This window comes from Lonchura striata, chromosome 5 (genome assembly GCF_050655825.1).
Source record: "Lonchura striata isolate lonStrDom1 chromosome 5, ASM5065582v1, whole genome shotgun sequence".
Lineage (NCBI taxonomy): Eukaryota > Metazoa > Chordata > Aves > Passeriformes > Estrildidae > Lonchura > Lonchura striata.
In genome coordinates, this window is record NC_140707.1 from 50,627,049 (window position 1) to 50,767,570 (window position 140,522).

The window sequence follows — 140,522 nt, forward strand, 5'->3', positions numbered from 1 at the left end:
GAAGCCAAGAGCAACACGGGGTATGGGCTGGAATCTCTCCAGCTCCTAGCAGTTTCTCTGATCTAAAAACCACACTGCAGCAAGCCTGCCTCCAAAACAGCTGCAAAGAAACTTTTGCTCTTTCTTAGGTCCTGCATGGAGCAAATCCAACCTCACCCCAGAATGCCTGTGATGTCCAGTGTAGTGAGTCCCGAGGAGAAAGGGGTCCACCTAGTGCAGTCAGAGCAGTACTGCCAGAACGGTGGGCAGAGCACATCACACACATGAGCTCCACAGCAACGCTGCAAGTGACACTGGTGGGCACCAAAACCTTATCCTCTGCATAGTCCCTTGGAGAGAGGGCCGGGCCCTCTGCAAGGACACACTTGCTCCATCTGCTGCATCAGTACGGAGCAAGCGTAGGCAAGTGGAACCTGGCTGGGTTGAACAGACATGGCACATTTACATTTAGCAAGAACAGCAATCCAAGATGAAGTTTGCATGTTTACAGGGGCTGAAGGCTGGCTTTAGTCCAGGGAAGAAAAGCCTTGGTAGCTGCTGGCTTGCTACCTCTCCAGCACTACTGCTGCACTTTGGTTTCCCATAAAAGATCTCAAAAGAGGCTTGACCTAGGTCAGTCTGTGTGTAATGGATCAAGAATGGATCTTCCTGGTTCAGAAAGCAACTCCTCTGACCTACTTATAGCTATCCCAGCTGAAAGAAATTGATTTTATCTAATGTATTCTACCTACACAAGCTTTAAGGTTTTACACTTTTCAAAGGCAGTTCTGGCTGACACCACCTTCAAGATCTGGGATAATAAAGGTAGGGTTAAAACACCCTGAAGGGCTTTAGAAAAATCTTTTAACCACATTCTTTTAGTCCCTTTTACAAAATGTGACAGCTCTTTCTGATGCCAACATAACTACGCAGAGGTTGTTTGCTACAGGAAAAGGAAAAGGCTAAACTGAAAGAGCCACAGCTCCACATCCTATCCATGTGCATCCCCATGTGACAAAGTCAGAGCAGATGATATGCGAGCTCCTGTTACATCTGCTGCTGCAACCAAAACTAGCTGGCTATCAGCTTTGAGCACCAGAAATAAATAGGCAAAACACTGCTGAACATAGGCATTACTAAATAGTTTAAAAAGGCTTTTAGGAAGCTTAACAAAAAATGCCTGTGGCATGGCCTTGAAAAGCTCATAGTTTGCCATAGGTGGTTCCCTTGAGACTAAAGTCATGCATTGTTCCCACACTCACATGAAAGATTCAAGTCTTAAAAAATTTGGTTATGATCAGATAAAACACAAAAGAGGGAACAAAAATAGCTTCCCCATCCTCCTTTCATCCAGAAGCAGGTGAATCACTGACTTAAAAGACATCTAGTGGCAGAGAAAAAAACTTTAAAAAATGACTAATTAAAATGATGTTATTCTGGAAACTTCTAGACTTTCCATACCATGGGGGTCTTAGAAAGGAGGGGAGCTATTCTAGTCTTTCATCAAACCATGCATGTTAGACAGAGATGAAATCATAAACGAAGTTATGGAAAAGCCTCCCAGACAACTGTAAGTCAAAAGGACTTGTGAACTCTTAGGCAGTATTCCTTAACCTCCCTTCCTGCTGGCAAGAGCAGGCAGAAACCACACTACAATACCTGAGAATTCATATGACCTAAAATTCCAAGTCAGGCTTAAATAGCACTGGAGCATAGAGAACTGTGTATTTTATTTATATATATATACACAAGGTTTTATATATATATATACACACACAAGGTGTGTTTCTTCTTTTTATATATAAAAGACACAAGCTATTGATTCTTCCTACCTCATTTTTTTTTTTGTTTGTTTCACTTACTCTGACAAGTAAAAACCATCATCCCAGGAACCTACAGCAATGCCACCATAGGTTCCTGGGACCAAGAGAATCCTGTTTGGCAAGAAAAAAGAAAAGTATCTGGAAAAGCCCACTGTATGCTGGGCAGTGGACTGTCAGCAGTACATGTGAGAAAGACTTCCAAGTCCCATTTGCTTGGAAGATAAAGAATAAGCAACACTAGCCTGAAAGAACTCAGATTCTACCCACATGTAAATGCACAAGCAGTACCAATCAATCTCATAGACTTTTTTTAGTAAGACCTTTCAATAAACAAACACATATATACAGCCTTCTCTTGCAGAGACAGTTAAGTAGTTCCACCATCAGGACAGGGCAGGCCAGTCAGCACCACCTGGCCAGTGGTTCACAAGATGCTGAAGATGCTCCTGTGTGCATGCTCATGGTTACTTCATTGTTTCTGAAGAGAAGGCCAATACATCTTGGAGACAGGCTCAGTGCAAACACACACACAGCTGCAGTATTGTGTAACAGCTGTGTCACAGGTTAAGGGAGATGAGAGGGAGCAGCAGGGAAAAGAACAAACATAAACTCTCTGGAAACTGCCAAAAGTGTCTGCAAACAGTGTCCATCCATGGTAAGTCCAGTCAGAATTTGACAGAGAAGGAAGTCCCACATGAGCAACCCTTCTCTGCCTGGGGGTTGCTCACCACCTGGAAGGAGCTTCGTATCAGCTCTTGGCTGAAATCCACCATGGATCCTTTCACAAAGGCTAGGCTGTCCACATCCACAACCACACGGGCACCACCTTGTTCAAACACCCTGCAAAACAAAGCAGCATATTAAACCATTACCTGTGCTAAAGACCTTACAGAGAAGCAGAACCTCAGCATATTCCTTATCTTACAGACTTCTTCCCTTCCATGTAAGATACTATCATGTTACGCGTACCCCTCCTGCCATTTTTGCCAAGAATAGTAACACCTGACCACCAAAACGTCCCTGTGTCCTTGCCTGTCATCAGGATTGATAACTGTGTCCAAGGAAAACTTGTACTGGAAGCCAGAGCAGCCACCTCCTTCAACTTGCAACCTGAGAAACTCTGATCCTTCTGCAATGTCCAGCAGCCTCTGCAAAGAAATAAAAGGAAAAGGATTAAAAGGCCTGCTGAACAGACTAGCGAACACTCAAACGTCTCCTCTGCGTGACGGCAGGGCAGGCAGTGTGGAAACCCTCCCAGAGCCCCCACCTTCACGCAGCTCTCGCTGAGGAAGATCTGTCCTTCGCTGGGGCCGCTCTCCGTCGGGCCCGGCTCGGAGAAGGACGACGCCCAGCGCAGCAGGGAGCCAGCTGGGCGGACCGGAGGTCTCGGCAGCGCTGGGCCGGGGCACGGTGAGGCGGAGCACCGGCTGCCTCGGGAAGAAGGGAGAGGGGCGCCTCAGAGGGGCCCGTGTCGCCGGAGCGGGCGGCGGGCCCAGCCCCGGCAGCCACCAACCCCACCCGCGCAGCGGGGACGTTCCGTACCCCTGAGGGAGGGTCCAAGGGGCCGAGTGCCCAAGCGAACCGTACCTCGTCCGGCCGCCCTGCGCCAGCCTCCAGGACCACCGCAGCGCCGCCGGCGCCGCCATGCCGGCCCAGCCCCGCCCCGCCGCCATGGCGGAAGTGCGGCCGCGCCCACAGCCGGGCGGCGGCGGGGCGGGCGGCAGAGGGCGGGCGGCAGAGGGCCGGGCGGCGGGGCGGGAGGCAGAGGGCGGGCGGCGGGGCGGGCGGCAGAGCGCGGGCGGCAGCGGGGCCCGCCGCGGGCAGTGCTCGGCCTCGGGAGCGCGTCACAGGCGCGCGGAGACACGGAGCTGCTGCTCGCTCGTGGGGGTGTTCGCAGCCGTAAAGCAGTGAAGGGTGATAAATTAAGCAGCGAGCAGGGATGAGGGCTTGTAGGGTTTCTCCCTGGCTCCGGCGTTTCTGGTTAGCTCTCCTTTATCAGGTGGGGCCAGCGTTCCCTAGGCGGGCCGCTGGCCCGGCTGCCGGCTGCGCCCCGCGCGCTGTCCCCGGCCTCCGCCGCAGCAGGGGCAGCGGGCGGCCGCGCCGCGCTGCCCTCCCACGGTGGCTTAAACGCCTTCTGATTCCTTTGCCGTGTGACAGTGGCCTGGCCGGTCGATCACGGATGAGCTCGTGGTTAAAAGAATCTTTATCTCTTTGTTCCTCATGTGCTTCTGGGGGAGGAATCCTGTTCCTCAGCCCCAGCCAGGCCTGTGGAGAGTCATACAGTGACTGTGTCAAAGACTGGTGGAAGAAAACCAGTCATCCCAGCAGGAGGGGATGATTTACCTTCAGAGGTCTTTAGAACCTTGTCACAGTCTGCTTTCTCACCATCCTGCTCCAAGCAAAGTGATTCTTCTGTAACCACAGGCTTTTCTTTCTGTTCCACCCTGAGCATGTAAATAAAGACTGGTTTGAGCTGTCTAATTTTGCCTACTCTCAGGTTATCTTTAATGATACTAGCATAAAGCCAGGAAAGTACCACAGGCGGGGTCCCACCAGGAATGGTACTAATGCAGGCACCTGCAATAGTTGATGAATCCTCATCAGGCATATCGGAACACTGAATGTTTAAATAAAACCATATGGGGATGTTTTTCGGTTATTATCAATGTGGCATCCCAAAACCTGACAATTTTGGAGGAGAGAATGAAAACCTCCTAGGAGAAAAGATGAGGGATCATGCCTGATTTCTTTCCATATTGTATTAGCTTTCTTTCTCACTCCTGTAAGGGTGCATTAGATTGATCTTGCTGCATTTCTCCATGTTGTGGCTGTATTCATTGTGAACACCTTTTGGAGAATGGATGTAGCCCCAAGACACTTACTTTGGAGTTGCCTTCATTTTTACTGTGTTAAAGTGACAGAAAGGTGTTAAGTGACAGAAGTGTGGCAAGCAGCTTCAAGGGTCTTTGGGACATTGCTGAAGTGATTACTGCAGACTGGAAGAATGAGGAAAAGGACAGCTAGCGTCACTCACAGTTAATATAATTAATAATCTGCTGTGCTGAGGAGAGACTCATGTTCAGGGACAACTTTTTTGGTGTGACAAGGGGAGGTGAGGGTAACAAAGGAGAACAGATATTCCCTTGCATCTCTTATCGCTGGCCATTTTTTCCTTTAGTCAGCTATGGGGTACAGGGATGGTTGGTCCCTTTTTTTTTTTCATGGAGTTATAGTCTAGATTTTCTTCCTTCTTGGGTTCTGATTTTGAAGGCCATCTTGTTTCTGATAGGTAGACATAATCTGCTTTTAAGTTTGTGCTTTGGTTTTCTGTTTTTATTCTGGTTTGTGGTATCTTGGTTTGGGGAGTTCCTTTAGCTCTCTTTAAGCACACTGTATTGAAAAGATTTATATGAGTGTTGAATTTTCTAGATATTTTGTTCATTTCTCCTTTGCAATATAATGCTAAAATCATCTTGTATATATTTGAAGGGAAATGTAACTTGTTTCAGTGCTTCAGAAACTGGTGATAATAAAACCTCTGGTGTGGTGTTGAATGCAAGAGTGGATGTGATGAATTTAAATGTGAATTCTGACGATCTGTAGCAAAAGGAGCATGTTCTGGCTGAAAGAACAGTTAAATTGATTAGTCTCTGTATGTGGATTTTCTTGAGAACCTGCCTGTATTCATTGACACTGTAGTGCCTGCAAGTGCATTTGTTTACTGAGCTGCAAGTGCTGTGCTCTTAGAGGGATTTGGATTCATCAGGTGTTGATGACTGACGAAGTGGAACTTCAGGCTTTTTTCTCATGTAATAGAGTTGGTTGAACTACAAAAATTAACAAATCCAGTATCAGTCTTGCTGGAGAGAATTTGCTAGCTTTCTTAGCCTTTTCCACTGGTGTTTCTGCACTGCAGCATAAGCTCCCTGTGATGCTTGTAATAGGAAAGGACCTCCATCTGCAAAATGAGGAGATCAGCCTGAAGTTGATTTGACTTTCTTAAGCAATTTTTGGCTCCAAGGGAACCTGGAGGCTTATGCCTGTTATCAGATGTCATAGGGGGCATGTGCCTAAAAGCAAGGTCTGTTTGGCCCAAGACACTTGAGCTGCCTTGGGGAATTTAAGCTTTAGTAATGCTATTGCAAAACTGACACCATAGTAATGTATGATATCAGCTAAAAACCTTGGGCAGAAGGTTTCTGATTCTTTCTTCTGTAAAGGCCTTGGCTGTAGATCTACAGACTTACACTTTTTAGGCTTTTTACTACCCCAGTTTGAGGTGTGGGGAGGGAAAATGTTTATTTTGATCCTGGATGCAATGATTTTTAATTCAAAGCCTTTGAAATATGTATTGACTTGTATGTACATGGTCACTGCCATTGTGTAAAAGCATCTGTAAAGCAAAGATATGTGGTGAGTTGTTTCACAGGGAGGCATCCTGATTTAATGGACTGTGGAATTTGCTCCCAAGCAAATTCCAAGCACTACTTATCCTGTGAATGTGTGATGGCACTTTATGGTGTTGCTCTGACTTGATTGCAGTTCTGTTACCAGCAGTCAGATAGGCAGCTTTGTTTACCATCTGTAAGACTTGAAGCATGTGGATAAGAGAAGCCTTTTGGAGGGCATGCTTTACATGTGCAAGGAAAAGCCTTTATCTGGGTCAGTTATAAAGTGTGCTAGGTAGTGTTAAATACATCGCTTAGTCTCAGCAGGTTTTTTTTGAGGGTGGTTTGCTGTTTGTTTTTTTGTTTATTTTGTATATGGATTTGGTAAGCATCCTGCTATGCATGTGTCTGGAAACCGAATGCTTAATTGAAATATATAAAAAAAAAAACATTAAAAAGCCCCACACCTCTTTCTGATGTGACACCCTTTGCAGAGGGCCTGAGCAAAGCGTGGGGTGCCTCCTCTGAGTCACTTGACAGAGGTCTGAAGTGGGGATGCTGTGTCAGCTCTGCCACGTTCCTACCAAATCAGCACTCACGTGCCTCTCTAATGTGTTCTGACATGATCCCAGAAAGACTAAAATTTGCTACCATGTGAAATTGGTGAAAAGTTGTAAACTTCAGCTTGGGTCAAATGCTTTCTGAAGCATCATCTGGTTTGCTTTGATATCCACAGGACAAAGCAGGGAGTCTCTAGTAATTCACTAGTTTGAGAAACAGAACTGAAGTGTGGGTGCTCTGTGAAAGGTGGCAGCCATGCCAGGTATTCAGCAGATGTTCAGCAGAGGCGTTCAGCTCATGTTATGCAAACAGCTTTCAACATGCAGAACACGACGTATGGGACATGAATGAACAAGACCATGGACAAGTCTACTACAGCAGCTTTGTGGGCGTTGTTTTATCCCCTTTTCACTGTGGGCAGCAAAAGAGCTTCCCGGCCCATGGCACTGCTGTATCTGAGTGTGTCCTCCGGCTGCTGCCTTTGACACTGACTGTCCCAGGACAGCACGGGATTGGGGATGTCCAGTGGCAGCGCTTTTGGAGAGGTGTCCGTCTGTCTGTCCAAGGGCTGTAGTTCCAGCACACCACCACCACCACCACTCCCGGGCTGTCCTGTCGTCCCCTGTCACGACGGCGCTCCCGCCTCCCTTTTCCCGGCTGCAGCCTTGCCCTCGGCCGCGGGGGCGGGCGGTCGCTCCCCCCGGCACCCCCGGGAGAGCGCGGCGGCTCCGGCCCGGCCCCGCGGGCGGGGCCCGCCCCAGCTGACCGGCGGGCGGGGCCGCCGCGCTCATGTGACACCGCGGAGCCGCCGCCGCCGCGCCCGCTGCCGCCGCCGTGCCCGCCGCCGCCGCGCCCGCCGCCGCCATGGTGCCGTCCCCGCTCGCCCTGCTCCTGGCGCTGGGCGCCGCCGCCACCGCCCTGGCCGAGCCCCTCCGCTTCGTTGACTGCGGTGAGTGGCTCCGACCCGCGGCCGCGGGGCAGCGGGAGGGGAGCGGCAGGCGGGGACGGCCCGGTAATCCCGATTTTTCTTTGCAGGTTCCGTAGACGGCAGCATCCGGGAGGTGAACGTGAGCCCCTGCCCCACTCAGCCCTGCCTGCTCCACAAGGGAACATCTTACAGCATCAACGTCACCTTCGCCAGCAGTAAGGAGCACATCCCCAGCGGGAGTGGGCAGGGGCAGGTGGTCCCCTCTGTGTCCCACTGCTGGGAGGGAAGAAGGGCGGCTGGAGAAGGGTCTGGGTGGAAGGAAGAGTGTCCCTTAGTTGTGTTCTTGCAGCCTCTGGGGTATGTGAAGGTAATGTGTGGTCTATGTGTGTTCTCTGTGTTTTGCAGAGATCCAGAGCCAGGGCAGTAAAGCAAGGGTGTACGGGGAGATGCTGCACGTGGACATACCCTTCCCTATTCCTGAGCCTGATGGATGCAAGTCCGGGATCCAGTGCCCCATTCAGAAGGGCCATTCCTACAGCTACCTGAATAAACTCCCTGTGAAGAGCGAGTACCCCAGTGTAAGTATGCAGGCAGCTGGATGCAGCTGGTCAGCTTCTCAGCTACTGCTTATACTGGAGTAGTCTCACCACCTGCCTTTAAGGGAAGACCCCTTATTCTGTTCTGGTGAGACAAAGTAGACTCCACAGACAGTCTGGTGTTCTTTTTGCTGTATGATGCTAGTTTCAAGTTCCCACTTTGGGACAGGCCCAGCAAAGGAAGCAGCCTGGCTCAACTGCTGGCAAGTGGCTTCAGCCGCTCCAGTATCTTCCTGCACCATGCTTCCCACCAGAGCCTGCTGCATGCAGCTGAATGCTCCCAAACTGGGTGTGTTTGACTCTGAAGTGCAGTTCAGCTAGGGCTGCTGCAGGGTGTTTCCACTCTGCTTTTGCAGAGAGTGGGAATACGAGTGCAGCATGTGGAGGTCTCTTCTGTCATGTAACTGGGAGCTCTCCATCCACAGATGGTGCTCCAGCAATCAGTGCATGGCCCACCTACTGCACGCAAGGGCAAGGCCCCAGCTCTGTCCTCTTTGTATTGAACTCCCAGGACCTCCTTGTTCCACAGAAGTGATAACTTTTCTCCCCATGCCCTTGCCTTGTAAGATTTCCTGAATGTTCTTATTTCCCTCTACTCTCTCTTTCAGATTAAACTGATTGTGAAGTGGGAGCTGGTAGACGACCAGGACCAGATGTTGTTCTGCTGGAAGATACCAGTGCAGATTACTAGCTGAGGAGCTCTGCCATTAGTAGGGCTTAGGGAGGAGAAAACCAGAAACAACACAGGCCAAATTCTTTTATATAATAAATATTTCTTACTGCTTTCTTCAGAGCTCTGCAGCCTCTGAGCAGCCAGCACTGTGTTCCTTGCAAGATCAGCCCCTGGCAGAGTGCTTTTACTGTGTTTAGGTGACACCCATGGGGTGTCCTCCTAGCAGCTCAAAGGGCAGCAGTGTCTGCTGCAGGAGTGACTGAGCATCATCCTCCAGCCAATCTGTGGAGGCACTTTATCTGTTAGACATGGAGCTGTCTGTCCTCACGAAGCAATTTCTCAGTGATGAACCTGGCTATTGTCTGAGCTGCTACATCGTAACCCTTCAGTGCCTCTTCTGGAATGCCAGCTGCATCCACCCTCCTGTGTTTCTCCTGCTGTGTTGTGATCGAGATGCCCCTGGGACCCGCATTTGCTATCCATGCAGCTGAAGCAGAGGGAAGGAGAGGAGTCTTTCCCTAAGCTGACAGCCTACTATGTCCTGGGCTTCTGCTCAAGCCAGCAGGACTCCAGCTGGGAAAACTTGTGTTTTGCGGATGCAAAGCCAAATGGTGTTGTGTCTCTGCAGGGATGATTCTTTCTCTAACCAATGGTTTGCACTACTACTAACTTGGAGCTGCTGTGAGCTCCTGAATCTCTTTTTATAACTTTCCTTTTAATAAAAGCTAGACAAATTCTGCTTGTGTTGTATTCTGTGAATGAAGAGGATCAGGAAGAAAAGCAGAGTGGCCCAGGCATCCAGAATGGCTGGGATTCAGCTGGTTGTACTTCTTAGCTGAAGGCATGAATAGAGTTGGTATGCTGGCTTAAGTGTGGGTGTCCTGGAAGCAGCCAGACATCTCTGCTGCTGGTATCCAGCTGGCAATGCTGGCTGTGTTCCTGCCTTGATAGTCCTATGCAGGCTTGAAATTGTGCAAAGGCTCCCTGAAGAGTGGTGGCATAGACCTTGCTTGCTGCAGCATAGGCAAAGGTCTTCATCCTGAGGGCACCAGAGCTGGAGAAACAACTCCCAGACCCGCCAGAGAGCTCTTACCAACTGCAGTGACCTGTACTTTCTCATGTGGGAACTGCAGCCCCCTCGTGTGAGAACAAGGCAGAGTGTGAACAGCTACAACTTCCGTGCAATCTGCAGGGACTGGAGTTGGCTCCTGCCACTGGTGCTGGGCTGGGGATTTGGCCTGGCAAAGCTCTCTGGTTTGGGAGCAGGAGGAGGCCAAGTGCCAGCTGAGAAGGCTAAGAATTGGCTTACAAGTGGGATGGCTCTGCCCTTGGCAGAGGCAAGACAAGCACAGCTCTGACGAGCCCCAGTGTCTTGAGCCACAGGGGCCCAAAATAAATGTTTTATTTAACAACATGAGAGAAGTTTCCAGCAGACTCAGTTAAAAAAAAATAACCACCAACAACTTTACAGAAAGGAAGCTGGACCTGCTCCCCCTCCCCCTGCCCAGTCAGCATGGGGCACAAAGTATAGGGCTAAAGGCCACAGGGAGAGCTGGCCCTGGGGCCCCTCAGGCCTCTTTCCCACGTCCCAAGGTTAGGCAGCAGCTCTAGAAAGCAGGGGTGGAGCCCCCATCTTAAGATCTGGCCTGGGGGCTGGACGCTTCACAAGGAGTGGGGCCAGCACCCGCAGTGTGGGTAAGGCTTGTCACTAGGTCAGTGCAGCAGTGGCAGGGAGATGAACCCCCTTTCTTGGCAGGGTGAGGGGGACAGGCAGGGGATGTGTGGCAAGGGAAAGTGTCCTGTGAGCCTCCATGACACAGGGCAATGTGACAGGTGCTGAGGGCTGGGGTGGGCTCTGCTGCAGGAAGAGAAGGGGCTGGCAGGGCCAAGAGGCTGGGAGCTCAGCCCTGACCCATAGAGAGAGGTGGTGGGGAAGTTGTGCACTTCAAAGACGAAGGAACAAAGAGCCTTGAAGCACCCACAGCCGTGGGAGGCCTTTCTCTGTTGCTCCCAGGTCCCAGAGCCATGTGCAGGGGAGCACCCTCACCACTGCTCTCCTAGAGCTACGCAGCTGCTGGGTTCTGGGCTGTCTGGGGCACGCAGTGGTGTGACCGAGCCAGGGCCACGTAGCCTGGCAAGCACTGGCAGCGGTAGGAGCCCTCGGTGTTCTCGCAGGTGCCACCTCGGCAGAGGGGCTCAGGGTTGCCCACTTCCTCACACTCGTTGATATCTGCAAGGAGAAGGATTGGACTGAGCTGGTGTCACAGTGAGTAGTCCCAGCCCACAGCTATCTCTTTGTGCCCCTGCTGTCCCCCCTGGCCCTCCCACACAGGTTCTGCCTGCCCTGTCTCCCAACCAGTACCTTGAGGACGTCCACAGTGACCCCACCAGCTTCCCATGCCCTCAGCATATCTGCAGAGCATCTGTAGTATCCAAGGGTGGCATCCCCAGCATCCTTCAGCACAGTACTGAACCCTGCCCCATGTACACCAGATAAGAGCCCCTCCAAGCTCTGCAGCTGGTGACACCCTCTGGTTAGCAGCTTTTGGCTAACAAGTTATAATAGCCTAAGATCTGGGGAAAAGGCCACTTCTAGCTTTGGAAAATGCCCTTTTCTGATCCAGCAAGGTCAACCGGGCAAATGATGGTGGCCCTGAGAGGCTGGCTATCATCTCCAGGACCAAAACACAGAGGGACTTCGTGCTGCACAAACAACAGCTTATTTTATTAACCTGCAAACTGTGCCAAAGGGCTCAGTTGGCCAGTTCATCAGGCTGCAGTGTGCATGTGAGCCCTACAGCAGCCGCGCTACTGTGACAGGTCTGCTCTGCTACATGTACTCACCCAGACACTGCCTGAGATACACCAACTTGTAGTGGGGCCACGAGCAGGACAGAGCACCCATGTACAACCCCAGAACCATTGTTTGCACCCACAGGTGCAAACAGAGCCCAAATCCTCACCCACCAAGGCAGGCCCAACCCCTTTCACCACAAACTCCAGACTCAACCGCCACTGATCAGCAGGGAGTGGGGAGCAGGTGATGGGTTCAGCTGGCCACCCAATGGAGAAAGAAGACTCCATCAGTAGCCAATGGACCTTGGGAGGACCAAAGTGCTCTGCCACCCCAGGGACCTTGGATTATCTCTAGCATAGGTGGAGGGGCCATCTGACAAAGAAAGAGAAGTGCAACCACAGGGAGGCATGCTAGAAGCAAAATTTTAAGGGAGGTAAGAGAAAGCACAGCAGTCACAGGAGGAAGATGGAGAGGGAAACATGAGAAGACAGAGCTTGAGGAACAAGGTCACACACAGCCAAACCAATTGTTGAACTGACACTGTGGACTTGCCCTAAACCTCAGGATCAGACATTGCCATGAACAGGACAGCTTGCTTGGAAGCCCAAGGAGAAGTCAGACACATCAAGGGAGATGTGCTTTGCAGCCTCAGAAACAAGGAAAAGTAAAAGCTGAAAGAGCAGACAGGCTGGTCTGCCCACCAAATCAAGAGGAGAAATGAAACAAGAACACTTTAGCCCAAAGAGACCCAAAAGCCAGAAGAAACAGCATAGTGTTGCTAGCAGTCTGCATCAAGTCCTAGATTTTGCCCACTTGGATAGAGGTGAGGACACCCAGCTGACTTTCAGGGCATGGGTTAGCTGTTGCCATGTGGAAGTGAGAGGGGAAGTGCTGCAGCAGCTGCAGGAATATTCTAAAGGCCTGAAGTCAGCAAGGTAAAAGCATGATGATGACTAAGAACCAAGCAGGAGAACTGAAAGGAAAAAAACAGGCTCCAGTGTAAAATGAGGGCTAGTTAGTTCAGGATAGAAAAGGCAACAAGCAAAGGCTCCAAAAATATGTTAGCAGGAAACAATGGGGAATGTCAGTCTATTTCTTATCAACAGAGAAAACAAAAGCAAATCGAGCTGGCTGGAGCAGCTAACACGGGTTTTGTTCCAGCCATCATAAAAACACTCATGGTGATCAGACAGGGCACAGACCATGTTTGAAGTGTTTAAACAAGGGTGCAGGAGCACAGGGAAGGAAAGGTCACACTGTGATGGAGAGGTTCAACAATCAGATATAAAGCAGTTACATCCGTAAAGGTTCACAGCAATGCAAATTCATGTGTTTAATACTGCCTGCAGTCCCTTAAAAGTTGACAGCTGTCTCTGAAATGGGAGCATAAAGGAGGCCTCAGAAAAGCAACAAAAGATAAATCTCAAAACCATCTTCAAAATCAGAAAAGGGAAAAGACAGAATTAAAGTCTGCTCACCCCTAAGCAGTTCAGGTTTGTGAGTGATTAGGTCATAACCCTCTAAAGAATAACAGGATCATTAAATAGCTGGTGCAGATCAGTTAAGGCCTGATTACGTTAAGCCAATCTGGTTCTCTTCCCTGACCTGATAACTGGCCTGTCAGATAAGGGAGAAGTGGTGGATATGATGTGCCTTGGCCATGGTGAGGATTTCAACACACTCTCACATGACACACTCAAACAGATTGAGAAAATACTCTCTAGATTAAATTGTGGCAATTGCACAATGGACTGCACAGCTGCACTCCAAAGACAATTAGCAATACCTGGCTGTTACAACAAAACCCCTTTAAAGCACAGGCTGCAGTGGTCTGTCCTTACCCCTACTCCACGCAAATGTTGTCATTAAGGTAGACAAAGGAAGAATCCCCATGCTTACAAAATATATGTGTGACGCCAGACTGCAAGCACTTAGCAGGGTTCAGTCTTACTCTGATAGAGTAGTGCTCCAAATTCAACCAGACAAAATTCACTGAAGGCAAATGCAAAGCATTATGGCCAATGAAAGGAAAACAGTGCGCAAATGCAGAAGAGGGAGTAACATCGCAGGCTGCCGTTTTGCACAGCGGCATTTGGGGTGGTATTGACCATGGGTTCTGTATGAAGAAGCTGCACCATTGTTTTGTACAGTAAGGATGCCCTGAGTTGAAGTAAGTGCCATGCCTAAGGAAAAAGAGTGTCTTCATCTGCTCTGATGAGTGAGTGCCTGAGATCTCACCTGGCTTAGAGACATATAATGTGAAAAGGATGGAGACATGGCATATTTAGAGGAAATGCAGAGAAGATTTAGAAACACATGTCTCATGGGGCAGGGTGGAAAGTGAGGAATCTCACCAAGACATTAATCACAGTAACAATGGCTTGTGATGTACAAGAGTGGTATGAGAAGACAGGAGACATCAGCCGCTCTCGGTGATGCCCCGAGCTGCTCTTACCTAGCTGCCAGCAGAAAGCGGCCGGCAGAACTTCCACGAGGGCCCTCCCAGCCGCACGGGAAGGAATCGGAGGAGCGGACCGCTCCCGCTGCCGTGCCGGCTGGCACCGGCAGGGAGCAGCCGCGGCCCAGGACGCGGGGCCCCACTCACCCACGCAGGCCATGCGGGCCATGTCCAGCCGGAAGCCGTCGAAGCAGTCGCAGGTGTATCCCTCCGGGACGCGCACGCAGCGCCCGTTCTCGCAGCCGTTCAGGATCCCGCACTCCTCCGCCTGCAGCCCCTCGAAGCCCTCGTAGAGACCTGGAGGGCAGCAAGGTGGGGTCAGAGCAGGGTGAGCCTCAGCCCACTCACTAAGGGAATATCAGCATGCAGCAAGACAGTGACTGACCAGGACTGACTCAGGACTGACTCAGGACAGCCAGGAACAGCCTGGAGCAGCCTGGCCAGGGTGGGAACTACGAGGCAGTCCCCATGGACAGTCTGGGTGGGGAGGCACTTCTCTGTGTCTCCAATACTCACCAGTTTGGCCGGGCAGGTAGCGGGGTGGAGACCGTGCTGGGCCATGGTGGAGAGGGCTGCCAGGAAACTCACTGCTGGGCTCCCTCCGAGGGAAACCGGCGTCGGGGCTTCCGTACTCAGACTCCAGGTAGTTGTAGTAGGGGCTGGGAAGGCCATAGTGGGGGTCTTCCAAGCCTGGTCCGTACTCGTACCTAGGTCTTTCTCGGAGCTCAGCCCCTCTCTCACTGTCTTCACTGGCTCCATTACACAGGAAAGCAAAATCAGCTGCAGGTGGTGAGGAAAACGAAGGGTCAGTGCAGCCTGGTTCAAGGTCCACTATATGGCCAGAGGGTGTGCATCCACACTGGGTCAGCTGAACCAGCCTACACTGAGTGCCCTCCAAAGCTGCAGCTCTGTAGTTTGTTGATTTGTAGTTTGTTGTAGTTTGTCAAGAAGATTCACTCCCGTCTGGGGCCAGCAGGTTCTTGAGCAGCAAGAACCCCAGTTCCCAGGGTGCTGCCAGCCCCGGCTAGCACTATCTCCTAACATGTGCAGAAGCAGTGGGATGCGCAGGGCAATGCTGCCCTCAAGTACCTTGGACTTGCTGCAAACCAGTTTCAGATACTTTCTACCCACTGGGGCAGCTCAGCCCTGGAGAAGTGTGTGTGGGGTTACCTACTCCTTGGGCTGGCTCCAGCAGTGCAGAGATCTAATGCAGCAGACCTGCATGACATGACCAGTGGCAGCCCAGCCCATTCCTACCTCTGCTGGAAGATGCTTGCCCATGCAACCCAACTTACCAGAGGACCTGTGGGGACAAAGTGCACAATTCTGGCCCCAGGCTTCACCAAGCCGGCAGCAGCACTCAGTGTATGTGGTCTGCTGGCCATGCAGCAGGTCTTGGCAGATGTAGTCGGCAACGGTCTGCCAGCAGACGTCCAGGTGGATTTCATATTCCTCCAAGGCATCTGTGAGTGACACAAGCAAAGGATGCCATGGAAATAATCCAGAAGAGTGTCTGTCCATCTTGTCCCAAGAGAAGTGACCATGTGCCCCAGTTTCTGCCCCCTCCCTGCCATGGCTGCACCCTGTGCTGGTGCTGACACACCTCAGCCAGATAACAAGTCCCCACCCACTGCTCCCTCTTGGAGGATCCAGCCATGGGGCGGGATGTGTGGGGCAAAGGTGTGCTGCAGTGGGGGATCAGGCTCACCTGCCCTGCTGGAGAAATTCACACACCGATTGCCAGTGGCATCCAGCACAAGAGGGAGGCTGCAGAAGCAGTGGTAGGAGCCTTCTGTGTTCAGACACTCGCCATTGATGCAGTACACTTCATTCTGACACTCATCTTGATCTGCCCACACACAAGGACAGGGCAACGTTTCAGGCTGGCAGACATGAGCAGTGTGACCCTTTCCCTGCACAAACGGGGACCTCATGACCCTCAGGCCCTCCTCTCTTGTTCCCCAGGAGGGTCCCAGGAAGCCTGTGACCTAGACCTGGCCCAGCAGGGACAAGTCTGGGTGTAGCAGCACAGCTGTCCCACCATGTGCAGTGGGGTGCCCACTGCTCTTTGAGGCCATCTTACCAACACACTCAAGCCTGCTGGAGTCATAGAAGTATCCTGTACGGCAGAAGCACTTGTAGCCCGGCACCGTGTTCAAACACTGTCCATTGCGGCAGAACTCGGAGCCAAATATCTCACACTCGTCCATGTCTGAAAGAGGGATGGAGAGAGGCCAGGTGTCTCAGGAAGCAGAGCCATAAAAGCAAGGTGGACTGGGTGCTATACCTGCAGAAAGCTGTCACAGCACTTTGCCTCGATCACTGACAGGTCCCTGAGTGAGCCCCCCACCTCTCCCACAGGCCCCATGCACTCCCAGACAGAGCATGAGAAGGGATGTCGTGAGCAGGACACTCACAAATAGGAAATTCATGTATATCTTAAGCACACAACCCCCATGGAGGTGAAATGCCAAAGACTGAGCAAGCTGGCCACTGTGAGATCTGATTAGTAACTGGAAGAGTTGTGTCTTAATGGTCCCCATCCCTGGTTCATAATGAGAGACTTGCACCAAGAAAGAATCACTGCCAGCAACAACGCAGGACTGGAGGCAGGGGCACTTCCAGCTCAACAATACTGGCAGTCTTGTATTTCTCTGGAATGGGGAAAACAGCAGCCGAATGTTAGCATCCCCCAAGATAGGCCTCAGGAGATAGTTTTATCAATGCATTTTCATGCAGGGTTTTACAGATAGTGTTGTCAGTGCATTTTCATGCAGGGTTTTACATAGTGCTCTCCCTCTTCCCCCTGGAAGAAATGAAAGAAAATGGTGCTAGTACCTGTGAAAGAGATTTTTCCTGAGAGCAGATCTTCCTGGGGAATATAGCCCTTCCCAAGAGGGCAGATCTCTTGGTACTCCACTGACCAAGATACAGATGCCAAGAGGAGATGGAAAGAAAATAAGCAGCTCATTAGTGCAATCAAGGTGGAGTTGGCAGGCAGAGCACTGGCCCTGCCTGGTGTGGTGGGGTCACAGTCCTACCTGTGCCTGGGATGGGGCAGGGGTAAGTCTCACAGTTGTCACCCCAGGCTGCCCCCACAGTACAGCAGCACTCCTCCTTGGTGATGTTCTTGGCCAGGACGCTGTCACACAGGCGAACGTCACTGATGTGGTAGTAACACTGCTTGCGCTCTGCGCTGTCAGAGAGGTGGGCTGCATGTGTGTCGGAGCCTTCTAAAAGACAGCAGAGCAGGGATGGGATGGGGTCCTTGGCACCCCAACGCAGCATCCCATACCTAGGAGGTCCCAGAACACACCCATCACCAGCAGTGTGACTTTCTCAGGTCCTCACCTTCAGGCTTCTGAGTTCTCCCCAGACAAAAACTTGCCCATTTATCTGTGGAGGCTTGTACAACCCTGACAGGCCTTCATCTTTATCTCACCCCAGCCAGGGCTACCATGCTCCTGTTCTAGCTGCCACTCATGCTCTATAGCAGTTGCCTACTCACCCACGGCAGCTCGGGGCTTGCACTGCCCTGCCTCTGTGTCGTACTCCTCGTGATCACTGGGGCACAGGCACAGGAAGGATCCCTCCACATTCTCACAAAGCGCAGTTCCGCACACGGCGACCATCAGCTCACACTCATTCACATCTGCAAAGCAAAGAGCAGCAGTGGGCAGCAGGAATCCTGCCTCTGCATGGGCAGTCTGTGCATGGTCTGCAGCATGAAGCTACCCTGTGGTAGGGAGACAAAAGCTGCTAGGGACAAGCTGAGAACTACATTCACACTGTGGCTCAACACAAGTCTGGCAGGAACCTCATGCTCTGCTCTTAGTGGATCCAGAGCCTGAACTCCAGCTTGCTGAAATCCAGTGGGTTGCTGGATCATAGAATCATCTAGTTTGGATCACTCCAGTCCAATGCCATACTCACTTACAGGATCCCATCAGGCTGCTCAGAGATTTTTCTTGTAGGGTCTTTAAAATCTCCAAGGATGGCAACTAAACAAACATCACAGGCAGCTGTTCCACTGCCTGCCTGTCTTCACAATGAAAATTTTCTTCCTTATAATACACCCTGCCTGTTCTCTACAGGCACCCTTTAAAGTACCTTTCCAGCACATTCAGTGCCTCCATCTCCCAAGGACCTCCTTTCCACCTGGACAGAAAAGGGCTCCATATTCACTGTTAAACACTCACTTTTTTAGAGCTTGGTCCTTTGCAATCCCAAAGATCTGCTGTATACAGGAAGGAGGGGTTTTGACTCCATGAGCTGCCCTGTGTGTGATTCTCAGTGCATGAGTGCAGTCCCTGTCTGTGGTCTGGGAGCCATCACACAGCAGGGACGCCAGCCTGGCATCTACCAATGGCTCTCCTTTACTGGCTGGCAGAGTGCTCCTGGCAGACTCACCAATGCAGTAGTGCCCGGAAGGTGAGCTCTCATAGCCACGGTCACAGAGGCAGCGGAAGGAGCCATCCGAGTTCTCGCAGAAACCGTGGCTCCCGCACAGCGTCTCATTGGCACATTCATCAATGTCTGCAGCAAAGCCGAAAACAAGAATTGTCCTAGTCCCCACTTCTCTCAATTGGACACCCCTACTCAGGCCTTTCAGCTGTGACCCTAAGATCTGGGACTGGGACGGGCATTCTCTTGATGTGAGGGACTGGGTCTGGCTGCTCCAGTTACTCACCTATGAGTGTGCATGTTAAGAGAAGCTTCTTGCAACACTGAGAGCCACAAAGAGGCCGTGTGACTAGAACAATAGGGGCAGGGTGGGAATGGGAAATTTATGGGAAGCATGGGAGGTGACTGGCAGGGGTCGCTGAGGGTAGCAGTTTACTGCAGAGGTGTAAAGGGACACAGAGCCTACAAGCTCCAGCTGCTGCATGGAAGTTTTCTTGGAGCAGGCAGAACAGCTATGTGTCAACAATCCACGGTTCCAAGGCCAGGAGCAGCTCCACGTGCTAAGGCTGAGTCCTAGTGCAGCCCCAGGCCCAGTGGCTGGCAGCAGCTCCTCCCTTCTGCAATCTTCCCTGAGCTGGGGGGAGCATCAAACACTGCAAAAACCCCTTTGCTCTTTCCTCTTTGCTGAGCCTGGGCTTCAAACCCAGACTCACTAGCCTAGCATGCTCTGGTAGCAGCCTTTCCACTCACCCAGGCCTGCCAGGCAGGTGACTGGCACTAGCCCCAGCAAGCAAAGCTTACAGGGAGCTGCGGTCCAGCCCCAAGCCTGGAATGGCTGTAACCTGTCCAGGACCCTCCCCAAGCGGAAAGCAGCACAATGCGCTGTCTGTTCCAGATGCCAGGAAGAGAGAAGTCTAGACACAAGCAGGCAGCACAGCCAAGAAAACAAATTCTCAGCATTATCTGCCTCTCCACCAGCCACACATTTCCTCCTCCTCCTTCTCCCCTGTGCCTCTGGCAGAGATGTCCCACAACCACCCTGTTCCTGCCAGGGTGAGGGACAGGAGGACCCAGGGCTGTACTCACCAATGCAGTCACCCAAGGGGGTCCAATGGAAGCCAGGCTGGCAGCCCATGATACAGCGGTAGGAGCCCAGGCTGTTCTGGCACCGCCATGTGCCGCAGATGGCATCCCCATATTCTTTACACTCATCCACATCTGCAGGGAGGAGAGCAAGGGGATGACGATGGTCAGATGGGGACCCTGTTTGTTCATTACAGCACCTGGATCTGCTTCAGCTGGTCAGAGGCCTTGAACGAGTGCTAGTCTTCCTTACAAGTCACCAGCAACTTTGAGTGCTGGGAGCAGAACTGCCCTCCCCCCTGCACTGGCTCCATTTGTTCCCTCAAATTCTGGGAGGCTGATCTCCCCAGCAATGAGCTCTCACCCACGCAGTCATCAGTCTCCTGGGAGTGTTTGAATCCATTTTCACACAGACATCTGTAGGAGCCTTCTGTGTTCAGACACTGGCCTTGCGAGCACAGGGATTTGTCTGCACATTCATCCACATCTGTGAAATCAAGACAAAAACATCAACCTGGATCTCACAGCAGGGCAGGAAGCAGAGGGCAGGACCTAAGTTATGTCCCAGCCACCCTTCAGCTCACCTTGGCAGCTGACTCCGCCAGCCACACTTGAGAAGCCAGGAGCACAAATGCAGAAGTAGGACCCTTGACTGTTGAGACATTCGCCATTGGGACTACAGATCTCACTGTTGAGGCACTCATTCATATCTGCAGAGGGGGAGCAGAATCAGGACCATGCATCCAGCCCTGGGGTTCATCCTTCCCCAAAGCCACGTAGATTCCCTGTTCCCAGTCTCTTACAGGCAGCCTTCAAAGAGCTCCTGGCCCCTTTTTTTCTCATCATGGAAGCAGAGATCTTCCCTGTCCATGATGAGCCTGAATTTGACTACAGCCTTATGGATGTGCCATGCATGGTGGCATCACTTGCCTTGGCACCAGCACCCTCCCTGCTGAGAAAGAAGGGGGATCCAGTATGTCCTGGACCCAGAGGACTGCATGGATGGGGTTCATACCTTTGCATATGGTGCCATTGATGAGCTCAAAGCCTGTCTGGCAGTGGCACTCATAGGAGCCCAGTGTGTTTCTGCACTCTCCCCCCAGGCACTGGACAGCAGGGTCCTCACACTCATCCAGATCTGCCAAGAGGAAGGGCACAGCACAGAGTGAGGCCCCAGCTCTTGCCATCACTTGAGAAGACCCCCATCCACAGAAGTATCACCCAGCTGTTGGCCTGCAAAGTGGGCTTGAGCTGTCCTCCCAGACCATCCCATCACAGTGAGAGGGTAGAGACTCCCTGTTACTAGGGTGTGCAGATTCAGCCCAGACTCTTCTCTCCCTTCCATCACAGGGACCAGCAAAACACTATCCCAGCAGCAAGTCAGTGGTGCCCAGTGACCAAAAGCAAGGGACACAAACTGAAATACAGGAGGTCTTGCCTGAACACTCTCTTTTTGTGACAGTGGCAGAGCACTGGCCTAGGTTGCTCAAAGACATTGTGGAGTCTCCCTTCCTGGAGATACTGAAAAACTATCTGGATGTAGTCCTAGGAAGACAACTGTTGGTGGCTCTGCTTGAGCAGTGTGTTGATGAGATGAACTCCAGAGGTCCCCCTCCAGCCTTAGGCATTCAGTGATTCTGTGAGCACAGGGATACTGCTAACCCCAGTGTCTGTCTCCAGAAGGAACTCTGCTCTGCATACATCAGTCAATAAGTGGCCAGTGCCTCAGTCACAGTTGTTGACAAATCCTCCCTTCAGCCAACTGCACAAGAGCAAACATCAGTAGAGCAACGCAGCACCAGCCCTACTGTCCAAGGCTCTGCTTTCTCACATGCCAGACTTGTCTACAATGTCCTTCTCGTGGAAAAGCTGTTCAGGGGCCTGCAACAATTCCTACCCAATTGCAGAGCTCTCCACAAACCCACTCTCACCCAGCTCTCCCAGGCCTTGGCCAAAATCTGCTGGCACTCTGAGGATTTTGCTCACAGCAGAGGAGAGAGGAATACCTTCCCTTGCACAGAAGGCTGCAAGATGCCAACAGACTGCCTGCAGCCCTTGAGGTAGGGGCAAGCACGGGAGAACACTGCACTGACAGGAGGTAAAGCCTTGAGACTGGCAGCTCCTGAAGGTAGGTAGGAACACTTTCTTCTTTGCAGAGCACTGAGCATGCCACAGGCACAAAGAGGCTCTCTGCCACCTCAGGGCAGGATTCCCAGCTTTTCAGTCTCAAAGGGTTGCAAGAAGCAGTATTATTGAATCCTTCTGGAGCGGAACCAAAAGCTAGTTTGTTTACAAAAAACTATCACGAAACCCTTATCATGTTTCAAATACGAAACCTAAATCCACAGACAAGGCCACCAGCCAAGGCAGGGAGGAACATACCATCCTGCCATCAGGTCACTGTGACCCAAACAATATCAAACCCTGATAAGATGCCCTCATGAAATGGCTGGGGCAAGGTGGCTGAGATGGGGCAGCTCATGTGGAGTCTTGGGAAAAGGGGAGGGCAGATGTAAGGCATCAAACCACAGCTCTTTCATCACACCCGAAAATCAAATGCAAAAAAAGTTCGTTTCACACTAGCTTTCTCAGACAACAAAACAGGAGATTTAAGGGAAGAAAACTTCCCTCTCCTCCCCTCCTGGAGGCCCCCATACAGGGGGATCCTTCTGAAAGTCACATCAAAGACAAGATCTTCCATTTGCCAGCTACGTGCAGGCTGCAGGGCTCTGCAGTGCTCCAGAGATAAATTCTCAGCACGTGGTCATTCTTTAAACAAATACCTTTGCCAGCTCTGCCCTTTCTCTTCCCTTGCTCCAAACAGGGAATTTGCATCAAGCCATCTCAAGCCCAGGATATCCCCCACAGTCAGCCATCAGAGATGGAGTTTTCCTGCTTGTGCTTGGGCAGTTGAGCTGTAAAGCTGGGGCTGAGCACTCTCATGTCTCAGCACTGCAACCAACACAAATCGGTTCTGCTGTTAAGTCTCTGCCAGCAATACCTGACACAGCAGAGACCTTGTTCTAAGCTTTCCCTTTTAAACATGTCCTAGTTATATCAGGGGCTGGGGAAAAATTATGAAACCTGGGTGCTCACAGTCTCTCCATGGACTATGGACCCAAGGTTTCTCCTTCTGTTAAGACCTACATTTGAAGTAGATGCACACAGTTCTGAACTAAAAGACACACAACTCTGCCAACATTTCCAAGCCTTCTGTACTCCTCTGGCCTTTGTCAGCATCTTCTGGATCATCATTGGTCCATGAGTCCTTCCCCCCATCCCTTTCCTGTGTGAGCAAAATCACCTTCCCGCTGCTCCAAGTGACATCTGCTTGCAGCCTTCCACGCTCTCTGCTGAACAGGAAGCTAAAGAGCTGGAAAAGGATCCTGAGGCTAAAGAAACCCTCCTGCCCCACCAATAACCCAGCTATGGCACCGTCTCTTCCCTCATTTCCTCCAGCACCCGCTCCTCAGTTCCTGGGGAAGGGATACCTTCACACATGCTGCCATCTCTGGACACAGCATAGCCGGTGTCACAAGACATGCAGGAATAGGAGCCCTCAGTATTGAGGCAGAGTCCGGAGGGACAGGGAGCCCGGGATGAGCATTCATCAATGTCTGCATAAACACAGGAGGGAGAGTAGGATAAGAGGAAAAAATGCAGAGCAACCATGACCAGGGGCATATGGGCTGGGGGAACCAGCCAGCACGGTGGCCAGGACTCAGGGAGAGCCAAGTGCTTAGGGAGAGCCTAGGGAACCCTCTGGACTGAGTGTGTGATACTTCAGAGTGTCTGGACATATGGCTCCCTCGTACCTTGGCAGCTCTTCCCATCAGGTGCCATGTCGTAACCCCGGTAGCAGGAACAGCGGAAGGAGCCATCAAGGTTGACACACTGTCCGTGAGCACAAGTCCCCTCCACAAGACACTCATCCACATCTGTGTGATACAGCAGAAGGCAACATGGCATGGGAGGGTGCTCAGGGCAGTCCCTCCACACAAGCTATGAGTGCAATATGCCCTGGCCAAACAGGCTGGCTGACTGCAGGAGAAGGATGCTGCCTGTGCCCCTGCTCCTTCTGATGCTTACAGGGAGTACTGCTGAGGGGGCAAAGGTGCTGCCCAGAAGCAGCACAAATTTCTCACCAATACATCTTCCATCCCTGGGCCGGTAGCCAGCCGCACAGCTGACACACTTGTAGGATCCTAGTGTATTGACACATCTCCCACTGGGGCAAGAGCTGGGATCCACACACTCGTTGACATCTGCCAAGAAACACAGTTCTTTCAGTGCAGCAGTCTCCAATGTGTCCTCTCCAGCTGGATCCTCAGAGTTTCCCTCCAGGGCACAGTGATACCCAATAGGAGTTGAGATGAGTTTGCTGGGGCTTAGACAAAATCTCTTACCGCCCCACCTATCCCTCAGGATCCTACACCCACATCTGAGGGCTGACATAAGTCAGCAGCTAAACTCACAGCTGCAGGGTGTTGCCAAGGCCAGGAATGTGCATGGGTAAAGAAAGGGATCAGAGAACATCTGTGCAGGGCTGTCTCATCAGGGCATTTTATAACTGTGATTAGGATGCAACCTCCAGTTCAGTTGTCCTTAAGGCAAGTGTTTTCTGGAGGCTGTGTGGGGGGAAGCAGCATTCTGTGCATGCCCTGTTTCCTGTATTGCCTCCTAAAATAGCCTCCACTCTGTGATGGAGATGAGCTACTGACAGAGGGGAATCTTTGATCAAGCACAACATATGTTGACAAGGGTGAAAGCTTTGAAGGGCCCAGGTCTTGCCATGTGTATGAGATGCAGTGGGGATAGGTGGCCTGAGTCTCTGCAGCCTGCTCTCCCTGCAGTCCACCTGCCAGCATGACAATTTTGTAACAAAGCCAAGGTGGCATGAAAATATATAGGCATGTCCTTCCATAATGGGAAGCTGGAATGGGTTGGTCATTGGGGAACTCCATGGAGAGATGGAAGAGAATCTTGGGAGAACTCCATTCCTTCTGCCCAGGAAAACCTGTTCCTCCTGCAGTCAAAGGAGAGGAAAGGCAGTCCTTGGAGAGGGCACAGGGCAGACAAATGTGGGGATGTCCTACCTCCCTTACAGAAGACACAGGGTAATGAGAAAAGGAAGTGTTTAGCCATGCATAGGGTAGGTTGGAAGGGCAGGAAAACTGGGAGCAGCAAGCTTTACCTTCACACTGTCCTCTGGGGCCCATGGCAAAGCCCTCCTTGCACTGGCAGTGGTAGGAGCCAGGTGTGTTGATGCATTGCTGTCCTCGGCAGATAGAAGGCTGCTCACATTCATCTCGGTCTGGTAACACACAGGGAGACAGTCCTGAGTCTTCCCTGACCAGTGTCAGGAAGGCTGGGTGCAGGAGAGGACCTGCTCCCCCTGCAGCAGGCTCTAGCCAAGGGATCTGTGCTGGGGCTCTCCTCTATTCCCCCACCTGCCCTAGCATCCTCCTAGCCATGAAGCAGTGATCAGGGCTGGCATCACAGATTCCTGCCTGGATCATCATGGGCAAGGTCCTATCCCTGAGCAAGCAGGAGAGAGTGATTGCCATGGATTAAGCTGTCTATGGGCAGGCCTGTGGGAAGGGAGGATGTGCAGGTATGCATGTGTACGTGCACATTAATGAGAGAGCTTGAGGCTGAGAGAACAAAGGGGCTCTGGAGAGATGGCAGCTCTGTGTCAGGTGAACACTACTTACCCTCACAGCTTTGCTTGCCCACTGACACAGCCAGGGTGTACCCAGAGTAGCAGAGGCAGAAATAGGAGCCCACACTATTGATGCAGCGACCTTTTCCAGCACAAGGGTCTTTTAGACACTCATCTTCATCTACGACCAGGCAGGGAAGGAAGACCAGCAGTCACCACCTTCTGCTTGCAGTCCCCTGCCAGCCCCGCAGTGCAGCAGTGGGCAGGGCCTCAGCAAAGCTGCCAGAAGACCTTCCCCCAGGGGCCAGAAGGACTGAAGGGGCTGTTGAGCCCCAGAAGGCAGAGCAGTCAAACCATCAATTGCCAACCTACCAATGCAGTGGAGGCGGCTGGGGTCCAAGGTGTAACCAGGGTGGCACAAGCAGCTGTACCCCTCTGGGGTCAGAACACAAGCACCAGCTCCACAGGAAAGGGGGGAGGAGGCACAGCCACTGACTCCTGCAAAGAGAGAGCACAGGGTTGGGAGCAGCACCAAAAGGGTGCATGGTATCTAGTGTCTGCTTTGTGTCCCCAGCACCATACCAGGAGGCTGCTTTTTCCCTTCTTGGAGAGTGATACTGAGCCTGCTCCTCTCCTTCAGAGAGCCTGCACCAACGGGGCAGCAGGGAGGACACAGCAGACCCTGCCATCTCCTCGTCTCCTGTGGTCTGAGCTGGCACACCCCAGTGCCGTACACTGCTCACCTGCACTGCAGCCCCATGCCTTAAACTAGAACGGGCAGCAGAGCCTGACACCTGTGCTGGCGTTCCTTTTGGGGTGACAGCAGGGCCCCCCGCCTCGCACGGCCCTGCTAAGCCGAGCACGGGCAGCAGTGAAGGGGCAGTGAGGCACCACACACCCCTCGGCATAAAGCCAGCCGGGGGGAGTGAGGGGGCAGCCCAACCCCAAACAAAAGGCTATTGAGGAAGACGCATTCCTCAGCAAGGTGCCTCCGCCAGGCCCGCTCCCCAAGGTGCTCCAGCCCCCGGCGCAGGGCAGGGACCGCACTCTCAGACACTGAAGCAACCCTGGAACAACAGTACCCTTGTTTCCGGGCAGTAAACAAGCCGGGCCGGGAGCCGCACGCCTCCCCTGCGCTCCCCTTCCCGATGAGTCAGCCCACGCCACCGGGCGGGTGCGATTCCCCTCGCTCGGCAGCGCTGCTGCGCCCGCAGGGGAGCTGCAGGCAGGGAAGGACTCAGCGGTACCAGCGCCCTGCTCCCCGTACAGCTTCGTCCGTGACTCCCCACGGCCGGCCAGGCTTCCCTGGCCGGCAGCAGCTGGGCCCAGGCTGGGACAAGAGCGGTAGGTCAGGGGCTTTTCTTTGGGAAGTCAAAGGATGCATGTGGGCAGATTAACAGACTGGTTAAGGGAGAGAGCCCCTGGGCAGAACTTAGGATGTAACTTTGCTGTAGTACCAGGCAAAGAGAGGCATGAAATCCTCATGACTGGTGGACACACACCCACCTGCTGGCACCTGTGTTGGAGCAGCAGCATCCCAGGTGGCAGTGGGGCCAGGCTGGCGAGGACCAAGCCAGAACTCCTCTTCCTCTGCTGTGGAAGAAGAATAGAGGTAAGTCAAGCTACCTGAACCCAGGCAGAGATGACCACCCAAGATTTACCTGTGCTGGTTGTCCTGGCAACCACAGCATCAAAAGACAACATAGGAAGAGGCTGCAGGGTGGTTGCAACTCTATCATCTTACTATTTAACACAGCCTCCTTCATCTTGTTGGATATTCATCACCTCCCCACATTCCTATAGCCCCACATCAGCCACCCAGTGTGATGGGGTCCTCTGTGCTGCCCACAGCCAGCCCTGCCAGGAGCATGTCCTGCCCAGCACTGGGGGCTGTCATGCAGAGAAGGGTGGCCCTTGGGGCATGGCCTGAGCTCCCAGTCTCCTCACTTCCCCCACTGCCCCATTCTCTTCCCCACATGTGCCTTGCCCTCCCACCAGCCTGGCACTCACCTCTGCGCATGGCAGGCTCTGCAATGGCATCAGCAGTTGCCTGAAGGACAGAAACATAGGATTCTTGTGCATGGAACTGGGATGTAGCCACCCCTGTGACATTTTCCCACTCACCTCCTGGCTCCTCTTTCTCCCCAAGACTGCTTTCCTAAGAGGAGAAGCTGCCCCAGCTGGGTGCATTTGGCAGGGCTACTCTGTCCTGAGCACACAGCATCAGGCCATGCCCTGAGGGCCACCCACAGAAGGGCTGTGGCAGCACACTGTGCAGGTGAGACTAGGACACTGCTACCAGGCAGGCACCTCCTCAAGGTGGCCAGGAAGGTCATCCAGGCACGGTAAATATTGCCACTGTCACCAGCAGCTCTGGAGGGCTGAGGACAGGGGCTGCTTCGACCTGCATTAACAGTGCTTGTCAAGGTGTTACGTGCTAGAAGCTCTTTCTCAGCATCCCCTCCAGACAAACCTATGGCTGCCAAAGGAAATGCTGGAGCACAACCCGAGTCCCAAGTCCCTGTTCCATGAAGCTTTCCACAATGGATGAAGAAAACAGGCAACTGAACAATATAAGTTCCAGACTTCACATTTGGACACTTTGGTTCAAATTTCTGCCCTGTCTTGAGATTTCTCACATGTACTTGAGCCACAGTACTTCATGTTTACAAAGTAGTGACAATGGTAGTGCTGTCCCTTCCCTCAGAGGTGCTGCATATGTCTGAGGGATGAGCTGATATAGCAAGAGGGCACAGAGAGATATACTCAGGAGAGATATGGCCAAACCTCTACTGGCAGCACGGATGAAGAGGCACACATTTTTCAAGTGAGACTCAAAGTCACACAGCCCTAAGAGAGCCTAGCAGAAAATTAGTCCTCAGGCTGCTTCTACCCAACACACAGCCAGTGTTGGAGACTCCTGCCCTGACTGCTCCAGTGGTGTTTCTGCTGCACCCACCTCAGCACAGGGAGAGCTGGCTGTGAGCGGGGCTTGAGAAGGACACTGTGCTCCATGAGAGAAGCATGCCTAAAGTTCACTACATCAGTTCCTCTTATCCTGCTGCCCATCAGCCCTACAGCCAGGCCAGTCTGAAAGTGGGTGCCCACACCTCAGCTGTGTAAGTACAGCTGATACTAACTGAAGTTAGTGAAAGCAGAGCAAACAAATATACAGCAAAGACCAGAATTTCAAACCAAAACTCTCCTTGTGTCCTTTTATAGATAGATCCTTGCTGTAATTCACCCTTTCGCTCTTTAGGACTGAGTTTATCATGGATAATCTCTCCCATCTAGAGCTTCAGTCCCTGTGAGATGCAGTGTAGACATGGCTGGAGCCACAACTCACATATCTGCCTGGCTGAACAGTAAAAGAGTGTAAGCAGGAGAAGAATCACAGAATGTTTTGGGTTGGAAGGGACCTTAAAAATCATCTATTTCTACCCCCCTGCCATGGGCAGGGACACCTTCTACTAGAAGAGCTCAGAGCCCCATCCAATTTGGTCTTGAAAACTTTTAGGGCTGGGGCATCCACAGCTTCTCTGGGCAATCTGTTCCAGTGTCTCACCACCCTCACAGTAAAAACCTTCTTCCTAATATCTAATCTAAATCTCCACTCTTTTAGTTAATTTGTATGACATCCCCCTTCCAGCTCATCCAACTACCACGGATGCATCAAGATGTAGCAAGACAAACCTTACTCACCTGCACAGCAGGAGATATTTCACCTGGAAAAGGAAACAGTGCATGATGAGTAGAGAGAAGACAGATAGGTATCCTCCTCAAACCCTGACTGCCCTAACTTCACCCCACCTCCAAGACACTGCCATTCAGTGCCTCACATTTGTCTATAAGAACTTGTTCCCAAAGCAAACACACCTTGACTCCTGTGCAGACCCCAGGAACAACTGCTCCAGCAAATACTGGCACAAGCAGTTGGTCACATTGCCTTCCAGCTGGGCTGGACAGAAGCCCAAGGACTGACTGGAGTGCTAGGCTTGCCACACAGGCCTGAGGTCCTGGTGGAGGAAGCCTGGCCAGTCAGCACCAACTGCAAAGATGCAGTTGCAGGAGCCTGAAACACTCAACCTTTTCTCCAAAGACTTGAAGACCTAGTGCCTCATGCCTCAGGAACGCTACAGTCATACAGATGTAGGGAGCCCTTTGCAGCCAGAGGTCGATCCATGGTATATGGCAGGACCTGAGAAGTTTTCCGTCCTTGCTAGGGACCCAGATGGAGCAGCTTTAAGCAGTAGACCCCACACTACCCTGTCTTGCTGAGGTGCCAGGGTAGAGGAATGCCTCCAGGATACTGCCACGCAGGCTGTCCTGCAGTTGCTGTCTCCTCGCTGTCCAGTCCAAAGTCCAGTTGCTGTTCTCCCCTTGTTCTTCTAAGCTGAGGGGCAATTCTTCTGTCTCTGCTTTTCTCATGGACAGTCGGATATCAGAGCTGGAGTAGGTGTAGCCATGTCCTGCTGGGCAAATTTCCTTGAAGGCCTCTGTGAAGGAAAATCAAATCAAAACTTTAGAAAGCAGAGGTTGGAGGCTGGTGGGGGATCACCTGGTTTACAATTCCCAGACATAATAGTGGGACAGTGGAAAAATAAAGGAGTAAAAATGGCCAGCCATGTATGTGCCAGTTTCCCAAATCCTATCATTTTCTGTAATTTCTAAGGGTTAAATTCTTAAAGAAACACATCTTGATTGCAGTGGCTGGATACTTTAAGCAGAAGGCATGCACTCACAGAGCAGGGTGGGTTTCTCACAGGCATTCCCAGACTCCCAAAATGAAGTCCCTTCCCATGGTCAGTACTGCTAGAAAGAGATCATGCCATAGGAAGGTCCAAGCTGAGCAACAGAGCAGATAAAAGCAAACTGGGAGTACCTCAGCACTGAGCACTCTGCACAGCACTCAAGATACTCTGTACAAACCGTCTGAACATTTTTCCAGTCCCTGAGGATTTTTGTGCTTTCCCTTCCACCCAATCCTGTGCTGAGATACTCAAACTCATCCTCACCTGTCTTTCTTCCCAACAAAAGAAGTAGGACAGAAAAGGGCTGTTGAATAAAGCCAGGCACACACATGGCTGTGTTCTCCCTCTGGTACAGGGTGGTTTCCCATCAGGGACTTCTCCATCTTCCCAGTATTATCCAGGTCTGCTTCTTAGGTTCTGTACTCATCTCACAGGACAGCATTTGCACTGCTCAGCTCTGGGTCCTGCAGCTGTCTGTGTTCAGGCAAACCCAAACCCCAGTCTAACCAGAACAAAGCTGAAGCAGGCACACCTCACCTGAGCCGGGCATGGGGCACTCCTCGCAGTTCTCGCCCCAGCCCTTGCCGACGCGGCTGCAGCAGCAGATCTGCTGGGTGATGCGGTGCGAGAGGGGGAAGGTGCACACGCCTCCGGCTGCCGAGCGGTAACACAGCCCCTGCTCCATCGACACCGCTTTGTCCGCTGGAACACAACAGCCTGTCAGTGCCGGAGGTGCCCCGAGCTCTCCAAAGAGAGAATGGGGGACACTCAGTTCTCCCCCTTGGCTCTTTCTCTGCTTGTGCCTCCCAGCCTGCCTTCTCTACAGGACACCCCCTGGCCATCTACCATTGGGTCTTCCCCCAACAGTGTCATCCCCAAGAAAATCCAGCTCATGTGGGAACTCTCTCATCCCAGGGGGCTGTATCCTCTGCTGCCACACCACATGCACATTCCCTTCAGCCTCTTCAGGGACCATGCAATGTCCATGGAGAATGATAATGCATGACTGGGACCCATTCTGCACACAAGTGCATAACAGCCCAACTCAGGTGCACTCAAAGGAGATGTGAAGCACACTGTGGCTTCCACTCAGCCATGGGGTCCTGCTCAGGTCCCTCCCCTGACTGAGGTGTTCCCTGGAGCACTTACAGATGCAATGGCTACGGGATGGGTCTAGCATGGTTCCAGGCTTGCAGGTACAACGGAAACTGCCACGGGTGTTCATGCACTCAGCATCTTTGCAGAGGCCCTGCATCAAGCACTCATTGATATCTGTGGAGAGAAGAGAACCTTGTGAGATGTGAAGAAGCTGAGGGTGAACCTCATGGGGTGCCTCCCATTCAGGTGCTGCGAACCAAAGGTGTCTCAGCTGGGCTGGTGTTGGAAGCACATTTGGACCTCTGTGGTGACAGTAGTCCCACATCTGCAGAGTTTGCTTGCTGCAGCTGCAGGATGGCTTGTGGATAACTGCCCCGCTTTTTGGTCTGAGCTGCCAAGACCAAGAAATGCCAACATGATGCTAGACCAAAGACACAGGGCGTTCCCAGTGCCAGTGCACATGGCCCGGTGAGACCTCAAGTGCCCTCAGAGCACCCAGTGGTGCTCTAGGGAGTGTTTCAAGATGGATGGGGTCAAAGACTCAGGAAAAGCTTTCCCAGCACTGCCTTATTCCTCAAAGCCAAAGCACTAGTGCTTGGTGGAGGGGGCTGTCTTGTGAGACACATAGCCAGCAGTGACAGCTGAAGTTCAGACTTAATGACCTAGAGGTCCTCCCCAGTCCTGTGCTCTAAAACTCCTCCATTCATCCCACCAGCTACTCCATACACAGTTGAGATATACAAGGGCCATGAAGACCAGGCCAGAAGCTAAGTCAGTCAGGGGTACCAATGCTACAGGGATCTGCAGAAGGACAGGGAGCAGTAGGATTTGGCTGCACAATATAGTGTTTCTTGCTCTGTACCAAACACAGGACAGAGTTCATTAGAACAACCAGTGACCAACACCAAATATGCTGGGAACCCCACTCAGAAAAGATACTAGAGCTCTCTGGAAGAGCCTCATGGCTCATCCCTGTCACTCCACAGCATGGTCAGAGTGTTATATCATTCTGACAGACCAACTGGACAAAGTGTTTGACTCCATATGAACAAAGGCATTGAAGGGATTAGAGTAATGAGAGCACAAAACAAATAAGGCCACATCCAGGCCTTATCCCAATCCCCTCTATTCTGCTGTCTGCCACAGTGGAAGTCCCCACTGGGAATAAAAGCAGGCAGGTACACTCAGAGCTACACACTCCTACTCCCTGCAGCATGCCAGGGCTAGGGCTAGCCCACAAGGAAAGACCTCAGGGACCACAAACTGAGATCCATGTGCTGCCTCAGCTGCTTTTTCCCACCCCACACAAGCCTGCCAGTGCTCCTCAGAAACAGCCACACTGAGTCAGGCAGCCTGTGGGGGAAAGGTGCAGGCTGGTTTACCCCAGTGCTTGGTCAGCAGAAAGGACTCAGGTCAGCAACAGACACCAAATATACCTATGGACACCAAGGTGCCAGAGTGTGTCATACGCAGTGACTCCTCTGTATGCACACCTCCCTATCCCTGAGCCTCCAAGACCTTTTTTCCTCATGTCTAGCAACCAAATTATCTCTTCCTGCTAGTCCCAGCAGCACTGGGGGGTTCCCTGGCCAGGTCTGACAGGCACTCAGCTCAGACTCCTTGCAACCTTCTTCTGCTCAATATGATGTAGCAAGGAAAGGAAAGGAAAGGAGATACTGTAAAGGTGAACCATTTCTTCCTCTGTTGGAAGGCACTAGAGAAAACCCTTTCTGCCCATACTGAACAGAGGAAAGTGGGCTTCTGCCAGGGTCCTCCTCCAGTCACAGTTCGTTAACAATAGCCCATAAAGCCAGGTAGTATCCTGTCCTACCTGAGCTGGCAAAAGAAGACCCCATGTAGCCTCTCCTACATCTGTCCACCAAATTGCTCACTCTGGACCCTAATGTGAGGTGCTGAGGCTTCCTGACACACATACTGCTGTAACAGTAGAGATGGGAGTGTCTGAAGAACAGAACTTCTCCAGTCCAGCTTACAAAGAAGCATCCAGAGGCACAAATCTCTGGCTCATGCTTTTTCCTCTGCAAAAACATCTTTCTAGCCAAATCCACACTGTCATCTCCCTCTGCTCCTCCTGATTCACAGGGGACAGAAATCCAGAGCAGGCACTGCAGATCTCTGCTTTCTGAGATTAGTCCCTCCGGCTGCTTTGTTCCTCCAACTTGTATTTGATATCTCTGGGTAGCTCCTCATAATCACAGCATTGTCTGTGGCCACATAAGGGATGAGATCCGAGCACCAAGCTGAAGAGTTGTTGTGTTGTTAGAAGTTCTCCCTCAGGACAACGTGAGGAGGTTGAATCATTAATTAAGTAAGCATGGTGGAAAGTCCCAGCTGAAAGAGATGAGTCATTGGACTGCCAGCCCTGGCATCTGCATCTCAGCAGATGCTCCCTACTGCATCTGTGAGATTACACCTCTCAGCTTATCTGGGATCATGAGAAGGGAACAATAAAATTCCTCTTTAGTCAGAGGACAGAAAAACACAAGCAGTGTAGGTCCAAGAAACGCTAAGTAAACATGAACCAGACAGAAAAGGGGAGAGATTGGTGCCTTCCTCATATGGAACTGAGGGACCACAGAAGTGAGAAATGGATTGATCCTGGCAGCATGGGGCAGGCAGGGTAGCTAGCAGCATGAACAAGTGACACAGTCAGAACAGAAGGCATCTCTTTGATGCCACTCTCCCACTTGTAAATGTTCAAATTGGCACTCTTCTGCTTGTAAACGAACAAATAATCCATCTGATAACCTTCACAAATATTTTTAGGAAGCAGAATTTCTGTTGCTTCAGACCATGGAAGATGTGTTTTTACACTCACATTTAGCATAAACACAGGTCCTTGCTGGGACTTACTCAGTAGGACTTAACAGGGGAGTTTTCTTGTACTGGCCCAACTATGTGCTCACTGTGCTTGTCAGCAGAGTCATGTAGTCCTATGTTACCTGGTTTTCTTTCATTCTTGATGAGAACATGGAGATTTTTATAAATCACATTATTTGCAGAGCTATACCATGGATTTAGATAAATGTATTTTGTGTAGATAATTTCAACTCTAACAGTAGATGTGAGAAGGAGAGAGACAGACAAAAGCAGCATCCTTACCTTGGCAGTGGCTCCGGTTCAGCCTTTTGTATCCCTGGGGACACTCCACCTGTCCATTCTCAATCACAGGGTGTGCTGAGAAAAAAAGCAAACAGTGTGGGACACTGGCAGCAGAGCCAGCCACCAGTGTCCTCCCTTCTTTGCCTTCCTTCCAGAAGGGAAAGGATCCCTCGGCCTGCCTCTGATGAGTCCCAGGGCAGAGGGAAAGGTAAGAGCAGTCACATTATTCATGCAGTGTCTTCTGCTTCTTGGCAAGGGCCAAACTGATGACCCAGAGGTTCTGCCTGTGCCTCATATCTACCACTGTGTCACTTTGTCTCCTTCTAGATAAGTTTGAATAGCCAGATGGCGCATGACAAGGGAGATCAGAGTGAAAGGAATGGCTGAGGTCCTTGACGAGCTGCTGAAATAACAACTTAGGCCCTGTTTATTACATTTCTTTTTATACTACATGTGATTTCCTGCCCCAATCCCTCTCATCAAGGAAAAATTCAGATTTCTGCTTTAAATAGTTTTGTGGGTTTCAAAATATTCTGTAACACGCACAATTAAACCTCTCCAAATTTTTTAAACGCAAGTAAAATGTGGCCCATAAATTCCTAGGAAGTCTATTTAGGCACTGAATTTTGGAGCAAGGAAAAGGAAATCTAAGTGGATGGGTTGGGAAGTGAGTAAGAATGGGGTGGGGTTGGAAGAAGGGTACTTTGCCTAAGGTTGGGATTTTCCCAGGGTGGGGTTTATTTTAAATTTTCTGGATCTTCTGCTTGAGAACAAGGAGTGCATGCAACAGCTAAGTGACTGCCCAGCCATATTCCAACCACTCTTGATTTCTCCTGCCTGGCATCAGTAGCTCACTCCTTGGTGTCATATGTAGAAAGCTCCCCATGGCAATAGTCATATCGAGGGTCTGGCAGATTCCTTATACATTGCAACTTCAAGAACCAGGGACAAATTGAGACCATCCTTACAGCAGGAGATGCTTGGCAAGAGCCTGCAAAGTTCAACACCACAAAGAAAACCTGCAAAACTTAAGAATACATTCTGGGGATAGAGAGCAGGCATGTCCATAACTTTTTGTCCTGAACACTTGAACTCTATAAAGGAATTTAAAGCCATTCTAGAACAGTTCTTCTAAAGCAAAAGTTAGAGATCAGCCTCCTAACATAAAGGTGCTTAGGAAATAAAAGACAGGAGAACACATCATTACCAGCATGTACCAGGAAGGAGAACAGAAAACCTGGTTTTCTCAGGTATATTTAATGAAGCTACAAGGTTTTCTATGTGTGCATTGATCCTCAGCAGCTGAGTGAATGACAAAGACAAAAAAATCTATCTTCTACAGTTTAATCATGAATTGTAGGCAGCAGGTGCTAACAAATATCTGGATGTTAGGGATGAGAGAGCTCCTGGTGATACTGGGAACTCCTGGGTACCTTTCCAACCTTCTGGGAAGGTAAAAAACCCTCTGGCTTATGTGTTCCAGGTTCAGTATGCCAGTGGGATTTCAGATCCTCCCACACCATAGCTTGTGGGCTCAGGCCTACCGACAGGCATTAACTGTGCTTGGAAGCATCTGTCAACCTCAGCACAATGTGATAACAGACATTCAGATGAAGCACCATTGTTATGTGCAAACCCTCTGAGCAGAAGCCAAGCGTGCTGGAGATCAAACAGTGATGACGTGTCAGAGCCATGCTTCCCCTCTGAAAAGTTTGCAGAGAAACAGATTCTGCAGCATCCCTCCAACAGATGACACTTGGGAGAGGGCAAGGCGGAAAATGCCAGTGGTGGGCAGATGAGTTGCACCTCTGTGTCTGTGCTACCTTAGCACTTACCAAACTCCAGTTTGGAGAAACCTCTCTACTTCAGCAAATCACTTGTGAGGCTACGGATAATCGTCTTAACTCTGCAAAGATACCCATGTTCCCTGGAAGGAATAATTGTAATGTGAGCAGATCTCTCTGTACCAAGAGGGGAACCAAGAGAATTTTAAAGTATTGGATAGAGGCTGCCAGGATCTGTCCACAAGGGAAGACAATGTGTGGCTGCAGGAGGATATAACCTATGTGTTCTTGAATAGAGGACTGTTTCCTTCCACAAGCTCAGATGTTGCTGAATGACAACAGAGATGGCCAAAACCTCCTGAAGAAAACAGCCTAGGATACCTAGGTTTCCTGCAAAGAGGATCAGCATCCAACCTTCTCTCATGGCGCTGGTAGGAGGCTATTACTCTGGAACCCACCAAAAGGAAAAAGCTAATCTGATGATCAAAGAAGGCAGAAATCTGTCACATCCAGAGATGAAGAGGCCCCAGTCTCCCGTGTCTGACTACACTCTCTCTAAGAAGGGTTCTCCCAGAGCCTGAGGCTAGGGATGGAACAGCTGAGTTGCATCTGTCAGGCAGACAGATTTCAGGCTTGCTGAGGGCAGGGAGCCCTGGTTCCTGATTCGAGTGTGCTTTCAGAACCTTGCCTCCTGGGCATTTCAGCCCTGAGGACACTGTGCCAAACCAATGTGGACACCAGGTAGCTGCACATTAGTGAAATACCTACCCCCCGCAGCCCCCCAAAGTTACCAAGCTAGCCCAGATCTGTGAGGCCTTAGGGGGAAGTATTTCAGGAGCAAGGCAAAGATTCCAAAAGAGGCTCCAACCCCCGATGTGGTCCAAGATGTTTATTCCATAGGAGGAAGAGGGATAGAGAGTGAACCAGGAAGAGACAGAGCCTTATCTGGGCTCCGTACAGGAAGGATACTTGGCTCCCAGCCAATTGGGTCAAGAAAGGAAGGAAGGGTTAAACTAACATGGTCACAGCTACAGGGGTCTCTGGAGAGATAAAAACCATTCCCCAGAGCAATACAACACATTAGGAGTCCCTTGGCTCTCTTCATTGCTTCCTCTGGATCTCTGCAAGCTCTGCAGGCACCAGGCATCCCTGTCAGGGCTGGGCTCATACAAAGGAGCATGCATGCAATAAGCTCACAAGCTCAGAAAGGAGGTGAGTGTGAAGCAGCCACAGCCCAGGACTCCCACCAACATCTTTGTCCCCAGCTAGAAAAATACTCAGGTAGATCATAATATGAAAGCAAATGAATATACAGAAATGGGGCAGAGAGATTTTGTCACCAGGATAATCTTTAAGCAATTAAGCTAATTTTTCATCACTTCCTAGGAGAAGAGATTTTACCCAATAGCCCCAGCTCCCCAAACACTGTCTGGAGAAGCTCAGGGTGGGGTGAAGTGGAAAACTTTTCCTAGTGGTGGTAGACACAAGAGTATGAAGTGAGATAATGTTTATTGGATTAAATACTACATTACATTATTCCATGCAATACCACTCTGTTAAAAGGGGAAGAAGCAAACCTGTGGTCAGATGAGAAGTGAGGAAATACCTATTTCCTGAAAGCTAGCCAATTTTATTTTGACTCTTTCCATCTACCATACTAAAGATACCAACTCACTGAGAAACCTTGAGGGTCACTGTGGTGCCTCTGCTAATCCTGGGAGGTGAAAGCAGCCGGAGTAAATGGTCTCATGACACCTGGAGAAACCAGGATGCTGGACTCAGTCCAGCCTCAGTCTGGTTTAGTGTAAAGTAGAGAAGATCAGCCTCCACTGCACAGAGGACACGAGCTACTGAGCTCACTGGCAGAAGAGCCCCACAGCAGCCTTCACATTCACAGCAGCCTACATCTTCTAGACTCAGAGATGTATTGGAGGTGAACAAAAAGTAGGCTGTGACTGTGGGGATCAGTTGAGTTCTAAGGCAGAATGGAGAGGAGGGAAAGAGACAAATCCTTCTGTCTGGGTCTGTCATGCCTGCTCTCCTCTGGATGGTCTGTTGTAAGGGGGCTCCAGCAAGACTTCCTCCAATGCCCCAACAAGGGTTATGACAGTAGTGGTGGAGAGGGCATGTGCCAGTGCTACATGTGCAATACAAAACTAAGTCCTCTGGCTCTACTCATGATCAGTAAAGATCTTGAAGGTGCAAAAGATGCTTGAAGGAAGAAGACTCTGATAATTCCTTTTTGCCATTTGGTGTTTCAAGAGAGAGATCCTCATTCTGCTCCCAGGGTAGCTTCCAACTCCAACAAAATACCTTGTACCTAAAAACCCCTAATTTTATAACACTGTGCTGCTGCGTGCTGCTATGACAATGCTGTACATGAATGATGAGCAAGAGAAGCACTATGCAGAACAAAGCAGTTCTGAAAATGCTGTGCTTTCCCAGCATTGCTTTATGTGGTATGGGCACAACCTTGCAGAGGTCTCAGCTTCTTTCCCCACCTCCAGCCTTTCTTTACTGTTCTACACAGACTCCTTGTGGCACATGGTAACAATGGCCTCTACAGTCTCCTTCCCAGGGATTTTTTAGCTGTATCCTACTCCATCTGTTCCCAGGAGCAGACCAGGGGTTGATTTTCAAGGGGCTTCCTGTGGCTGTTTCAATGCCTGCAGGCACAGTGCAGGGGAGTGTGAGGCTTGCAGAGTCACTTGGCGTTTCTGACGATGACAGCTCCATGGGTGAGCTGCCACCCCTCTCACAGTGGGAGGTCTGTTAGGGGAGTGCTGCGGATGCCAAGCCAGACATTACAAGATCCAACTTTCCAGTGAAATTCAGACTTTTCTCTAGGACAAAAAACTTGAAAAAACACATGGAGTGGGAATAAAAACAAAACAATAGCCTTCAAAGACTTGCTTCTTAATGCAGTTAAAACCCATAGGAGGAGAGAAAGCAACCCAGGAAGCTCTGCAATAAGCACAGTGAGTGGGTGCACAGCCCAGCCCATGCTCAGGCTGGGCTGGAAATAAGGGACAGGGGACACTGAAAAAATCAGGACCTAGAAAATGCAGGTTTACTCCTGCACACAGAAAGTCTGTCATTTGCACAGAAGGGTGAGACTTGTAGCTTCTGGCAGTACTGCAGATGGTGTCCACTGCTATGGATGTTCTCCTGAAATGCTGCTGGTTCCAGAGATGTGTGGTCTCATGGACAGGGAGGAGGTAGAAGAGCAGAGCTTTGATCCCCTCTGGACAGAACTCTCTCCTACCAGTTTCCTTTATCCCCATGTGCCTGAGAAGGGCCAAGGTTTTGGGAAAACCAGTATCCAAATCCACACCTGCCACGGGGTATGTGTGTAGCTCCAGTCTCACTGGGTTTAATTTCTACAGACTATCTCTTAATATTGTTCCAACACATTCTTTCTATAGACCACTGTATCCCCCAAAATAACACATGGTCTGGCAGGTAAGCAGGAGTAGCTCTGCCCAGCAGTGTACCTGCTGCTAGCCCCACATCCTAAGCTTGCTACAGGACAAGACATTGCTTCAGTGCAGGTTCCTCACCAGCACTGCTCAACTACTGTGCTGGTTCCTGAGCTCCCTTTCAGTCACATCCTAGTGTTTCTACTTCAGCTGCTTCATCAGCCTCTAATTCCCTTCTCCTACTATCAGTCTTCTCCAGGTTTTACTTTCCAGCTCCTGTTTGCCCCTACCCTTCTGTTCTAGCCTTTCAATGTATGCTCCATTGCTTTCTCCAAGTACTAAAGACCCAGGGGAGTCATTGAATGTCTCCACCTGATTTATCCTGTCTGCAACACAACACATTTCATCCACCACATTCTGGCCAGAGCTAAAGGACTGCAGCTGCATAGCAGCATGCAGGTGTCCTGCCACCCTCCAGGGCCCTGTCTCTGGCTTATCTCTTTCTTCCATGGATCAGGCAACAACCAGCCTTTGCTCCAACACCTCATGGAGCAAGCTCTTGACTCTCCCCCTTCTCCCAGGGCTGTCTCTGACATGTCATGGGGGTACTATCTTTAGTTCTCATTTCCATGAGCAACAGCAGCTCCCAAGAACTTCTGCTATAGCCTGCTGGAACGCCCACCTCTGCACCCACTTCTCTGAGGACACTTAACAATATACAGCCCCCCAGCAGCAAACCACACAGCCTGAGCATGGCCTAAGGAAATATCTAGGACTAAAGTAACACTCACTACAGAGACTCCTGGCTAGGTCAACCCTTAATTTTGAATACAGCTTTTAACATGGTCTCATTAGGACGCAGACAAAGCATTTGAGTACCTTGGCTTTTCTGATGCTGAGCAAAACATAAAAAATAGCGAAGATTGGTCATGGTAAGCTTGCTCGGACAGATGCCTGACTCCTATTCATCTCCTCTGATGTCTTTCTGCACACAAATACATACCAAACATGAAAGCTGCAGACGATGGAGACATCCGGACGTATCCAGACTCTACTAACAATCAGTGTCTCGGGCAGACAGTCAATCCAAACAAGTTCCCCATTTGTCTAGCTCTTGCCTGGCTGCACTTCTGTACGTTTGTAAGTGTTTACACTGAACCAGCTTCTGCCATTTCTGTCTCTAGTTGCTGGAATGAAATTCCCAATGCTGTCAAGTCTGCTCTGGTGCATGCTTCCCTGGGACACATGAGAGCAAGGAGTTGTCTCTGAAGATCACAATGCTAAGAAGGAAGCTGGAAACATACACTGGACATGTTATCTCTGTGCATGAGACACCAGGTCACTGAACTACAGCCCAGTGACTTTGAGTGAGCACAATACAGACCAGGAAGACCAGAAAGCAGAAGGAATGTGAGTGTGGGATGTGGTCTACAGGCAGGAAGTACATGGAACAATGCCTTCATACTGGCATGGAACTGGAAACCCTTGCAGATAAAGCACAAGGCAATGACAGGTCACAGTGCTTGGCAGCTCTGTTAAAGAAGTAAGGTCACTGAGAAAGATCTGTTTTGCTGACTCCACTCTGGGGTCAGCTATCTTGTGTATGAAGATGACAAGCCAGAGAAAGGCATGCCATCTACCTGGCTTCTCACTCCAAAACACCTGGGCTCTCTTAGGCTGCCTCCATCATGTGTCTGCCTTATAGCTCCTTACCAGGAGCTTCCTACAAAGCAAAAAGATACTTGTATACAACTGAACAGATGAAAATTACTCCTTCAGCTAGCCTGAATTCCTGCCAAAATCACAAGAGCCATTAAGTCTCCAAGGAGGAACTTTATCACCCAAAGCCAGAAATAATTTATTGTGGCACAGGAATACAAAAGACCCATATGGATACAATGGAATAAGTCTTAAAATAAAGCCAGACAAGCATCTGTCCACTCAATGAAGACCAGGAGTGACAAATTGCCTTGAGTTGCAACTGCTCCTGGGACACAGGGCATGCATTGAGCTGTGAGCTGTGGAGCCTGCTGGCAGTTAGGAGTCATGTCTTAAGTGCACTTGCTCTACTGGTTGGCTGACTGTGAGGAGCACATGGGGGTATTTTTTGTCTGTTTTCACATCTTAGAAGCCTGAAATTAGACACATTTTGAAGCTCTAAGTCCAGCAGAGCAAATCACTGCTGCAGCTCTGGCTGCATTCTCTGCAATAACCTTGCATCCTGGCATGGAGAAGGAGAAAGGAGGTGCAGAGTTTTTGAGGCAGTCTGCAGCCCAACTGAAGTATTAAGCAGCCCTCCTAGGAGGGCTTTCTAATGGAGGGGGTCACAGAAAGATGGTTGAGAAAGAGGGAGACTGCTGTGGGATGGGGAAGAGAAAGCCATGACTGGGGTTGTGAAGGTCAGGGACAAAGAAGAGGGGCTGAGGCCTGTGTGGGGCATTTCCTTGTCTGTACTGAACCTGCAGACCCCAGGGTCACCCCCACACCACAAATGCTCAAGACTTTTTTGGGGCTGGCACCTGGGTAAGGGCAGGCAAAAAGTAGCATGGCCAAGCCACAGCACAGCCATGCAGCTTGGGAAGATGACAGCAATCAGAGCTCCCAAGATCTGGACTGGGTTCCAGGATGCTGACAACCTCGTCTGTGATTGCAAGGAATTTGGCTCCAGTCAGCGCTACCCCTGGCTGAGTAGGAATCGAATTGAGGGAGGATAATGAGACGCAAATTCAGCTCTTGGGAATGTGTGTGTAAGCGAGCAGGAAAAACTCCGAGCAGAGCTAGAAGTCACCAACACCACACTTGCTTGCAAAACCTGCTACTTTGGATACCTACACTGTATTTCAGGAGTCTGACCATGGGGTCTGTTTTCTTTAGTTCTTTGATCCAGTGAAGGGATGTGACTGAGCAGGCAGGCTGCAATGAAAGGGGGCAGGCAAGCAGGGAAGAGGTGAGCAGCTCCCTGTGCACATTCTATTAGGTGAGTGCACCTTGCCCTGCACCATACCAGTCAGCACTGGATGCTGGAGCCATTGTGCCCACGGGACTGCCTCCTCTCCAGCCAGGAGTCCTCCTGTATGGCTGCTCCACCGCCACACAGGATGTGACTGTGGTGCAAGGGGCCATGCCTGTCATGAAGTACCCTGAGCAGAGCAGGTGAGGAATCCCCATCTCCTGCTAGATCAGTCTGTCCAGCTCCCAAGTGCAGCAGAAACAGAGCTGGACGCCCATGCCCCTGGAACGGACCCCGGGTGTGCTCCTGCCAATTGTTTGATGTAGTGTTATTTCCAGAGCCCCTGCCAAACCCGTGTTGGGCCCAGAGCAAGCCCATAACTCTATAGGGCCAAGTCTGCAGCCTCCTTCTCCAATCAAGAACTGCACCTCCTAAAACCACGGCTGCTTTTGCCCTGTTTCTTCCTCTGAATGGGGCTAGCATGATGGGAACCATTGGCCACATAAGCCTGGGCCCAGCATCTAACCCACAGCACTGTTCCCTGGTGGGCTGGGGCAGCAGCTGGCATGACCCTGCACTCACCTGGGACATGCTGCCCGTCCCCGAGGACCCTGGGCCGAGGAGAGCCATGTATCAAGACCCACAGCTCTGCTCCTTGCCTCAGCTACACGAGGCAGCTGGTTTTCTTTGCTCAGTGAGGGTGCAGGCTGTCCCTCACTGTGTCCCAGCTCCTGGCCAGAAGCAGTACTCACCTGGCCGGGGGGGACAGGCCAGGCACTGGTCCATGCCCCAAAAGAGCCCCACACTTCCACAGCAATCCTCCAGCTTGGTTAGCCCTGGCAGGGGGTTGGTGCACTGTGGAGAGAGAAGATCAGGCTTCTGTGGGATGCAGAGGAAACGTGCCCAGCTGGCAGGACAGCAGCAGAGCCAGGGAACAACTGTCTGGGGTCAGAGGCTGGCACAGCCCTCTTGGCACAGCTCCACACTGGGACACAGAAGGACCAGGGATGTGGATTAAGATAGTAAAAAGTTGTGCAGACAGAACCTCCTTTGATTGCACCCTTCAGAGGGGAAGGGGCCATCAAACAGAGCAGAGATGAACCAGAGATGATATCACCTGGCAAAGCCCCAGAATCAGCCCCTTGTCTGGCTGATTAGCCCATGAAATGGGTGCACCACTCCAGCCCGGCAGGGAGCTTGTTTTCAGGCGCTTTCCTCTGCTGAATGAGTCTCTCTTCCCCCCACTCTCGGCAAGGCCCTCTGGATTACAGGCTTCCCCATCAGAGCGGAGCCGCTGGGCCACAGGCTGGAGCTGGCGCCGCTCCAGGCACGCGTGGCCGCCTGCCCAGCGCTCGCATACCGATCGGCCGCAGGCGGGAGAGGCAGGCCTCCCCGCCAGCTCCTCGCCCTCTCCCAGGCACGGCATCACCCCAGCTGGGTGAGGTGTGAGCATAGCAAGGATACCCCCTGCTGCCCCTAGAGCATCTCTGACAGCCTCTCCAGGCATCCATAAGCATCTCCGTGCATCCTCTGCTCCTAAGGTCGCAGCACTGCCATCTCCCCTCAGGGAAACAGGGCTTTTCCAGGAGCAGCCCCAGGTTTGGATCTCCTCTATTTTTGCACTAGAGAATGGCTAAGAATATTTCCTGCTAGAATTGACTTAGATGGGAGTGACTAAAGGTTGTGATGGGAACTGGAAGCAGCCCCCCACAGAAAGGCTGGGAAGCCGTGGGGAGGGGGCTGAGTCCTAGCTTGCCAGGCTGGGGGTCTCTCTGAGCATGAACTGCTCTGGGGGAGCTCACAGGTGTTCCTGTGGGTGCCAAAAACCTCCAATGCTTTTCCAGTGACGCAAGAGAAACATATGGGGAAAGACAAAATAAGAAATTACGATGACTGTGGGACAGGGGTGAGAAAGTCCCTCACGTGCATTTGCTTCCCAAGCCCCAGTCGAGCTCTCCAGGAAGGCATGGTTCCATGGAAATCAGACTTCCATTTATCGTCTGAGAGGGAAAGGAATTTTCCTATGTTTTATATGTTTCCTACAATAATCGCAGAGCGTGGCTGTAAATGTTGCTATAAATAGGACACCCTTTTAAAACCAGACTGTGTGTGAAAGCCATCAAGTCTTGGCTGTGCTGCCCCAGGGCACAGCCTGGTCAGAGCAAGGCAGTGAGGACTCTCTGTTGGATCAAAGCAAGGAAATTTTTTCTTCCCAAGTACTAACTAAGTGCTGCCTGTGCCCATGGCACTTGCATGATACCCATGCTGATGCTGAACAGCTTCACAGAATAAAGCTACCCCCTGTACCCCAAAAGCCATTGCTCCCCTACCCCAGAACAAGAAATACACCAACACTTGCAGACTCTTACCTGCCCATGGAGAGCCTCCCGAAAGCACCTCCCCAGCAGCCCTGGGGTTCTCTGCTGTTGCTGTCTGCTCTCAGTGGCAATGCTGTTCCCATTCCCATGGGAGTAGGTGTACCAGGGCACAGCAGCCAGCTGAGGCACCAGGACTGCCTCCACACTGTTTTCCTCCGACGCCTCTGCATCACCCCGCACCCTGGCCACCTGGTGAATTTGCACAATGGCTTCTGGAGGGTGGTTGATGTGGACATTCACCAGAGAAGGGTTTAGGGAAGCTGGAAGATGAGTTTACACCACATTTGTGACAATCTGGCAACAATTTGGCACCCAAAGAGTATCATCATGAACAAAGTCAAATGGGAGGAGAGGTAGACTGAGCCCACCAGGAAATCTAGAGGAAGACTGCGTCTAAGAGAAAATATTTGTCTGGCCTAAAAAGAGGACAAACCTACCAAAATCTCCATAAGAAACTAGGGAAACCTCCTGTCTAACAACCTGGCCTGAAACAGCAGGCATAAGGAGGTAGCGGCTTCCTCAGGCTGGTTAGAAAAGATCTGAGGAGCACACAAGGAGTAAAATGTGGAGTCTGGAGCCTTTGGCCATGCTCACCAAGCTGGTTGGACAAGGGCAGGGTATATGTGGAGTGCCTCATGGAGCTGCCAGCTGGGGGTTTTGGGACACTTCCTGCTTGCTTCTTTTCCAAAGAGGGAGCTGGCAGGTGGCAAAACTTCCCTGTGGAGTTGGAGGGGCACCAGCATTCATCCCGGCCCACGCAGCGCCCTCCATTCAGGCAGGGGATCTGACAGAAGTCTGCAAGGCAAAGAGAGGTCTGCTTAGAGGAGAAACTGAGACACTGGCTCTAGCCAAGGGCAGCTAGGGGATGCCAGACAGCTGCACCTGGACAGCACTAACCCCATGATGTCCCAAGGACCAGGTCCAGCACTGGGCTGGGGTCAGCACTTGCAGCCTGGAGGGAGGCTCATGTCCCTCCTGGGCAACACTGTCTTCCCCAGGCTCTGCTCACAACTGGAGTCATGGCTTGAAGAAGATGAACCCTCCCTTGGGTTCTCGGGCCACAGCCAGGCTGGGGCACCCATGTCCTGAGGGGCTGCCAAGGTGGCGTTGCTGGCACAGCAGGATCTTTTGGAGTGGGTCAGGAGCCATGGCAGCCATATGTAGCCAAGTCTGCCCAATTTCTTCACTTCTGCATCACCCCCTCCCCACTTGGCAGGGTTTTTACTCCTAGCCCAGAAGGCAACTCAGCAGGATGGGAGAGGCAGACAGAGCAGGCAGAAAGCCACATCCTCAGAGCCTGTCTCACATCCAGCCCTAGCCCTGCCAGCAGTTCATGTGGGAGAAGTGTGGAGTGGGACAAAAGAATGAGGAGTAATTCATCTGCACAGGCTCAGAAAAAGCATCCACAGATGAAACCAAAGTCATGTCCTTTCTGACCTCATCATGCTTGGAACAACCCAGAGCATGGGTTCAGTGTGAACTAAACTCAAGCAACGCATGGGATTCCTTGACAGATTATCCTGACTCATTTCAGTATGAGATGAGACACTGCTGCTCCACATTCCTGGATGGCTTGTCAAGTTCATCCCAGGGGATGAACACCCATCCTCTTTCAAGCTCATTTGCTCAAGCCCAGAACCCAATTTAAGGGGAGGAGACCCATTTTTGAACTGGGACCTAGGCAGAAATTTCTGTGAACACAATCTTCCATCAGTGTCCCCAACAGCAAGACTTTTCATTCTCTCAGTGTTAGAAGAATTTGAGTGATACAGAGGCACTCAGAGGATAAATCCCAACAAGTCTAGCATGTTTCTCCCACCAGCTCGCTCCAAGACAATGTGACCAACCCCCAGCTGGATATCGCAGTGACTTGATGAGCAATCCCAGTGGCTCTGAAAGGTGAGCAGTGGTTTTAGCAAGCCCTGTTTATAAGAACACTTTGCAACCTGGAGCCAGCTCTCCTGGCTGCCATGTGGGCGAAAGGAGAGAACAGGAGGAAATTAGGTGATGAAAGTCAGCCCCAAGACTGGATGCCAACTAAAGCAGTGAGCTGGCTCTGAGAAAAAGGACATGGTGAGGCTTGGCTGCAAGCCTGACTCAAACACATACATCCCATCTACCTAGGGTGAGATGGAAACAGGATCTGCTTGCCCAGGAAAGAAAGCAATATGGCAAAGTCTGTCTTCCTCCCCTAGAGAGAGAGTAAGCCCCAAAGACCCCAGAAGACATCTTCCAAGGCACTGAGAGTAGCCATTGCTTCCCCTCCCTAAAGCAGCCCAAGTCCTTAGTCTGTCAAGTCAGGAAAAACAGGAAGAGTAGAGTGGGGAGACAGGCAAGAAAGTAGGTGGAGGACATAGGGGTGCTCACAGATACGGAAGCCAGATTTGGGATCGTGGTCATGCCCCCCTTGGCTGTAGAGGGTGGTAGTGTCTCCTTTCTCGCAGCTGTTGTAGCAGCGCCCACTCTGGCACGTCTGTTTGCAGATGGTGGGTGTGAAGACAATTTTTATCTTTCTAATCTTCTCTGTCAGGTTGGCCCCTATGAAAGAAAAAGAGTGCTAAGTGGAAACAGCATCTCCAGGCCAGGGGAGCTGTTATTTGCAGCTCAAGCTCCAAAGCATTCCCAGTGCAAAGAGTGGTTTATGTCCCTCCTCCAGGTGGTGGAGTCACCACCCCTGGAGGTGTTTTAGAAAAGGCTGGATGTGGCACTTAGTACCATGGCCAAGCTGACAAAGTGGTGTTATATCATTGATTTGACTCGATCTTAAAGATATTTTCCAACCTAGCTGACTCTGCAGTTCTGTGATTCTGTCTCTTCTTGCCCCTGCTCACTCCATCCTGTTTTCTACTCCAGCATCTGTAAGAGTTTGTCAACACATGAACAATGGCAAGCAGCAAGCTGCCTATTTAGAGTGGCATAACAGTATGAAGGGACATACATGCACTAACTAACCATCATAAAGGGAATTTTTTCACTTTAAGCAATATGCTTTCTCCAGCCACATCGGTAGTCAGAAGACTGGCTGCTCTTAAACCACTCTAAGTCTTCCCTTATAAACACACTGTCATCCAGAAGAGAGAGCATCAGGTCTTAAGAAAACCACTGTCACCCTACAAGTGTCCCCTGACCTCCTGCAGGTATCTATGGTCCTCTTCTGGTCCCTCACCATCCTCCCATATGATGGGAAATCACACTCAGAGCTCTTTGGGATTTGTGGAAAATGGTCAACAGACAGAACTGTTGTGTAACCAGCTGGCTTGACACCAGAGCCTTCCATCCCACTCCAGTGGAACTGTCATGTGCTGCCCTTGCTGTGCTCACCCCGCTCTGTTTCAATCCCCACTTTCAGATTACAGCTTCAACCAGGTTCATGGCCCTACTTATAGGGGCTGAGGTGCCACATGATGCTTCCTTGGGGAATCATAGCTTCAGGAGTGAACCAAGCTGAAGAAGACAACTGGCATCTGTCCTAGTTAGGAAAGCATTGAGCTCAGCATCTGCATGTCCCAGCAGCCTGGCCTAATCCCTGCTCATGTCAGAAGGCATCAAGGCAGCAGCTAAAGGGAAGAAATAGAGGCTGGTTGCACAATCTGATCTTGAGAGCTGCTCAAACTGAGGAGTAAGCTGGAAGACACCATTCCTACAGACTGAGGCAATTCCCCTTCAGGGCAGTGCGCTGGGGTGATGTTCAACATCTCTGAGATGCAGTTGTCATATCCCCTGGCTCCTGTCTCAAGCCATCAGCATTTTGTTTCCCTGATGTGTCCTCCTTCAGTAGGGCCCCTTTCTGTGCCAAGCCCAGAAATGCCCATGCTGACCTTCTCTTTTATTCCACTGAGCAGCACAGTCCTGGGAGTCCATGGTTTCTTGGGGTCCCCAGTCAAAATGTTGTCCTTCCCCATGATCCCAAGAAGAAGCCCCAAAAGAGTGACAGCCCTATAGACCTTACCCTTTGCAGACAAGGTGTGCTCCTGGGAAACAGCATGTGGGCCAGATCTGCTCTGCTCATGTCCATTCCCATTGGGGAGTGCATTAGAGGTGAGCTGGGCATTGCTGGCTGGGTAGCGCCGGACAGTTCTTGATGACCCTGTGTGCTGAGGGGAGACAGGAGAGCCAATTCTGCTCTGAATCCTGTAGAAGAGAAAAAATGAACCAATATGCCTCACAAGTGCCTGTCCACCAATGTGGACTAAACCACAAGTGCCTGTCCACCAATGTACCTTGCATCAACATTCGCTGCCAAGCTGCCTAAGATGCCACCTGGACGCAGAGATTTATCTACCTGTGCAGGATGCCACTCCTCCCCTACTTTCAGTCATCACCATGGCACATTGTTTCCCTCTAGGAACCATGCCCCATGTCTGAGCCTGGCAGGACACAGTATTCACCAAGACACCCTCTCTGTACCATCATATCAGGCTGTCCTTCCACAGGGATGCTTTAGCTGCCTTGAAGAACCTCTGCCCATCACACTCAAGGTCTGTTCCTTGACCATAGCAGACATAAGCAGCTCCAAATACACTTGTTCTTATGGTGGAAGTTTTCTCAGGATCTGCCTTCCCAGCCCCAAACAAGCACTAAAAACACAGTAAGACAGTGGGAGAAGAGGCCAGCAAATACACAAAAAGCAAATACACAAAACTTGGCCCATGAGAGTCACAAACGAGAGAATGACCAAGAACTCAAATCTGCAAGAGCAGTTAAAACTTTCTGCACTAACTGCATTTACAGCTTTTGGTACTCTCGGTGGACTAAGCATAGAGAAGCCATCCAGCACTCAAGGTCACATCTTGTACACACTCTTTTTATAAAGCCTTGTAGACCACAGGGCAGAGCTTTTTGTGTTAAAGATCTTGATCTACTGCACTTGCTCCCATTTCCTGACTGCAGCACTAAGCCTCCAAGTGGGTACTCTGCTTTCCAACAAAAGTATCACTCTCATTTGCACTACCTACAAGGAAAAAGGCTTGGTACAGCCAATGGCCAAAATAAGTTGGCTGCCCACATGTCCCTTGGGTTTCTTTGAAAGCTTCAGCCTTGGATGCCTCTGCAACTGAACTTCAGTACTGACGACTGAATACCCTGTCCAACACCTCCATCCTTGACTAAGTGGCTGAGGCAAAGAGTGGCACTTCCCACTGAAGTGCCTAAAGAGGTCTATCCCATTCTATGGTTTTTGCCATCTTCCCTGTCACAGTCAGCACAGGATATGTGTTACAGTGTCTACAGGGAAGCAAATTTCTAAACCAAACAGGACTGGGTGATTCAATGAGAATTGGCTGACAGCAGCCGTGCCTTGCAGACATTCCTTGGATAGCTCAGAATAACAATAAGATCTGGGGAGATGGAAAGGGAGCTCATGCTGTGCTGATATTCAAGCAGGTCAAGAACAACACACAAGGTAACTGTCAGCCAGCAAGCCCTGAACAATGGAAAAGATGATGCACAGGTCAATTAACTGGGAACTAAACAAAAGGAATACAAAATGACATCGAGTCAAGGAGGTGTGTGAAGAACCACTTTCATCAAAGGAGTCCATTTTAATAATTTGATAGAATTAGACACATGCACACTAACCATCTGAGAGCCTATGCTATTTCAATACAAAAAATAAACAGGCAATACAATGTCAATCAGGCACATGCAAAATTAATAACAAACTGGCAGTGAAACAGAACACAAGAAGTAGTTGTCACTGGGGAGGGAATTAGATGGGTTCCAGGGTGATCAGTATGAGGCCTGGCACGATTCAAGAATTTCATCTGGAAATAAATATTTTTTATTTCTAAATAAACATACAATCAACATTGATAATGTGTGCTGCTGACACAAAAATTTTCAATGTGGTGTATCGTGATGAGAACAGAGCAATCACACAGAGCAGTTTGGATCTCTGTGGAGGGTAAATACATCCAAGCAACATGGGATTTTTAATGGAGCCAAATGCAGGATTACACTTCTAGGAAGAAGGAATGCAGGCAGCAGCTGCAGATAGTTGGAGATGATCCTGGAAAACAGCAATTCAGAAAAGATTTCAGGGCTAATGACAAGCAATTAAATATGAACTGTCAGTTCAATGCCCTGACATTAGGACATTGAAACACTGCAGGAACAGGGAGGTATTTTTGCCTCCCTACACGTCCTCATCAGAGGAGGGTCTATACATGCTATAATGTCATCCTAGCTGTGATGTAAAGTATGTCACGTCTTCTAAGGGATGTCAAAAACATTGAGAGAATACAGGAAAAAATATGACAGAATAATTGGGGGACTGGTGAAAATGCCTTTCTGTAAGAAACCTAAAGCATTCAATCCCTTCAATTTAGAATAAAGAAGATGAAGAGGTGCTCTGATTAGAGGGCACAGGTTTCTCCACAGGAACAAAATGCCAGGTATAAAGAGCTAACAACATCTGCAAACTGAAGCCAAATGATTCCTTACTAGAAAGCATGCCCACATGCAGCAGCATAGCTGTCTTCCTTCTGCAAAAACCTCAGCAGCGGATTCCCAAACTCCCGATACAACCTCTTCAAGAGAGGAGAGTGTGCTGACAAAAATATTTCTTGTCTTGTTAAAATCAAGATCTATACTGAGATGAGGACAGCAAATAATGCTTGTTTTTCAATAATCAGCAAAGCTAGCCAGAATAATTAAAGAGAAGTGAACCTTATTTCAGTTCTGTCTCAGTCCCTTTCAGAAGCTCCCCTGAGATTCTGCAGAGTACCACCTACCCCAGATGGCCCAGGCAGCCAGCCATGACCTGCCCACACATTTCTGAGCTACTAATTCAGCCCTGGAGCCAGAAAAGGAACTTTGGATGCCTGTCATGTCACCTGGTGTGCTACTGCTAGTTTTGTTAGTGACAAAGAAAAAGCCATATGGAAATCTAGGAAAGCTAGGGAGGAGCTACCAAGCCTTGGAAGCTCAGGCACATTTGTTCTCTGATCTCTAGTAAGAGATCCCAAGCACAGTCCTATGGGTGAACATAGCTGGGATTCCAAGGTCTTTTACTGCAGAGATGGAAGCACCCTGAGGAAAAGAAGGTGTTTGCATTCCCCCAAACACCAGTGACTGTCTTAGTGCTGGCCCTGAGATCTGAAGAGTCATTGGGTGAAGGTGACAGGTAGCATAACACAGGGAAATATCAGCTCTTCTGCTTGAAAACCCTCACATCATGTCTACCCTTGAGAAAAGGGAATGCAAGTAGCAGAGCTTGGCTGGGCTCTACATGCTGCCTGCCCAAAGGAACTTCACCCTTTGTCTTTAGGAATATCTCTTGTCATTCCCAGGATTACCAAATTTTGTAACAAAACCCACAAAACCCCATAACAACAACATGTGAAGGGCTTTAAATAAAATAATCATTAGCATTTCAGTTCCAAAGGAAGAGGGATTACATGACCTTACTACAAGGGGCAGTGCCAACTTCACGAAGGAAAAACAGAGTAGGAACATTACTCTATGGTTTGCAACACTTGAGGAAAAGTCATCTTACTGAGATCCCATTGGCAAAGCATTCCAGTGTGAGCTGAATCAGGGAGGAGGTGTGGGGGGTTAGATTTGCTTTGAATTAATTTGTTTATTTGGTTCTATTCTAGGCAGATGAGCACTGGGATTTGTGGACTGAGTTGAGTAATACTATTCAAGCCTGGGCTACAGAAGTCAATGGCAAAAGGCATCTTTCCATCTCAATTTGTCATGCTGAGCAGCTGGCTCATGGTCAGGGAAAACAAAACAGAGTTTTTTTCCCTCCAAACCTTCAGAGTCAGTCTATGCTGGGCAGACAGGGACTGGTTTGCTTGAAGTGTCTCAGGAAATACACCTAAGCTCACCACAGCAGTACAGATCTGATCAGAAGCCATTAGCAATCCCCAAACATTTGATGGATCTTAATAAGCATCAGGCCAGAGCTTGGCCAGTTCCCTGGGATCTGCACTGCCACAGGTTCTCTCAGTGGTGTGGGTGTCCTAGAGGAAAAAGTGAGGATGGGAAACAGATGGGGTAGCTCTAAATTAGCAGAGTGTGGAGCTTGTGTTACCATGTTCCATGCCTCCACCTGCCTGAGAAGAGACAATGAAGAAGCAGAGGAGTTTGACACTTCAAGCACTATGTTCCAGTCACTTAAAGTACCAGGGTCTCATATTCATTCGGTCTTACAGCCTCCCTCAACATGGAATCACTCACTTCCACTCCTTCAGCCAGGCACATGGCCAGCACAGATCTCTGCAAAGAGGCAGTGGTCTCTTTTTTACAGACAACTGCCTGCTCTTCATCCATCAGAGCTGCTGACAACTTTCTCTGTGTCAGGCACAGCCTGCAGGGCAAAATGAGCATGCAGACTCCTAGGACATCTCTCCCTCTGGGCTGTTCTGTAGCACCCACCTCTGGAGCTCACAGCAGCAGTGGTCCAGGACAGAACATGGGACAAGGAGGGAAGGCAGAGGGAGCACAGTTCTCTTTCCAGGAGCATGGATGTGGGCGCTCCTGCTGATTTCTACCAGCTGAAAGGTCCAGCTGAGAGCTGAGAGACCTCAGTCACCTTCACATGGAAATACTTATAGATATTAGGTTCTTACCAAAATTCAGTGATTTGGAATATGAAGAAGCTGTGCAGACAGGCTGACCCACATCTGCAACAGTTCAAAACCATCCAACAAGCACTTTTAGCTGCCCTATTCTGCGGTGCAGGTCAATGGCCTGGATTCTCTATAACTGAGGACACAGGCTAGAAGTCAAGAGAACTAAGGGAGGTCTGGTACCCTACATTCTAGTGCTACATATCCCTGCAGGACCCAAATAACACTTGTATTTCATTCAGCAAGGGATCCCACACATCGCCACAGCACTTTTGTGTGTAAACATTTTATTTTAATGAATTTTAGTACCACTTACACTCTGCTCTATAATTACTTTAGTCTTAGCAGGGTAGAGAAGGTACAAAAATATTGTATGTTCTGGATATCATGGCTCTCCTGCCAGTCCCAGATGAACCTACAAGGTGCCTGTTCTATGAACAGAGCAGGTGAGTGATTTCCTCTCGCTCTACTGAGGACTGAGCTGGCAGACTTACAGAAACTGCACAGATGGATAGGACGATTTCTGTTTTCTGAATCAACCACAGGGTTTTTTTGAAGCCTGCAATTTCAAAATGAGATGTGCAGAGTCACAATAACCAAGTCTAAATCACTGAGGTACCAGAAAACAATACTGTTTTTCTAACCCACTGTATATAGAAAGCATTTTCAAATCTCTGCTCACTTCTGATGGCCATAGTTCTCTGGTTAAGCAAAAGCCAGAGGGAGTACAGGTGGGCAAACTGTTCTCATAGTGACTTAACGCCAGGCATCCTCCTTGGAGCTGAGGCAAAGGTGGCAAACTCTTCAAAGCACTTCCCTCTCCCCAGCAGCAACACCTCAGTCTTTCCTGGATTTAGCTTCTATCGGCCGCTCTTCATCCAGCTGTTGACTTTGGCCAGATTGCTAGTGAGCTAGGAAACAGTGGGTTTTTTTCTATTTGTGTAAAGGAAATGCAGAGCCAAGTACCACAAGAGTATTACTGGTTTTTCATCCAGTCTGCCTCACCCTCTCCCCAGCCAAAGCCTGACAGACCACAGCAGGGTGGATGGCTTGAGGCACTGTGGAGAGAGTGAGTCCTGGGCAGTGTGGTCAGCAGGGAGGGGCACTAACCCCAGACAAGGCAAGGGCTGGAGAGATGAGGATTGGAAATTTCCAGCTTCCAGCTGGAAACAAATCTGATGTTCATGCTGAACATCAGGGACAGATGACAGAGACTATTGAAACCTAAGGAGCAATTCTCAGAAGGGCAACAATAGCACTGGCCAAAACAAATCTGAAGATGAGCAGCTCTCAGAGAAGAAACTTAACTTCCCAGGGTCCAGAAGACCCCATCTCAGGGCCCAACAAGCTCCATCTCTCCCAATATAACCAGTTTGCTGCTTGGGATACAGTTGCTGCCTCCAGGTACCCAGAAAGGACACGTGCTGCCCTTGGGGCTGGGAGCAGAGTCCCATGGAGGGCAGCTACTGCAGCGCTGGTAAGTCCACCCCAGCTACTCCAGACTGCAGCCTGCATGTGCATCTCCAAGATGAGTGGGCTCAGCCAGGACAGGGACTGAGCCATGCTCAGCCCCTGATAACCTGCCAGGCCAACAGACAGGTTGTCCCCTGGATTTTAAGTGCTGAACAATATACTTGGTGTCTGTCTTGTCCATCTGCCTGTCCCTCTGGCAAGATGCCCTCCCTGCTTGGGGCCACAGGGACCAAAATCAGTGATTCACTTCCCCCTTTGTAATGCTCAGCAGTTGCTGATTTTCCACTAAAGCATAACAGAAGAATGGGCAGCCTTAACACCAGCATCTGTGTCTATGGGGGAAAGAGAAGCAGCCAGCCTTGGAAAGCAGTAAATTGACTGCAAACCAGAAACTTCCCCTTTCTTGGATTCCAAATAGGTTCCTCAGCAGGCAGAAAGGATTCATGGCTCAGTCGGCAGACCCCGGAGCACAGGAGAGGCATTGCTTTGAGAGCACTCAAGTTTATTATCAATTAGCTCCCAAACATGCTGACAAGGAAGACAGCTCTGTTAAGACTCAGGGAGGAGGGGGAAAACCACACCATACAAGGTACCTGACTTCAAGCCCACCCACATAAGGTCCATAAATCCTGGCTCAGTTTATTATCTCCAGGGGCAGCAGAAATACCACTGAAACCTGCCTGCTGTCCTTCCTGCTCGAGTCTTCAGCCCTGGTACCTCCCATTCAAATAAGGTAGACCATGAAGTCTACAGCCCATGCTTCCCAGCATTTAATGTAAGGCAAGGCAGGTTCTCCTGCACAGGGGAAGCAGCTGCCAGCCTCCCACAAGCATAAGACCTTCTTGGGAGGGCCAAGCAGAATATATGTACCATGAAGGCCACAGGAATGACCGTTCAGTGCCTTTGTGCCAGATCCACAAACAACTACAGCCAGATGCCATGCAAGATGGGACACAAGACACAGGCACCTGGACCATCACAGGGGCATCAAGGTGCAAGTCATCCAAATCTTTCTTCCCCTTCAAGACCTCTAGAGCTGCCATTGGCAGAGTGTCACTGATGACACCTTTTGCCTTTGTGTGGGAGGGCACAAACAGCGCTCACAAAGTGGGGCTGCAGGGCCAGGAACATGTGTCAGGCTCCCTGCTGCAAACTGTACTCTGTCACTGGCACATGCCAAGAGTCATATCAGTCCAGAACCCAAGTGCCAGCCCTATCCCTTACCACACTGCCTAAGAAGCTCCCACAGAGTCCACATGGCTCTTATTTTAGGCTCTCACCTGTGCCATGTTGCAGTGGTAACTCCAGCTGCCTGCTCCACTTGACATATGTGCCAGTGGCTGGCCAAGATTTCTCTGAACCTCTCAGTACAAACTGTAGCAACAGATGTGCAAGTCCATGGGACAGCAGAGTCACCAGCTGTCTGCTTCATGCCACCAAGCTCAGACTCCACCACTACCATGGCATCTTCCTTCTTCTGGCCCCCAAAGCAGTGTTAGTGCTGCAGAGCCATCCTAGCTGACTCCCAGCCTGCCATGTATTGTATGAGAACAGAGAGGGAGAGGGTTGTGAACTCTAATTTTATCTGTTCAGGAGTTGCCAGACACCACATATGTAACTGAACCCCTCTCAGCTCACAGACAACTAACAAGTTCTTTTTAACCAGTCTCTTGGGATCCGATTTGCTTCTTAGCCAAAGTGGCTGCTCACATGCCTCCACACAGCTCTCTGCTGACATTAAATACCTTTCCCTTGCCACATGTGCCACACATGCCACCTGCCACTCTGTTGAATTCTCTTCTTTGCTGTCATGTATTAGGCAGTGAGCAACTGACTCCCTGGAAGAAGTCCAACTCTCCAAGCATGGGAACAGCACCTGCCTGGTCCAGCGAGGCTGCAGAAACATGCCCTGCTCAAGGGCACGGCATCAGGTGGTCACCAGGAGCTACAGATTGTGCTCATGCTTGGATCCATCAGACCTTAGTGCTGATCCATAGAATGGCCAGAATAATGATTTCCAAATGCCAAATGTGATAAAGAGCTGTCTGCAATCTGCTTGTCTCCAGAGCTGAAGTGCAGGCCAATGCCAAAAATAAAAATGCAGCCTGCAACTGCTCTGAGCTCCAAGTGGAGCCAACAGAGGAAACATGCCAGGTTACTTGATTATAAATGCCACATTTGGGTTATACCTTGAACACTCCGTAGACTAAAATAGGGAATTAGATGGTGAGGGAGACCAGGCAAACTACTACCTCTCTGGCAGAACTGCTCAGAGTGGCCTGTGGTGCTCAGCTGCACACTCCTTTGGGCTGGAACAGTGAGAAAGCTGCCTCTATTGGCAGGAGCTGGTGCTGGGCAGCACAATCAACAGGCACAGCACTGCTGCCTAATGCAGTCACACAGGTAGTGTCACACCTTAGTGATTAGAGACACATCCAGAAGCATCCTCACAGCTGCCATCACATGCAGGTTTCCATCAATGTCACCATCTTATTGCACCCATCACCCCATGGCTGCAGCCTGTGAACCATCACAAACCCCTGCATAAGCTGCAGGCATAGTCAGAGCTGGGCTGTCAGTCATGCAATGTGACCACCCCACTGAGGTTTCAACCTCCCACCAACCACAGCAACACTTCCTCTGCTCCTCTTCTACTCCCCATGCTCCCCAGTACAGGGTCCTGCCTGGCAGGGAAGGATCTGTATTTAGGGCAGTGGCATACAAGAGGAGAGGACAATATATCAACCTGTGCTTGTACACACAAGCACACAGATCTCCATCTCAAAGGGCCCTCTGTTTCCAGAAGACACAGCAGCTGTGAGCTGAGGGCCTGGCTGCCATCTAATGAAACCTGCTGCAGAAGCATTTCCCAGAGAAAAGCTCAACATTGGCTGCAGGGAGGTCACTCATCTCCCCCATAACACAGTGAGAAAACAAGCCCATTTGAGTTTCATTTCCATCTTGTTGACTAGCAACACCCACCCCCTTCACTAGGCTGCCAGCTTCAAAGTCCTGAAAAAACACTTTAGCCTATTCATCCTCGCACCCACATGCACCCCTGGGAGTGGGGGGAGCCAGCTGCCTGCCCACTGCTCTACACAGGACACAGAGAGGGTTGGAAAAGTCTCTCTCATCCCAGGCATGTGAGTGGGGTGAAGAGTTTGTGGCTGAACACATACACACAGCATGAGAGCAACAACGTGAAGAGATGTGTGTAGTGCTCTCATCTGAAGAAGTGAAGGCTTTTCATCTACAGCAGGTGGTCTCCCACTCATCCTGGGAACACTGTAGATCTAAGACATATTTTAAGCTAAAATAATGGTTAAACACCCAGCAGGATGTCCTGGCCTTTGGATCTATTACCTCAGTGTTGTTAGGTCTTCTCACATTGCTCCATCCCCAGCCACACACAGGATTTCTGCACCTGCAGTGCTCAATCCATGAGAGCTGAGTTGGGATGTAGCCTTTGCTATCCACTCTTGAAGTCTCATCCCTGCCGAGGATCAGGGAATGAGCATGCAAGTGATTTTCAGTCTGTACTGCTCTGCACTGGCTCCATCCCACCACTTGCTCACTAGCCAAATGGCTAGTATGTGTCTGGGAACCAGGAACGCTCCTGGCCACACAAGCATGATGCCTGATGGCAAAGCCAGTGACTTCAGGAGTACCATGACCATCAGTCTGCTCTACACTTCTCTCACATCGCCTTCAGTATCTACACCAAGGACTGTAAGGGAGGAACAGATTTCACAGACTCCTCAGTGAGAAGAGATGTGGAGCCCTGCACCTGCTTTGGCAGTGCCTGGACTCCAGTTCTGCAACAGCAGAGCTCTAAAATCATAGAAGGCAAAGCTCCAGTGTCATTATCAACCTGTCATTACATCCCTGGAATAGTTTGGCACATTGCTTTTTAGAAAGCCATACCATTGGAAAAATTACCATGACCACCCTGCCAAGGCTACAGGCAACCTAATACACTCTGCCCCATCCTGATAGCCTCAGTCTCCAAGTATGTTCCTCATCCTCCAAGGCCAACATTTGGCTCAGTTTTGCAGATGTAGGTCTGTTAACCATTCCCCTCAGCTCCCTCCCTCCCTCAGAATTCTTTCCAATTTGTCAAGATCTTTTCTGGCAATAAAGAATACCTTGATTCAGAGCAGGAGTCCAGGGTGCACAGGGAAAAAAACTCATCTGACTTGGGTCCTAAGCACCATCAGCCCCTGGTATGCACCACATACATTACCCTCTGTTGACTAATTTGCTTTCCACTTCTACTCTGAATAACCTTAGCCTCTCCTTCAGATTTCTTCCTTCCATATAGGATATTTTTCCTTCAGCAGTAACAGATAAGATTTTTCTAGCCTGAATGTCTTCTTAATTCCTGCCTAGATGTTTAGTTTCTGCCTAAACGAGAGCCTTCACACAGGTGGAAAAAAATGAGATGGTGTGGAGAGCAAGGTGCCAATCCCACCAAGTACCAAGAACTCGGGGCAGCATTTCTCAGAATGCTTCTGAAGAAAGGAAAAGAGAACAAGTAGATTTGATATGGAGACTTTTAGATCTTCATTTCAACCAATTCTTGTATCTAATCAACTTCAATTAATCCCTTGTTTCCTGCTAGCACTGGTGATCTTTGTGAAATATTCACAACTAAAGAGAACAGCTTTGATTTTAATGAAGTACCAGTTTAAACCAAAAAAGGCAACACACAGTCAGGTATGAGAAACTGCAGCAATCCACAGGCACAAGGGAGCTGAAAGCAAGATAGATGGCAATCCAAATTCAGGCATTAGGAAAACTCTTCCCAGCATTTGATCATGTGGCCTTAGTGCTCTTCTTTTTTAAACAACTGCTATATAAATTGTATTGTCATAAATGTTCCAAATGATATATGTATAGTATATAAAATAGGCTATAAACTGGATTCTCTATACTACCTTACCTACCACATGTAGAATGTATTTGCCCGGCACCCTGCCCTCTTGCACGGAGTCTCAAATGAAGCTGCCCTCTTCTTTCAGTTAGAAGGAAAAGTACGTTTGAACTGCCTAAAGGCTGCATTAAGCTGTAGGAATGGCTCCCAAGGAGGTACAGAAAAAACAGGTCTAATGCATAGACCATGTTTGGAGTTTTAAAAAGGGGCCTGAAAGCCAGCTATTCTCCTGCTGCTCTGAAGGGTATGCAACCCCCCAGAAAGTAAATACATAAAACATATAAACCAGAATGGTGCTGACAGCTTTAAAACATTAGAAAATAAAGCAACTGAATCTGGTGCCAGACTAGAGAAGGTATATAATGTAATTTAAAAATAGGAGGTTTTTTTATATAAGAAAAATGGCATTTACACTCCTCTTGAATAACTTGAGTTTTTTCCTTTAGACTTCTCATCCAGCTTGCCAAGGACTTTTGACTATGTCAAAGCAGGAAAGTGGCTGAAATCTGGAGCTTATGGAGATCTCATTGTCCTGAGTGACATATTTTCCTTTTCACATATTCTCACCCAGAGTGGCACTGGCTTTTTAGTTTCAATTTTTTAACAATGTCTCAGATATCAACTCAAAGTTGGCTTTGGATCAAGGAATGTAAATGTTTGGCCACCTTGTAAAAACCATACTGCCAAAGGGAAGCACCTTAGCTGCATTTAGGGCTTATCTGCACTGAGAAAATATGCTGTTCAAGTTACAAACATAGACACTGTAGTGGCACAAAGCTGGCACCAGTGTTTTACCCTGGGAATTCAACATCATGTACTACAGATCTCCTGGGCTGGTCCCATACCAAATGAAGTGGGAAAGCTGCCACAGGCCATGCCACAGGAATGCACTTAAACAGGGGGATGCTTCTCATTGAGGGCTGGCTTTTATTTTCTCTGATATTTGGATATTAATAAATTGTAACCCTCATAAATGTGGACTGAGTGACACTCATAAGTGAGCAGAAGAGCAAAGATGCATTCAGTAAGTATGTAGCTAGTATAGACCTCCTCCTAGTGATAGACATATCGTGGACAAACAGTCCTGGACACTCGTCAGCAACCCAAGTAAGGCAGTAAGCAAGTTCCCCTTTTTTCTCATAAATATGGAAAGTTCAAAGCTGGCAAGACAGGAGGCTCCAGATCCTGCTTTAACAATTAAGACAAATCTGCCTCTGTTTGGAGCAGCATCTTTAAAAAGCAAGTGACCTTGCAGTGAACTTTTTGTTCTATCTGCTAGTCCTCAATGATAACAAGCTCATCAAGCTGATTTTGCCAAGCCACAGTTCTCAATGTCGTGTTTTAAGTGATGACCCCAGGGCAGACAGCTTTGTATCCATCCATGGGCTTCACTCCCCTTTGCAAAGGATCATGCTTGACATTTGACTACCACCAGGACAGGATTTTCAAATGAAAGAGAGCAATTTTCAAATGGGGGGAAATACACTTTCTTCATCCAGCAACCTCTGCCACATACCCAAGATCCTCCCATCTGCTTGCTCCCTGCTGTTCTAATCCTTTGCTTCCAGGAGAGAGAACAGAGATTTTGGCAGAGCCTGCCTGCTGGCATGAAGTTCCCAGTGTTCCCAGGCCAGGAGCACTTGCCACAGCTCCTCAAGGCCTGCATACAGCACTTCCTCTCATCAGGAAGGGAGGAGATGTCTCCTCCAGGGTGCTTCAGAGGAGAGTCTGAGATCAGAAATCAGTGGGCCAGGCATGTTGCAACTCAGCCTTCTTCCTATTCCATCCTGAAAACACCAGGCAACTCCCAGCAACTGCCTTGCCTAAACAGAGCCCTCTCAGAGGAAGCTCCCTGCCCTCAAGAGCTTAGCTGCATTAAGCTGTCTGCACAGTGTCTCAGCACCTTTCACCACAGCTATGTCCTTTTCTCTGCCTGCATTACTGGGGAAATGCTTTGCAGGGCCCAGACATCTCTGCTTCTCATCCTAGAGGAGGGATGCCTTGCTTTGCAAGCAGCCATCACCCAGCACATGCACTCCATCCAGGCAGCACAGCTCCCTTGCACAGATGCTGGCTGCAGATTTATGCACAGCACTCCTGGCAGAAGGGACCTTCTCAGGTGGCAGCAACAGGACCCTCCATACACACTGCCCAAAGTCAAAAGCATCTGGTCAGCCATCCTGAGGGTAAGGGGCAAGGGAACAAACCCTTTCCACTCCCTGCTAAATAAACACGAATTCTGCTGATACTCCAGCCTTAGGAAAACAAAGCTGTTTCCATTTAGCTCGGCTTCTGGGCTGAGGTGCAACTCCACCCGCACAATCATCCCTCAGGGCTTTGCTTCTCCAGGCAGAGATTCAGGCTGAGATAAAGAAGAGGGAGGATTTGCAGCTAGTCCATGCTGAGAGGGCCTCTAACACCCCCAGGATTTTGCTCTCCAGAGCATTTGCTGTTCCAACCAGCACAGAATGGGGGCCTCTCAGCTTCTGCAGCAGCTAACAATTCTCCACAGGCTCTCCCGGACACCTGACTCCAAATGTCCATTGAGCCATAGACTGCTGAAGGGACTTGGGAAGTGGCACTCATTGCTTAGCCTGTATTTCCAGGGATGACAGCTGGAGCATCACCAGCTCTGGTGTCAGCAAATTAGACCCAGAGCTGCCTTCTCCTAGCCTAGTCCTTCCCTGGGCAAGAGTTGAGCTCAAGTAAGACTGAATACATCTTCTTTAATCCCAGGAAGAAGAGAGAATGCACACCATAGAGGCAAGCCAAGGATGGGGTGGTTCTTATCCAGCACCTCTACAAGCAGAAACACTGATGGCTACATGTGACTCCACAGCACAACATTCAAGCTGACCTTCATATCCACATCTTTCCAAGACTGCCAGCACACCCAGAAAAGGATCTATGACAGCTACGGTGGGCATGCCCTCAGGTCCATTCACTAGTCCTCACATCTGACAGGTGAACATACCAACCGACCAGTACAACCAGATGCACATAACTGGTGCAGACCTCTTGCTCAAGGAGCTGCCACTTCTCACCAAGGGTGAGAAGGTACCCTGAGAGCAGAGGACTGACAATAACATCTCCTGCTGTCCCATTTGCACTTCCTGGGCTCTCCTGGCAGTGAAGCACAGAAGGCTACTGTGGCTCTGCAGGGCATGAAGCAGAAGCGCATACATACCAGAAGCAGAACCATGAAAACATGACCATGTCTGGTCATGCTCTTCACCAACACTCTACGGGCTCCTACAGACTACCAAAGATTTCCACCAGACCAGGTTACTCCCCACAGTGAAGGTGCAGTCATGGTAAGCAACAAGTCCAACTAGATGAGGACAATAAATAATGTTAAAGCAGTCCCATCACTCAGGTAATGAGGAATATTTTGGTCCAGGTAGTTTCTAACTAATTCAGCTGGCTGCTCTCTTAACTCTCTCTCTGAAGACTTACTTCAAAGCACATTGAAACCAAAAGTAACCCAATTACTTCTTAGAGACCAGCTCTCTGTGGAGGATTCATGGGTTTTGTTGCATTTTTATAGGGAATCTAATATAGTACTGTTCTAGTGCATGGCTTCAGAGCTTCTCATAGTTAGCTCTGTACAAAGAAACACAAATAAAGCCAATATAGATGCAAATAAACAAAAAGAGAGTGCAAATTCACTCATGTGAGGATTGATTTCCTGTTTTGGAACAGCAAGACGAGGCTTAGATGTCTCTAAATTCCTACTCTTGTGCAACTCCTCCTTGTAAGCAATGCAAATGTACAGGGAGGCTGGGGACTGGGTATTTGTCCTGGAACTCAGAGTCTTCTCACAACACTGACCTAGAATCACCAGTGTCCTCCATCCACTGAACCATTCAAGAACTTCTTCTACCTCTTCCTTATTGGCAAATCAGACAAGTAAGCCAGCTCCTGTGAAATCATGCCAGGCTGACTAGAAAAAATCAGTGCTCACCAGCACAACCCGCCCTCATCCTGGTGCAGACTATGGACCTGACAAGCCAAACTGCTCCTCTCACACTTGACAGTGTGAACTGAACTCCAGTGAATGCAGCTCTGAGTTTGCAGTGCCCAAGAACCAATCCTCATACTTGCAAACATGAGCAACCACTACCTAGCTCTTTTAAGACAAACTTCTTGCTTTTGCTGCTCCAGCCCAACTCTATGAAGAAAGTTTCACGCAAAAGCACAGAAAGTACTTCAGTGGAAAGAGATTATGTTGTCACTGCAAGTTCAGACAAGTCGAAGAGTCTGGTTTCATGAGACAAATAACCAATCTAGAGAAGTGACTTCCCCACTCCTCCTTTCCTCCTCTTCACTGCTAGACTTGCAGTTCTGTCCAATTCTTCTGGTCTCATGATCTTCCAATAAGCAAATTTAGTCCACTGAAGTGGCAGAAAATTCTCTTTGATTTTTCTGTGTTCATTTTTTTCTGATTTACTGAACTGAGCCAACTCACCCAGAGACCAACAAGTGAAGCAGTGGGAGGCCATGGCCAAGACCATGCCTTTAGCTGCACATGCTCCCTCTTACAGGCTCTACAGCTAGCCCAGAAGTTGACGTGCTGAAAGGGATGCAAAAACTTTTGGTAAATAACTCTTCTAACAGCAACAAGACTTTAAATCATGCAGTACCACACCATGACAGACCACAGAAAAAATCCAAGTGACTGAATTGTACAGAAGAACAGCCAGGGGCTGAAGAGAGGCATTTCAATGCAGATCAGTGCCAGAGTGCAGGCATCCCTCCACCTGCCTGCAAAGAAGGGCTGGTAAACATTGCCTGGGCAGCACAGCATTCAGAGGAGTGGTGACAACTCCCTCTTGGAGAGACACACAGCAGCCTTAACAAATCCTTCAGGACATCTCCAGAAGGCAGTCAGTGGTGGACATGTCCCAGTGTCCTACCTGAGGCCATTGCAAAGGATGATAGTCAAATTCTCTTGCTGAAGCATGAGATAAAGGTGACATTCTATGGCCTTCACAGGGAGAGAAGGAGGAACAGCCCAGCACGGTCCTTAATGGAGTCCTATTTCCTTGGGATAGTGCCAGAGGATTTAAGGTACATTGGGCAGCTGGGCATTCAGCAATCCCAGTTCAGTGATCACTAGATGCTATGTCTGACTGACTGGACAAGAATGCTCTGCCAGTGCCTGCACAACCCTCTGTCCTCTGTGTGGAGCCTGAGGTCATGTTCCTTACAGGGAAAGCCTTCAACAGGTGCTGTATCTCCAAGGACACTGCTCTCCCTCCCCTCCAGTCCCTCTGCACAGAGTGGTAGCTCAGAGGGGTAGGAGGAGGTCATCACCACAGGGAAGCTCATCAGCAATGCCCAGGATTACAGGCACGTGAGAAGGTTTTATGCTCACTTGGGCAGCAAGCCTCTCTTACAGCAGCAATGACAGGGGCTTGACCACCTCTCCCTGCCAGCATCACCTCTGCCTTTCCTGAATTTGGTTCCTAACAGATAGTCTTCCATTTGGACACCAAGATATGTCAGCTTCAGTGAACTACTTGGTGCCAGTAAAATCTTTGCCAGTCATTTGAGCTTCTCCAAAGTTGTTGACAGCCAAGGGTCTAGAATTGTCTCCAGCCCATGCATTGCCTCTGCTTCAAGAGACAGAAAGGCAGGAGCTACTGTAGGAGCAACGGGCACCTTGGAAACAACCTGCAGGAAAATAGAAAAATATAGGCCAAATTGCTCTCTCCTCGTGCAGCTCCAATGATGTTGACAGAGAAAGCCAAAAGTTCAGAGAAAGTAAAGGAAAGGAAAAACTGAAGTTATATCCTGGTTAAGCACCTGTAAACTGTTGTAATGTCTTCCTGACTGTGACTGAGGGGCTCCTGCTGGAAGCCATGAGAAAATTCTCTGCTTTAGTAGCTACCAACAAAACCAGTCTTTCTGGGCCAGCAGTTGAGTGAACAACTCCAAGAAACACAGGGGCCTTTGGGGGTGATGCAGTCTAACACTTTGCTCCCATGTTCACAGACTCTTACAGAGAAGTGCAGATAGGATAAAGAAACCCAAACAAGTAATATGTGTGGTTTGTTGTACCAGGCACTACTCTCAATGCTCCATCCCCAAAAAGCTGCTGGCACAGTAGCAGTGCTTATTAGGGAAAGACACCCCTCCCATCTTTACTGCCACATTCAGCAAAAACAGCTACAGCTCCAGCAGGACATCACAAAACACAAAGTTTTGTGAAGGAGTGTTAGCTCAGGTACAGGAGCATCTCAGCATATTCTGAGGCAGGTGCACTGAAGTGCTAGGTCCTTCCTCTCTGAAAAGACCAGATGATGCCACAGTTGTCATCCTGAGCTTAACACACTCTTCAGAGTCCCTCCTGCATGGACCTCTGAGCTCCAACAGCTCCATCTTTTCTTCTGTATCTAATATACAGGCATCCATCTGGGTACCAAAATGACCCAAACCAAAGCAAAGTTACTCAGAAATATAGAACAAATGGCTCAATAATTTCGAGTCTGTCAGGAGACATCTCTGATTGTCATTATTTTGCTAATACCAGCACTTACAAGCACACTTCAGATGTATGTACTCTTCTGTGGGTACTACCTGGATACATTGCTCTAAACATATCCTCTCGGGAAAGAGATTTACCCACCACACCTCTGTCCACCCTACTGCTACCATGAAGGCTATTCACCAACAGCACAAGGGCAAACTGATGACCTTCACAGCTCTCCTTCCTCATGGGCTCATCATTAGCCGTCTCATTCCTGTGTATGCCAGAGGACTGTGACAAAGTGCTGGAAACAAACCAAGTCCTTTGGAGGGACAGCAGGACCTTATGTCATCTGCCACAGGGTATGGAGGAGTTTTCACCAAGGGCTAAGTTGCCTGGTCTCCTGAAGCAGGTACTGTGGCCCAACTGACCAAGGTGTTATTTGCCTGAGGCATCAGCAGAGCACCATGCCAGGACTCAGGTTTGACTTACACAGCTGGGATGTGCCGTGGGATGGGTGCCTGAGGCCCCTGCAGGGAGGCATCCCGCCCTATTGTGCTGGTCCTCCTCCGGAGGGAGCTCGAGGGGGGCTGGAAGGCAGCGGCGGCACCAGGCGGGTGGTACTCCTGCTCAGGAACAACTTCTTCACAGCGGAAGCCCTGGAAGCCTGAGCGACAGGTACAGACCTGGGGGCGGCTGCAGGAGCCCTTGTTCTGGCATGGCGGGTCGCAGACAGCTGAGGAGACACAGAAAGGCAGTTAGTGGACACAGGACTTCAGCCCCATGGTGGTGACACCCAGCTGGGACAGCACAACTGGGACAGTCCCATCTCATCTCTACAGGCAGGTGAACTTCAGTCTTGGTGTTACACCTGCTGTGGGCTCCTAACACAAGGTCACCTCTATACTCCACACTGGTCTCTGCAGAGCTCTTCTCCAGCAATGCTTATTTCAGAAAGTTCAGAAACGAGCAGCATGTCCTGCAGAGAACACATGGCTGCCAGCATTGCCCAGAGTGCTCTGGCAGGAATAGGTCCTAATTCACAAAGCAAGGGATTGCATGTTACCTTTAGTCTGTTTTGGGGTCTGATTTGCACGGTGCCCCTGACCTGTCCCTTTCAGTTTTCCTTCCTGCCCTCCTGTTCCCCTTCCAGCTTTCCTTCAAGAGCTGATTTTGGAGTCACTCAAATTCCTCCACTGCTATGGGGACTTACAGTTCATTAACCTTATGCCTAAATCAACCTCTGAGCCTGTGTGTTCCTAATTACAGCACATCAGCTTCAGTTTGCACCCCGGCAGGAAAGTGCTATTAATTATACACAGGTCCCTAACACTTCCCAAGTCAATAGATGCCAAATTGGGTTTATGACCCAGGCAGTGGCAGCCAGGAATCCACAGATTGCTCCAGTAGGACTGGGCTCATTGTTCTGAGCAAGGGTAATTGAAAAGGCACTGAAAAACAGTGTTGTCCTTCAAAGAAAGAAGGTGCCAGCTGGTCAAAGGGTAATGAAACCTTGTTGGCCAACACAAAGTGGACACTAAACTCCAGCCACATGGAAACCCTGTGAGTGGGTTTCAACCCATGAAACCACTGCTTCTGGTGAAACCTCCTCTCCCAAGACTGCCCCTGGAGGAGACTGCAGGGGCATCTCACCACCTTTGCACACAGCTACAGGGCGTCCCTCCCCTTCCGGCTGTGCTCTCCACTCCTGTGAGGTACAAGCATGCCTGCAAGAAACACTGCTTCTGGACACAAACATACAGACAGCTCATCCCTCGTGTGCCATCCGTACATCATCCTGCTGTCAGCAAGTGAGAGAAGTCCTTATGCAGACACTTGAATTCCTTTCACAGCAGTCTAGCCCCCACAACCCAAACTAGCCCACCATTAGGTTTTCCTGACTAGATTAAGGATATGCTCACTGGAATGCTTCATGTGACATTTATTACCATGTTAACACTCAGGAAGGGAGGGAGATCTCAAGGAAAATGAGACCCTAAGTCACGTAAGGTTGTATAGGTTAAAGCCAGAGGTTTTGATGAAATCTCCCAGTAAAATAAATCAGCCAACACTGCAGTCTCTGGAACAGGGACAAGGTCCCAGTCAGGCAGGAATTAAGCGTCTCTGGGAAGTCTGGCACTCCAGAAGTTGATGTAATTTATAATACAAAACTCAGCTGTGATTTAAATAGGCTGCCAGTCCCTACTGTTATCTCCCAATAAATGCCTGGTTTTTAACAAAGGCCACCAGCCCAGGAAGCCTGCCATTGAAAACAACCACTTCATATGCTGAAATACTGCAGAGCCACGATGCTGGGACCTGGAACCACAGCAGTTCTCACAACCTCTCCCACCAACAGAGTCACCTCAGACTGTACCCTTCAGCAGGAAAGTGATAAGTGAACAGGCACTCTAAAAAACCCCTAAGGCAGTTTACATAGAGAAGAGGAAGAAGGGAATGGGATTAATCTTTTGGTCTCTTCAAGCAGGATGAATGAGGAGCTGCCCTAGCTGAAATATATCAGCTCTAGGATTAATCCCCTTCCTAGTTGCCTTTACAGACTCAGGGAGAACTTGAAAGCTTTAAAATTTGCTGGTTTTCACTCAGTTCAGCTATGCAATATAAGGAGAGCAGATCAGTCACTGGCAGCACTGCCAGTGACAAGTGTATGAAATCACTAGTCAGGGTCCCAAAACCATAACATTAGCTGAAGAAACAAGATGGTTAACACACTTATACATATTTGAAATCTTTATCTTTGCTTTCTGTTTTCTGACCTCAGGGGTTACTTTGAGGCGTTGCTCCCCAGCTTGGGGTACTATAAGCAGTTTCTGTTAAGGTGACAGGCACTCATTTCTCCTCACTGGAGTCTCATGTAATCACCTGTTCCAGGAGCTGGAGATTAGGGGAAACAAAAATAGTAATCTCAAAACTCTTAATAAAAGAGTAAGACTTGGAACACTGCTGAAGTGTCACTAAGAGAAAATGTGATTTGTTCAAGAACATCTAGCAGTGCCCTCACAGATCAAGTCTAGTTTTTGTTGCATGAGGTATGTTTTCCCAGCAAGGTCACACAGCAGGCATGACTGTGGCATGACTCTGACCACCCAGCCAGGCCTCTCAGAGGGAATGCCACCAAGTTCAGCCTTGCTTTGCTTTGCAGGCACACCTGGCCCAGGGTTGAGCAATGATGTGCAAGGTAGCATTCGATTACTGAGTCCCTGAAGCTCTGCTTCAGCTCTTATCTAGGAGAGTGATGTAGATCCTCACTGTAAGCAGCTCCTCTGCAGTTCCATTTAAAGTGCAGGGGAACCTGTCTATCAGCTAGGGCCTCCATAGGAAAACTGAGAAGGTGCTGAAGGACTTGTACCACTGGGGTTATTTAGTCCACTTTCTCATGAAAACGTTACATATGTAAACTCAGTTCTAACTTATAGCTCTGACTGTGGGAACACCCAGAAGGGATGCATGGTTTACCACAAGTGAGATCTGTGCAGAGTGACAGGGAGGTAGATCAACAGCAACGCAGGAATAACAGAGAGAAAACAGAACTTCAGTGAAGAACAGCCAGGGTTCAAAAAACCCTATAGCTACCATTCAGAAGAAAGACAAATGAAGAGGCATGTGAATGTCATTTTGCAGAAGTGGAAAAGCCCTAAGGATGCTAATGGGACTGTCTGAAGTCACACTGTGAGGCCACAGCAGAGCCAGAGACTCAGTCTGGAATCCCTGCACCTTTATTCACCATCTTAACTGCAAGACCATCTGTATAAGACTGGAAAGCACGTTAGTTTATTTAGTCCTTCCTGACACACTGATTAAAAATGTTTCTTTAATATGTTCATGTCAGGAAAAAAGCTCATGCTGCATTCCCAGCCCAGCCCAGGACACTATCTCTGGAAGCAGCAAAGAGCCATCATGAATAATGCTGATGAAAGTGGAGGCTCATAAACTAACTTGGGAAGGCTGATAAATTGCTGACAAGTGTACACTGCAGCCCCAAAAATGAGGGCAGTGCAACGGGGCATCTGGCTAGTTGTGTATACAGGTTTCTTCTCCACCAAACTAAGAACATAATGGCCAGAGTCTCACTCCAGAACAAAGTTAAACAGGCAGAAGGTTGAACTCTTCAAGCCTACACAGATGCAGCTCACTATCCCTAATGGCCCCTTCTGTGAGAAGCCCTCTGGAGCCTCACGGCATGCAGCCCCTGTATGCAGCTCAGTGTGATGACCTGGCAGTGTGTGGGCAGAAATCAAGCCCACTGCAAACAGGCAAGGTCTTCCTCCTGAGCCCCCTTATCTCATTTCCACTTCCACAGGAGGTGTTGTTGCTCCTGGGAAAGATATTTCTCTTTTTATCTAACCAGTCACAAACTGTCTGAAAATTCCACAAGTCCTCACTGCAACTTTGCTCCTCAAATCTGAAACATACAGAGAGACACTTCCCTAAGGTGGGAGTTAAGTCATATTGAAAGAATAAAATGCCTACAAAAGTATGCATGAAGGAAGAAACCACCACCCTTGGTAGGTGAGAGAAAATAGATTATGGCAACAATTTGTCATATCCTCTCTCCTGTATCTAGGCTCAAATCCTTGAAAACCAAGTATCTATCCAACACCTGAATACCCATTCTTCCATGTTTCATCACTCTTAAGAAGTTCCCTCTGGCTGCATTTCTACCTCAATGACTTCCTTGATATGCTACATATCAAAGACCATGGGAACAGACATTAAATAGCATTACAGTGCAGAAACTTAACAGGGATGGGCTGTCCAGCTTGCCTTGGCAGCTTTAAAAACAGCTGTATGTCTCCAGCAGCTTGAACTCCAGCAGAAAAGCTCAGGGAGGGAGGTAGCTGGGAATTAAATTATGTTTACAGATCACCAGTCTCCACCAAAGACCTGCCTGAGCTTTACCATCCCCGGTCAGGAGGACACTTCAGGCCTGATCATGTTGACACTGTCCTTTTAATGAATCCTTGGGAACAAGGGCTCAGCACCTGAGCAATCACTAGGCAGCCTGCGTGGCTGCAAGCCCAGATCTACTGCTCCTACCAAAATCCCTAATGAGAGAAAGATGCTGCCACGGCTGGCCCCGCGCTGTGTTTACAGACACTGTCTGGCAGCACAGCACGCTCTCTACCGTTTGGCTTCTGTCGGCATGGGGGAGAGGGAGAAGGGAGGTGAGTCAGCCCTTGGCCCCCTGCTCCCAAACAGCGATTGCTAATGCAATCACCCCAGCCCGGCCAAAGCGCCGTGCGATCCCCGGCAAACAAAGCGGAGCCTCCTTCCCTGCTTCACATCTGGGCAGCTGCTGCCGCTCAAGCAAAGGCAGATGCTCTCGCCGGCTCTGGGCTGGCTGTGCCCAGCCCGCTGCCCGTGCTCCTGCCCTCCCGGCTGGTCGAGCGCCAGGGGCAGCCCCGCACCTCCCTGGCACCAGCAGGTACCCGGGGCCAGCAGTCCCTGGCAAAGGCCCACGGATGAGCTGAGTGGTGCAGCCTTGTTTTTCAGGGACAGGATCACAGCAGGGGCTTGTTACCCTTGTGTCAAGAATGACACAAGAACAGACGAGAGACGCAGTGTAAAAAGGAAGAAAAGAAGGCTTTAATGGAAAGGAAACTTTGGCTTAAATAGACTGATATGATACATTTTATTTGATTGGTCAGTTAATAAAAACATCTTTCTCACACGTTGTTTTTGAGAGGAACAGAAAAGCAAGGTGGAAAAACATCACCTGTAAATTGTTTAAATTAACAAGTTATCACATTCTTACAACTTTCTAAAAACTCTCACAAGCTACTGCAAGAAACAATTGCTGTTTCTCTCTCCCTGACTAGGCTGGTATCTCCAGGGGTTAGAGCTGCAGAACTATTGAGGATGGAGGTGACAGTTCACTTCTCTCTGGTGTGCATTGCACTGGTGCCTACTCAAGCATCTTCTCTTCCAGCGCCGTGTCAGGGAAACCACAATGACTGCAGCCCACAGGGCTGTTCCAGGGCTGCCTGGATGAGCAGAACATTTCATACTTCCTCTGTGGGTAGGCAGGAGGGTCCTGGCCAGGCAGTTTTGTAGAGCAGGAGTGCTCTACACATCACTGCCATTTTAGGCACTCCATGCTCCAGCCCCACCTATCCCAGCTCTTCTGCCAAATGCATTAATTGCTTTTGTTATTAGTACTCAGATAATTTGCAGCCCTGATTCCCTGGTCAGCATCAGCAATGCTCACCCACATGAGCACAGCCCCAGTCTGCTGGTTCCCAGCTGCTGGGACTCTCACAGACCTGTCTTTGCTCCAAGCAGGACTCCAAGTGAGAGCCCAAGGCTCAAAACTCACACATAAATTTGCTACTGCAATGCCCTGCCCCAACAAGATCCTGTTATGGATGGACACTAATAACAATAATTAAATAAAACCATAATTACTCTGCGTACTCAGACTTTGCTGGCAGACAGGAAGAGCTGAGCTCTCAGCTGAGCAAGGCTGTGGTACTGCCTCCACAGACCCCCAGGATTTATCTCCTGCCCTGGCAACAGTGCTTGGGGAGTGTGTGGGGTCACAGAAGTATTGAAGCACTTTTTAGAGGTGCATCCTGAGGCTTGCACTGGCTGAGACTGTCATACTCACGTTTGATGCAGTGGTTTGTGCCTGGAGCTGTGGTCCATCCTGGGCAACACTGTCTGCCACAAACATTTGGCCTAAGCAGAGAGAAAAAGCAGTGTGGTTAGGAGAGGGGGAAGCTGAGGTCTTGCTGCAGCCATCACCTCTGAGTCACCCACATAATTATTTCCTGAAGCATCTGATATTTCCTTCCAGATGAAGCAGCAGCTGAGATCAAAACCAATGGGACAAGGGCTGAGTTGTTTAAGTGTTTGGAAAAGAAACCCCCAAGGATTGTGAATGCTGCAGTGTGAGCGATCCCTGAGAGAGCAGCTCCCTTTCGAACTGGCATTATGCTGGATTCCTGGCACAGCACTCAGAGGAACCATTTTCCTCCTGAGAGCAATTGGAGGCCAGCAGCCAAAGATCATTAAAGATCTCATGGTTCTTCATAGTACTGGGTGTAAATTGGGCCCGATTTAGTATCTTGCCTCTGACAATGTCCTGAGCTGCTCCAGCCAAAGACAACACTTCATTCTCCACCTCACTGGTGCTGCCTGTTGCTGTTCATTGCTCAGCCCTGCCCTGGCAGGGATGGCACATCAGAAGCCACACTCTGGGACACTCCCCTGCTTGCTCTCCCTTTGCAAGCACCCCAGTCCTGCATTTGTGATCTGTCTCTAGTGCAGTGACCCAGAGCACTGAGGACTCTCTAGTGCTATGAAATTTGTGTTTACCTGATGTGCACAGAGCTACACTAATTCCAAGAGGCTGAAATCATTTCCATGTTGAATCCAGGATTTAGTTACTTTTGGACTGCCCTTACATAAATGACATTCACCCCACCTCTCCTTTCTTATGGGGATGGGGAGCTTTCTTATCAGGTGGGGATGACTGTCAACTACAGCTATCATAGACAGTGCTGGGCCTCTAAGAGGTGTTCTGCAATGCCCAAGCAGGCAGCTAATGCCGCTTCTTCTGGTCACGTCATATTTAAGTGTCTATAATAAGAAGGATTAACAAGTTCCAGGGTGCTCTCCAAGATTATTAATCATCATGGAGGGAAGATTTTAGAAATAGGTAATCTTTGCATGTCAAGGTAGATGAGAAAGAACAGTTGTTAAAAGATAGAAACTTAGAAATAGCCAGAAAGCTCTGGAAATCCTCTGGAAAATAAGTGGAAGGTATGGTTTATTTCTAATGCTGGACAAAGCAGTCAGAGCTGCTGACAGAATTTACAGGAACCACAGAAACATGAACATTTGTCTTCTGGGTTGACTTTAACATGAACACAGCAGGGTCAGAGGAAGATCCTGCTCTAAACTGGCATCCTTCTGACTCCTGCATCCACATGGCCTGAAATGAGACTCCAGAAATGCCAAGGCTCAAGCTGTGGGGTTCATGTTTTAGGAGGGCCAAGGATAGTGGGTGTCAAGTATGCCAAGGATTGTTCTGGTGTTCATAAATGAAGCTGCCTGCAGAGGTACAACTGCCCCATGTGGGAAAAGTAAGGGTCTGAGAAGCCACATCATTTAAGTGTTACTAGTCCTTCAGGATCAATGTTGTATTAATCTGGGCAGATTTTTATGGAGAGAAAGCACTTAAATTCCCTTGGTGTAACTTCCTGCAAGCAGAACAAGCCAAAGTAATTCTAGCGTCCACTCATATCTGCTCTGGCTGGGCAAGAGCACCAATTTCCAGCATTTTGTCTGTCAACTGAGAGAGACTTATGAGTCTCTTCCTTAAGACATCCTCAGGAAACATCCAATTAAAAAAAAAATTCCTTTATTTACTGCATAAGAGCTCACAAGGCCTTAAACACTTTTAAGGTGTCCTGATCAGTAAAAAGAGAAAACCATTGAGCTGGAGCAGGTCTTTGGATAATTAAGGTCCTGAGAGGGACCTTAACATAAGCAGCTTTACTTAGACTGTCACAGCTCCCATTGTTCCTTTGGCACAGGTGAAACACACCTCATAAGTCATATTCAGTCTCTTCAGTGAGCAAAGCACTTTCCCTTTCCCACCTCAGCTTATCCAGTAAATCATATTTCTTGTGGGCAAAATAGCTACCTTCTCCAGAGAAGTTGTTTTGGCCTTGAATCATACTATTATGATGTTCTTTGTGGGATTAATGTTTAAACTTCATCTACATATCTCACAGGCATGCTGGAGGGAGCATGTTGCTAGCTGCTCTCAATGACAACACTAAGCCAGAGGTCATAGGAAAAAAAGATACGAGGCCCAAGCCTGAGCAGACAAGACCACTCCTCAAGTCATGAAACCCCTGTTGGGTTCAGCACAAATGTCTCAGTAGTAGAGCAACTCTGTGTCACTGCCAACCCCAGACATGAGTTGCCAGCCCCAGGTGAAGGAGTTGGTGTTGATGATGACCAACCAGGGCGATGCTCCTGGAGGGAGGACAGCCTGGCAGGGGTGTCCTCAGAGGCAGGGGCAGAAGGAATACCTGGATGGGAATGTTCCTTCCTGCCATAAGGTCCTGGATGAGAGAATGGGAACAGATGGAGGCAGGGAGGACCTCCTAGACTGGAATGAGCAGTTGGAAGGAACACCATGTAGGTTGTGCTGGAGGGTAGAGAAGAACTACAACTGTTTCCTGATGAAAGCCCAGTGAGCAGGACCTCACAGAGCATGAGGCACAGGTAAGCAAGAGTATCAGCTGCAAGAAAATAGCTATGGGATCTTTGCTGCAGGGGACCCATTCCTGAGCACTTCTGGTTCTACTTCAAGCATTTTGTTGTCATTTGCCTTGTTTGAGCACCATGGAGTTTGTACTGCCTCACAAAGAATTCAGAATTTACTCCATGAAATTTAAGGAGCATGACATGTTTACAGCATTGTGGGATGGTGCTTGAGAGAGAGTGGTGGCTTCCACATCCATTTGTTCTGCTGTACATGACACCACAAACACTTTAGGCAAAGATGTGGCTCAAGCACGAGCCCCCTGTGGGGCATGTCCAGCCCTCAGCCTCTCCATCCAGTGCTGCTTCTGGAGAACAAACAAGTGGCAGGGTCCCTCCAGTTCTGGTGTCACCACAATGGGGGTGCCTCCTGAGGAGCTACCTGCAGACACTGAGCAGCCTCTGGTCAGCCCTCATTGCACAGGGAACAAGGACTTCCAAGGCACCGGGCAGAGCTGCCCGGCAAGAGGACCTGCTGGGTGCCGTGACACACCGAGCCCCTGGCAGACCTAACAATGACATAAGCCAGAGCCATTATTGTAATTTTGAAGCATTCAGCAGCTGCCTGAGCTTAGCATCCAGGTTTTCTCCTGCTTACCCACTCCTTGGAACAGGAAGCACAGCAGAAAGGAATGGGAGCATGACTCACACCCTCATCCAGAGCAGCCTGGGCTGCAGGGGGACCAGAGGATGAACGGGCATGTGGAGGGGTCAGCAGCTGTCCCAAATGGAAAGAAATACAACAGTCAAAGCAGAGGGGAAGACACGTCGTCACATAGATCTTGCAAACTGAAGTTCCACTGAACCTCATGCTGGATCACATTCCATGGGATGCCCTAATCCCAACCCTAACACTGATGCCAAAACAAGCCTTCAGCTAATGATCAATCTTTCCTATCTCTGTCTCCTTACCAAGGGAAGATGTTAATAATGTATTTGCCTTCCTAAGGGTCAGGTCAACTAGCACATATCCTGTGAAATGAAACATTGCTGAGAATATTCAAAGGCACTGAGACTTGATTGCTTGTAACGCTGTGCTGCTACAGGGCTCATGGGCCACTTAGCACCTTCCAAAATAGTTCCCAGCCCAGCTCAGACTAAAGCAGACAGAGCAGACAGACCAAAGCAGACCATTTCCAGTCACCAGTTCCCCCTTTTTGAAGAGAAAGGGCACTGAATAGCTCAGACATCTAAATAGCCACAGTACCAGAGAAAACCCTAAGGCACAACTCAGTGCATTTCTGGGAAAATGCAGAGTGGGGCACTGGATCCACATCTCAGCCTCTGCCTCAAGTACCAGGTCCACGTGAGGTTTCCAAAAAGTACAGGCAGCAGCAAGCAACTGCAAACCAAGCTTTTTCTTCATTCTGTGGCTAGCATGCACCATCCATGCCCAGGTATAATCCCTGGCAGGTTGAGCTTGGTGTACTGGAGCTCCCAGGCACTATTCACTGACCTGCTCCTTTTCTGGGATAGACAGCTCCTTGAAACTCCCCACAGAGCTGAAGCCAGTGCCATGAAGCCTTCCTGTGCCCAGAAGAACCATTCACAGGCCTGACTGGATGCACAGACACAACCTTGGACTTGAGCAAAGGAGCTGGTGCAAGCCACTCCTTCATTCTCTCCTTTGCTGCTGCAGCCAGAGGCCACCAACAGGATCAGACTCAGGCATGCCGAGGTACCCAGGATGAGAACAGCCTGCAACATCTTGCAGTTATCTTAAACAAGACCAAGCAACCATAACAGGCACCAGGGGGAAGGAAAACAAGAAAACAGTAGTAAGATCATGGCATTTACGGCAACGATCACATACTGTTTCTGAACCATTCAGTAGAACCCGTTTTTTAGCCATTATTTTAATAGCAATCTATGCATCATCTTTCAGCTTCATAGAGAACTCTGTGCTGCCAGATATGCTGACTCCATTCAGACCATGTACAGCATCCTCACAGGAGGCCAGAGCGACCATTAGATCATCAGGTCTGACTTTCTACTGCAGGAAAGTGAACTTCATCCAAATGCGTATGAAATATTTGCAGTCGGACCCAGTGAAGAACATTAGCAAAAGGCTGTAAAGGCTGTTGGCATCAATGAGTCACTGAAAACCCTCTGCCAAGTCCACACCAGCATTTAACTACCTCCACTCCTGAGCAATCCTATAAACACATTGCAGTGAGAGCCTATATGCCACAAAGCCTGGGTAAAGCAGGATTATACAGCCACAGATAGAGTCTACAACAGCAATTAAATGTGAGCTGGGGTGTAGAATGCCCAAAAAGAAAATGGGAATGAGAAAGAATGAGTCTGGGACTCTCTGCTTGCTACCTGGGAAGCCTCACATGCCCCTTGAAACCATCCCAGTAGGTACCAGAAGTAGAGGCTTCCCCAGATTCCTCTTCCATTACCCACCTTCCTCATCACTGTGACCCACTCTCCCAGCCACAGGACAAGGGGGGACACATCCCAAGGGACACTGATGTAGAGGGAGATGCCCACAGTGTCCTCACACAGGACTGGCCAGCCCAAATTAGGGATGCATCCAGCATACAAGTACAGTCATAGTTGGCATGTGTCGTGGTTACCCTAATCCCACAACACTTGAGAGGAAAATCCTTCTAGTCAGGGGAGCTGGAGAAATAGGGATGTTAAACTGAGCAGAGCAGAGCAGTGATGTTTTCAGGGCTGGATTATTTTCTTCACTCAGTGTCAGAATTCAGTCATTTTCTGTGATGTTTGCTGGGATATCAAAAGTCACCTCGCAGCAAGTCTGCTGGGGAAAATACTAAAACCCAGCTCTTGCAAGTCTTAAAGTTGGATGCATTTATCAAATTGTTTGTACAACTCACACCTGCAAAAAGGTCAGACATGAGCAGGATGGCATCCAAAGAAAAGAAAGAAAAACCCAGGAAAGAAACTCAATCTTGGGTATGCACCTATCTGACAAGGTGAGAAAATACTTATCTAGAAAAACATAGAGTGCCAATAAATGGGTTTTTGCAACCACAGAACTCCATAGGGCCCCTGAAGGTACCAGCAGAGAGCTCTGACTGGGGAATCTGGAAAGGCAACACATGCAGGAGTTGCAAATTTTAGCCAAAATAATTGTATAAATAAATAGTACCAGGGTTTCGTGTACCTGCAAAGTTACCTGAGTAAGGGAAAATGAAGGTTGTCATACCAGAGACTAACAGGAGTTCAGTGTAAATAGCAGAACAGAAAATATCCCACCTGGCAAAAAAATGAAACATCACAAACAGAAGTTTTTTAGGGGCCCTGAGTTTCCTGGATGAAAATGTGTCTGGTGCAGCAAGGGGTGTAAGAAGATGGATGAGGTGGAAGGACAGAGTCTCCCAGAATGGCTGGAGGCAGCAACAGCTAACTTTCCATGAGGAGCATGTGGTTACTTATGCACAATTGTTTCAGCTGGGCTTCCTCTTAAGCTCCGAAGATAGCAAGTTACAGAGAAGCTTCAAAAGTGATGCTTTGGACTCCAGAACAGACAGAAAGCCATTACAGGTACTTTGCAGAACTGAAGTTCATGGGGATTGCAGAAAACTCTGTATCCTCAGCCTTGATCTTCCAGTGCAGAGCAGAGGCAGAAAGTGCAGCAGAGCCTGCATGAGAAACACAGCACTAGGACACAGCTCTTCCTTACTTTAAGCTTGGAGGCAGTGGCACTCTCAGATATAGATAATAACAGGTAAACTGTGTGTAAGTGCTGGACAACCATCCCTGTTTACACCCTGGATTAAGGGATTAAAGCTACTTGCAAAAAGGTTCAGCGCTCTTCTGAACACAGTGTGAACCTTGGGGCTGCCCTCATGCTCCTGACAGCAGCACAGGCCAGCTGTTGTCACCAGAGGCAGCTGCAGTCTGAAAACAAACATGCTAGGTATCAGATTACTCAAATTCAACCAAACTGGTACATGATCTCAAAGCAACACTGACAACATCCCAACTGCAGAAAGGGTAAAAGCTTTCTGAGCCCAAAAAGGTCCAAATGTGACTGAGCAAGACTTAATCTTCCCAAAACTCCCTCTCTGGGTGGCTGACCAGCCAAGATAATGAGCCGGGTAAGCTCAGAACCTATATGCCTAGCTGCTAGTCATACTTTATGTATCAAACATAATAGAAGCAGAGCAAACTTGGTGCATCTGTGGATCTGTTGAAGGAAAGTACACAGAGTGGCACAGAAAACTTTTCTGTCTCTAAACTTTACAAGGAGATGAGTGTGGGAGAGAGAAAACCTAGAGATGGTCTAGTGAAGCTCCCTGACAGATGTTAGAAGATTTCTGCCCATGTCAGAGGGCTGTAAACCCAGAGCCTGCCTTCATAATCCTCCTAGCAAGGCTCACATGAGAGCAGACACACAGAGTGCCACATGGGTTGGTCAAACTCCCTGCCCAAGTGGCAAAGCAGCTAATCTCGAAGGGTGTCAGCCACGGGGGAGCAGCGAGGGAACTGCCGAGGAAAGGGCCCTGGGCTGAAGAGTCTATCAGCCGTGCACCAGACGGCCGCTCGCAGGCTCCCCCCACAACCGAGCAGCTGGCCTCGCCATATGATATCCCCTCCACCTCCACAGGGCTGTAGCCAGAGACTGGAGCTGGAAGCAGCCCTGCCAGGCAAGTCATAGGAAGCCTCCTTCGACTGAGCCAACTCAAGCCATGGGAAGCTGCGGCGTGGAGTGCTTACAAGGGGCCCATTATGGGAGGAAGGAGCCAAGAGGCCAGGTACCTGCAGCAAGGGCGGCAGCAGACAGACTCCGTCCCGCAGAGCCAAGCAAGCCCCTCCAGCTTCTCCACCGCCTAAATCATATTATATCCCCCTCGGGAATCCCCCATCCAGCGTGCCTCCAAGGAGGGCCGTGGGCAGCTCCAGAGGGCAGCTGGGACACTCTGCCCGCTGCCGCACAGTTGCCTGCCAGCCGAGGCCCCGATCTGCCAGAAGGGCACTACACCCGAACTCGCCTGAACCACGCACCCCACCACTGGCAGAGGGCGGCCTGGCGGCCCACGCACACTCGGGTTACACGCCACGCCTGCGTGCACACCGACACACCCGCAGCCACGCGTGGCTGCGAGCGGCGCGGCCCCAAGTGCGGGACAGACGCGCCGCAGGACAGCGAGCATCCAGTGGGCTCCCACCGCTCCGGACCGGGCGCGGGGAAGCACTGCCCCCCATCCCGCAGGGGACGTGGCAGCGCCGGGAGCGCCCGTGGGATGGAAAATGAGATGCAGCATGGGGCTCGGGATGGGACCCTGCCCCTCCGTCCGGGGCTCCCCAGCGCCGGGACCACCGGGGCTCACGCTACGCGCTCCCGGCAGGATCCGCCCGGCCGCAGCACTTACCCCGCCATCCTCCCTCTGCCGCTTGGCTCCTTCGCCCGGGGCACCACTCGCGCCTTCAGCCCGCCGCCCTGCCGCTGGCGGGAGGAGTCCTGCCTGCTCCTCTGTCCCACGCCGGGACCGAGCCCGGCATCTCCCGCTTGGCCCCGGGGCGTGGGCAGCCCGCGGTCGGGACGATGCCTCCGGCCGTCGGCACCGCTCGGGCTCCCCGCGGCGGCCGCGGAGCCGCGATCCACGTGGAGGGCTGCGGGGAGGGGCCGTGACGGTGGAGGGGACCGGGACGCCGGGGACAGGCCGTTCGCCGTGCCCACCGCCCCCAGGGCAGCCCCGCGGCTCCGTAGCCGCGCCGCTCCCCCGGTCCCCGGCTCCAGCCTAGCCGCCGAGTCCGGCCGACAGTGGGCGAAGCCCAGGAGGACGGCGAAGGTGAGCGGGAGGAGGCTGGCGGCAGCGCCCCGCATGGTGCCAGCCGGTGGCGAGGGCAGACGGGCGGTGCGGAGCGCTCAGAGCCCGCCTGGCATCCCCCGGCGGGCGCGGGGCAGCGGGGACCGCCGGCTCTCCGCCCCCCGTTCACCGCCCCATCCCGTTCCGGGACTCCGACGGGACCTGCCGCCCACGGGGGCCGGGGGCGCAGAGAGCAGTGCTGAAGCGGGGGAGAGGGCTGCCGGGCGGCCCCCGCAGGAGGAGGAAGAGAAGAAGGGCGGCCGGCCCCGCTCTCCGGGCTGCCAGCGAGATCCCGCGCTCCGCAGGCAGCTCCGAGCACCTTCGCGCCTGCCTCTGGCACTGGCAGCGCCTAGAGGGGATGGAGCGTTTTATTTTTGGAAACCTCCCCCTTTGTGTCTTTTTGATGCTGACATCCCCCCTCTCCAGAGGACACGGCTCGGCCCCCCTTCTTAGGAGAGGAGACATTCCAGCAACACCCACTTTGGCAAAGGGAAACAAACTACAACAGAGAAGCCTTAACCCCTGCCTGGCCAGGGAGACCCGGCCGCCGCCGGCCCGGCAGTCGGCGTGCAGCCCCCGCAGCCCGCCCCGACGCCCGGCCCGCAGCGACCCGCCGGCCCCGCCGCAGCTGGGAACGCTCAGGAAAGGAGGAGTGACCCCGGCTTTGAGAGCACGGAGCAGAAGACACGGATGCCGAATACACCGCTGCCCCTCCGCATCTGCGGACTCCTGGAGCTGCATCAGCACCGCTAGCCCTCTCGCTGTTCTGGATCGCATCTACCAGGAGAAAGGCACGGCAATGTGAAGAGCCTTGCTGGCTATCCCACGCTGGCTCCAGAGCTCTTAGATCTTCTCAACCCCATTCAGAAGTTTATAATCTTCCTTGTATAAGTCCAGGCTAGAAAAGGACCCACCTATAAGCTCCAGGTCCTTCAGCCTGAGATCTTTCAGGAGACATATTCCAGGAGCTTAGAGGAGATGTCAATCCTTCCCCCCATCTGCCTCTGCCTGAGGTCGAAGAGGTTGAAGGAGGACTTTCAATGACTGTTTTTCTTTATATGTGCTGAAAAAGACTGAGAAGAATAGGAGGAGGGAGAACAGGGGCACAAATCCCCTTTCAGCCACCTACATCATCTTAACCTCATGCTCTGCTACATCTCTACAGATCTCTGCTGCTCTTGGCCATCTTGGCCAATGAGCAAATCCTCGCACTGTCCTTTATTTGGGATGGGCTCACTCCAAACCACAGAAACATTTGCTACCTTAGCAGGTGACTAAAGGCCTCTTGCTGCATCTCTACATGCAAAGAGACAGATTAGGGCACTGCAGATGCTCACAGGAAGGAGATACTCGCTGGGTTCTGTGCCTGCAGTGGGTCCTGTGCTGACCCTGAGCACAGCAGCTGGATGTCTGCAGGAGAACACAAGGAATTCTCTGTGTGTGCACAGAGTGATCCTTCAGGGGCACTTTTACATCTTCCAGCAGCTTGCCGGGTAGGGGCTCCTTCAGCCAGCTGCTGCAGTTCAGCCACTGGGTTTAAAAGGCAAATTGTCATATCAGTCCATGATTTTATCTGATTTATTTTGTTCCTTTTGTTCTGTGGAGTGACTGCAACATAGGACTACTGGCTCCTCTTCTGTGCCCACTGCTTCCCCAGCCCATTACAGCCCCATCCCACTGATGCTCCTCCCCCTTCAGCCTCCTACTATAGGTGTTGCCTTCCCTGGTCCTCACCAAGCTGTCTGCTTTCCAACAGCTTTGTGGCAGAGGGGTTTGTCCAGCTCACCCAGTTCTATCTCTCCAGCCTCCAGCAGTTGTGCTCCTAAAGCCTCTCTTATTTGAAACCAGTGGTTCCACCTCCCTTCTTCTCATTGCTCCTTGACTTTTACGCTCTCTCAGACCACAGTCAACTCCTTCTTGGGATAGGAGCACTGCTGCCTATCCTCCAGTATGCAAAGGAGCTGGGAAAGGAGCAAAAGCACAGGGAATGAATCCCCCTGAAAGCATGCTTGGTCTAGGGTGGAGCAGGACCTCAGCACATTCCTCCTGGCTGGGGATGGCAAGTGAGGGAGATGAGAGATAACCACAGGTGAGCAAGTGTGACCAGAATAATGGGCAGAGTTCGTTCAGGCTTTACCTTGGTGCTGGCAGCTGAAGGGCAGGCAGAAATTTCAGAGGGTGCTTTGGCACTTCCTGGGATGCAATCAGCTTGCCTCTCTGTCCTGTCAGGGCAGAGACAGTCCCTTGGGCAGGAGTTTGCATGGCAGTGGATGTCATAAGCAATGCACACTAACAGCCGTGGCTTATTTCTTTGTTCTGAGGAAGAAGAATGTCCTTTCCATCCTCACCTAATTACTTTCTTATGCAGCAGTGGAAAGAATGCTTGTGCCTAAACCTGACATGAGAAAATTATCAATGCCATAAACAAAGCCATAAACAAAGCAGCCAAGAGCCAGGGTAATGCTCAAAGCCAGAACAGGAGACCCCAGAACAGGGGGCACAAGTGGATTCCTCCTTCCCAGAGGTGTTGGATCACCCCAGAGAAGAAGATGACTTCAGCATCCCCAGGGGACAACATGTGCATAGGAGCCAGCACTTGGGGCACCAACGGTAGTGGGGCTCCAGGAGCTTGTGCCTCCCTAATGGGGCTGAGCAATGAAATGTACAAAGAGAGCCATCAGCGGCCCCCTGGCACCTCTTGCAGCTGCCCCTGGCTGCTGTGGAGCCTGGCCCAGGGAGCTGGCATCCCTTCTCAAATCAGCTTAACTTTGTGTTTACAGTAACCCCCTGGAGCTGGACACTGAGCTCCTTGCTGCCTCACACAGGCAAACACTCCTTAGCTTTTCAGGGATGTGCTGATGCCATTTGATCCCATGGGAGTGCTGCAGCAGAACAGGGGCCAGCTGAGGCTAGTGGCCCCCAATGCCCCCACCTGAGGGTTGTCTGGCACAAGGAGATAAGGGCACAGGAGTTATGTGCAGGTGCTCTATGACTCATATTTGGCCATTCCCAAAACCAAACCCATTAGAAAAGGGGAAGGACAGGGGGTGTGGGGAGTCCTAGTGCAGGTTGGGCTTCAGCATGCGGCACAGTGGGGACTCAGCAGTTGAACATGAAATACCTCATTGCTCAGGAACTTGCACAGGCAGAGTGTGGATGGTTGGGCTGCTTGCTTCTGAGGTCAAGCCCTCACTTGGGAAGAGAAATCAGCAGCAGCAGAGTGAGGATGGGGTAATAAGCTGGCAAAGCAGGGTTTGACAGCCCAGCCCTCAGCAGCAGGGAGCACAGGGCACATGACCTTCAGGCAGGCAGTTCAAAGTGCTTTTTGCTGCCTTCACTTCCCTTAATTCACTATGTGATCTTCTAGGTAACAGAAGTGGCACCACAGGAGAATCTGAGGGCAGACATAGTTGCAGCACCTCTACAAGTCCATGCTTTCTAGGGCCAGGGCACTGAGCTGAATGAGGCAGACCTGACAGCCAAAAGCAAGGGGCTCATCAGACCCTGCAGAGAAGAGGAGCAAATGTAGCCTGAATTGATGACACTTCTTACCTGCTCTGTCTATGGCAGGCAGGATGGGGTGCTTGGGCAGCTGAGGATCAAAGCCACAGGGCTAAAGACAGAGGGGTCAAAGTGGGCTGTGACCTGGAGGGACAAGCATAAGTCACATCATCTTGAGCCCTCTCAAAGGATAGGGAGAAGGGACTCTTCCAGACTCTGCTGATGGGGGCCCCTCTGTGCTAGGCCCCCTCACACCTACATTACCCCACCCATTGGGTCCTCACCAGCTCTGCACAATTTCCCTGGGTGGTTAGCACCTGGGAGCCATGCTTCCAGGGCCAGTTGGCCCCCAGATGTGGCTCCTGGCACTGTATCCCTTCAACTAATTAGCCCCTTTTCTTCCTCTTCAGAAGGGTTCACAACCCACATGTGCTTCTTCCTCTGCTGAGAGCATACCCATAACACACTGCAGATGGGACACATTCCATGGATTCAGAAGTTGCCTGCAGCTCCTGCAGAGGAAGAAGGAGTGCTCCCATTGCTCAGGGCTCAAGGGCAGGGGAAGGTTGGCCAGGCTCAGTGGCTTAAAAATCAGGGTGTGGAGCCAGCCTTGTAGAGGTAGAACTCACAGCTTCTCTGAAAAGAGCCATCTCACACCAGGAGGGAGAATATGGCATCTGTGGAGAGCTGGGTAGAGAAACAATTTCAAGGCAGCAATACAGAGAGATCTCTGGAGAGGATCTCTTTAACCATGGGCATCAGAAAGGCAGGAAAAACAGCTTCTGGATTTGCAAACACAGCTAGCAAATCCTCCATGGGCAGCATTTCCATCCATTGCCTTTGCCATGAGATACCCACAGCTCATGACACCCATATATATGGGCACCCAGGGAAGTAGACATTCCCACCCAACAGACAAGCCACTACAGCCAGACACACAGCCTGGCACTTCAGATGCCTCCACACACTCATAGTGTCCCTCAGAGCCTTGGGGACATCTTGGCTTCTCCCTGGGAGGACGCCACCAGCCGGCAGCTAAGAGCTGTGTAAGCAGTGGTTTGTTGTCAGAAAACAGAAGAGAAATTGTCCAATTCCTAGTCTAAAGCCAAGGCTTTCTGGTTTTATTGTTCCTTCTGTTTCATTTAACCAGGGCAATCTCTGAGATGGAGGCACAGACCAGACAACTGGTGTCCTACAACTGCATTTCTTGCTCATGCTGTTGTCTAAGCATATGTCCATGCATTACTAAGGGCTGAGACCACATGCTGAGAAAGAGGTTACAAGAGAAAACAAAGACATGCCACGAGGAAAAAGAAACCTGGAGAGAATGATCAGGTGGCAAAACCCAAGGGATGGGAGTGCAGAGTGAGGCAGAGAGGAGATTGCTGTGGGCTACTGCTGTAGAAAGGCCCTGGTTGGGCTGGTTGCAGAGCACAGCTGGTTCCTTATTTATCCATCACACTATTTAGAGCCCGTTTGGCAACTCCTCAGGAGAAAAAAATCCGCTCAGTTAGAATGTGACTCATACAGAGCTACAGCAGCTCAAGGGACCCTGTTCATTTATAATTAATGAAGTCCTGTTTGAAATTATCTGACTGCATTCTTCCCAAGAGGCTGATCTGGCCTCTCTGCTTCTTCAATACCTGTGGCCGGAACTGCACGTGGCAGTGAACAGGGCCTGAAAATCAGGAAAGCCTGATCATGCCCAAAGAGCACAGAGGCTGCCCTGACCAGGAAGTCCATTCCATCACATGTTCCCTGAGGAACAAGCTTGCTCAGGACATCAGCCGGATGGAGACTCCAGCTGCTCCACTCATTTGTCAGCTGTCGTCACTAAGGAAGGAAAGGGAAATGGAAAGGGAAGAAGGAAGCAGAACATCTTGCCATTTTTATGGGTTGTGACCCTCTTCTTGGGAGGTCAGGGCACTGCTGAAAACAGTGGAAAGGGCCCTGATGATGTGAATTAGTATAACCTTCTCTTCCCCTTTTCACTGGGGTCTCAGTGCCAGGAGGCTGTTCCCATGGCAGCTATTGAACATCAGCATGTCACAGACTGAAAAGGAACAGGGAAGCAGGAACTGCAGCTTGAGGGTATGCAGGGAGCCTGAGGTGCTCTCCCAAGTGAAAAGTCTCCCTGGTGTCTGGCACAACTTCACAGGCAGCACTTCTGAACAAAACCACAACCTGTAGAAAATATAAGAGATGCAAACCAGTTGATCCAGCAGTGAGGACAGAAGAAACCAGACAATGCCCAGACTATGATGAAGAAGCTCTTCCTGAGAAATTTGTCCCATGCTGGACTTCTTAACAACAAAGAGATCAGAATCACACAAACCTGAATCAAACTTCAAATTCTACAGAGTGTTTGCAATTAAAGTAGTTTCATTTCTACTTCTGATTCCAAAGCAATCTTCTTAAAAAGCAATTCGTTTCCTTCAGGTAGCTGTTCCTTCCTTAAGAACCTCATCATGGCTGCTCAAGGCATGGGGAACTTGGACTTCAAGTTCTTCAGCTTTGTATAATTGAGTAAAACTCACAATGGTAGATCCTGAAACAAGAATGATTTGTGGGGGTGATGTTATATCTGCATATTGGTTTGATTACTCTGCCATCCTGAGACTGTGGGCTCACACCCATCACAGGATTTTAGGTGCTTTCCTACCAGTTTGGGCACTGCAGTCACTGTGTGAGCAATGATCTCAGCCCATTACAATGCAATGATTTCAAGAGGATGTTTAATAACTTATTAATAAGTGAATCTTAGGGAACTGAAAAAAGTGGCAATTATTAGGTGGCATGTGTTAGAGCTTAAATATACATCATGCAGGAGACTAATGCATTGACACTTTACAGTCCCATTGGGTAATTATTTGGATTAGGCTGAGTACCCAATTTCCCAGCTATGACTTCATAGGCTGGGAATCCTGCTCTCTGGTGACATCACAGTTCCACAAGTCTCCCTCCCTGACTACTGTCAGGTGGTGTGGCATATAGGTATGGCACACAGCCTTAAAAAAGGACCCACACTCTTACAGGAAATAAGAATAATGATGAATGAGAGTCTAACAAAGAAATAAACTCAGGTCAGCTGCAGAGAAGGTAAGCAAAGCTCCCTTTCTTGCCACACCACATCAGGTCATAATCTTCTGAGAAATGCAAGGAGCTTGAGATGGGGAAGCATTCACTTCCCACCCAGACAGGGGCCATGCCAGGCACTGAAGTCCATAATATGATTAAAGAGATAGCATTTGTGATTCTCCTACCTCTCCCAGAGTTTGGAGCTAAAGACAAAAGCAGGGACAATGTTCTCTGATGATGATGATTACCTCTGTGCTCAGCTCTAGCATGCATTTTCAGGCTATGCCTCTGCCCTCCCACCCTCTCCCCTTTCCCCATTTCAGCCCATCTGAGCAAGCAAGGAAGACTTGCACAGCTCAAACCCAAGCAGTGCCAACAGCACAGGAGGCCACCTGCTTTTTCTCAAGGCTGGCAAACTCTGACAGCAGAGGTGGCAGCTGAGGAAGGCAGATGGCACCATCGATGTGGGAGAGACCCTCCCCTTCCTCTCTCCCAGAGCCAGGTCCTCTGCATCCCTGAGCCAAGAGAAGCTCCTGGAGGGTAGCAGGACTGAAGGAGGTGGGGAGCTCCTGATATGTCTGGGGAACATCCCTGCATTAACAGCATCAGGTCAGAACTGTCTGCTTTGAGGTTGTGCAAGCTGTGCTGCTCAACAGGCAGCTCTTGCTGAAGAGCACCAGGAGGAAGGCAGGCAGGGCTACAGAGCAGGAAAGTTCTTCCCCAGACAGGAGTGCAATCTGGGAGCAGATGAAAATGAAGCAACAGCACTAACTAGCCTTATGCCCACTGTAAGGGACATGGGAATGCTGAATGCTTCTGGCTGGACACAGAGCATGGCCAGGGCCATCCCAGGTGGTGAGAAAAGTGCTGTCTCTGGGGATGCCTCTCAATGCCACTTTGGTTTCTTGTTCCACGAGGAGATGGGACCAATACGGCCCCTGGCCTGAGTGACCCCGACCTTGCTGCCCACTTTCAACAAAGGCAGCTGTTCCTATGGCAGGTTGCTCTCAGTCAGGCTCTGCTTCCCTTCAAGTTTGGCTGGATCTGTGGGAGCTGTGTAGAGTATGAACATCACTGACAAAAGCTTTAGGCTACACAAATTACCTAGAGGTAACAGTGGAACTAAAATCCTATGTGAGAGCAACTCTGGGGACCTGGGGAGTTGAACAATAGGCTGTCAGCACGGACCTCATGTCTGAGTTCACAGGCACCACGTGTAACTGAGTGGTGTGGTACCAGCAACTCATCCCCACCATCCACAAGCTTCCTGCCAGCCTGCACCTAGGGCTGGCTGCCCTTCCCACACCAGAGAACTGGTGCCCCTCTTTGGTAGCCCACTGCTGCCACCAGTCCTTCCACTGGGACTGTGTTTTTCCCCATCACTGCTTTCAGAAACCAGATCTAGGCCCAGCAAGACACCTTTCCCAACCCAGAAGGAACACTTGCTTTTCAGGAAAAAAGTGCATGTGAAGTTTGGCCCAAGGAAGCAGTTGCCCCACATATTTCAGTTCCCATGGCAATGCCAGCAGGGAGGGACTCTGACCTTCAGTTCTTCCCAGACCACAGAGCTCCTGGGGATGTCAAGAGAAATCAGAGGCTGGTGGCCATCTCTAGCCCTGTGCCTCCTCACCAGGACAGATCCAGCCAAGGCCAATGCACCCCAGGGATACATCTGTGTTCCCATACAAGCAAGGCAGCCTCTTCAGTGACAGCTCCAGTACTGCTAAGCAGAACTTGGGGGCTGAGGGATATTCTGGCTTGTCCTTTTCTTCCCTCACAGTCTGACTCTGAGTTGATGTGAACTACAGCTGACCTACAGCTCTCTGCCTCACCTGTCCCTGTCTTAGTATCCATATCCTATATGGCATCAGCCCCTTGGCTCTTGCTCAGTTCAAGCCTCCAGCTGGCTTTAGAGCCACTGCTAGAAACATTATAGCACACCTGTTCTTCAGATGAGGGTTTACAGCCAAGACTAGCACATCTGGATTGTAAAATAGACATTTGGAAGTTTATCAACATGTTTCCAAACAGTCTGAGTATGGCAGAAACTCTGTCTGGTTGCTTTAGTGGAGGAAGCAGCTGGGCTACAAGGATGGTTTAGTGCCCTTCTCATGCCTCATACAGGTTGGGCTAAGCCTCTCATCCCTCTCACCTTCCTCTAGAAACTGAACTGCCCCTTCCTGACACTCATGGTCCAGGAAGCTGTGTCAGCAAGGCTCTAGGAAGGAAACAGGGAAGCGAGATCCAGTGCCCTTCCACCCCAGAACCTGCTGACACAGCTACACTAAGCCTAGACTTCAGCCAAACGTCTCCCAGAAACTCCACGTGCTCAGAAAATTGATTGGGAATCTGCACCATATGGGCTGGGAGTGGGTAACTGACTCCATCAGCTTGGTCCTGTGCAAAGCTCAGCTGCCAGCAGACTCCAGGGCTTTTGCTCTCAGCAAAGTCCTGATCAGCAGCAACACCAAGCTGCCACTAATGGGTTTGTCAGCACCAAGCAGATCTAAAGGAGGAACAGGGCCCACTGTCCTGAGTTGTTTCATGTGCACAGCCCCTCTCATCGTATTTGTTTCTCAGATGTGCAGCACTCACACTGCTGCTAACGACAGACCTCCCACACAAGTGTTCAGTAACATACTCTATAGATTTTGGTCTCTTTCCAGTCATCCCACACCAACAGAAACACAGCCGATACTTTGGGGTGTGAGTGACAGAGGCAAAAGACACACACAGCCTGGAAAGCTGACAGGGCAGGAGGTAGCTCTACTCCCAGCATGCAGGAGAGCTTTGGTAATGTGGTGGTTGTTTCCCACAAGATCTTCAGATGGTCTGGGCCAAAGTTAATCAGCAGCTGATTAACAATCCTCTCATCTTCCAATTTGACAATCCACCTGCAGGTGAAGGCAAACATTCCTGTCCTGCAGTACTGACTATTGCTGTGTGCTCTCATCACCCCTGAAAGAGAAACCACTCTGCTAACCTAGTGGCTGAGCACTGTTGGAGACCACTGAGCCATTTGGAGACTGGGGCAAACATAGATTCTTGCATCAGCTCCACCCCAGTGAATATCTTCCCTCCCAAACTCACATGCTCTCAGTAATACTGAACTACCTTTTTAGAGTCACTAATTCAAAGTGGTTCCAAATTCAAGAGGATTTAGTGGAGGAGCCTGGGGAGAGATAAACGTGTGAAAGCCAGGGGTAACCCTAAACTTCAAACAGTGTACTTGTAGTGATGAAGGTAGAAATACATCTCTATGGTGATTTGCACTCAGTCAATTTCTGTCTTTATTTGTTTTTAAAACTTGGTGGAAAAGTGACCACCCCACACATCTACTCTGTGTTTGCTCATTTACCTTGCTAGGCCCTCTGGTGCTAGAATCAACCACATTGCACAGAACAAAGGGCAGGAGAAAACGCCTGAATTAATGTGAAAGCCGTACACAGGTCACTGCTTAGAGGGAACCACCATGTTTAGCTGCTCCTACCACTGAGCATAAATAACATTGTCTGAAGTCCATGCCAGGGCCCATTTCTACTACTGGATACTTCTTCCATGGGACTTGAGAACCTACGAAGTTGCTAGAAGGAATTCAGGTTAAGAGGCACTGCAAGCCATAACAGAGAAGAACAGGTTGGAAAACAAGAAAATGGGATTCAAAATATCATTTGGATCTTACCAAGCAAAACTCCCCTTTGCTTCTACATGTGCCAGTGGGCCTATCTGCCCAGAGCATTCCAGATGGTGTATTTTTACTGAGAGAGGAGGCAGCATAGCTTCACATTTCTCATTAAATTGAGCTGGTCACCTCTAAGCTTACAGGTCAATGGGTGTGTTGTCTCTTCCTCCCCCCTGAACTATAAATCTGACCCCCACCCCAGGCCCTCCCTCCCTTAGGCAGGCAGGTCCTGCTCATGACAGCCAGCGCTTTGTTTAGCAGCTGAGCCAACACTTCCTCCCAAGGGAGAACATAACCCTGTAGAGACAAAGGTCAAGTGTGCTCTTCCCAAAGCTGAGGATTTGCCTTTGCCACTTAATCCAGCCTGAGATCTCACAGCTAACACAGAACTTCTCTCAAGCCTGGGAACACTCAGTGGGCAGAGGAAGGCACACACCTGAGGCACAGGTGTAAGTGCAAACACCTGTCCTTTACCACAAGCTTTCAGGGCACCAGCAAGGAGGCCACTAGGAAAACAAAACCCCACCAGATACTTCATCACTATTTGGTGAAATAACCCTGCCCTCAGCCTCACCAGTTCAGGCCTAATGCCAAAGACAGCCAGGTGGTGCCTAACTTCCACCATTGCTTTACAGCCCTGCCTCCCACTGGCAGGTGTGGAACCAAATCAGTTTTAGCACTGTGGGGCCCACTGAGATGGCTTCCAAAAGCACTCTGCTGTGCCCTGCAGTGCTCCTGCCCTGCAGGTCTCAGCCACAGCCCTGCAAGGACTGGCATAGGCAAGGGAGTGGTGAAGGACTTCATCACTCTGGTTGCACGGTGGAGGTAAGGAAAAGAAAGTTCCTACTGTCCTTGCCTCAGCCAGCTATGAACCTCTCAGCCACAGCCAAGCAAGCAGGTTGTCCTGGCAGTGGAGATCATTCTCTGGTGCTCTCCCATACACTCACAGACTGGTTGAGGTGGGATGTGACCTCTGGAGAAGGGCTCAGTCCCCTGCTCAGGCCGGGATGCTGGAGTCACGTTTGGTTGAGTTTTTGAACCCCTCTAAGGATGGAGGCTCTACAGTCTCCCTGAGCAACTTGTTCCAGCATTGTTAACTCTTTTCTGATCTCTAACATAGGTGGCCATCCACCAACTTTGCTGCAATGGGTTTGGTCACCCATCAGAGAAGGTGGACATGCCCCTCTTGGGGATGTGGCACCTGTGGACCCACATGTGCTTTTAGCTGAATTTCCTGGCTCAAGTCCCAAGGGGCTCCCTCAACCCCCAAGCTGGTCAAGAAGCTAAGCCTGGAGCCTCATTCTCCCTGACCATGCAAACACAGTGACAGCAGATCCAGCCCTTGCCCTTTCCCTGGTTTCTTGCTTTCTGTTCAAGACAACTGAAGAAGCAGGGGTGGGGAACAGGGGACATCACTTGGGAGGAAGACTTTTTTCTTTCAGAGTTGACTGCCTCTAAGATTTAGGAGGATTAACTCTTCAGCCTCTCCATAAACACCATACTACCCCATGGCCACCCTCCCTTCCAGTCCGTGCAGTCAGCACAGACCCAGGATGATCCCAGGCCCACAAGCCTGTTTTCACACGTCTGTGCCATTTTACCTCCTGCTGTTTTCTGCTTCTCATTATCTCTGCAGAGCTGATGACACTTAAGACATTTAATCTCCCTGGAGGCTTTCTCTGGCACTTTAAGTCTGATTTATACAATAGATCCTGATGTCCTGTTCACTCAATCTCACCTCTGGCTTGTTAACACCCTGGCTGGCCAAGGACCCTTCCCTGCCTGCCAGCAGATCTGAACTAGGCTGAACCTCTGCACTCACCAGAGTTAAAGCTTTGGCAACTTTCTCCTTCTACCCCTTATCCTCTTATTCATCAATGGTCCTTTATCACAGCAGCCTCTTCCCACAGGGGTCCCATGTCCACAGACCCAGATCTGCCCCTGCAGCTGCCAAGGAAATTCCAGGGTCAGGCACTGAACAAGGGCAAACCCAATTAGCAGTTGTCAGATAACACTACCAATGAACTTAAACTGGTTATTAACCCCAAGTGCTGAGAGGGCATCACCAGCTTAGGATCCCTTACCAGACCATAGGATTTTTCTGGTGGGGAACATAGCCTCTTCCCAGCTTTGTGACTTCTGCTCTTGTTAGAAACCAGTTCAGGAACACAAGAGTTTGGGAACCAAACAGCTCTTAACACTTATCACTGCCTGCCCCCAGAGACAATTCCAATTCCAAACTATAGCTACAACACATGTATATCTGTTTGCAACACTTCATTGGAGGAATTAAAAAGTGACAATGATACTGTACTTGGGACATGGTGACAACTGCTTCATCCAGCCAAACAAGACTGAGGCCAAGGCTGGTCCAGCCTATTAAATGGTGCTAGAGCTTCAGGCTGGGCATGGTACCAAACACTACAGTGGAGCCCCTCTACATGGCCCCTGGACATCTTTGTATTTGCAGGCCTGGAGACCTTTCCAAGGTTTTCTCCATTATCCTGCTATTTCTTTTCAGTCTGTTTCTTGCTCCTTGTCCACACTGCCTGCACAAGCTATTTTGCAGGAAGAAGGGTCATCTCTCGTGAGCTGTCTGTGTTGTAGTAATGTGAGGAGGGGCGAACAGCCTCTGCAGAGCAAACCTTCCACTTCTGTGTTATACTTGGATGCATCAGCATCGCTGGTGTTGTGGGGAGGGCCTGTCCTCTGTCCCAGCCAACCACTGCCTTCACACAGAGAGGAAGATGACAGCACTATAACCTGGATGCCCCACACATTCCCTCCTAGACCTTTGCAGTGCTCACATCCAGCCAGGCCCACCAGGAAGGCAGATTGAATGAGGACAGCTGGACAGGAGCCCTGCAAAGCCAAGCAAGCCTCAACATACCGGCCACTGAATTTGCATCTGAAGCCACTAACAAATGAGGTGAAGGAAATATCTGGAACAGGGACCAAGCTTGGGTTTGAGTCCTGACTCCAGAGCAGCTGGTGCAGTCTGGCAGGCAATACACAACTCAGCTGTCCCCAACACCCTTGCTGAGCTGGAGCTTCCTCCAGTGTTCCCACAGGCCAAGTGTCCAAGTGTCTCCTGCATTGCAGGTAGAGAAAGGACCCTCAGCCCTGCTCCCAAAGCAGATTTTATGTATCCAGGGTACAAGAGGGGGTAGTCAAGACCAGCTGCTCAAAGTGGTTTGCAGTAATTCACCACAGCTGAACACCCTCAGCCCCAAATCATAAACCCTGAGACCCCCAACAAGATATCACCTAGAGCACATCAGACCTTGTCATGCTGTGAGCTTCCCTCATAACATGGCTGCCCCTTCCAACTCTGCTTGCAGAGCTAGGGCAGGCTTTCTTCTAACTCGATGCCATCAAGAGCTTCTACTAAGGTCCAGAGAAGGGAGCAGGAGGTACTCCAGGTGAGTGGGAGAAGGGACACAGAGACCACGGCTCAGGGGGTTAAGGTGGCACTGCAAGAACCCAGTACCTGTGGGTGGTGGGGTGAGAGGTATCACAAGGTCAGACTTTTCTGTTGCTAAAGCTTCAGAGATTTCTCTTTTCATCTGCCTTCCCACCATCTGTTGAGGCGACTGCAAGGGAGAGGAGATTTGCAAGGGTCACTCTTGGGCTAAAGCAGATGGAAAGGACCTGCTGTGAGTATTTTACTAGACATGGGCCAGACAGCTGCAGTATGCCCCCCAGCCCTGCTGACAGCTCACTGGATCACCCGGTGCACAGAGTGCCACGGTGAAGGAGCTGGCTCACAACTGCACACACTGCCCTGGAGGCATTGCTCGCAATGACGGAGGGTCTGCAGCTGTACGAAGCAGTGAATTAACAAGCTTTTAAAGTCCTTCATTGGAGGCCTGAAGAAACAGATGCTGTGAGGAGCTGGTCTCTCCCCATCCTGGGGACCATCCTTCAGGTCAGAGATGTTATTTCTTGGTGCTCTCTGAGGGGAAAAACCAGCAGAACCTTTGCTACCCAGAGCTCCAGGGCCTTCTCCTCCCTCAGAGCCTTTGAACCCTTTCCAAATTTCTCAGCTCTGCAGGCTTCCAGACCTCGCCTGCTGCAGACCTAATTAACTCTCTTGTTCATTTATGGTCTTTTGTCACTAAAGCAAGTAATTGGTGCACACAGGCAGCAGATTCTCATATGCTCACATGGACTTGACTGCTCCCTTTGGTCTGCTGGGGAAGCCCTCTCCTGCTCACCAAGGGTGCCTGCAGTCCCTCTCTGTGGCCAGCCACTTCAGGATCATCTATGGAGGGCACACTGCCTCCATTTCCAACAAGCTCTCTCAGTACTTTTGCAAGCAGAAGACATGGATCTTCTCATGACATGACACCTTTGAACTCAAGCAAGCTTAGACCGTGGACTGCACCTTCCCCTTCTCCCTTGCTAGCACCAAGAATCCCCTTGGGGCTTCTCATCATGTGCTGTTGTTTGCTTGGTGCTCTCTCTCTCACTCTCTCACACACACACACACACAGACTCTGAAGACTCCAGTTCAGTGGGATGGTGCAGACACCAGGCCTGGCAGGAATTCTGCTGCCACAATAGTTTCTCCCTGCATTGGTACTCACTCAAGTTTGCATACAGCCAGATGCATGTAAGAACAACATGACCCCACTGCTCTTTTACCACCACCCACACCCCCACCCTCTGTGTTCCCTCTTACCCCTGGCACCACAAGGATGGAGAACAGCAGAGAGAGGCAGGGCCCTTTCACAGGGGGATAGCTGGGCAAGATTATCCCAGGGCTCCTGGACCAGACAGCTCTTCAGCCTTTGGAAACCTCTCTTGCCTTTGTTCCTTAGCCCTGTAGGGCTGAGGGAAGGGATCCCAATGAACATGTTTGTGCTGTTCTTCTTAATAGGGTGTTGTGTAACACAGAGGGAAGTGACTACACCGGGGACCCCAGCTGAGAACAGAGACCTTAATCCTGCTGCCCAGGAAAAACTTGGAAAAAATACCTACATCTGTTCTGTTGCATTAGGCTCATGGCTCAGAGGCTGACAGCTGACCCTGGCTGCTCATGATGCCAAGGTACAGCCCCTGCCAAACAGTGCCAGGGTAAATTACCATGACTGATTAGAAAGGCAAAAGGCAGACAGAGAAAACTGGGGAGAGTACTCTCCCTGGGCAGATGGGAGAAGGCCAAGCCAGAGTTCATCAGGGTATTTCATCTTCTCCACTCCCATATTGGCAAACAGAGTGGAAAGAGCAATAGTGGAAGAGAAAAAGGCAGAGGATGAGATCCAGGGAGAGGCATGAAGGTGAGGAGGCAGAGAAAAACTACAGCTGCATCCACCTCTCCATGGGGCTTACCAAGGATGAGCTTCAGGAGACAACCCTCCTCCTCAAACCTGTGCTAGGCTGAGACCACAGAGGACAAAAAGGTACTCCTTTATCTACAAGCAGGCTTCACAGCTCAAGAAGGGCATGGGGCAGGTGTTGGCCTCATGGAGCAGTGCACACCCCCTGCCATGAATCTGCCAGCTCCAGGACATGTATGAGCACAGGTGTGGGGCTCCCTGATGCAGTGCCACAACACAGTTCTCTTCTAGGCTCAGGCTTTGTTATCACCCCACACCCATATAACAATTCAGAGAGTGAAAAGGAAATAAGCTATCCAATGAACAGAAAAACAATACTGAAATTTGACTAACAGCAGACTCGTAGACACTGGAAACATGTAAAAGACTTATCACCATATTTGGTGATACATCCACTGGGAACATGGAAAGTGCTGCACTGGGACCACAGCGCAGGAGGAAAAGCCAGTTCTCCATGTAGTCCCTCTTAGAGACACAGCAGGATGCTGAGGGTGGCCCTCCCCTAGATGGGAGGGTTTTTTCTGGAAAGACATTAACACAGTTTTGTGATGGATGTGCCTGCTCCTTATTCACGTATTAAATTGGCTCAAGCCTAATTAGCACAATATCTATGACAGGATTAAAGCAGATCCTGCCTAGAGCCACCAGCTACCAAACACTCCTCCTGGTCAGCATCCAGCACAGGACAGTAGATAGCTTCAAGAAAAGCAAAAAAATACCTCCTTTCTAACTTCTCTCTGTCAGAGACAGGTTTTGGCCCTGAAACAGGAATGTTTATTTGCTTTAAATCTTATTTAGGCATGGATGTTTTCATTATCCACATGCATGTCACACTCTTTTATCTGCCCTTAGGAGGATAGGAAGGAAAGCTCATGCTCTCCTCACTCCATATGTGGAGCAGACAGTTTTGATTAGCCATGTGCTTTTTGCCTTTCAATTCCTGCTGGCTGTCACTTTGACCTTGTTCAACAAGACAAAGGCATGAGAAGCAGTGTGTTTCCTTCAGCCTCTTATAAACTTGAACACCAAAACCTCATATCAAACTCTCTTCCTTTCCCCATCTCCATGGGCTACCTGTTCATGCAATCCTAAACCTCCAGCAATAAACTGAGCACTTAAGAATCAGGGATCCTGCTGAGAAATGCAGTCAGAAGGTCCAGATACCTTCTGACCCAGAAGCATTTCTGCACTAGAATCCAAAGAGGCCTCTTGAGTCCAACATCACCAGTCCCATGACTCTTTACCACCTTCCAACCTTCTGCTGTTGTTGACTGACCTGGTGCCTTTCCCTCTGCTCCTTACACTGCTGGGGAGCAGCCCTGTCAAGGTCAGAGCTTCAGGACTGAGTTAGCTCCACAGCATCAAGTGCATTACACCTCAGTAATGTCTTTGTTACAGCTTCTCTGGCACTCTGCACTTCATACTTGAAATGAAGCTCAGCTCTGCCCAGGAGGAGGAACCACAGGGGATGAGGCACAGCAGAGCCAACTCCTAGAAAGACATTCTTAGAGCACTTTCCAAAGGCACTGCCAACAGGCTACTGACATCACTAACTGCCAAGTGTAAGGTTAGCTGGTCCAGGCCACCTCTACTCAAAAACAATCTGATGCAAAGAGTATTCAAGGAAGGAACTAGCCTGTGCTGGGGCCACTTCAGGACACTTTCCCCGCCGAGGGCTGTAACCAGGGTGCCTTTTCCCTCCTGCCTCTGGAGCTACTGCACTGTTCCAGTCAGTTACTGCAACTCATCCAAATTCACGTTAGCTTCTACTCTCCCAGGTTCTCTGGAATGGCTAGAGGTGCCTACAGTTAATTTAAAGAAGTCTATTATGCCATAATGAGTCCTAAAAAGAGAATATCAGCTCTTTCTGTGTACCAGCTTAATTCTGCTTTCCCAGTCCACACATTAAAGCTCCCTCTCTGCTCACATACTGATGACTAACCTGTGTATCAAAGCCTGAGGGAGCACATCTAATCTGGCTAGTGTTACTGCTGTTGTTTGTTCATATTAAGCACATTATTCTTACTAAGCTATTTGTGTTGAGTCTCCCGAGAGAATGCTGCAGGTTAATCATACATATGTAAATCCAATTTCCTTTCATGCATTTTAAATGTGTTTCGTGTTGGAAAACAAAAGGGCAAGGGGGATGGTGCAATGGGGACTTGTGCAGAACCAGCAGATGCTTTCTAGAAGCTCACTTCTCACACACTCCAGTTTGAGGATTAGAAGCACAGCAAGGGACTCTACCAGCCAACCTGTTTGCTAGATTGAGAGGTCTGCTGAAAAAAAAAAAAAAAAAAAATCACCAAAACCAAGAAAACCCAAAACAAACCCAGACAACTGTAAGTCAAACTGCACGGTTTCAAGAGAGCTGAAGTTGGCCACTCTTAAACGGAGCTACCGGTCCCTCTGGTGGCCGACCAGCTGCAGTCAGCTCTGGCGGATGGATTGGCCAGGAAAGCGCCGGGCAGCAAGGCTCCAGAGCACGGAGCTGAGTCACGGAGCACGGCACACCTGGGCTCCAGGAAGGATGTCATGGAAGCCTTCTAAACCCGAAAAGATTCATCAGAAGAACAGCCAGCAGTTGCCCAGTCCCTCCTCCCTGACAGCCCTATCTATAACTAAGCCCCCAGTTTTTAATAACAGTACTGTGTAGCACCAGGAGCTCCCATCTTGAAACAGGGCCCCATTGTGCATGGGGGCTATGCAACATCTGGACACAGAGAGTCCACAGGCTCTTTAGGATGGGGAATAAGATGGAGAGAAAGAACAGAAGATGGACAGGAAATGAGTGAGCAGAAGTAAGCACTGGTCAGCACAGAAGACAGCAGTCAGCAAGAGGCTCTCAATGGATGAGCACAAAGGCAACTATTCAATGCCTTACTAGAAGATACCAGGGCAACATTTTTGGCCTGTAATTTTTAGTTTCAACAATGTAGACAACTGTTACCAGTGTATTGAATGTTCTTCCCAATGTAAAAGGGCCGAGGAGAGAGAAGGCTGAATATCCCTGCTGATTGCTCTCGTCACAGACAAGAAGAGGCTGCCAATTTTCCTTAAGTGGTGGTCCGAGTCTGTTCCACACCAGCAATAAAGTCCTCTGCAAATCTGAGCTAGCTTCTATTCAGTAAGCCACTTCTTCAGACAAACCTGAAACCCCTCCAGCTACTTTCATCATCCTCCAACAGGACTGCAGGGAATTTTATATCCTTGCATTTCTTCACCCACTGCTGTAAAAGCAGCACTATCTTATCTCAAGGCAACCTCACACTTCAGCTACTGGAGCACAAGAAAGTCCCAAACAGCTGTTTCTTCTGGTAAGAGACAAGATTTCCAAAATTACTCAGAAAATTGCATGGGTTTACAAGCCTTCACTATTATGTTAGCACAAATCCCTAAAATAAGGGGCAGGTATGGGCCAACATACTCACAGCTTAGCAGAAAATTGCCTCAAGAGGGTGGGAAGAATTTGGTTTTGGCCATGTAGAATCACTCCCCCCCCTGCTCCCAAAACCACCAAAACTGACTCTGGCCTTCACATGCCTCAGAGAAAACTCTGGAATGATCTTAGGCCAATTCCAGTTTCTCCATACATTGCAAGAGCTCCACCTCCTTTGCCTGTATTCATTGCAGTTTTATACCAAGGTGGAGAGGCTTGGCTCTCAGCCTCACTCCGCACTTCCAACCCTGTGTACAACTGCCCATGCCTCAGCACACTTGGTAGCACTCCATTCCTGTAGAAGGGTAGCTGGAAATGACTCATCAGGAATTTTGGGTGAACTTCAGCTACAGCTGTTTTGTTTTACTGCAAAGAAGTTACAGCAAATTATGTTTATAAATGAACACGCTCATGCAGTAACACCTCCTCTCCTACAATCAAGTTTCATGTTCTGGAAAGCAGAGATTAGCATCTCTCATGCATTCAATGAGAAAACCAAAGACTTCAAGAGGAAGATTCTAAATCTTAGATTCTGCACAATACAGCTAATGCCAAGACAGGCTGAGGTTCTGATCAGCTTAGCTATTTCCCGTAAGTGTTTCCCTTTTAGAGATCCTCTAATCACACATTCAAACTCTTTTTGTGCTCATGTGCCAGATCAGTCAGATATAAGATGGTGGCAGAACAGCTCAAGCCATACAAAATTCACTATGGGAACCAGGAATTACAGCTTGGTTCAACTGACCAACTCAACCATTAAACTATGAAAGTAAGAACAGATCTTAACCAAATCAAGCACATTTCCCCCATTTTCTCATTTAGGAATCTGAAGAAATTCATTCTCTGTAGTTCCACAACTGAGGCAAAGCAAGTTGAGCAGAGGAACTGAATGCACAAAAATCCATTTTCCCAAGTAGCTCATCATGATACACCTCAGGTCAAGTGGCTGTGTACAGAATCAAGGATCCAAAGATATCAACTCTTTGCTGCAGCCAAATATACAAGCTGGAGCATGTAGGATTCCAGCATTAAGTGCATGGGCATGATTTCTCTCAGAGCCCCAGCTCCATGCCAAATGCCAGGATAAATGGAGGCTGTGGAGTCAGCAAAAGGGCACTGTCACCACTCCAAGAAATCACAAGAAACTGGAGATGAGGATGGACAATGTGAGCAGCCAGATGATATCATGCATCCTGTAAAGAGAAGCTGAAACTTTAGAACTTACTTCATGCTGAAGTAATCCAGCATGCTGAGCTCTCTCCTTCACACCCAAACAGTTTCTGAAAACTCCATCCTCAACTTGGCCCCCTTCTTATGAATTGTACTGGTCGTGGCCTGTAAAGGCATGTCCACATGGCTTGCTGTGTATCAGTTTGCTCATGCCAGGTTTGCTGGCAAAGTCACCCACCTTTTAATACCCTGGCCCCAACTCCAGCAGCTCTACTCAAAACCTCTGCAATTTTCAGGGAACACTAGAACTTCAGTTTCTATATTCATAATGTCACCACTGCTTTACGGAACCTCCCTCATCCAAGTCCAGCATAAGACAATTCTCTTGCCACACGAGCTTTTAAGTAATACCATGACCCAACACATTAAAGGCAATGTGTTAGAGGCAATCCCTAAGGATCACATGCACCACTCACGCTCCTCCTTAGCCAGTGCTTATGGCCTGAAAGCCAGAATCTACACTAGATGCTGGTTTCACATGTGAGAATATCTACCTAATTACAGGGTGGAATACACACAGTCAGCCAATGCTCTGCTGGTTGAGGACAGGCTAAATCTTGTACAGCCCAGGAAATAGCATTTCATAATTTTACAGGCAGAAATCCTAATAGACACAGAATCATCTAGCAGAATCAGCTCAAGTTTTAAAGTTAAGATTTTAATCCTTAAGGTGTAAATGACTCAAAAGCCCCCTCTTCTCCTGGCTTCACCTAATCTTGACAATCCTGTGAAGCACAAACTCTTCAAGTACCTGAAGCTCAAAGAGTCAGGTAATATATAATGAGACAGAAAAGTGATTGCACCAACTGCATTATAAATTTACATAAAAGAGTCCTTAAAATTCTTTCTAGCATTACTAGCTGCTTCACAGCATTTTCCAGCCTACCTGCAGTGAGGCCTTGCAGCCTGCAAGCCCCAGACCAGAGTCCTGCCTCTTTCCAAAACGTCCCAGGTCCTGGCTTCAGTCAGTCATCCTGAAAGGCTGCAGGTGGAGAACCACACCCTCCCCCCCCTGCACCAGACTTCTGCTAGACATCTGAAGACCTGGAGAGGCCCCTTGCTCACAGACAGCACCAGTTTGATTCCCTCTGTAAAGCCCAGAAAGAATGCTGAGCTGAGAAGGCATAATTTTTAAAATATTTTATTTATTATACAAACTATTTACAAAATCAGCTACTACAACCACAGGCTTCCAAATTTTGGCTGAACTCTGCCAGAAATTCACCAGAGGGAAGTAGGATTTGACCTGTATCATCAACAGCTCCTGGTTTCTATAAGCATGCAACATGGCCTGCAGGTGCAGGCTGAAGCCAGGACCCCTGCACCTCAAAGCAGCTTCAGGAAACACGGAACCTGTCCAAGATGGTATCAGGATCCTAATGATTTCTACAGAAGAGCCTCTTTTAAGTGGCAATAAATAAGGAGTAAAAAAGGGAAGTAATGAACCTCTGCCAGAAGCAACATACAGTATAGGTGACCAAAGCACATCCCCATTGCCAGCACTAAGGGCAGCATTAAAAGTGACTGTACTGGGAAAGGGTGTAAAGCTAGAAATAAGTTTAAAAATATTGTGGTGGAACTCGGGAACATGGGGCCACCTAGGGGCCTGTGCAAACAGAGGGGATGGGTTTTGTTGTCTAAGAGTACCCATCCCAGTTCTGACTGCACTTGTGTTAGGAAGGAAGTCCTTGGCATCTTCACAGCTGCTGGGAAGTGCTGGGTGCCAGCTGCAATGAAATGAGAAGCATTTAGGAGCTCTTTCCAGTAGAAGTGCACTCAGTGGTCAGCATCCTCAGAATAACAGAAGGCCAGCTCAAAAGAAGAAGGGAGAAGATTCCTGAGGGAGATGTCACTGTCAGAGCTGGCCCATAGCTACAGGACTGAAAACATCCTCAACCAGGTGAAGATACAATGTGGAAAAAACACAAAGCCATGCCTCCTAACAAACTGGAGTTAAGCTGAGCACCATCACCTCCTCTCAGTCCCTGTGGAAAGCACTGAAGCAGTGGCATGGTGAACACAGGAGCTGTAACTCTACTGAGCATGGAAGCCACCTGCAGTACAAATAAAATGGTACCATACTCTCCACCCAAGAAGGTCAGAACCTTGCAGAATGCAGCCTGCACTAAAAAAGGGAGAACAGCCACTACGAATGTGATCTGTCAGAGCACAACAGTGGCAACCATCAAGCTGGCAGCCTCGCAGCACCTTGGTGCCAGTGAGGGAATGAATTCACAAGGCAAAGAAATCCCCCTGAGTAGTCTCAATGTTCAGCTGACAGCCTTTTTGGCACCAAAATGGCTTTTTTTTTTTCTGTACAGAAGTAACACACTCAGCCCAAGAATGACTAAGGTGCTGCCTTAAAAACATTTTATAGATGTAGAATATTTCCCACAAATTCCCAGTCAATTCAACTAAGCTGTATCTGAAAAGCACACACAGTTAACTTAAAATATCCATACTGTGCTCAAGTCTGACCGGATCAGCCTGAGGACAGCAGAAAGGGACTGAAGAGGATGATGTGACATTTTATCAAATACAATGTTCTAAAATTAGCTCAGGGATGCCAGTCTGAGAATCCATTCTGGAAGAAATCCAGAAATTCCATAATCCAGTGAAAGCTTACATTGCAGGTAGTAGAAATGCATTTCTCCCACTATGACTCGTGCATGCCTTTGACTTACTTGTAGACTCTAGAAAGCAAATCTTGAATTTTGCTTCACTGAAGAACTCATCAAGATTCCCAGATTCCCATTCCCTTTACTTCCCTGGGAAGGGCTGAATGGATTGCCAACTACAACAGACCCCAATCATAAACTTACTTCTCATTCTGGTCCATCCACTCCTTTCCCCACAAGCCAGACAATGGTGGGTGCAAGCTGTGGAGTGACCACTTAAGTGAAATTCTAGCTAACATTTTGTGCTGGAAAGCTAACAGCACTGAATGGAACATGTGGAAAGGAAAGATGAAGAAAGATTGTAAGAAGGTTGGAAGGGCAGAAATCTAGCTGCTCTCCAGGCACCAGGAACTCCCTGGACACTCTGCTTGAAATGCAATAGAAAAAGAGAAGCCTCAGGCTGCTGCATGATAGAGGTAGAAGCCAAGATCCTATGGGATGCTGGGGTGGAGGTACCATGTTCTGCCCAGTACCATCATCCCAACAACAAATGCAAGCACAGTGCACACTGTAGCTGCTCATTGATCTGTCACTGTTAGCACATAACATACATACCCTGAAGGTCAATGTGGGTTAGGCATTGGTGCTCAGCATTGAGGGATCACACTCATGCCCATACACTCTCTCCTGAGGAAGGGAAAAGAAGGCAAGGGCATGGAATAGCTTCCTGTGCAACATCAACTGTCAGAAACATTCAATGGGAGGAGAAACTCCTCTTCCAGTTAGTTTGCAGAAGCTAATTACCAGCCACTGCTGGAGAAGGGCGCTTCTGCTGCCGGACCCTGGTGGAGGTAGTACAGGATCACTATCAGGGCCAGCACTTGTGCTCCAATTAGATTGTTTTCCTCTTTGGGCTACTCCCTCCAGTGGATACTGCCCTTTTTTCTCTGTGGCACAGGCAACAACAGCATCCAGAGTAAGATGGAGAAGGAGAACCAGAAACCCTTCTGGGTCAGGTGCTGAAAGGATGGACAACTCTATTCCCCTCACAAGTCATAGTGAGATATCAGGGAGCACCACTGGGGGAGCTCAGCCAGGGTAAAGGAAGTTACTAAGACTTCCTATGAGCCAAGGCTTCCACCAGAGCTCCATGCTGGTCTTCCCTCTGCCTCCTAGAGAGCTCTGGTAAAGGTAGCTCAGCAGATCTCCTGCACCTCAATGTAACTTCTGCTTATGAACTTCATCTTCTCACAGAAGGATGGGTATACAGGGTGCATGGCAATCAAGTGCAGTATCTCCTTGACAAATACACCAGTCCTTTTGCTTTTTCACATTGAACCAAAGGGAGAACGAGGAAAAGGGAAAAAATGAGCTCATGACATATTTGGGATACAGAAAGGCCACATGACATCTTCTGGATGACAAATTCCTTTACATGGAGTCTTTGCTCTGCCTCGACTGCCCAAATGAAGGGAAGGAGAACAAGCAGAGGATTGAATTTGGGTCTTGCCACAAAGAGCCAAGAGGCTAAATGGTCCCCTGGGAAGGGGGAATCACAGCATGCCAAATCCCTCACAACCCTCGCTGATAGCTAGCTGCAGCATCTTGTGCACTTCTTCATAGGAGTCGTAAGTAGGGAGGCACAGCTGGTTAAAACTGTAAAACAAAAAAAGAAAAGTTCCATTCAAACTAGGTTTGAGAGGGAACCATCCCCATTAGCTGCCTTTATATGGATTGACACAGGCATCACACACATGACACTGTTTGCCCACTACAACTGGCTGGTATCATTCCCAAAAGCACAAGGAAGAAAGTGCTACCACCCCAGGATACTTGCCAAGTGTGGGCTGTCGGCAAAGTACTGTGAGTTGGAGCTGCAATGATCTGGAAAGATGGACAGAGTGCAGCAAACCCTCCTGGGGGCAGCTGGGAGGAACCAGTAGTGAACTGCAAAAGCCTGGCCAGCTCTTCCTGTGTGAAACTGGAGACCACAGTCCAAAACCACCTCATGACCTGTTACAAACCAGAAAAAGTAAAGCAAGGTCAGCCAAAGAAATAAAGCAAGTACATCAGCAACTTACAAGAATATCAGTCAATTGCAGTCACAAGCAAGTGCTCTATTAACAGTTAGACTTGATTTGTTTTACCAGACTGACACATAGAGGCAAGTATTACATAGTTCCTAATCAGTTAAGAGATGTCCCACACTACTATCTCCCACCAATCCTTTCCCTTAAAGCAGAAAGGCTTCTGCTCTCCCCACAGAGATTTTATTTTCAGAAATACCTGCATAGGCAATAAGGTAGGTTTATAATGCAGAAAGTGCACTTCTTTCTTGCACTAATGCTATTTTTTTTAGTTTTTCACATCATCTGGTACTTCTGCAGGCAAGTGAAATCATCCCAGTGTTCACAGATTAAAAATACAAGTTTGTCTGTTTTCGTCTGGGGTGTTTTGGCAGCTTCCATTATTTTTCTAAACAAAGCTGCTACTATTCCCATACCCCTCCCACTGGGAAATGCAGAAAGGGATGAGAACCATTAGGGGGTACAAATTTAGGCTACTACATCAGTAGTACCACAGCACTGAACTCCAAACACTACATGTGGGCTGCAAGCATGCTTTTCAAGCATCTCTTAGAGATAAGTATATCACCATGAACATCTTCGGTAGCAGTAATTCCCACCAACTCCTTCTGACTCCCTGCTGAACTGTTCTTAAATAGAACTGTGTTAGATTTTTTTAAAGAGACCACTGCTGACAATTTTTACTTGCTGGTATCTGATTAAGCATCAGCTCTAGTCAGTCAGAAAGGAACTCTCTAGTGGAAAACATTATATCATCATATGTGCAGTCCTACCTCATCCCTGAATTTTTCAGTTTGTCCTTCTGAAAAACTAAATCCCAACCAATTCTGCTGTGTTTGGAATAACTGGTTTCAACAAGCATGAAGTAGAAACCCTTTCATTTACCTTCTCACGGAAGTGCCAAGATCCTCCTACCACTACAGCATGTGCCTTGAAGTCACAGACACTGATATCTCCAGTACCACACATAAGCAGCTGAAAGGCAAGAGACTGCAGTCAGAAAGTCAGAAACCCAGGAAACAGCAGCAGCTACTGTGCAAATTGCAGATGTTTAAAGTCCTCAGAAAATAAACATTTTAGCTTTTTCCCAGATCCAGAAAGCACTCCATTTATCAGACACGAGGGGAAGTTAATATAGAGCTGCTTAGGGAGGCAGCAATTACCTCGAGCTCATTCTCATCAAAAATAGCCAGGAGGTTCTCAGGAACTAATTCATTAAGGCCTGGAAGAGAAGAGCAACATGTGGTATGCCCTGGGATATAAAGGCAGAGAGGAGCAGGGAGCAGGCAGAACCTTACCTTTCAGGAAGTGATCCACCTCCTCTCTAACCTGATTTGCCAGCCTGTACTGTGCAAGCAGATTTAGGTACAAGATTTTGTTTTCATTGGTCACTGGTACTTGAGCCCCTCCTGCCACTAGTTCTACCACCTGAAAACAGAACACTTGACATAAGTGTGATCAGTAACATTCCCCAAACCTGAACTCTCATCCACAAAGAAACCAAGAAAGGAGTTACTTCCCAGAGTAAGCTCAATTTTCTGGGGCATAGCAGAGTTCTCGGTCCCCACTGCTGCAGGCAGTAGGGGTTAAACTTTCCCACTTTCAGGAATTGCTTCCCTCACCTTCTCCAGCTGTCCTGTTTTACTATACTTCTCTTCAGCAAAGACCAGATCCATCTCACTCACATCATTGTTCAGTATGAAGCACACTTTGGATTTATAGAATTCTGGGTCATCTGTTTCAAAATACTGTGTGAAAGAATAAGAAAGCAGGGACATAGAGAGAAGAACAAAAAAACCCTTACATTGTTAGCCAGAATTCTGGGTGTGCTACTACACCAACATTCAACTTCCCCCCAGACCAACAGAGGCTTCAGAGAGGGCTAGGAAGCTTTACCTTGTAATGCATACGAAGTCCTATGATCTGAGCCAGGAAGGATCGAGTGAAACGAGCTCGAACCAGTTGTTTGTAAGCCCCTCCCAGAGATGACTCATAAAGACACTTCCCTACCAGGCGGCCCGCAAATTCATAGACTTTGAGCCGTAAATATGTGGGACGCCCTGGATTTGGATGCACCTGCAAAGAAGCAGCAAAATTAAATATCCAAGTACCAGACTGACTAGCACAAATAGCAAATATGGGACAATTTCAACTCACTACATCTCTCAAGCTGGCCAAGGAGCTTCAGTGTAATGCCCTCAAAGCCAAGCAATAGAAATAAAATGCCTAAACCTGTGTAGGAAGAACATGTTTCATGTGCATGGATAAGAAGCTGTATGAAAGCAGAAATTGATTCTGAAATATTCAGACTCAGCCAAACCTCTAAACACTCTTGTGCCATCTCCTCTTGCCCAAAAAGCCAGCCTTCCCTGCCGACTTGTCATCCTTTTCTGCTCATCCAGGCAGTTCTTTGACACTTCAATGGGTTAAGATCATTAAGCAAAGCTTTAAGAAAGGTACTAGAAGTGACTATGAAGGCAATCTAAAGAAGAGTAAGGCAGCACAGCACTTAACAGCAGCATTGTTTAGCCATCAATGGTCACATTTCTGTGATTCAGCATAGGAACTATAGACTCACCAAGGCCTGGTTGTTATCACTAAAGCGGGTAAACAGTTGACTGGTGGTATCAAACAATGCCTTACAAATGAGCTCAAACCACTCTCTTCGTGGGCCTCCCCAGTCCAGAGCTACAAAACAAAACAAGCTTGGTCATCCAAACTCGGTCATCAGTTCAAGAGTATCATTCATGCTGTTCCGTATTACCCAACACAAGAGTTCATTGCAATGAACAACTCTGTGGCAATGTGGCAGTAAACAGGGACAGCAAAACTATAGGTTCTTCTCCCAAACCTACTCCTAGTTGGTTTTTTCATTCGTTTGGGGTTTTTTTTAGGGCTAGAGGGGCAGGATTTACATAAGGTTTCAGGTCCCTATGTGAAGTAGCTCTAGAATACCACCAGCAGGTTAGTTCACTAACATCTGTGAGAAAATCAAAGGGCCGGAAAGCCACAAAAGAATGGACATGCTACATGAAAACAGAATTTCAGAGTAAAACTGCTCCGCCATCATTCCTTTTGCTTCCTCTGCATATATAGTCACAGAATAACTCACCTTCTTCATCCTGAAAAATCACTTCAAAGTTTTTACTCCAGTCAGAAACAGAAAAATTTCGTGTTGCTTTAAATGACTGAAAAATAGAAGAAGAAAATAGCAACAACCATTACTGCTTGGCAGCCATACCCAATATGCAGTCCTGTACATGTGAATGGGCAAACACAAAATCCCAACAGCCTAGCACTTGAAAGTATAAAAGTAAAAATTAGAAACACCTAAGGTTTAATTCTTATCTGACAAAGCCACAGAAGCCAATTCTTCATTTTCTGTTACGAGACACATTCCCCACATAAAATACAGCTCATCTTAAAACCAGTGTGAGGTCTTAGCACAGAAATATCACTCTCAAGGCTGCAATAAAGTATTGTTTGAAGTTTTAAAATGCCTGTGGGAAGGAGCAATTGCTGTAAAGCACTTTCAGCCCACGAATTCAATTTAAAATAGGAACATTTCAAACAGCACTACAAAATAGCTTGAAGAGAATTACTGAGTTCATACTTACAGCAAGTCACGATGCAAAAAAGTAATAAAATACCCCAAGTGTCTAAAATTTCCTATGACCTGATTCTGGAATCCAATTAAGGAAAATTTTAAAAGCTACATGGTACTCTTCATTCATACAGGTAGTTTTGGCTTAGTTTACCCTCAAACAGGTTAGAGCATCATGCTACTCACACCTCTGGACTAAACACATTCATTGTGCCTATCAACCTTGGTCACTAGAGCTTATATTTATTTTTATTATTATCATCATCATCATTACATTATTTATTTTGTCTTATTAGACCATAACAATGCTCAAAACAGTGTAAAAGTTTCCAAAATAGCAGGAAAAAGTAGTCATGGAAATACTGTTTAGAAATGAAGTAATTTTGTCCAGGCTATTAACTGAAACATAATCTCATAAACACTGCAAGCTGGTACATGCAGAAAATATTCTGAACCCCAGATTTACGGAGTATAAATCAAGGGACATCCCAGCCACTCCTGTTTTCTTCAGAAATGTTTTTTCCATCTTTGCAACATTACTGTTGTGAGACACAGGTGGAAACAATAAGTCAGGAAAACTGCCTCCTCAGCACACAAAGTATTTACCATGTCACTTAAACTGTATTATATGAATGACTAAGTTCTATTTTTGAAACACAACAGGTCAGAAATGGTGAAGATTTTACTAAGGGAGTCTACAGAATATTTTATCATCACTGTGAACCACTACTAGTAGCCTGTTGATACAAGAGCTTCATTGCATGGAGCTCAGGAACATCTAACTTGACAGCTTATCTTGCTCAATGGCTGTGTGCCAGAAAAACAGTAGATAAAGACTCAGGAACTCTATGTTCTGCTCTCAAATCTAGTCCAGGTAGACAGCCTCTCTCCAGGCCTCGAGTTCCAATGTAAAGTAGGGACGGAGTAGCATCGGCAGATTTCCTGCTTTTACAGGCTATGAATCCCTTCACAGAATCACTGAATCATTCAAGTTGAAAAAGAAACCTCCAAGATCATCAATTCTAACCTTTGACTGATCCCTACCTTGTCAACTAGACCATGGCACTAAGTGCTACATCCAGGCATTTCTTGAACACTTCCAAGGATGGAGACTCCACAACCTCCCTGAGCAGCCCTTTCCTATGTTTAACAACTCCTTCTAAAGCTGCCTGCTGGCATCTTCCTTGAAACAGAGGGGCTAACCATTTTTAGCATGGCTGCCCTAGCACATTCCAGTCTGGACTTCTTTAGGCACTGAGCAGAATAAAAAGGATGGAGGAAGCACTGGGCTAAAGTAAAATGACTCATTCACTCACCGACTCCAGCAGGCAGTGGCGGCTGACCTTCAGCGTGACCTTCGAATGAGGTCTTTTCATATGTACCTGACGCAGCTCTCGCTGAAAGAAGTTCACTTTGTCTTGGAAGGTTTCAGAGCCTCCTGAGAAGAGTGACAATTTGGGTGAGGCCTGAGATATCAACACCTCAAACATCTGCAGAGCATTCCTAAGATTAACTGCACAGATCAGCTTTACAGCCCAAAAGTGCATTTACCACAGCAAGGTTTGGAGACAGAACTCTCAAGGTAGTTTTGCAATTAATCTTGCTGGTATTCATACTCACAGGTGCACTTTCACAGAGCCTGACAGAGAAGCCAAGCTGAAAAGGAACAGCTGCTGTGATGAAGTACATTCACTGCAAGCATGAATAGCAACAGAGCATGATACTCCAGGAACCAGAGTTCTCATCAGAAGTCATTTCAGTGCCAGCAATCTTTATTCCCCAGGGAAACTATCAGACCCAAGTGCTAACTTCCTGACTACTGCACCCACCTCACTGTCCCTTTACCTATGTTTTTATGCAGAGACCGAATGAAAGTGGCTGCCAAGATGTTCCTCTCCTTGCAGCTGAGCTCCACAGGGGGTTGGATCCCATCATCCACCACCAGTGTCAGTAATTTGTGCACAGGATCAGGACCAAGGTATGAAAACTAGCAGCAAAAAGATGCAAGAAAGGGTAAACCCATCATGCAGAAGGCACAGTATGTTCAGTAGATGGAGCAACACCACCTGTGCTTTTAATACTTTCTCTGCTCCCCCACGTTAAGAGGAAAACTATTTCAAGCATCCAGACTCCATTTAGGAAGCTGCTTTAAACTTCACACACAACTCTGAGGGCTTCAGTGGACACAATCACAACATTTTAGGAAGGTTACGAGGAAAATAACCAAGAAAAATGCAAAGGAATCAAGATTTTTGCCTAGCATTGGGACAAAAGGCAAGAAAGAGTGATAAGACTGGCTCCTAATCAAAAATATTAGAATAACTTAGGCACTGAGAGGGAATTGCAGAGTTGAAATTTATGCCAGACAATGTTGTTCTGTGGGTGGGAGCCCTTCTCTCCAAAAGGAAAAAAGAGACTTGTGATTCACAAGGATGACAAGCTAACAACATGGAGGTGCAGTGACAGGTACATGGAAAGAAGCTCACCTTTGTGCCAGGGCACACTCTAAAGGTGAAAAGGCGCCATGGAATGATCTTCAGGTAAAATTCTTTCACTGAGAATTGCTGAATAACCACAAGGAAAAGAAAATGTTAATGTCACATATCTGTTAAGGGTTGTCCCTGAAACAAATGAGGCAGAGTACAGCTCTGTAAGGCTAGACCTCCCTTCAACCCTAGGAACAGGTTTCTGCAGCATGTGGCACAATACTTCAGAAAACCTTTAAAGCTCCACAGAACCATAAGCAACTTGTCAGTAAGACTTCACTGCATGCATTTGTGACGCATGTGGGATGCTAGCATGACACAGATTTTACAGCAGTAAGCTACTGTGTTCAGTGGAACGTCACCAGTCTAATTGGAAAGTAATCTTAAGCACACTTGAGAAGCTGAATTCAGGACAAGACTGTAATGCGCTGACAAAAAGGTTTTACCAGAAGTCACACCAACAGACTACTCCTATCACTCCCCAGTTTTCACAACCATTTTTAAAATCTTTTAAAAAGCACTTGCAATTGCTAAATCCATGAGATTTGCAGAAATTTACTCTCAGTGTATTTCTGCCAGAACAACTAACTGCACAACTCCTGTCTTCTGGAGAGTAAGTTAGAGATGAAATTTTAGCATCTTCAGACAAAAGAAAACCATTTCCTGCACAAACATTTCCTAGCTTCAATGATTGGAAAAACTGACAATCAGCATTTGTCCACAAAGAAGCTAAATACCAGCAGCAACTCTTTAAAATAACAGCATGGTAACAGTTTTCTACTGTTTCTATTTCTATACATAGAGTCATCCAGGGATACAATTATGCAAGCCTAAAAATCACATTAACAACTTTGGCACATAAAGGGAGCTTCTAACTGTACCCACTTCTGGTGATCTACTTTACCAGGTAATGCAATAAAAAAGAGTATGGAAGTACAAAACAATACACCGAGGGTGAAAGGATGCTGAGCTCACAAGGACATAGCTCTCAAAGTCAGTTCTTAGAGCCATGTGCAGCACAGATTTAGAAATCTCTAGCAGCTCCCTCCATCCTGTAACTGTTTCACAGCCCTCTTTCTCTTTTTGGCAAGAAAGCAATTCCTGGATTAGTCTTTCACTTTTGTATTTATCACTGCATTTTTTAGAATTCATTTGAAGAGATAGATGAACGTAAATTCATGAAAACGAATTTAAATTCACTATTAGATTTAGAGGCATTTTCTTTCTAGTTTCGGAATGTTTTTAGGCAATAATAATGGAAAATAGTTCCTGTCAACATATTCTTATTATAAGAGAACCCTCAGTTTCTCCTGTTTCTTCTATTTATGAATTTACTCTTTGTTCTCTGACATTATTTCCCTTTTTCTTTTCAGCAAAACATTCCAGAAACAGGACAAAGACATAAAATCTGAGATGAGGTTCTCTTAAGTTGAAATTTACAGGTATCAGAAACTGAGAATAGGATTTTCAGGTCTGACCTGAAGAAAGCAAAGAAAAGGCAAAAAGAATATCTATTGAACAATCAGCAAGAAAATTTCCAGTAGGATTTGAATCAGACCTAGAAAGATCCTAAAATCTAAAAACACAATCCTAAAACTTCAAGTTCTAAAACACACTCCTAAAACTTCCAAGGCTCATTTTAACATTATTCTTAGTCACAAGCTCCATGTTTGCCATAAGCAAACCATTTTAACCACATCCGAGGCACCTGAATCTGGAGCTAAGATATAGAGCACAAAGAAGCTCTTCAGTTACAGCATACTTTAAACATGCACTCCAGTGTGGCAACTTTCTGATATATACCTTAGGTGACACATAGCAGTACACTTTTTTAGGCTTCTTCACTTTCTCAGGGGTCTGGCTGTCAGAAGGAGAATCTTCATCTTCATCCTCAATTGCAGTAGAAGGACGGCGCTGGGAGGAGCTCAGGTGCATTGGTGGAAGTTGCCACTGAGTGTTGGTATAACTAGGAGCATCGTAAAGGTAAGCTTCAAAATAAATACTGACACCTGAGGTGGACACATTGCGTTCTACAATGTTCTTTTCATTCTCTGAGGGAAATAGATATGAAAGAGTTGTGTAAATCCCAATAGAGACAAGAATGAAAAAAGAATGCACAGGCCACCACCAAATCAGTGACTTTGATTTTAAAAAAAGGTTATACATCCAAAGGAAAACCTGGTCAAGTGAAACTTTGATAAAGAGAACCCAAGAATGGGATGAAAGACGGCTGTTTGTCTGTTAGTGACTGGTTGAAGAAAAAAAGGCATAGAGAACCTCCCTTCCAGAGCACCAGCCTGAAAGTACAGTCACTTGACAGCCACACTGAAGTCCAGCTAACCTCTGAAGAAACCAGGAATTATAGCATAGTAAAAAAAAAAGAAAACCCAAATAGGTTACATGCAATGTTCTTCCTCCATATAACTTAACATACAATACATGTCTGGTTCAGGTGCCAACTACTAGCAAGCAATAAGAATTGCCTAATTTCAGAGGTAAATCTTCTGAAATAGGGGGAAAACACTTGTTTTATCTGCTGATGGATCAGAGAGCATTAGCTCCCAGAGATCTCCCCTGTTACAAGCAAATTCATTTACCTTAGTATTTTTAAATGAATAGGCTTTCCTTTAGGAAGTAAGCATGGCCAGCCTGCAGGGAAGCCACAAATATCTCTACTACATGAGTGTGCAAAGCACATTGCAAGAGGACACTTGAAGAATAAACACTGATTAGATCTTGACTCACCACTTAGAACAATGATGTCAAAATCACCATTGCTTATGGGCTGGCTCTGATAGGAGATGCAGGCATGGAAACATCCCCTGGAGTGCAGGGTGAGTCGGAAGAACACCTCACAAGTCTGCCGATTGGACACTACAGACTTCTCAAACACCACATCAGAGCTCTCTTCTTCTTGAGGCCCCAGCTAAACAGGAAACAAATTAATAAAAGGAGCTCTCAAGTTCACCTGAAGTCAAGCAGCAAGGAGTGAGGTTGCACTCACCTCATGGATGGAAAGGCTGTAATTGTGCTCATCTATCAAGGACACAGAATTGCTGGTGGGATTGTCATACTCATCTCTGGGAGCTATCTGCAGAGTGTGCTGCTGCCCACAGGTCAGCACCAGAGTGGAAAAATGGCAGACAATTTTGGTTTTGGAGGGAACCACCATTCCTGAAACAGACAACAATACATTTAGAGTCAAAGAATTCCAAGGTGAAGCTACAAAAAGCAAAAGAAAAGCAACTAGGGGCATAATAACCTTGAAAATTGATCAAATCTAAACACATTCTATGCCCCTACATTAAAAAACAAAGTATCTGAGCACTGAAGTATATGGTGTAGTGCACAGCATGTGTCCTGGATCAGAGACTTAATACTAATATAGCAAACTAAGTTATTAGTCCTCTAAGAATGCTTTTCCATCATTCTAACTTTCTGCTCAGAAACTTGCTCCCCACTGTACATACAAAAGATAAGCTAGCTGACACCTAAGAAAATCTGCAAATGCAGATTTAACAAAATTTATTTGGGTTAAACCTCAGCTTCTTCTTTCTGAAGGGATATTTTAGCAAGTTTTGTATCTATTCTCAAAGCAAAGAATAGAGGTCCTTTCAATGACATGTACATGATGCACAAAAGAAGCGAAGTGGGGGCAAAAAAAAAAAGTAGAAGAAAACAAATTTTAGATAGATAAAAAGGAAATGTTTTTACCAAAGTGTGTAATCAAAGGTATCAACTGCTCCAGAAGCTTACAAGAATAGAGTAGGGTATTCAGAAAAAGAAGAGGAAAATTACAACAGCATCTCCAACTCAGATACAAATAACTCAATACTTTCACAAAAGGTACTCTCTGACTACTAAATGGATTATGAAGAAGTTACTACAAAATGGAGAATATGACAGAAGTGGAAAGGGATTTTAAGTAGCACTAATGACTTATTCTGTAAAGCGGTTTCTGTTTTATTATGTACTAGTAGTCACAAGTATGTTTTACTCATGGATCTGTTGCTGGGATCCACACATGGCAGAAGGAAAATGGTGAAGGGTTACCCCTTCCCTGTCACCTACCTATTTTAGCTGGAAACACATTACCTAAGGGCCTCCAATACCTCTAAATCTACTTTGAATCATTACAGGGCCATTTAGATCTTACCTGGCTGAAAAACCTTGTAGTAGGGGCTGTAGGCCACATTCAAGCCACCGAGTTTTACAGTGATTTTGTATCTCCCAGCCCTGCGCACAGTGAAAGCCACTTTCACCACATTGGAATTGGGCTCTTGAAGAGCTTCCTGGGTTGCAGGAATATCAATTGCTAACTCCACATGGCAGATGTGAACTTGCAACCCCACAGGCCGGTGAGCAGGGAAGGGTTGCCCATTTTTATAGAATAACTGCATGGGAAACAGAAAAGTCCAGGTCAGCAAAAACATACAGCGCACAGAGGAAAACAAGTTGCCTTAGAGAAAAGCAAGTACCTCAGCTCAGAAAAGGTAAAATAATTAATAGACAGCTCTGTCACACAGACTGTGTTCTCCAAAATGAACAAGGACAAGTGGGCATTGAACAGCCCCATTCTCTTTTGTGCTGAGGTTCAAATGCATGCCCTGAAAAGAACATGCCTCTAGGCATTTCCCATCTGCACTTGCAGTGCATTATTAGAGCAGAAATCATGAGAACCCACTAGCAAAAGTAAAAAAGTAAAACCATACCCTTTCAGAGAAACTAGCAGATCTTGTTCATTTCTACAGCTAAGCTCTGAAAAACTCTTACCAATTTGTTACAGAAAACAGTGTGATGAAGATGCTGACCTACGGAACTGACCCAATCTTTATGGCTAAGAAGCATCATAATGAAAACAACACATTACAGAAAATCACAGGCAGCTCAGTCACCAAAGTGATCTCCTGGTCAATTTTAGAAGGTAACATACCTCAACCACTAGTTCCTTACAAAGAAAAAATTACACCTTGAAACTCTATATACATGGCTCTTTAAGAACCAGCAGCTTGTTGGCCAGAGCCTGCCACCATCTGCAATCAGCCTGCAGTTAGGAAAAAGTTATTATTATTCCCTGTTTCTAAGTAAGGGAGGGTGTGGGGCCTGAAGTAGTTTGCATCTTGACTGATATCAGGAGAAACAAGTGTATGCAAAGCTACTGTTGATGAATGAAGGGCTAAGCAAATGGCACACAAGCATGAAGTGGAAAGGCACATTGCTGGAGCTCATGAGTGTCAGTAAGGTGAAGGAAATAAATTTAAATAGTAGGAACAGAATAAGTCCCTTTCCCCCCAGCTTTTTTCACTGCCTGTACCCTGGAGTTAGACCTTTCCAAGAGGGATGGGTATGGCAACCTAGCTGAACCTATCCTCTTATTTTGATTATCTTCCTGGATGGGAAAGTGGGATAGAAAGATAAGCACATAAGCACAGCAAAACCTTTCAAGTTCTCCACATAGCTCCAAATTATCTGTGTTCACTCAGCTTACTTCCCCTAGACTTGGCCTTTTGGAATTAGAGGGAAACAAGAGGCAGGCTTTTCCAGGTCTGACAGAATAACAATCCATTTTGCAGTTAATGGGGAGTGGCCATGAAACTTTACAGCTCTTGGGTTGGTAAAATGCCTATTCCCACACCCTCAACTTCAGCTGCACAACCAAAAAATAGCACAATGTTTGTTGAATGCAAGGCTCAGCCTACTCACTTCCCAGTAAAGGAAGCAGCAATCAGGACAAGCCTGGTCTCCTTTGGCTCTTCAGAGGATTCAGAAGAGAGGGAGATTAGACTTTAAGAAGTGCAAACCACAAATACACTTAAAATAGTTTTGCAACATAGTACCAGACCAGAACCATAAACAGATAGCTTGCTAATTACTCACTTCTCAGTTACATCTGCCTTAGCCCCAACAAAGAAAAAACCAAACATTTGAAGAGCCCACCCCTAACTCAGACCTCTGTTCCTGCCTACAAAGCTGCATGGAAACAAAAATATTGCCTTACATGCACTCGGAAGGCCATGCTATGGCCCACCTCATAGGGGTCCTTCCAATCCCAGGAGATTTTGCAGGACCGGGGATCCAGGTAGTTGCCTCGCACGTAGTCATAGATAGTTCGCTCCCCTCGGCGCTCCCGGTCCTCATGCTGAAGGAAGCTGACTATACGTGCGGCAAGCTCAAAGAGGAACTTAATGGTGAAGAAGAAAGCTACAACAGATACTGTGATCCCACCTGCAGCAGGGAGAGAACAAAGGGTGGATGCAGAAGCCAAGGTGGCTGAGTCAGACTCTAAAATCCCCTCTGCATCAGCCAAAGATGCATTTCTGTTAATGGTATTCTATTCAAATGCAAATTAGGTATTTAAGGCAGATGCTATTGTGTGAACGTTTATGGTTTGTGTTATGATACAAGTAAGGTTAGAAAATATCAAGTCTCTTAAAACTCTGCAAATTACTGCAAACAAAGGAAATAGTTAAAGGTGGTAGAGAGTCTCAGGTAAGGCTTGCAGACATCCCAACAGAGACATGGAATTCCCTTCAAGTTGCAAGTTAGAATTACAGAGATCCCTTTAAAGTAAACAGAAAACCAGACAACTTCTGCACATCACATTATGGCTGGATTAAGAAGCATCACAGAGGCAACAACCCTCCACTATCTCGGAAGAAAAAGTAAGGGGATGGCTTAGGAATTAGGCCAGTGAAAAGACTTTTGGATCAAGAAGAATGGTCGAGAGGTAAGTCCGCCAGGTGGAAGACACAGCGTGGGGTGACAGTAACTTCATGTTTGTCATGTAAACACTGAGCTAAAATTAAACCAAAGGTTTTCAAGAAATCCTTCTAAATCCTATGGAGAGGTGATCAAATACAGTGGCAGCCTTTCCTTCACTTACCAATAATGTAAAACATCAGGTCCCTTCGGTGAGACACACAGCCGAGGATCACAGCTGCATCTAGAACACAAAATAGGCCACGTCCAGTCCAGTGACTTCCTTACACACACTGGCCTAAATTGAATCTATGGTTCCTCAGAAAAAATGCCTATTGGTCACTTGTCTTCCTCTCTAAGGACATCCCTAAAGTATTACTCCATAAGACTGAAATATGTGAACAGCATAACATGTTACAATTAACAGTTCTCTCTTCATCACAGATTCCCATTCAGATTCAGGGATCTCTAAGAAGAACAACATATCATCCCTCTGAAAACAGTGACAGCAGGCTCTGGGTAAGGCTCTGCAGGAAGGAGATATTTTTTGCAGGATCACCAACTCCAACAACAGTGGCCAAAGCCACTCATCCAAACTGTCACTCCTATTGCAAGCCATGAAGTTATCATCTACTCTGATGCAAAAGCATACATTACAGAGCCACCACCAAAATGGACAGAAGCCAAACCTTGGCCAGCAACCTTAGAAGAAAAAGCTATGGAATAAAAGAGTTGCAGACAAGACCATCCCCATTTGTTCAGAAAAAACAAAATTATTCTAGGACAACAATGAATCTATTTTTACCCTGCAAGTCTACTACAGAACATACAAATGCAACTGGAAAAGAGTCCCCTTCTCACTTCTGCTAAGTGGAGCCTATCTGCTGAAACTCTCACTGAACAACACAAAAGCTAAAACCTTCTGTTTGTATACCATTAAGTTTACAGCAATTTTAAGAGACAACAATCTAGACTCAAGTTTTCACTGAGGGGACTGCTAAACAAACATGTTGTAAAAATACCACACCCAGAACAACATGCTGTAGGGTTGGTAAAACATAGCTGACAGATGGAACAAGAGCAGCAGCAAGGAAAGTGTGTGACAATTAGACAAAAGATTTGGCATACAGTAATGCATACAATATAGCTCACCATGTCACCATTCAGTTAATGAGAAGCTACATTGTGCATTCAAGCTGCCTTTTTTTTAAAAAAAAAAAAAAACACAAAAGGGGAGTTATTCATCAGTCACCTCGACAGCAGCAATAACAGACATCAGCATGCAGAAAGCTTAAACGAGTTATTTCGCCCCCAGCAATAGCCACGACTTTCTAGCCCAGCAAATCCCCTTTGCTGGCCTTGGCACATAGGCCAGCCCTCCAACCAAAGACCAATCACATACCTTTACAGAAGTGCCCATGTTCTAAAAGCCAAAAAGAGGGTACCCATTCTTCAGCATCCTTCCACTTTGTGCCCAGATCTGGGACAAACATCAGCAAGAAGAGGCCATAGAGATTATCACTCCTGGAACTTGCATCACAGAATCACTGCTGCAAAATAAGGACTTGAGCACAGCAGTTTCTTCCTCTTTGTGGAAAAAGCGCTGCCCAGCAGTGCTGTTTCCTTTAGCCTGCAAAAGCAAAACAAGAGAGAAACGTTAGATTGGATAAGTTATCCACATTGTGGATAAATCTAGCAAGCAGAAACATGAGAGGTGCAAGATGCAAGAGCATCACTAGACATCAAATCCATGAGAGGTGCTATAAAAGTACCACTGCTGATGAGGTGCAAAGCTTCACCATATCCTCAACCTCTATCTGTCACAATCTCATTTCATTATATGACCCCCGGAAATGAACACATTCAAGACGGAACAAAACACATCCTTGCCTCCACAGGTTTCATGGAGATGGAAGCAAGAAATTATAGCCTAGGAGGAATACAGAGAGATTGTCTCAGCAACCAAGGATCAGGTTAGAAGAGCTAAAGCCCTGGTAGAACTAAACCTTGCCAGAGATGTCAAGGGCACCATGAAAACTTTCTATAGGTACATTAGTGATAAAGAAAGACTAGGGAAAACATGTACCCTCTCCAGAAGGAAACAGGAGACCTTCTTACCCAGGACAATGAGAAGGCTGAGGTACTCAACAGCTTTTTCCCTTGAGTCTTCACCAGTGACTGCTCCAGCCACACCAACCAAATCACAGAAGACAAATGCGGGGACTGAGAGAATGAAGAGCTGCCCACTATACTAGATCAGGGTTTTTTTTTACAAGGGCATGTAGTGATAGGACAAAGGGAAGGACTTCAAACTGAAAGAGGGTAAATTTAGATTAGGTATAAGGAAGAAAGTCTTCAATATGAGTAGTGAAGAACCAGATCAGGTTGCCCAGAGAAGCTGTGGCTGCCCCATCCTTGGAAGTGTTCATGACCAAGTTGCACGGGTCTTTGAACAACCTGGTCTAGTGGAAGGAATCCCTGCCCATGTCAGGGGAGTTGGAATCATATGATCTTTAAGGTCCCTTCCAAGCCAAACTATTCTATAATCAGGTAGCCCTTCAAATCTTCATACCCAACAAAATGCTATATACTATTCTCAAACTGATTTTGCCCAGATTTAAAGGGCTATTTGTAGTCAAGCCTCAAAATAAAATAAAGTTTTTCAGAATTCTTGAACACAAAGCAAACTAGATTTTGGGTTTGGTAGTGTTGTTTTAGGTATTCAGGAAATTGAGATTTTTATAAGGGATTTCAGCTTCAGCAGCACTATCCACTAAATTACAGTTTACTGTCAGGATTGAGATAAAGAAATTAAAATTTAACAGCAAGGATTGACGCAGCCCACAAAAACCAGGACACATGCCAGAAGAAACCACAGAGCCTACACAATCAATATCTGCTCATTCAGAGCACAGATCACCTAAAGGAGTGAGAATGGGAAAAAACAGAGCCAGGCTCACCAAGGCAGCTGTCTGTTAAGATAGTCACGTCTTGTGGGGATGTGATGTGCTCCTCTCACCTGTCATGCCACCACCTCAGCTGTCACTTCTTCCTTAGTCCCCCCTCCTCTGCCTTCCTCATCAGATGGCTGTTATTCTCCCCCAGTGCAATAATCATACAGATCTGGCTGCCTTAACACACTTCTAATAACCTTTCTAACACACATGAAAATCAACCAGTAAACCTGTGCAGAGCTTTTTGGTTGTGCTGCAGAAACAGCCACATTTTCACTGTCTTTTCCTCACCCACATCTCAAGGAAAGTCACACCCACTCATCCATTTTCCTCCTTCCTCCACTTTTTCTCACTGCAAAAGTGTTGCAGTCCCCAGGGCATAAATTCTCATTCTCCTCCTAGGTAAAGCATCAGCTTTCTAAACTCATACATTTATGTGTGTTAAGGACCACAGACCTAGCAACTTCCTTGGTATTTTAGTTATTTCACAGTACATATCTAAGATGTGCTACAAATGACTGGTTGAAACTCTGCTCCAGCTTGGCCTGTCTGTGGAAGGTGTGTGACTGCTCCCCACACAGCTGAGGAATTTCACAGAAACTAATCAATACTAGAAATCTACAGGATCTCCCTCCAGCATCTTCCAGAACCAGTCTCTTCACACCATAAAAAACCCACAAAGCTGTTTCTGTGGGTTCATCTACTCAAGCTGTTTTTACTTCACCCCACAACTCCTTCCCTTCTGTGAGGCACACCACAGGTTACACAGCCTCTTTGTCAAGAAAGATCCACCATTTAAACTTCACATTTTTTTAAGTCTATTGGAACCTGAATCTCTTGATCTGGTTTGCAGAATTTTTGAACTTGCTGGACACATCAGTTATGTCAGTTATGCTAATTAATCAGCATACCAACTTGTCATTTTATTATCCCTACATGATGTGGTAAACAATATACCAACTCAGGTGGTCACCAGAGATGAAGTGGCTATTTTACAATCACCTTCCTTCTAGCTTACTCACTGCCAGCAGCTTTAAGGGTGCTCTTGCAGCTGGAACATATTGAGGTGAAGAACCTAGCTGCAAATAGGTGGTATCCAAGATACACTGGCATTCAACAGAATGCAGATGTGAATTAAAACGGTATCTGTGCTAAGAACTGCTGGGTAACAATCTGGGAAATAAATTCTGAAAAGCAGCAATATAAGGTGCCATCATAGCTAGGCTGGAAAAAAAGATGCTGAATTATCCAGCAGGTCTTAGTAATCTTGATCCAAGGACAGTGCAAGCGATGGTCTCCTGCCACCTGCAGGGAAAATGGAGATTTGAAAGCTTCACCTTTGTTTGACTCAAGGAGAGGTACTGGCATAATCAGGGTAGACAGCATGGAATCATAAAGCAAACTGCATTAGTGCCATTGCTTCCTCAAGTGAGCAAGGAAAGGATGTTCAGTAATAGGAATACATTTAGTTTGTGTTACTGCCACTGTTGAAGCCAGAGGAACACAGTGCAGAACTCCAGAAGGAAGCACAAGTGTAACACACAAAAAAGGAACTGTAACATAGTAATGGCATATTCATGTGGCTACAGCTACAAAACCAGCTAGGGGCATGCTATACAGAACAGATGTACTGAGCTCCTAGGAAATCTGCTGTGCCTCTTGATTTTATTTGGTGCACTGACAAATTGCCATTCTTCTTTTAACAACAAACCTTTAATTTTGTTTTAAAGCCTTTTTTCAGGTTAATACTACCTCACCCCATCAAGATAAGAGAATAATTCATCTCTGTGCAGAATCTTTCTTGATCCATGAGCACAAATGTCTACCACAAATGGTATGTCTGTCTCATGCCATGCACAGACTATACTCTAGCAAAAGAGATGGTATTTTCTTACACTAAGTAAAGCAGGCACAAACCAACAAATGCCCACAAGAACCTAACTTTAAAATACATTCACAGAAAACTGAAAAGTCAGCACAGAAAGCACTAAGCAGGATCCAGTATCAGCTGTCAAGGACAAAAGCTGCATCAATGGTCAGTGTCTACACAAGACAGTCATTCTCTTGTTGGGGATGGAATTTGTCATATGCATTTACATACAAGCTATATAAAACAGTGGCAACAGGAAAACAAAACAAAACAGCAAAACAAAATACAAAAACAAAAACAAACAAACAAAAAAAGCAAGCCGGCCAGATGGCAACTTTCATGTTTCATGTCAGTCTCATCCTGACACCAAATCTGGTTCCAGAGCCAGGACAAAATTCAGCCACTTGCCACGCTGCACGCCAGTGGGGAAAGCAGATCACCCCCTTCTTCCTCAATCATTTCTCTTCCCAAACCACTGAGGATCACTTGAACAGCATCATGTGAGCTCTACCAAATGCATTTCCTCGACCAACAGTTAAGCTAGGTACGATCACTCAGGTGGAAAGCTCAGCTGTAGCTTTCCTAATAAATACAGTTTTTCTTTCAGTCTAATTTTCATTCTCAGTGTCAGAGCATCAGTCACAATTCTACAGAAGTCACCACTCCTGAGAGAAAAAAATTCTGAGTGATTCCTCATTGGCTGCTTTTTCTGACCAGCACACCAGATAAAACTGGTTGTATTTGGAAGACAGCAACAGCTACAGGATCTCACTAATCCCAGGAGCTTTCATGAGAAAGGCCTTTCTTTATCCCTTCCCTGCATGGGGCACAAGAAACCAAGTGCCCTGGACCAGTCCAAGAACTTGGAGAACATTTCCGTTCATGTGCAGAAAAGACATTTTGGGTCAGATTACACCATTATGGCTGTGTAAAGTACAGCTATAATTATGCTCATTCGCTAAGACTTATGAGCACAAATACAGATAAGAGCTAAAGATAATGACAACCCACTGCTTTTCATTAAGAAGTTCATGAGCTAGAACGTGACAAAACCACTACTACATTAACTCTTAAAAAAACCAAAACAGTCCAGCAAGCTCGAGCGAGTGGGCTGAAGACCTCTATAACGTCCCGGCTCTGCTAAACGGAGAAGGAGAGGGGGAGGAGGGCGATCGGTGTGCTGCGGTTCCCCTACAGCCCGCAGCAGCGGTGGGCTCGGCGGGGCCACCAATCTCCAGGGCCCTTCCGCGGGCCCCAGCTCGCCCCGCCGTGCCCCCGAGCCCCGCAGCGCCGCGCAGGCGGCGGGGCTAAGCCCAAGTGAGGCGCCGGAGGCCGCCGCCGGGCAGCAGAGCCGGCCCTTCCCGCTCGCCGGGAGCCGCGGCCCTTCCCGGCGCCGCCGCGGCGCTCCCGCAGCCATCCCGCGCCCCCCGCGCCGGGACCCCGCCGCGGCTGTACCAGGCCGGCGCGGGCGCTCCGGGCTGCAGCGCGGCCGCCACCCCGGGGCGCGCCCGGCACGGCGAGGCGCCCGGGCTGCGGATGCAGCTCCCTCGCCCCGGGAGCCCGTTCCCCGCGCCGGGACCCAGGGCGGCGGGGAGGAAGCGCGCCGCCGCTGTTACCGTGCTCTCCGCCGGCGGCCGCAAGCCCGCTGTCGCCGCCCCGCGCCGCCGCTGCCGGCGCTGGCAGCCGGAGGTGACGCGCTCCCGGGGCGGGGCCCGGTGACGCGCCGGGGACGCGGCTGCGGCGGGGACGGGACCGGCGGGGTCAGCATGGTGAGCCGGGAGCGGGCCGGAGCGGGGGCGTCCGGGTGGGATCGGGTCTCTCCTTCCTTGGCTCATCGCGGCTGTGTGTCCTGTCCTTGCAGGGGAAGCAGAAGAAGGCGCGGAAGTACGCGGTCATGAAGCGCATGATCAGCCTCCGGGACGAGCGCCTGTGAGTGCGGCTGCGGCTGGGCCCGGCGCGGGCCGTCCTCGCGTCCCGCTCGGGAGAGGCGGGAGGAGGTGCCGGCCTCTCCGCCGCCCGTAGCTCTTCCGTGTCGCTGTACCCCAGCAGTGCCTGTGTTTCTTTGCAGTAAAGAGAAGGATCGCGCAAAAGCCCCCGTGAAGAAGAAGGAGGACCCGAGTGCCATCAAAGAGCGGGAGGTGTAAGTGCTGCCGAGGCACTGGGGAGGGAGAGAAGGAAGGAGGGAGGGCCGGCCACGCTGCAGGCTGGAACTGAGGGTGTTCTGAGCGACACTGTCAGAAGAAGTGGTACCCCAAACCGAAGGATTGTGCTTGGGACGCAGCAGGAAGCGTGATGGGTCTGGTCTTTCTGTTCATTACCCTTCTTTCATTCTGTGCAAGCTGTAAGATTGGATGTGATGTTAAATGCAATTAACTGATTTGAATTCTTTGTCTTCCTGACAGCCCCCAGCATCCCTCTTGCTTGTTCTTCCAGTATAATACACAGCTGGGCCCTCCTTACCACATCCTGGTTGACACTAACTTCATCAACTTCTCCATCAAGGCCAAACTGGACCTAGTGCAGTCGATGATGGACTGTCTCTATGCCAAATGTGAGTTCCTGCACCACTCACAGCTCCTTCAGACTACACAGTGCCAGTGTGCTCATAATGTGTTTTGTCAGCCTCATGCCACTGGCTGAGAATAATGGAAATCTTGCAGAAAGAATGTGTGCTGTAATCATGGAGATGTGGTAACCCTGGCAATGTCTCTAGTTTCAGTCAAGTAACAGTTTTAAAATGCTAATCTCAGCAAAGCTGAGTACTAATAACTTTAAAATCTAAAATTACCGTGGCATGGATAAACTTGATGGCTCTACATTTCATCACCTTGCAACATTATCAGTTGACACTGTAAGTAATACATTATAGAGTTACAAGATGTTTTTGGGGCATGTGGGCAGTATGTAGGGGTCTGGGAATAAATACTGCTTTGTTTTAATGCGGGCTTTCTTTGCATTTAGGTATTCCATGTATCACAGATTGCGTAATGGGTGAAATCGAGAAGTTAGGACAGAAGTACCGTGTGGCATTAAGGTAGGTACAGGGTGTTCTTCTCTGTTTCTAGAACTTAATGCTTTAATATAAATAAATGAAAAACACTTCCTATGACTGCTGCTCCTGTACTAGAGGGTGGTTAGGTTGTTGCAGGATCCTGAACTTAGTTGTATTTCTCTGTCTCTAGAACATCAATACAATGGCTCAAGTTTTAGAAACTAAATACTAGGCATGAGTGCACAATATTAACCTGTAAATCTTTTAACCTCTTAAGACTTTCAAAGTAATGCTTTTTTCTGTTTCTCAAAAAAAAAAATTATAGAACTTCTAAAAATGAATAAAGTGACACAAGTCTTACAGAATATTTTAATTCCTATTTCATGTTATTCTTGTGTGAGTAGGTACCAAGTACTGATAATCTAGAGCCAGGTTATTGTGTAACCTGTACAAAACTAGTCCAATATAATTAATGTACATCACTCAGATGTTATGTTCTTTTTATTTTGGCTTGCTGTTTTGTAAAGTATACGAGTGCATACTTTCAACAGCTTTGATGTTGCCCTTCAGATGGGAAGTGAAGTGTCCCTTTATGCATGGTACAATCACATGCCAGAAGTTCTAGTTTTTCCCAGATAACTTACTTCCAATTATTTTGTTTGACAATGGCCTAACATTGCACAGATTTTGAATCCAACAAACCAGTACTAAAAATATTTAACCTATAATAATTATACAAATTGCATTATTTTTTTTGCAGGTCATTTCAATTGACCTTTGTCTACCATTTACTCTATCACTTCATCCCTTGTTTTGAGAACAATGTTCTGTATATCACAGAAAGGGGTGTTCTTGTTCCTCCATACTATGTTACTGTACCCTCTGGTCTGATTGCTGTGATGCTGCTTTTTATGTCACCACAGAATTGCCAAGGACCCTCGGTTTGAACGCTTGCCGTGTATGCACAAAGGAACCTACGCCGATGACTGCTTGGTGCAAAGGGTCACTCAGGTATTTCTCTTGCTGACATTTTCTATACCGTGCTAACATACTAAAAATTCCTGAACCCTCCTAATTACTGACTGGCTTAAATTTTCCACACAGTAACTATAAAATCTTACCAAAGGGCATTTTCAGTTCTAGCACAACTTTATTTGCTGCAAGGTATCATCTTCCCTGAGCATTCTTGTTGTATAGGACAGCATCAAGAAGCACTTAGGATGGGAAAGCTGTCAGCTTGAAGGGTTGGACAGAGTTTCTTTGAGTCTATTTTGATGGGCAGAAGGATGTTATTAGTCTGCTGTGGAGTTCTGTACAAGTCCTGGTACTGCCTTGCTAAGGACACTCAGCCTTCTTGTGTTCAGCAAGTTCATGAATAGGAACATTTGGTCAGCCATGACTCCTTTTTGGGATTCACTGGTGTTGAATCTGATTTGCCTTCTTTTTTTTTACAGCACAAATGTTACATTGTGGCCACCGTGGATAAAGAGCTCAAGCGGAGAATACGAAAAATCCCTGGAGTGCCCATAATGTATATTTCCAGGCACAGGTAAGGGCCCCCTGACAGGAAGGGATCCTGCCCAGTGCAATCCTTGACTGACTTGGGACTCTTGTCACCATGCACTTCTCTCCTTCATTGTCTGTAGTGCAGGCTGCAGTAAAGGGCCTGGTGTTTACACAGAGGTTGAAGTACAGCTACTACTGGGAAGAGACTGGTCACAGACCCATTATTATTACAGTCTACATGTTACTTGTCTTTGCCTGAAGAAGTGGTTTCCTTAAGGCCAGCATTTCCATAGATCAGTTTTGCTTACTAGCAGCAGCAGGACTACAAGGCAAATGCATTCTACAGGTTCTTAAAGAAAATAACCATTCTTGTTTCATATTCTGTTCAGTAACTTTGTGTACCCTCAGCTAAGAGACTGAATTTGCTTCTTAACTAAAAACCAAACCAACTCAGAAGGATTCTAGTGCAGCACATTTGAAATGAGGAGCTTGATCACTATAGATATGTAAAGATTTAACTGATTTATAATTAGAATGTGGCTCAAACGATCTTTCTCTCAAAACCCCTTTTCTCCTTACTCACTGTGGCCATGAACGTTTGGAAAAGACTGTCAAGGGTGGTGATGGAGTCACCATCCCTGGGGGTGTTCAAAAAATAATTGTATGTGGCACTTAGTGCCATGGTCTAAATCTCAAGGTGATATTCAGTCAAAGGCTGGACTCTGTGATCTTGGAGGCCTTTTCCAATCTAAGTGATTCTGTGAATTATAAGTCGAATGTCTAAACATTATTTTCTGTGGTGATCTGCTCTTAAATCTTAAATCAGATCTTACAAAACTGCAGGGTTTTTTTGTTCTCTGGAGATGGTGAGCTTTTGAGATGTCTGATTGCTGAGTTTAAGGTGAAGAATAACAGTAACCTTATGAAGACTTTTTACTTTCAGAAGTAATATTTTTCTTCCTGGGGATCTGAGCTGCAGATAGAAATGCAACAATTGACTGTTCAGTTTACCTGAAAGCCTGTTGCTGCATGGGTGTCACAAATGAATACTTTAGTCCACTTGAAGAATCACAGGGAAAAGCAAAAGCAGCTTTCAATATAAGATTGTAGTAGTGAGATTTTTAATGGCAAGGTTCATTCTATTACTACATGGATGAAACATACAAAGGAAAATTGACTTAAAATCACTTTAGAATGTTTTGCATGGAGATCAGAAGTGCAAAGGACGACCCTGTCATTGAGTCATGAGGTTCAGAAAGGATTGCCTTGCTTTCCAAACCTCCTGATGGAGTCCAGGTGCAGCTGCATCCAGTCTTAGTCCCAGACTTAGTCAACAGTCTCTGTCTTAATTAGATTTTGGAAGCACTTAATCATTGACTAATTTAACATTTATAAAGTGATTCAATAGGGTTTACTATAATTATAACAGTGACTTAACTATAGTTTCAGGAAGCAATGTTCATTCTATACTCAGTAAAAAGTATATCAGCCAATTCACATGCATGCACACTGACACAAAGATGTAAATATATAAAGGTACGAGTTAAAAATTCCCCTTAGCTTCAATGAAACGTGCAATGTCTCTGCATTTCTCAACAGGCAAGGCTTGAGTGACAATCCTCAAGTGTCTCAGCCTTGAGACCAAGAGGCGTTCTGCTCAGAGAGAGGTGCTGGTGCAGGCCATGGCAGTCCAGGAAAGCTCGAAAGGCCTCACCTTAAGACCACTGCTTATAGGGTCACAAGACGATTGCTTTTAGTCATGCATAAATTTTACATCTTGGCCATAATCCAGACTGGTAACTACTAGAGTTTCCAAAACTCTGGTAACATTGGTACCATTCCACTGAGGCCACAACTTTGATAGGATTGTCAGAGGATGGCTGACAATCTCATCCTTCGCCACAGACCGGCAACGGGAGATCCCAGTACAGTCAGTGCTGTTCTCACCTTAGCCAAGCCATGCAAGGCTTCCTGGTGTGCTCAAGGGATGCTTCACCACCTAACTCATTACACAAAGGCCAAAGCCTAGCAGGAATCCCTGAGATGATAGTGCAGCCTTGAGGAGGAAGAGGGGGTAGGTGCATTACCACAGTGGGATGGGGAGTATTGTGGAGTAGATTGTCTTCATAAGTTTTCCTTCTTTCTCAGGTACAATATTGAGAGGATGCCAGATGATTATGGAGCTCCTCGATTCTAATCTGTCCAGTCAAGCCATCAATGCCAGGACTGTGAGCCAGGATAAGGGGCCTTCTGATTCTACCCTCCTCCTTTCTTCTTTTGTTGGAACTCTGCTCATAGGACTGTGGATAACACCAAACTGACTTCTTAACCTTGTTTTTCTAAGAAAAAGCTATTTGGAAGAGTCTGGTTTTATTCATCCATCCTCTGCTTTGGTCTGATTACCTATAGCTGGGAGAAGCATATGGGAAACAGAGGGCAGCAGGACCAAAAATGTGCCTAGCTCTGCATCGGGACCATTGGAAAAAGTGATTTCAGCATTTTGAATTAAATATTGATGATGCAACTCTGAGAATGAAACCACAAGAGATTTTAAAAGTTTCTTACTGCTGCACCTGGAGTACACCTAGGTATTCCTTTGGGAAGCTACCTCACACCTGTTTAGTCAAATCAGAATCTACATTCTGCAGAAAAAGACATCAGACCTGCACCTGTTGGTGGCTTTCTCTGGAAAAGCAGTCTGGATTTAAATTCAGAATTGATAGGCTTTTATTCAACAGCACAGTGAATGAAGTTTAAGTGTCTGCTAAGACTGCTCTTTCTGTCCTTGGTTAGTCGGCAGCCCCGTCCTTTTGCTTACATTTAGAGTGGTGGAGGGCAGGGCAGGGTTGGGTTGGGACAAGTCTTTTGCTCCTGTTTGTTTGGGTCCTATGCACCTCAAAGCCTCATCCCTTCTGTTATGTATCAGGGCCAAGAAGGGAAGTGTCTAAAGGGCAAAGGTATTAATGTGGGCTGGGAGCACAGTCGTTGTGGAGGAGTAAGAACAGTGGTAGAATCCCTGGGATTAAAGTGTGGATGTGGTGCTGAGAGACACGGTTTAATGGTGGATTTAGCAGTGCTGTTTCAATGGTTAGCAATTGCTAAAGATGTGTTAGGAGGGTTGGAGGATGAGCAGAAGAAAATATTGGCAGTGAGAAAACCCATCAGGAAATTTTCATTAATTGAGTATAATTGGTAAGAAAAAACTTGGCTATTAACTTGAAGAGCCTGGTCAGAAGATAAATAGGACAGGACGGGACCACCTGAATGATCAGCTGCTTCTCCTGCAATGCCAGACAACCTGTGTACCAAACACTTGGTTCAGAGGAAAATATTTACTCCATGCACACAATGGCATCCCAGGGTCTGATCCAATTTACAGTATATGAGAGGAGGAAAGATCGTTGTCACAGGAAAGAGTTTGGTAAACTAGAATATTTTGATGTTCCCACAAATGCAAAACTCTGTCAGTCCAAACCAGAAGAGTAATTTCTTCCCGATTCAACTCTGGTAGTTGGTTTAAACATGCACAGGACTTAGATATCAGGTGTTTGCAGTGTTTCTTAGTAATTAGAGAATTTAGCCTCCCTGCTAACATACTGTCTCCTGCTGTAGCCGGTTTCCATAGCTTCATAAGACAGAGAACATATGGGACCACCACATGAAGAAAATCTGAATATATGCAAAAAATGGTAGGAAATAATTTCTAGCCCTTTCTGGAGCCACCAGAAGGTTTAAGATTACTACAGGCTTACCAGATGAAGAAATTTAAGCTGCTGATCCAAGATGTGACACTGGTTAATTGAGGGGTAACTGAAATGTGGTATAATAGTGTTTAGAAGCAGGAAAACATGAGCTATTAAAAAAAAAAATTAACCCAAACCAACATGATGGCACCCTTTAATGTTACAGACTGAAAAGAATAAAAGAATAAAAATAACATATTCTGAATAGAAGAATCATAGGGCATAATGTGAACTTAACAGGGTTGGTTTTTTTTGTAAGATTGGGTAAGGCCAGTGTGTCTTGTCTGGTGGGAGTCAACTGTAGTGCAATCCAAACCAGATTTGAGTATTGAAGAAGCATCTGTCAAGCTATTTGGAAGTTACATTTTGGCTTCTACAATGTAGGCTGGAAAACAGTTGTCCTGAAAACGTTTAGGTACGTGTATTCCCTCACAAGAGAAGTAAAAGAAGTCTCTTGACAATATTGAGTAACCACAACAGTCAGCAAAAATAGTAGGAGAGACCTGCCTGCAGGAAATAACTGTTAGTAAACTGATCACAAGGGAACTTACATACAATGAATAGATCAGGAGGATAAATTAAAGGATGTTTGCAACAGGAATTCCCTATATTGGAAGGACGGAGTTTCAAAAGCTTAGTGAGTAAACTGGCCCATAGAACTTGGGTATAGAAATGCTAAATACAGTATAATGAACAGTAGATGCGGGGTAAAAACACAAATGCTATCTGAAAGTCATATTCACTGCAAGAGAAATCTAAGACCATCCTAAATAGAAAAGGATCAATAATCATCTCTAAATAAAATGAAGGGTTACTAAAGAATAGAAAAGACAGTTCTATTAATATCAAATTAAGATCATTTTCTTAAAGATTTGCATCTCAGTTGAATTTAGTCAAATATTTTCTTGCAGATTCATGGTGTATCTCCTCTGTAGACTTCCTGAAATTTAACAACGAATGAACATAAAGTTCAGCTTTTCTACCAGAGAGAATAAAGCTTCTCTACCTAACAATGTGATTTTCTTGATATTTCTCCTGACGAAAAATCTTAGGACCTTTCCTGCACACCTGCCTTTCTCCACTGGCCAGGGATCCTTGATTGAACAGGCACGAACTAGAGTGAACAGGGCAGAAATGGCTCGGGGTTCCTGTGCGTGTAGAGGACACGGAGCAGGGACCCCGCGTGCTGGCGTGCTGCTGACCCGCAGCCGCCAGGCTCCACTGCCCAGCTGCTGGAATTCACTCGTACGCGGTCTGCCCTGCCACAGCAGTTCAGCACTTGCATAAATCATATTGCCTACACAACATATTGTATGTTCAACTCATGCTTCGGCGTGGGTAACCGAGGGCATCGACGCCGCCGCCCAGGGACACCGCGGCCAGGGGGAGCGCCGCGCCCGCCACACACTGACCAGCTCGCGGGGTCCTGGCGGCACCCCACCCGCAGGGGAAGGCGTGCCGCCGGCCCCGTGCCGCCGGCCCCGTGCCGCCGGCCCCGTGCCGCCGGCCCCGTGCCGCCCGCCCCGTGCCGCCGGCCCCGGCCGCCTCTTGTCCCGGCCGCCATGTGTCGCCCCCGCGCCCCCGGCCCGGCGCTGCAGGCAGCTGCCCGCCAGGCGGCGCTGCACCCGCCCAGCGGGGCGCTCTGGCGCGGCGCTCACGCTCCGCTGCCCGGCGGGGGCGGAGCCTCGCCGCGCAGGCGCCGTGCGCCGCCCGCCGCCGCGGCCTGTGTCCGCTTCGCGCTCCGCCATGTACCCGGCCTGGGGCTTGTACGGGGCGGCCGGGCACTACCCGCCGCCCCCCACCTCCATCCCGCCCCCGCCGCTGCCCATCCCTCCTCCCAGCGTGCCGCCTCCCGCCGTTCCGCCGATGCCGCTTCCCAGCTACCCGCCGCCGGGGCCCGCGCCCCCCGCCGCCGCGCCGCCGCCCGCCGGTTCCTCGGGGTTCCTGAGCCTGCAGGAGCAGCACCTGGCCCAGCTGCAGCAGCTCCAGCAGATGCACCAGAAGCAGCTGCAGTCCGTACTCTTGGGCCCCCCGCCGCCGCCGGGCCCGCCCCCGCCGGGGCTGCCGCCGCCGCCGCTGCCCGGCTCCTTTACCGACTGGCAGCAGCAGCCGCCGGTGCCGCCGGTGCCGCCGCCGGTCCGCAGCTACCAGAAGCAGTACGCCCACCGTGAGCCACCGCCGCGCAAGCCGCCCCCCGCGGCTCGGGACCGCGACGGGCAGGAGCCGCCGGGCGGGCACGGCGACTGGGGCGAGCCGGTGCCCGCCGAGTCGGTGCCCATGGACATGGAGCTGTCCTCGCCGCCGCAGTCCCCGCAGCCCGGCGCCCAGCCCTACCTACCCCCCGCCCAGCCCTACCTGCCGCCGCCCCAGACCGAGCCTTACCTGCCCCCCGCCCAGCCGCCCCCAGCCCAGTCCCCGCCGCTCCAGCCCTACCTGCCCCGGGCGCAGCCCTCCCAGCCGCCCCCCTCCTTCTCCGAGCCGCCGCCCTCCTACCTGGAGCCCCCGCCGGTCACCGCCTCCCAGCCCTACCTGCCGCCTCCTGCGCAGGGCTACATGGCACATCCCCAGCCCTACCTGCTCTCCTCCCAGGGCTCTCCTTCCCAGCCCGCGCAGCCCGCCCTGGCCCCCTCCATCCCTCCCCCGGTCAAGCCGTCGCAGGCTCATTTCCCACCGCCCCAGACGTCCTTGCCCCCGCCTGCCGCTGCCCAGCCGGAGGCCGCGCAAGGTGCTGCCAAGGAGGGCGGTGGCACGGAGCAGCCGGACCCCTCCACCATGACTCCCCAGGTAAGGCCGCCCGGCTGGCAGCGGGGAGTCGCAGGACAGCGGTGGCGATGAGCCGCTGGCAGGTACGGGGTGTTGCAAAGGTCCCCGAGTAAGGGCAGTTAATAAACACACCGTATTTGCATAGTATTGAAAGGATTTGGACACAATCCATGTAAGTGTGGCAATGGCACAGCTCAGGGGTACCTTCTTATCCAGTGGTGTTTGTAGGGATGTAACAAATTGTCATTTCTCGAGAAAAATTGTTTAGGGAAAAATGTAAATCCAGGCTGACTTGAATTTTCTTGAGTGTGTGTTGGTCTCTGGAAAATGTATTCCAAAGTACAGCATGTGGGTACTGTACCTGCCTCTAACCCTTGTTGGCTTTGTCTGGCCTGTTGTGAGATGCATCAGGTTGTTTCCTTGTTGCACATTGTGGGATATCACTTGTCTTCAGTGAGTTCTTTATTACAGCTTTTTTTAAGGGGTTGAGTTACAGTTTTCTACCTGATCAGTGTAGAATTGTGACTGTTTTAATATTATCACACACAGTTAAAGCTGCAGCAATGTTTCTCTTGAAGTACGTACTTGCCCTCTACTTAGACGTAATCCACATTTTGTGCTACATGTGTTTGATCTTCCAGTATAAAATTGCATAGGGCAAATTGTAGGGAAATGTTCTGAAATGCGTTGAACTGAAAAATGTCATAGCTGTATGATTTTTATGTGTACACTAGGGCCAAAATACTGCAAAATGTTTGCATGCTTCACTTCCTAAATGAGACCAGTTCCAGTGAACTTGATGGGACCATGCATCTGCATTGTCAGGGACAATCCAGGCTTAAGGTTCCACATGCACAGCAAGGTGCATGTGTTGAGGCCTTCAGCTATGTCCATGGGTCAGGCAGATTCACTGGGGCTTTTGCATGGGTTAAGCGTTATCTTATGGGGATCTACCTGCAAGAACAAAACTGAACTGCATACTTTGAAATTTCTTTACTTAAATCTATTTTTTGATAAATTGATCTTAGTGTTCTAATTTGAAGCTAAGTTTGCAAAAATCCTATTGTGTCATATTGAAGTCACTGACACTTTAAATTGCTGATTGCTAGGACATGCCATTTTTACGTTTGTACCATATAACTAATTACTGCCTGGCAAAGTAGTGCTTTCAGTTCATTTAGCTTAATTTTATGAAGGTTTTGGACAGTACTAATTGACCTTTTACAGTGATAATAACAAGAATTATTTTTTTAATGACAAAACCAAAACCTCAAAAAGTCATGTGTAGAAAGTGGTGTTAATTTGGTATTGAGTCAGTTTGTTGACTTCTTAAATTATTGAGCTCAGTGATAAAATATTGGTAAAATATCTCCAGAAGAGTTGCAAATAATGCTTTATTGTGGTGTACACATGGAAGCAGCAGAACACTGCTGAAGTTTACATTGTCTGGTTTATGAGTGTTTATGTAAACTATCTTGAGTAGTTTGCTTGCTCTCATTCACAGTTCAATGTTATTTCAAAAGGAATATGATATTTTCCTGGTCATAACTTTGTTATAACAGATTAATACGATTTTGGCTATCTTAGGCTGTAAAATAAAACAGGATTTGGAATAACAAGCTTTTGCAAAATAGGCATAGGAAAAGCTAAGTGTAGTGATGCTTTCATGCCTTTTAGTAATCTGAAAAGCTGAGTGAAGAAACAGTGTAATTAGTTATTGTAGTATCCTATTAGGCTGTTGTTTAAACTGGCAGTTAAAAGCAATTATTTATGTTTCTCATCCCACAGTAACAGTGGCTGCAGACAAATATATCAGTGTTTTTCTCTTAACTCAGATTATGCAATTTACTATGAGTTGGTGTTATATTATCTTCTTTCCTGTCTAAGATACTGTTCTTTGCCTTGACAGTATTGCGAGTTTAGCGTTGTTTCTTCCATGAGTATATAGTTGGATTAATTTGCTGGATTCTTGTCAAATCCAGTTAAAATAACTGTGGTATTTCCTTAATGTTCTATCTGATACTTGGGTAATGTATGCTGCTATTTGTTTACCATATCACAGACTGGGTAAGCTTGGAAGGGAACACAGCAGGTCATCTGGTTCAGCCTCCCTACTCAAGCAGGGTCATCCCAGAGCATGTGGCACAGGGTTGTGTATTCCAAACAGTTCTTGAATGTCTTCAGGGAGAGACTCCACAGTCTCTCTGGGCAATCTGTTACAGTGCTCAGTCACCTGCATGGTAAAAAAGTTCTTACTCATATTCAGGTGGAACTTCCTGTGCATCACTTTCTCCCATTGCCCCTTTCCTCATTCCTTGGCATCACCAAGAAGAGCCTGGATTCTTCCTCTTGGCACCCTCCCTTCAGATACCTGTGTACATTGACGAGGTCCCCTCTCAGCTGTCTCATCTCAAGGCTGAACAGTCTCAGATCCCTCAGCCTGTTCTTATTAAAGAGAGATGCTCCACTCCCTTGGCATCTTCATTGCCCTCTACTGGACTTGTTTCAGGAGTTCAAGTCTCTCTTGTATTGAGGAGCCCAGAACTGGACACAACACTCCAGGTGTGGCCTCACTAGGGCTGAGTAGAAGGGCAGGATCACCTCCCTCAACCTGCTGGCAATAGTCTTCCTACTCCAAGGATGCATGGGTACATCTGTACCCATAAATACGCATTTTATCTGCATCTGTCAAAGCTACCTCAGCTTTACCATCTCACTATTTAGCAGACTGCTGCACTCTTTAAACAGCCCATTTGTTTTGTAGAGGGTGCTAAAGCATTCATTTGCAATTTTCACCTGGAAAGGACATAGTGTCCCCCAAAATAGGTATTATGTTATGGCCTAGGGTCACCTATATTAGCTTTGGAGTAGTCTTTTGGTGTGGACTTCACATTAGCATGTTTGGTGGTATGTCCTGTGGTCAGGAGCTGATAGTGCTGGTTTCAGTGTTCCTGAAAATGCTACAGGCCTAGTCTCTTGGTCAGCCAGAGATGGGAAAAGGCCTCTGTTGATGCTTGTGTATTCCGTGGGTTTAAGGATTTTAACTGGACTTGAAAGATGACAAGTTCAGTTGAATGACAAAGTCATTGTGAGGAGGTAAGCACTCAGTGACTGAATTCTTCGTCAGGAAAGATTTTCTACATTAGCACTTCTGTTTTGCTCCAACTAAGCTGTAACAATCTACCTTTCGGCTTTTCTTATGCTTTTCAGATAGCACAGTAATAGATGTCATTGATTCATCTGCTGAAAATAATAGGTAATTATATTACTATAGCTCTGGAAAGCCCATGTCATATTATGAGTTCTAGCCCTATGTCCAGTTGGTGGAATGCGGAGAAAACAAAATGGATCTGTGGAGACAGCAATTTTGTGGCAGTAGAAAATGTGCTCACCCATCCTAGCATCTAGCACCATGATGGCAAATCACCTTATAGTGAGTCCCTTTTGAGATGGATAATTGAATCAGGTTTTGTATAGCTGGGAAAGTTATGCTCCTCCCTTGAGTTGCACTTACTCCAGTATGTTGTTGAAGGTTTCTGACAGAGTCTGTGCTGCAGTGTGAATGCATATCTTCCACCCAAAACTATGGAACTCTTCTGAGACATAATCTTGTTAAAAAGATTTATGGCATGAATAATTGCATGATCAATTTAAAGTCTGTGAAGCATAGTCTCTCATTAACCTAATTTCCAAGTTACAGAAGTATTTTTTTAAAAAATACAGCTCCATATTTGTATTTCCTACCAAGAGAAAACATTGTTTCTGATCTGAGCATGAGGTAGGTTTCTAGCAGAAAGTTACTCTTCTTTTAAACCTGTGTAAGATGGCCAGAGTGATTCACTTTTGAGAAATCTCATCAGACAGCACTTACTGCTTTTGTGTTGTCACACTTTTATTTTAAAATGCCTGCATCTTTTAGATTCTTTTCTGTTTCTAACTTGGCTTTATATAGGTGTTTTTTTCTTAACTGTGCATGCTTGGATGGAAAGAAAGGTCAGTCACAGATTCTCAGAGGTAATGGAATTGAGAGCACAAGAATGGTTGCACCAGGTTAGACCAAAAATTAGAGTATTTTATCATTTTATTTTTGATAGTGACTAAAATCAGATGTTAAGAGAACAACTTAAAAATCAAGAGTGTAGCAATACTTTCCTAGGATACAGGAGCTGCCTTAGCTGTAAATGGTGCATTTATTTTCAAAATATGTAGATTTTTCTGAGCTATGTCTTGAATCCGCAAAATTTTAGCCCTTGGAGAGGTCTGTGGTAGGGACTCTGGTGGCACAAGACCATGTCAGGTGAAGAGTAGCCTCCCACAGCTGTCTTTCTGTTATTTGGATACCAGATATTTCTCATATTGAAAGAGACACAGAACCATTGCTTCTTATTCAGGTCTCTTTAAGACACTACTACTTAAGTGTTGAGATACTTATCTCTAGTCTTTGTTCTTTATGTTAGTGGCAGCTTACTTTTTGAAGCTTCTGTCATCTGCCTTGAGTACTCTTAATTCAGGCGATACTAATCTTCACTATATCCTGGTTCTGATTCTTCTTTTTCTTTCCATAGCTTTGTTCAAACATCTTCACTACGATTTCTCAGCTGCCATTTTGAATCTACTTGATGTCTGTGTTCTCTGTTCATCCTCTTAATCTCTTCTGTACAATTCCCCCTTTTTACTGTAGTTCTTAGATATAAAAAGCTGTAAAACCAATAAACATGGTACTTACAGCATGTCTGTAGTAATTTTGCTTATTATTGCCTGTGCTCCAGATTTTTGTTAGTATTGTTTGCTATAGTTATAGAATAGTAAGCTTGTTGGGGTAAAAAGTAAATTCTGTTGTGGGTTCTGTGCATCACACAGTAGTTTCTGAATTTTGATTTGATCTTCTGACATCATTGCAATACTGTTGCTGAAGAAGTCAGTTTTTCCTCAAAACAGTTTTAAAAACTTTTCTACATTATGACTCTAGTGACTATAATTAATGATTTTCTATTGTTTTTTCTTGTGAAACTTAGAAAATCTACATCTATTACAGGAACAGCAGCAGTACTGGTACCAGCAGCACCTGCTTAGCCTGCAGCAAAGGGCAAAAGCCCATGCTCAGGGACAGCAGCAGATGAAAAGTCCAGTAGTGAAGGATGAGCAGAGAGTGAAGTCTGAAGAAGAGAAAATCAGTGCTTCAACTCAGCAGTCTGAACCTCCTCCTCTTAATGAATCCCTGCCTCCAGCATCCAAAGAAGATGAGTCTTCTCTTACATCCACTGAAACTCAGGTAAGCTTTGTAAAGTGACGCCACTCCATTCATGTCCTAGATGAGCCAAAACCCCAGGAAAATTAATGCCATCAAATTCTCTTGTATACTTTGTAACAATAACTAAATATTGTGAAGCAGTCGTAAAAAAGAATTTGCTAAAGCTGCACCAATTAGAAGATACACTTCTTGTATATAAAATTACATGTTCACCCATACACGCACCAAGCAAGTCTGAGCTGACTTTTCCACACCATCCACAATGTTGTCATCTTTGTCTGC

General features: G+C 48.3%; 6 protein-coding genes across 24 annotated transcripts in view; 3 read left to right on the forward strand and 3 right to left on the reverse strand.

Annotated features, from left to right (window-relative positions):
• Positions 1-1,692: 1,692 nt before the first annotated feature.
• Positions 1,693-3,528, reverse strand: ISCA2 (iron-sulfur cluster assembly 2). Of its 2 annotated transcripts, none has more exons than XM_021542908.3 (4): positions 3,390-3,528; positions 3,070-3,229; positions 2,835-2,950; positions 1,693-2,642 (listed from the first exon to the last, which is right to left on the reverse strand). In XM_021542908.3, the coding sequence occupies exons 1-4, from the start codon at positions 3,473-3,475 to the stop codon at positions 2,468-2,470; spliced, it is 537 nt and encodes a 178-aa protein (XP_021398583.2). In that variant the 5' UTR covers positions 3,476-3,528; the 3' UTR covers positions 1,693-2,467. The 2 variants fall into 2 exon arrangements, with proteins under 2 accessions (XP_021398583.2, XP_085436696.1); XM_085580570.1 differs by having other exon boundaries at positions 3,345-3,490.
• Positions 3,529-7,557: 4,029 nt separating this feature from the next.
• NPC2 (NPC intracellular cholesterol transporter 2) lies at positions 7,558-9,687 on the forward strand. The gene is made up of 5 exons (XM_021542764.3): positions 7,558-7,576; positions 7,610-7,700; positions 7,787-7,894; positions 8,085-8,257; positions 8,884-9,687. Exons 2-5 carry the CDS (start codon positions 7,616-7,618, stop codon positions 8,968-8,970), a joined length of 453 nt encoding a protein of 150 aa, XP_021398439.2. The 5' UTR covers positions 7,558-7,576; positions 7,610-7,615; the 3' UTR covers positions 8,971-9,687.
• A 624-nt stretch (positions 9,688-10,311) lies between these two features.
• Positions 10,312-81,731, reverse strand: LTBP2 (latent transforming growth factor beta binding protein 2). Of its 7 annotated transcripts, XM_085580548.1 has the most exons (36): positions 80,958-81,148; positions 78,838-79,223; positions 72,938-73,008; positions 66,802-67,045; positions 48,805-48,986; positions 47,223-47,393; positions 45,450-45,650; positions 44,847-45,115; positions 43,230-43,332; positions 34,325-34,399; positions 31,253-31,375; positions 30,641-30,805; positions 29,618-29,848; positions 29,055-29,077; positions 27,363-27,402; positions 26,859-26,945; positions 25,725-25,850; positions 25,405-25,533; positions 24,885-25,004; positions 23,836-23,955; positions 23,506-23,628; positions 23,182-23,307; positions 20,706-20,828; positions 20,275-20,400; positions 20,055-20,177; positions 19,694-19,825; positions 18,614-18,739; positions 17,712-17,855; positions 17,245-17,436; positions 17,042-17,122; positions 16,287-16,415; positions 15,912-16,052; positions 15,499-15,666; positions 14,720-14,983; positions 14,351-14,500; positions 10,312-11,178 (listed from the first exon to the last, which is right to left on the reverse strand). In XM_085580548.1, exons 2-36 carry the CDS (start codon positions 78,855-78,857, stop codon positions 11,012-11,014), a joined length of 4,815 nt encoding a protein of 1,604 aa, XP_085436674.1. In that variant the 5' UTR covers positions 78,858-79,223; positions 80,958-81,148; the 3' UTR covers positions 10,312-11,011. The 7 variants fall into 7 exon arrangements, with proteins under 7 accessions (XP_085436674.1, XP_077640155.1, XP_085436673.1 ...); XM_077784029.2 differs by lacking the exon at positions 78,838-79,223 and having other exon boundaries at positions 26,859-26,942; positions 80,958-81,730; XM_085580547.1 differs by lacking the exon at positions 78,838-79,223 and having other exon boundaries at positions 17,245-17,394; positions 80,958-81,730.
• Positions 81,732-102,792: 21,061 nt separating this feature from the next.
• Positions 102,793-125,711, reverse strand: AREL1 (apoptosis resistant E3 ubiquitin protein ligase 1). 4 transcript variants are annotated; one of them, XM_085580551.1, is made up of 21 exons: positions 125,602-125,711; positions 120,564-120,791; positions 120,314-120,361; positions 119,346-119,405; positions 118,461-118,687; positions 116,619-116,856; positions 115,467-115,636; positions 115,208-115,388; positions 114,266-114,513; positions 112,463-112,540; positions 111,822-111,963; positions 111,293-111,414; positions 109,485-109,560; positions 108,951-109,060; positions 108,269-108,448; positions 107,995-108,120; positions 107,671-107,800; positions 107,536-107,594; positions 107,258-107,347; positions 106,123-106,298; positions 102,793-105,941 (listed from the first exon to the last, which is right to left on the reverse strand). In XM_085580551.1, exons 4-21 carry the CDS (start codon positions 119,359-119,361, stop codon positions 105,839-105,841), a joined length of 2,472 nt encoding a protein of 823 aa, XP_085436677.1. In that variant the 5' UTR covers positions 119,362-119,405; positions 120,314-120,361; positions 120,564-120,791; positions 125,602-125,711; the 3' UTR covers positions 102,793-105,838. The 4 variants fall into 4 exon arrangements, with proteins under 4 accessions (XP_085436677.1, XP_021398441.1, XP_021398440.1 ...); XM_021542766.4 differs by lacking the exon at positions 120,314-120,361 and having other exon boundaries at positions 118,491-118,687; XM_021542765.4 differs by lacking the exon at positions 120,314-120,361.
• FCF1 (FCF1 rRNA-processing protein) lies at positions 123,934-131,027 on the forward strand. Its single transcript, XM_021542770.4, has 9 exons — positions 123,934-123,949; positions 125,183-125,754; positions 125,847-125,914; positions 126,054-126,125; positions 126,388-126,536; positions 126,947-127,019; positions 127,901-127,988; positions 128,432-128,526; positions 130,632-131,027. The coding sequence occupies exons 1-9, from the start codon at positions 123,934-123,936 to the stop codon at positions 130,678-130,680; spliced, it is 1,182 nt and encodes a 393-aa protein (XP_021398445.2). The 3' UTR covers positions 130,681-131,027.
• Positions 131,028-133,957: 2,930 nt separating this feature from the next.
• Positions 133,958-140,522, forward strand: part of YLPM1 (YLP motif containing 1) — a 36,520-nt gene continuing 29,955 nt past the window's right edge. For all 9 annotated transcript variants that reach the window (XR_014955705.1, XR_014955706.1, XM_031504975.2 and 6 more), the window contains exons 1-2: positions 133,958-135,010; positions 140,025-140,261. Coding sequence is in view for 7 of the 9 variants with exons in the window: in XM_031504975.2 (XP_031360835.1) it covers positions 133,973-135,010; positions 140,025-140,261 (1,275 nt within the window). In the remaining 2 variants the exon portion in view is untranslated. The remainder of the gene's footprint in view (positions 135,011-140,024; positions 140,262-140,522) is intronic.

What these genes read in the sequence shown, in the direction of transcription:
- ISCA2 (XM_085580570.1), bottom strand. Translation starts at nt 3,475, where the DNA reads ATGGCGGCGGGGCGGGGCTGGGCCGGCATGGCGGCGCCGGCGGCGCTG. An exon ending in CCTTGGACCCTCCCTCAGGG is followed by an intron (nt 3,230 to 3,344) that starts GTACGGAACGTC and finishes TTCCCGAGGCAG; the next exon opens with CCGGTGCTCCGCCTCACCGT. An exon ending in TCAGCGAGAGCTGCGTGAAG is followed by an intron (nt 2,951 to 3,069) that starts GTGGGGGCTCTG and finishes ATTTCTTTGCAG; the next exon opens with AGGCTGCTGGACATTGCAGA.
- NPC2 (XM_021542764.3), top strand. Translation starts at nt 7,616, where the DNA reads ATGGTGCCGTCCCCGCTCGCCCTGCTCCTGGCGCTGGGCGCCGCCGCC. An exon ending in CCTCCGCTTCGTTGACTGCG is followed by an intron (nt 7,701 to 7,786) that starts GTGAGTGGCTCC and finishes TTTTCTTTGCAG; the next exon opens with GTTCCGTAGACGGCAGCATC. An exon ending in CAACGTCACCTTCGCCAGCA is followed by an intron (nt 7,895 to 8,084) that starts GTAAGGAGCACA and finishes TGTGTTTTGCAG; the next exon opens with AGATCCAGAGCCAGGGCAGT.
- LTBP2 (XM_085580545.1), bottom strand. Translation starts at nt 81,412, where the DNA reads ATGCGGGGCGCTGCCGCCAGCCTCCTCCCGCTCACCTTCGCCGTCCTC. An exon ending in CCCCAGAGGACAGTGTGAAG is followed by an intron (nt 23,956 to 24,884) that starts GTAAAGCTTGCT and finishes GTTTCTTGGCAG; the next exon opens with ATGTCAACGAGTGTGTGGAT. An exon ending in TGATGGGAAGAGCTGCCAAG is followed by an intron (nt 23,308 to 23,505) that starts GTACGAGGGAGC and finishes GTGTTTATGCAG; the next exon opens with ACATTGATGAATGCTCATCC.
- AREL1 (XM_021542765.4), bottom strand. Translation starts at nt 120,654, where the DNA reads ATGTTTGTCCCAGATCTGGGCACAAAGTGGAAGGATGCTGAAGAATGG. An exon ending in ACAGCCTTTCCATCCATGAG is followed by an intron (nt 115,389 to 115,466) that starts GTGAGTGCAACC and finishes TTTCCTGTTTAG; the next exon opens with CTGGGGCCTCAAGAAGAAGA. An exon ending in GAGTGTGCCCTGGCACAAAG is followed by an intron (nt 111,964 to 112,462) that starts GTGAGCTTCTTT and finishes TTTTGCTGCTAG; the next exon opens with TTTTCATACCTTGGTCCTGA.
- FCF1 (XM_021542770.4), top strand. An exon ending in GCCATCAAAGAGCGGGAGGT is followed by an intron (nt 126,126 to 126,387) that starts GTAAGTGCTGCC and finishes TCTTCCTGACAG; the next exon opens with CCCCCAGCATCCCTCTTGCT. An exon ending in ATGTATATTTCCAGGCACAG is followed by an intron (nt 128,527 to 130,631) that starts GTAAGGGCCCCC and finishes CTTCTTTCTCAG; the next exon opens with GTACAATATTGAGAGGATGC.